The 144,179-nt window shown below is 34.6% G+C and overlaps 11 protein-coding genes, 1 long non-coding RNA gene and 1 pseudogene across 13 annotated transcripts; 10 read left to right on the forward strand and 3 right to left on the reverse strand.

Moving 5' to 3' along the window:
• The first annotated feature begins 5,710 nt into the window (after positions 1–5,710).
• Positions 5,711–9,016, forward strand: LOC113691926 (BTB/POZ domain and ankyrin repeat-containing protein NBCL-like). The gene is made up of 4 exons (XM_072053230.1): positions 5,711–6,446; positions 7,408–8,368; positions 8,523–8,558; positions 8,789–9,016. The coding sequence occupies exons 1-4, from the start codon at positions 5,964–5,966 to the stop codon at positions 8,806–8,808; spliced, it is 1,500 nt and encodes a 499-aa protein (XP_071909331.1). The 5' UTR covers positions 5,711–5,963; the 3' UTR covers positions 8,809–9,016.
• Positions 9,017–23,617: 14,601 nt separating this feature from the next.
• On the forward strand, positions 23,618–24,736 carry LOC113692546 (uncharacterized). Its single transcript, XR_003448979.2, has 3 exons — positions 23,618–24,021; positions 24,188–24,284; positions 24,432–24,736. It is a non-coding gene; the product is annotated as an uncharacterized lncRNA (long non-coding RNA).
• A 306-nt stretch (positions 24,737–25,042) lies between these two features.
• Positions 25,043–32,203, reverse strand: LOC113692544 (L-galactono-1,4-lactone dehydrogenase, mitochondrial). Its single transcript, XM_027210961.2, has 6 exons — positions 31,406–32,203; positions 30,245–30,495; positions 29,391–29,576; positions 28,628–29,048; positions 26,157–26,297; positions 25,043–25,394 (listed from the first exon to the last, which is right to left on the reverse strand). Exons 1-6 carry the CDS (start codon positions 32,063–32,065, stop codon positions 25,233–25,235), a joined length of 1,821 nt encoding a protein of 606 aa, XP_027066762.1. The 5' UTR covers positions 32,066–32,203; the 3' UTR covers positions 25,043–25,232.
• Positions 32,204–35,037: 2,834 nt separating this feature from the next.
• Positions 35,038–37,597, reverse strand: LOC113693931 (uncharacterized). 2 transcript variants are annotated; one of them, XM_027212721.2, is made up of 3 exons: positions 37,208–37,597; positions 36,251–36,515; positions 35,038–35,525 (listed from the first exon to the last, which is right to left on the reverse strand). In XM_027212721.2, exons 1-3 carry the CDS (start codon positions 37,458–37,460, stop codon positions 35,315–35,317), a joined length of 729 nt encoding a protein of 242 aa, XP_027068522.2. In that variant the 5' UTR covers positions 37,461–37,597; the 3' UTR covers positions 35,038–35,314. The 2 variants fall into 2 exon arrangements, with proteins under 2 accessions (XP_027068522.2, XP_027068523.2); XM_027212722.2 differs by having other exon boundaries at positions 35,465–35,769.
• A 1,287-nt stretch (positions 37,598–38,884) lies between these two features.
• LOC113692469 (pentatricopeptide repeat-containing protein At5g48910-like) lies at positions 38,885–40,885 on the forward strand. The gene has a single exon (XM_072053231.1). It carries the CDS (start codon positions 38,941–38,943, stop codon positions 40,819–40,821), a length of 1,881 nt encoding a protein of 626 aa, XP_071909332.1. The 5' UTR covers positions 38,885–38,940; the 3' UTR covers positions 40,822–40,885.
• Positions 40,886–41,325: 440 nt separating this feature from the next.
• LOC113691709 (pyrroline-5-carboxylate reductase-like) lies at positions 41,326–45,611 on the reverse strand. Its single transcript, XM_027209980.2, has 7 exons — positions 45,278–45,611; positions 44,745–44,793; positions 44,107–44,198; positions 42,854–42,926; positions 42,490–42,610; positions 42,159–42,264; positions 41,326–41,681 (listed from the first exon to the last, which is right to left on the reverse strand). The coding sequence occupies exons 1-7, from the start codon at positions 45,482–45,484 to the stop codon at positions 41,493–41,495; spliced, it is 837 nt and encodes a 278-aa protein (XP_027065781.1). The 5' UTR covers positions 45,485–45,611; the 3' UTR covers positions 41,326–41,492.
• A 13,739-nt stretch (positions 45,612–59,350) lies between these two features.
• On the forward strand, positions 59,351–60,739 carry LOC113692351 (uncharacterized). Its single transcript, XM_027210748.2, has 2 exons — positions 59,351–59,757; positions 59,880–60,739. The coding sequence occupies exons 1-2, from the start codon at positions 59,608–59,610 to the stop codon at positions 60,516–60,518; spliced, it is 789 nt and encodes a 262-aa protein (XP_027066549.1). The 5' UTR covers positions 59,351–59,607; the 3' UTR covers positions 60,519–60,739.
• Positions 60,740–61,787: 1,048 nt separating this feature from the next.
• LOC113693091 (uncharacterized) lies at positions 61,788–63,388 on the forward strand (annotated as a pseudogene).
• Positions 63,389–69,136: 5,748 nt separating this feature from the next.
• On the forward strand, positions 69,137–69,511 carry LOC140008655 (uncharacterized mitochondrial protein AtMg01250-like). Its single transcript, XM_072053493.1, has one exon. The coding sequence runs from the start codon at positions 69,137–69,139 to the stop codon at positions 69,509–69,511; it is 375 nt and encodes a 124-aa protein (XP_071909594.1).
• Positions 69,512–72,950: 3,439 nt separating this feature from the next.
• Positions 72,951–82,412, forward strand: LOC140008656 (uncharacterized). The gene is made up of 5 exons (XM_072053494.1): positions 72,951–73,224; positions 73,393–73,875; positions 74,631–75,150; positions 75,264–75,361; positions 82,084–82,412. The coding sequence occupies exons 1-5, from the start codon at positions 72,951–72,953 to the stop codon at positions 82,410–82,412; spliced, it is 1,704 nt and encodes a 567-aa protein (XP_071909595.1).
• Positions 82,413–87,537: 5,125 nt separating this feature from the next.
• Positions 87,538–87,981, forward strand: LOC113693093 (thylakoidal processing peptidase 1, chloroplastic-like). Its single transcript, XM_027211672.1, has one exon. It carries the CDS (start codon positions 87,538–87,540, stop codon positions 87,979–87,981), a length of 444 nt encoding a protein of 147 aa, XP_027067473.1.
• Positions 87,982–91,366: 3,385 nt separating this feature from the next.
• On the forward strand, positions 91,367–92,588 carry LOC113694336 (BURP domain protein USPL1-like). The gene is made up of 2 exons (XM_027213262.2): positions 91,367–91,514; positions 91,605–92,588. Exons 1-2 carry the CDS (start codon positions 91,458–91,460, stop codon positions 92,475–92,477), a joined length of 930 nt encoding a protein of 309 aa, XP_027069063.1. The 5' UTR covers positions 91,367–91,457; the 3' UTR covers positions 92,478–92,588.
• Positions 92,589–96,811: 4,223 nt separating this feature from the next.
• LOC113692153 (gamma-tocopherol methyltransferase, chloroplastic-like) lies at positions 96,812–104,518 on the forward strand. The gene is made up of 7 exons (XM_027210519.2): positions 96,812–96,969; positions 97,265–97,511; positions 98,138–98,307; positions 103,399–103,503; positions 103,665–103,865; positions 103,974–104,079; positions 104,196–104,518. The coding sequence occupies exons 2-7, from the start codon at positions 97,289–97,291 to the stop codon at positions 104,300–104,302; spliced, it is 912 nt and encodes a 303-aa protein (XP_027066320.1). The 5' UTR covers positions 96,812–96,969; positions 97,265–97,288; the 3' UTR covers positions 104,303–104,518.
• The last annotated feature ends 39,661 nt before the right edge of the window (positions 104,519–144,179 follow it).

Genomic DNA, 144,179 nt, shown 5'->3' on the forward strand with positions numbered 1-144,179 from the left:
CAAATTGGTTTGGATTGACAAATATTTTTTAAAATTGCATTATTTACTGTAAAATTTTTATTTAATATGATGTATATAAAATAAAAAAATATCAAGAAATAGAAGAAATTCCCAAATCGTGTTTATGTTTTATAAGAGTTGTCAAATAGTAAAAGTTAAAAAAAACATATGTAGTAAATGCATATTTTGAGTAATGCATTCACTACATGCGTTGTTTAAGAAATACATAATTATACAATTTTTAAAAAGCATTAAGTGAATGCGTCTTTTACGAAAAAATTACATTCGCTAAATATGCTTTTCGTCGTTTAGAAATTTATTTTAAAAAGTCTCACTTTTCAAAATTCACCCTCACAGAATGTGTTTAGGAGAAAATAAATTTTAAAAAGTATCACGGACTCGTTTGGATTTTTTTTCCTTTAAAAAATTTTTTACATTTTTCGTAAATACATTTTTCTAATATATATCACATTTTTATCTAATATATATCAAATCATTACAGAATATTTTTCTATAAAAACTTTAAAAAAATAGCAATCCAAATAAAAAGTAAAGCTTGCTGGGAATTATTACCAGCACCTTGTTTAATTACTCATTTATTTTTGGCTTAATTTTCAAGAAAAACTTTTAGCACGTGTCAGGTCATGTCGCACGTGCATGACAGTCCTAAACCCGGATTTAACTACAAGTTCTTGGCAGCGGTCCCAATATGACCCCCGAGACCCGGCCGACACGGTTCCCTATGCCCAAACCTCCCCTATACCCCACACCCTAGCTCCCCTAGACCTCTTAATTTCCCATTTTTCCATTTTCTTTTTCTTTCTCTCGTTTCTTTTGGTAGTATTTAATTTTTTTTTTCTGTACTACGAGTAAAACAAAGGTATGGTTTTTGTAATTTTCCCCTAGGATAATACATCAAACAAAATTATATATATTTTGTATAATGGATTCATACTGCACAATAAGTATATAATCACCACCAATATGTTTCTTCTGGTTATTTTTGATATTCAATTTATGTGTTGTTGTAGGCAAGAAAATAAAAGTGGTACCAATAGTGTTGGGAAAAGAAATTCAAAATTTTCTGGGAAGTGATGTTTTGTTTTCTTTTGTAATTTGGGGACGACAAAAATAGAATTTCAGAATTTGTACTCCTGTATTGAACAAAATTTTGGTATATTATTCTTTTTAGACAGAAAATAAAAGTGATCCACGATACTTTTATTTGATCCACCGTTACAAATTACAATATCTCATAATTATTTTTCAATTTTTTCCTTATAACATGATATTTCAAATTTTTTCCAATATGCATAATAATCGGGATATTTCAACTTTGCACTTTCTAAGCATTTCTTTTAAAGCATTAAATTTTAGCAAACTTTTCCATTACTTCAAGTCTTTCGACCTCTCTCTGTCTTTCATTTTCTCTTTTATCTTTATTCAATAGTAATGAAAGGGGACGCAAATGTTTTTTTCATAAATGAATTTGCAATGAATAGCTCAGATTGAAGCTACTTAATGTGGCTAGATCTAAGCCACAAAACTTGTTTTTGGAATTACATTATTGCAATTGCAGAAGCCTTTTTTTTTTTTTTTTTGGGAGGGACACTGGTTTCTTAATGTCTTCTTGGACCCTGTCCCTTCATTTATTCATTTATTTATTTTGAGGAATGGGGACCCTCTACTTCAAGACATCCATATATCATACTGTGTCAACTAACAGAAAGTACATAGTTTGCAAAGAATTGAGTACCATTTACCTTCTCTCTTGCTTGTAACAATTAATAGACAAGCATTAATCAGCTTATTGGCAAGCAATTCTCTCCAGACTATTATCACAAAATTTTTGGTTGTGTTTGGATTGCATTTTTCTAGGTTTTTTTTAGAAAAATTACTGTAACGATTTAATATATGTGAGTTAAAAAGGTGATTGGAAAATATATTCACGAAAAAAGTAGCAATTTTTCTTTAGAGAATGGCTGTGCAAACAATCTGGCCAGATGTAAATGATGTTCGTATAAGAGATCATATGCTGTATCAACTAACAGAAAGTACACAGTTTGTAAAGAATCGAGTACCATTTCCCCACTTTTTCCTGGTAACAATCAATAGATGCAATTCTCTCCAGATTATTGTCACAGTTTCTTTTGGCCACATGTAAATAATTAATGTTAGTAATAAAGATCACATTAATTTTTTTTTTTTTGGACCAAATGGAGATCACATGCTTGATCATGTAAGACCAATTTTTTTATTGGATGCATTTTTTTTTTTTTTTTGGGTATTGCTGGCATTTCAATTTCCTGTGGATGCTTTCATTGAGGTAGCCGTTCCCCGTAGAATCTGCACAAATGGTTCAGCAAAGCACTGTTGAGAAGGATAAGGGGCTTTTTTTTGTGGGGCTTTGTTTGTTTGGACTTTGGAGCTTAAACTCCCTCAACCTCTAATCTATTGGCATTTCCTTCGTATTGTTTTATGGGGACAAAGTTATCTTTGGATTAGTTTTAGTGTAGGGTTGCAGTCATTTATCTCATTGCTCTGACATTGACAAAACATTGTCCATATAGAAATCTTCAATTCAAAAGATAAAGAAAACACAGAAGGGAATTCTATTTTCAGATGCAATTTTCCTCCTGCACTTTTAAGTTTGTGAAAATCCAATATCATTCTATTGAGTATAGCTTGAATGTATACAAGAGCAGAAAATTTGCCTTTTTAGAAGTGTTGTATGCAAGTAACTATTTACTAATTCTACGATTTCCAAGTAACTATTTACTAATTCTATGATTTCTATTTTCCAAAAAAAAAAAAAAAAAGTCTCAGGGAAATCCTGATTTAGGCTAAGAATCCAGTTGTCTTTTGTGTTTGACACATTCCACCAGTGTATTACATAACGACAAATCCCCTCGATCAATCACCCTTTGAACACATAGTTGGTTTGATTTTACAGAAGTTAACTCTATGGTAAAGCACCTAATCAAAATTTTGTTCATTGTCTATATATGTGTGTCAATTAAGGGAGTCAACAAGTGTTTGAACCATGAAAATATCCTTTCTTAATTCAACTGAAGGGATTATCTTTATCCAAAAACTTAATTTTTGAGCAATTAAAAGAAAAACGGAATTTCACATAAAATAGAGAAATTTATACATTTGTTATTTCTTCGCAAGATGTATCTTTACTCTCCATAAGTTTGTTGTTTTGACTTAAACAAGTTATTTTATGAACAAATAACTTGCTTCTTGAGGGCATGAGACCTAGTTCTCATCATTATCCTAGATACTCCCCTTACGTGATGTTTGACTTCTAAAGTAACGGATGCTTAGATTTCAAGCTGATAAATTTAATCTGAGCTAACCTCAGGGCATTTGAAGATAACCATTAACAAATTTCTTCAGGCATTTGGTTCGTTTAAGTATCTATTCAATGAGCGAAAACAAATTTGTTGAGGCGTTTAGATACTTATAAGAATCACTGGAGTTGACTGGATGGTAAGGACGACGTGACTCTTAGAGTTCCCTTTGTTACTAGACTCAAGATTTAAATTTTAGGGATAAAAAAGATGTAAAGAAAAGTGGAAGCGTAAAAAGAGGGAAGGCTAATTTTGAGAAGATCTCATTGACAAAAGATGGGTTTCTCATGTATAGCAATTATTGACAGTAAAAAAAAAAAAGAAATTTTGTGAAGGCTAATTTAAACATACTGGCAACCACTTTTATGGTCCATAAGGTTTAATATTTCTAGAACAACGAAGGTTTCATTCTTAAAAAGCCAATTCTGAACGATAAGTAAAAAGCCTGCATTCTAGAATAACAAATCCATGTAACTGACCTGACTTGACCTCAATAAAGAAGAGAAAGAATGATAGACAAGACTAGGCATATCTTGTTGGGCAAAAACTGTGAAGTGACCTCCAGTTTTTGACATTCAAATAAACAAGAGGTTGTATGTAAGGGAAATACTACTGGTACTGCCAGATTTAGTGATTTACCTTAATCAGCCCATGAAAGAGAATATATTGATAAAGTTGAGTGACAGATTGATTTATCTTGTTTGCAAAACCAATTTAAAAATGCATGCTCAGCTCAGGTTCCGGGTAGTCTTTGCCAGAATTTTAAATTTAATACTTGTAAGGTATTATTTAAAAATTCCATATTTGTGGTTTAATTTCTTGCGCATATCAATAGTAAAACAAATTGCTTTGGTTGTATGTTACTATAATTTGACCGTGAAGTATACATATTTGCACTTTCTATTCAGTAGGAAATGATGAGATCTTTTTCTTCCAAGCATTATAATCAAATATTTCAACAACATCTTCTTATATATAATGCCTAAGACTCCTTATAGCGTTGCTTTTTTTTGTCTTGAAGTAACTATTTTTACAAGAAAAGGTAAATTGGCCAAACCATATTATTTTTTTTTAAATTTTATTTTATGTTCATAACTATCATAGTTAATTGTAGGTAATTATTACAAAACTAGATGCCTATATTTTTTATTTTCATAAATCCCTTTAAAAAATAAGTTTCAAAGTATAAAATCAATTTCTATGAAAATAATTCTTCTCAATAAACGATGCTATGTTATGATTTGTAGACAAAAAAGAGTGTACCCTGATTACTAGGATATACAAATTACAAATTATGTGGATCATGTAATATAAAGTGGTAGTATTCGTTTCTTTTCATCATTCATACAAAAAAAAAAAAAGTGTATATAATATCATAAAGTTATTTATTATCTCAGTCGTCAGATTGAGATTCCATAAATTAGAGGTATTAGATTCAAATTACTACTAATAAGTCAGAGGACATAAACACGTACATGTTATCAAGATATACACAAAGAATCACTACTACTTTTCAAACAATAAGTGGATATATCCCTACTTTAGAAAAAGATTGGCGATTTTTCTGATGGCCATAAGCACAAAACCTTTTTTGTAAGGAAAACTAGTTGGGGTGGCCATAACTGGTTATGAGATGATAGTCACATACTATTCTAGAAAACCTTTAACCAAGGTGAGCAAAGTCAAGTCTTTTCTACCGACAATTTGTCAAGGGAAAAATGCAAGAGCTAGAAGTGCACTATAATGCAGTAAATATATACTCTCGAATTATATAAGATGCTTTTGTAAATAAACGAATTATTAGAAAAAAAAATAAAAAGCACTCTTCTCTGCCAAAATGAATAAATTAGCAAAATCTAATGCACAATTTTGGACGAGTATTAATTTATAACCGCAAGATTTACACTATAGAACTCCAAACTCCATGTGCTGCTCTTCTCTGTCCATCCTCTCCAAAGAAACAGCATGAACTTTATACCATTCTTTTTTCTCTCTTTTGTCTAATTAGGCAGAAGCAACATGAGAGCTACAATATCTTATCAGACTTAATTTAATTATCCTCTAAATCCTCCCTCTCAACTCTCCAATCTTACATTTTAAAAACAATTATTTAAAATTAATCTACATATTTGTCAAACAATTAAAAACCCCCCACTAACTTGTAATCTTCTACTACTACTCATTTATTTTTTTCCCGTGTTTAAAAAAAATATAACAGCCGCCCAGAACGGCCATCCATATTGCTCAGTTGCTCACATCCTCCACCACCCCCCCCCCCCCCCCCCAAATTCTCTCTCTCTTCCTATTTCTCTCCCAAAAATATCTGACCATCCACAAGAAATAGTGTGAAATATTCACTCATCTTATCAGTACTTCCCTTCATCAAAATAGACAAGTACTAGAATAGAACCAAGAAGTAGGGAAGAAGAAAAAAGATGAATGATTAAGTAAAGCTAAAGCTAAGCTATCGCTCTCTCTTTTTCTCCTCCTCTCTTCTTCTCCTCCTCTTCGTCCTATCTATCGTCTACAAGAAGACAACTATTTAGTTCATTTACCAGCAACTAAGAAGCGAAACAAGAAAGCAAAACAAAAAAAGAAGAAAGAAAAATGTCCCTAGAGGACTCCTTAAGATCTTTATCCTTAGACTATCTGAATCTGCTGATCAACGGTCAAGCTTTCAGCGATGTAACCTTCAGCGTAGAGGGTCGTTTAGTCCATGCTCACAGGTGTATTCTTGCAGCCAGGAGCTTATTCTTTAGGAAATTCTTTTGTGGGCCGGACACGCCGGCGGGTCTGGACCCATCGGGGTCGAGGATGGGCGCCCCAGCCGGCGCCTTGGCATCGTCCCCGAGAGGGTCAAACTCGCAGGTGATACCAGTGAACTCGGTTGGGTATGAAGTTTTCTTGCTGATGCTTCAGTTTTTGTATAGTGGACAAGTCTCAATTGTGCCTCAGAAACATGAGCCAAGGCCTAATTGTGGTGAGAGAGGATGTTGGCACACACATTGCACCTCAGCCGTTGATCTTGCTCTTGATACTCTCGCTGCCGCTAGATCTTTTGGTGTTGAACAGCTCGCATTGCTCACTCAGGTTAATTTTAATTTTTCCACGCTCGCACCCCGTGTCGCTCTCTCTTCCAAAACTTTTTTCTACAAACTCTTTTTTTTTTTTTTTGAAAAAAACACCCAAAGGTTGCCTAAAGATTTCGGGTTAACGGGATTCTTGATTTTTCATTTTTTTTTCTTTTTTTTTGTGTTTTGGGGGGGGGGGGAGAATAGTTGTGTAGTATAATATAGATACTTGGGTGGAAATTGTTTGTGTTTATTAGTGGTTTCTTTTTTTTTGTTGTTTCCTTGTCTGAGAAATCTAGTTAGTAGTTCTTTTATTTTGTCAGTGAGTACTAGATTTCTTTCATCAGTTGTGTGGCAGCCAGCACTGATGATGATCAGATCAAACTACTACTTGTCTTCGTTTTCTTTCGATTATACCGTCTTTCAAGCTTATGCATCAGAGACGAGCTGGTGTATAAGCAAGCATGAAGCATCATTTTCTTGTCTGTTGTTTTTCTTCCTTTTTTTGTGAAAACTCCGAGTTTGAGTAAAATAAGGCGGTTTCATTGTATTTTTCACTTGATAATAAGTTTGGTCTTGATTTCATGTAGTTACACTTGTAGTACTAGTAGTTTCTTGAATTGGGCTTTCTCCATTATGTTCCAAACCCATTACTTTCCAAATTTGCGTCTTTGATTTCTAGTCTTGTCTTTCAACAGTGATTAAACCAAATCTTTCCCAAACAACTCTTTTACTTTCCTCATTTGGATTTTTAGGTAGAGTGCAAAAATGAACAATATATTAGCCCACCCTACAGCATCACCTTTCCGCACAAACACATGGCTTCTCAACTCAACCAATTCTGCAATTTTTTTTTTTAAACCAATTCTGCAACTTCTTCTGCATAACATGTCAAATCTATGAAATGACTAGCTAGCCACTAATTTGTTATTTTGTTAGTACTTAACTCAGACCACATTTATTTTTGGTACATATTTCAGAAGCAATTGGCCAGCATGGTTGAGAAGGCCTCAATTGAAGATGTCATGAAAGTGTTAATAGCTTCAAGAAAACAAGACATGCACCAACTCTGGACTACTTGTTCACATTTGGTAGCAAAATCTGGCCTACCACCAGAAGTCCTTGCTAAACACCTTCCCATCGATGTAGTAGCCAAGATTGAAGAGCTCCGCCTCAAAACATCGCTTGTTCGAGGATCTCTGATGCCTCACCACCACCACCACCACAACCATGATATCAGTGCTGCAGCTGAGCTCGAGGGCCAGAAAATTCGCCGAATGAGACGGGCACTCGACTCGTCTGACGTCGAACTTGTCAAGCTTATGGTAATGGGAGAAGGGCTTAATTTGGATGATGCATTGGCCCTACATTATGCAGTTGAGAATTGTAGCCGAGAGGTGGTAAAAGCGTTGCTTGAGCTTGGAGCTGCTGATGTTAACTACCCAGCTGGGCCAGCAGGCAAAACCCCACTTCACATTGCAGCCGAAATGGTGTCCCCAGACATGGTGGCGGTCCTTCTTGACCACCATGCCGACCCAAATGTCCGAACTGTCGATGGGATCACTCCGTTAGACATCCTTCGAACCCTAACTTCTGATTTTCTATTCAAGGGTTCTGTCCCGGGGCTAACTCATATCGAACCAAACAAGCTCAGGCTTTGTCTGGAGCTAGTTCAATCAGCTGCTATGGTGATCTCTCGGGAGGAAGGCAATGCAAATGCGCCAGCTTCGGCTACAATCTACCCTCCAATGAGCGAGGAGCATACGAGTAGTAGTAGCAGTGGCAACATGGCCAACTTGAATCTTGATTCGAGAATGGTTTATCTGAATCTTGGTGCAGCTGCATCAGCTGGCCAAATGGGGTGCAAGATGACTGACGGAGATGAACATCACAGTAGCCACGGTAGCCAAAGAGAAGCTTTGAGTCGCCATGGTTCCCAAGGTGGTTGTGATCCATCGATTTATCACCATCATTCTCATGATTATTAGTAATTTAGCTTCATCAACTGTCGAGGAAGTGGAAGAACCCTCTCTAGATCTTTCTCTATCTCTCTCTTCCTCTTCTTTGAACCTATCTTTCTTGATTTATTGGCCAGCCTTCAGAAGTGGGATGGACGGACAAGCACAAAAAGGTTGATCAAAACCCATGAAGATTTATTTTATATTTTGAGTCAACATATAATCTTTTGTCAGTTTTTCGGTCTGCTTTTGTTTAGGTTCTCTATATTAAAAAAAAAAAAACTCTGTTCTCGCTACTTTTACTCTTCTGTCTTGGTTAATTTTTTTTTTCTTTTTTCTTTTTGGTTTTGGGTTTTTCTATTATTTCTCTGTGGTGGGTTTTTTTTTTTTTAATATTTTCTAGGTCTTTCCAATGATAAATGATGCGCAGTGCATGTGGTGGCAATTAGGGATGGATGGAATTTTTCTCACCAGATGGGACAAGGAGAATCCAAGTTTTGCTGAGTGATGGAGAGGACGCAGGTCATCAATCTTTTCAATCCCCGGCCTGTCAACTCCTTTTGTTTTTATTGGTACATCTAATGTCATGGACAATTTTCAATGATCTATTAGTTTTACTTTTCTAGTCTCCTCAACCAAGTGCCAACCTCTCATAACACTATAGAATAACTATTAGATGTCGAAGCATATATTCATTATTATTGCCATTTAGTAATATTTTTATCTACAATTTATATTATGTAAATATAGCACCATAATGAATTGGCTATGTGGTAAAAAGTTAGAAGTATACATATGCACACTCTGATATGATAAGTTAAACGGATGTTTGATTTCTTGTGGTGGTGGGGCTTTAGTTCATTGAGGGCTTTGTTTGGACATTGGGACATTTAATAATGCAAATGAGGGAAATGAGCTGTCTTTCTGCTTTTACTCTTTTTTTCTTTCCCTAATGCCTTCATGGGGGTTGGGAGAAACTTGATTGGCTTTAATTGTGTCTAATTAGATATTTTTAAAGACATGGGTTGGATTGGGACAAATTGATTGGCTGTCTTGCATGAAGGTAACATTGAATGTGACCACACGACAGCTCAATTTTTTGGTATATCTAATGCCGGATTCTTTCCATAATCCTCTTTTTTGTCTCCTCCTCTTTCCTTTTTGAGCTTTCTAACTTATTGAAAAACTTAATAAAGAGATGAAACCCTAGGAATTGAACATTCTCTTGCTTAATTTAACCACTAAATTCTGGTTGAGGATAGTTGAAGCTTCTGTACATTTTCTTTTACCCCACCCATTCTCTAGGCCATTTCTAAGTCCCTAGATAAAGAGCATCGGAAACGGGATTTTCTGTTGGGGGAAAAGGAATAGGGATGGTGGTGGGGGGGCAAGGGTCATGTTCTTGAACGCTGTGGATTCTTTCATTGGTACAAGTTACAATAAGATACATGGTCTTACTCTTTTGGGTACAAGAATATAGCTACCTTATACTGTGAAGTAGTACAAGGAAAATAACTTTGGTTAATTTTCACGGAAATATCAAGAAACAGTCGCTTCTGCGAGTCATTTTGACATTAAAAATTGAGGGAAACAACAATCAAATTGCAGTATAATATGACATAGCATTTCTCAGATGTGATTTCTAATTATCTTTTTGGCTATAGTATACATCTAATAGTAATTGAATTATCGAGTTCAATAAAGGAATAATTTGTCGTCGTGATTAGGAGGCAGTATATAATGTAATTGTGGACTCATAACTTAAGATTATAACTAGACCTTCATTAATTTGAGAAATAGCATACAGATTAGCATGATTCCAAGTAACATCTCAGAGAGTTGCTCAAAATCCATTCTTGTCTCTCCTTCTTGACAATCATTTATCATCTTTGCAATTCTTGTTGTCCAGCTTGGGGTCTAAGTATTTAACCCTTGTGCATATATCATCAGTTTCTGTTTTTGTACGGACACCTTTTTCATTGTCTTGTCACGTCCCTTAAAAACAAGAAATCCAATAAGTTCTGCCCTTTAAAATGCTTGCTTGTGTTTCTTCCTTGAGGAGTTAATGCGCTTTTTGAACATATAATGCGATGTCCGAATCCCCCCTTTACCACCCCGAAAGAAAAAGAAGAAAAATGAAAGAAAAACCTATGCGGTTAGCCTGCAGTTTTGTATAATGATGATTGTTAACAATTTTCTTATCAACATGAAGAGATGGAATGGAAAAAACTGCGATTTGAGCAGTTACATGACCATGTCATCTACTACAATTTACTAGTATTCTCTATTTGGATTCTGAAGTAATCCTTTGGAAACATAAAATGTCATTAGTAATCTCCTCATTCCAATTACAATTTGACATTCTTCTCAAAAGAAATGTACTTATATGAGCAACATGGACTAGCTTAGATAAAATGTAGTTTTCCCAAACCTGGTCTTTAAGTTAATTGTCGGATAAAACTATCGAAATATGCAGGATTGTCAACTCAAGCCTTGCTTGTCTCGAAAGAAACATTTGTTGTTTAACCATGGCTTACTTCCCATGCATGATTTGCGGCACTGAACCGTCAATGAATTGCACATTTTAGACCTGCCATATTCTGCATAATTATCTTAGATCCATCCTTCATTTGATTAGTTTGCTGGCATTGTGCATATGTTGTTAATTTCATCCTTTGTTTAATTTTTTTGCCCCGCTGAAATCCAATTTAGGCACTTAAGACTTGTACATTTTGTGGATGCTAAAGGTTGATGTTTGAAGTAGCATTGACCTTCTTCTTCTTCTTCTTGAATTGATGGAAATCAGTTGTAGATGAAATAATTGTATTAACATTATGTCTTTTTTTCATTTCTTTTCTTAGTTTTAACCCATTTATCTATCGCAGTTGGTTATGTACTGATAGACAATTAAAAGCCTTGCAAATTAGAAGTTCTTTGAAACAAGAGATGAAAAAGAGAAACATCAAATCCTTAATTATTTAGGGGTAAGATGGGCAAATAAATGGGGAGACAAATTTTTAAGTACATAATTAATATCTGCAGTCATTTAAGATATCTAAATATCTTATTGGTCTTTGTTGTTTTAGAGATGTTTGAAATCAGTTAGGATCTATGTGCCACTATCGGGTGCCAAATTCAGTGTCGGTCCCATCACGTGATGAGAAAGGAAACTTAAATATACGATACATGACAATTAAAATAAATAGAATACTTGACATAAATATAGAAGCGATACTGAATTGTTACTGGAAACTGGTATTGAGTATCTCATGCGATCTGAAATGTATGAAATGTATACATTTCTCAATTTGAATATAGCATTTAGATGCGATTAGTATCTCTACAGCTTAATTATATTCTCGAATCATAATGGTGGTGAATGCTTTTGTTAGAAGGATCCATGTAAAGTACAAAATAATTAGGGTTTGCCACTCGTTTTAATTAGAAACGAGGTATAACTTTTTTCAGTTTATCTCTTGATCCTCTTAAATGCAATCCCATTTAGTTTCTCAAATATGAAATAGAACAAATCAACACAAATAAAAAAAAAAAAGTGGTAGACCCGATAACTATGTCTTGTACTTAGGCATGCAATTTATTTTCTTTTCAAGTACAATATTTTTATAATTGGTCCTATATTAAGGAGAGAGAGAAGGAAATAGAGATGGATCCAACTAAACCATTGAGAATTTGGGAGGAATTAAACGGCCTCCAGAAATGTTCTAAGAAATCCTGGACAGAAAATGTTCCAAGAAATGTTAAAAGTTGAGGATCAAGATAATTACACAGACTTTGATATCTCTTGCTTGAAACAAAATCTCATAGCCTCTTTTTCCTAACAAAAACCAAAAAATATGGTGCCTTTACTGCTTAAACGAACTGATTTTGAAAAGAAAAGCGGTAGATTATGTCTTGGATGCACATGGCGCAAAATCTTGAAGGGGCCTTTTGTCAATCGGAAAAGATCTACAATAGTTGGGAAACAACTGAAGAATGAAAAATTATGAAACATGTCTAAATCAATCATGTTTATGAGTTTTACTCTTGTGGAAAAAATTCACAAAAGCCTCGTATATATGCGAGTGGGAAGTCAAGGCAATTTGGCTTTGAACTCGGTCATGATACCACTTTTCTTAGCAACATTTATAAAGATTATAATATTGCCTATTTATTTTTTTTCTGACGGAGTGGGTGTCCGGGTCAATGCTTACGAGGTCCGACTAATCCCATTCCAGTTCGGGTCGAAAGGCCCCATTCCCGAGCGCGTTAACAGCGGGACTCAAACTTTAGTTGCCAGGAAGGTCGCCATATCCTAAAGAGAGAGAGCGGACCGCTCGAGCTATCCCGTGGGGGCTCATAATATTGCCTACATGCTAACATCAAAGTATTAGTTTTTGGGGTGTGCAATTAACGTCAAGTATTTCAAATTTAGGGCAGCAAATTATAGAGTGTCTCTTTGTTAAATTCTCTCTCTCTCTCTCTCTCTCTCTATATATATATATATATATAGCAAGGAGGGATGAAATTTAAAAAATAAAAAAGGGGAAGGAGAATTAGAGCTCATGAACTCTAAATCCTAGAATTTCAATTTTAACCATTAGACCAAGACTTTCTTGATTCCCTCCCCACTGGCTTAGCAGTCTTAAGGAATTTACTAGTGATCATATCTATTATTTTCAGATTTCAGGTTCTCACTTTAATTGTCACGCTATTGCAAAATCATTTTTCAGGCAGTTACCTTGAATTTGGTTGCTATTAGTATTTGGCCCAACATCCCAACAAATAGAAGTATCTTTATATTACTGTGAGAAAATAAGTTACTTCGTAACCAAATTAATTTGATATTTACACATTTCCACCAGTTTCTTGCACATCTTTGGAATGTTTTTTCAAGACCAGATGACAACTATGTATATATATGTAGTTGACCAAATGCATGACAAGACTGTGTGTGAATATCATTAACCTTATTTTTCTCTAGTGTTCATGATATAAAGTCTTGAGTATAGTTATCGGTCCCATGACTCCCCACAAATGTAACAGAAAAATTGGTAAAGACCAATTCCAGTAAACGAAACCCCCCAAATTGAAACTGGACGTTGTATTGCAAGAGGTTATGCCAAAACGGCTAGAGAATCTATGGCAGGTAATTAACAATGGGCTATTTTATCAACTAAAAAATTTCTGCAGCTGAGAACTATTTACCATCTCGGGGAAAGCACAAATGTGAGTTCATCCACATAAAGGATTAGAAAATCTTCAAAATGGAATTTTGAGATGTCGGCCAAGCCATATGTAGCAATAAGCCTTTTTCTAGTGTATATTTATGGGTTAATCTGTTATGTGTGGAGCCGGTGTCATCTTATTTGCAAATTTTTGACCCTTAGGTATAGGCAATTCAGGGTGGATAGGAAGGTTAGAATTTCACACTAAACTTATACTCTTTTTTGATATGCTTCTACTGTACCTTCAAGGTCCAAAATAGAAATATGTTATATATATGTATATATATATATTGCCAGAAAAATATGCAAATGGTCTTTGGTAGCAGGAGATGCCATAGTGGAAGTCATAGACACACGCTTATATTCGAACTGTTACTATTTTTTGATGCAAGATATTTTAGATGGGGTGCAATCTTGTCAGAGTTGGAGGACTGAGGGAAAGAAATATGATTAAGTTTGAGATATTAAGCAAATAATTTAGTCATAATGTAACTAATAGAAACCACGGCTATGTAACTTTCTTTTAGTTCGTTCTTTTATTGCAAATCAAGGATAATTAGAAGAGTTCACCTGTAAAAAGCGACCCAACAATATCATAACATTTTTAAACGATGGATACAAATATGGAATTTCCTAAAAGAAAATTCTATGCTGAGCGACTTGAGCTAGAGAAACAAGCTGATTTACATCCTTGATTTAAGTATGTCCATGTTTGCATTTGTGTCTGTGTCATCTAGGAATGTTATGATTTTTCATCATTTTTTGTAGGTGGACTTGTATAAGATTTTTCGAACGAAAAAAATACCCAAAAAAATATATATATACCCAACACTTTCAACATTATGAAATAACCATCTATTTAAAGTATTTTAAGGAGAACTTTTGACAACAATGTCTCAACAATCATCAGATCTTCATGGCCTTAGTACCAATGAAAGATGTTCCTTGGTCATCACTTGTGCACAAGTAATTGTAACAATTGAATTGAGCAATAATTCCAGTGTCGTCAAGATAGTGATATAAATCTCCTGAACCCTTTACCATATTTAATTTACTTCACAATTCTTGAAGCTCAAAGTCAAAAGAAACTTTATCAACTTGTTGTATGTCATTAGTCTTATTTTAAACGAAACTTAAAAGGTGAAGTCACTTCTGTTCTTGTTGTGCTCTTTACTGCAGCCATCGTCCGTACGCTTTTGGGCAAAAGGTGAAAAACAGTAGGATATGATATACCCCAAAAAAAAAAACAAAGAGAGAGAGAGAGAGAGTAAAAAAGGGCTATGTGATCCTGGCAGAAATTTTCATGGGAAAGTTGGTTGACGTTGTTGCAACTAGAGAAATGGAATCTAGAGTAGGCTTGATTTCCAAGTCATTTCTATTAAAATTTTCTCTTGACGTATGTTTTGGATCACAAAGAAATAAGTGGCCAACATATTCTGAAGTGACGGGGCAATGACAAATTCTTAATCTCCTGCTGGTTGGTTGGCTCAGTAATTTTTGCCAGTTAGATTTGCAAAATCAACTCAGAAAAAGTGAAAAATGAAAAAGACCTTTATAAATTTTTTTTTTATAAGATCTCGAGTTATGTGAAGATAGAGACAGATAGAATATGGTGAATTAGGACGATCTCTGTTGAGATTTAGTATGATTCTATTACTTTTCCTTTGATTTGCAAGATCATACTGATGCCGAACTCCTTGCATAAGTTAATTTTGGGAAGTATACAGAAGAAGATTTAAGTGAACTGTACTTTTATGACTGAGGGCCTGTTTGGAAGCTTGGTTTTTTATCAAGTTTGTATAAAACTAGTTTTTTAACAACTTTTACTACAGGAACCCAAAAAACTTATCAAAGTTTTTAACCTACACACTTAAAATATCCAAAACACAACAAAAAAAAATTCCCTTCCCCTTTTCTTCTTCTTCCTCCCTCACTACCACCTCTATTGCCGGCTTCGTCACCAATTTCCGGTGCCGGTGCCGGTCTTTTTTTTTTCCCCATTTTTTTCCCTCTCTCCCTCTTCCTCCCCTGCCATCATCCTCCCTTGTCTTTTTTTTTTCTCTCTTACGTCTGGCGCAGAGGGGGGTGGCACAGAGAGGGGCGGCCAAGGGGGCAGTGGGGGTAGGGGGAAGGGGCGGCCAGGGGGGCAGTGGGGGGAGGGGGAAGGGGCAGAGGGGGGCTGCGGGGGGGAAGATGGGGGAGAGAGAGGCGGCGGGGGGAGGGGGAAGGGGGCAGGGAGGGGGACGGCGGGAGAGAGAGGGAAGGCGGGAGGAGGGGCAGAGGGGGGCTGCGGGGGGGAAGGCGGGGGAGAGAGAGGCTGCGGGGGGAGGGGGAATGCGGGGGAGAGAGGGAAGGCGGGGGGAGGGGGAAGGGGCAGAGGGGGGCTGCGGGGGGGGGGAAGATGGGGGAGAGAGAGGCGGCGGGGGGAGGGGGAAGGCGGCAGGGAGGAGGACAGCAGGGGAGAGAGGGAAGGCGGGGCGAGGGGCAAAGGGGGGCTGCGGGGGGGAAGGCGGGGGAGAGAGAGGCTGCCGGGGGAGGGGGACGGCGGGACGGCGGGGGAGAGAGGGAAGGCGGGGGGAGGGGGAAGGGGCAGAGGGGGACGGCGGGAGGTGGAGTTGTAGCTGGGGCTGGTGGAGGTAACGGGGAAGAAGAAGAAGAAGAAGAAGAAGAAAAAAAAGAGAGGAAAGAAAAGAAAAAGGAAAGAAAGAAAAAGAAAAAGAAAAAGAAAGGGAAAGAAAAAAAAAGAAAAAAAAAGAAAAAAAAAGTTTTTCACCTTACAAAAACTTTTACAAAATTTTTCACCTAACAAAAACTTCTACAAAATTTTTTCAAAAACTTCTACAGTGCACTACAGTAAAGTTTTAGACAAACTCCCAAAAAACTCAGGTTCCAAACAGGCCCTGAGTTAGGTAATAAAGTAAAAAAAAAAATTTATAATAAAGAGTTTTTAAACCATCATGTAAATAAGAGATCTGACTTTTTACTTTAAAGAAAATAATGATAATAAGTGTACGTACGTAGTAAACTCTACTGGAGTGCCGTGTAATACTACCGAATTGGTGAACTTATTAATGGGAATGCTGTGAATTGGTGTAACTGTGCTAAGTAGGCATAGCGAACTTGAATCACCATAGTGATTCACATAATGCATAGATAAAAGGTTATAAGGCAAAGGCAGCGGGTAAATTTTTAGTTACCGTTGTGCTTAGAGCGAATAGCACAAATGGTTAATAAAATATTTTGTTCTTGTAATGTTGAGAGAAGTTATTAACAGAATTATATAGATAAAGAGACTTGGTGAGTTTGGCTTCCTCATCTGCATGACCAACAAGTGGTAGCTCGCAATATTCAGTTTAACTGGTAGAAATATTAGTCAGATGATTATAATGTCGTTGATTCAACTCTCAAGCCTTTTGCTTTGTAATGTTTGAAATCTTCTCTTATCGAATAAAGAAAAAAAAAAGAAAGAAGGAGGAGGAGGAGTAGTAAAACGTCTTACAAAGCAAACAATCATCATAATTTGTGAAGTTATCACAAAAAATATATGTTTTGGGGTAAATTTAATGACAAAAACAAATGAGTGATTTAAGTGGGAATTTAGTCACTCATTGAGGTTCCCATGTAGCATTCAGTATATACCAGTGATGGCAAGGAAACAGAAAACAAATGTAGATAACTTATTTGAACTAATAACGTGGAAGCTTCGAAGATTAGTATATTTGAGACTTCATTAACCCACACTTTCAGTCGTGCATAAAGGGTTTCTCAGCATACGAACCTACATGAGAGGTAGCAAAATTGGACCGATTTTACTCGTAGGCCATAAATGCAAAAGAAGTAAAGAAATGAGAATGTTTTTCCCTTTTGTTTTTGTTTTACTCTTTTGGTGTCTTTTTTCGCTTGCAATCGTCTGTCCCATCTGTTTCGGATAAATTATGTAATCACGTGGTAGTTAAACAAAAACGTAATAGATGGGACAGAGACAAAATCCGGACAAATGATTTGAAACGGTCTTTTTCCGGCACCTCATCGAGCCAAAAGATGATAAGATATGTTGCTTTTTCTCTTCATCAATTAAAAGAAGATGTAGACACCAAAAGATATCCAATTGACCCAAAAAAAAAAAAATGGAAAACCGTTTACACAAAAATCGTCTGCAGCCATTGTATCAACATGCATGGAAAATTCAACAATCTGTTCATTACTTTATGGAAACAATAACTATAAGAGGGAAAATTAGTATAAAAGGAAGCTTGACTAAGGGTTAAATTGATTCATTTTGTTTTTAAAATGGCACTTATGGTACTTACATTGTTGTGATTCTTGTGAAGTTAGAAAAGATGGATTCTAATAGCATCACAAACATATATAAAACTTGAAAATTCTTGTGAAGGGCCTGTAACATTCCCACTTGTCTGTAAAGATTTGGAAAATAAATTATTAAAGAGCATGTTGATTCAATTCATGGCCCGGAAGAAAAACGCCCAGCAAAGCAAAGTTGGAGGATTCTGAGTTTATTATTATTTTTCTTCTAAGACATTACACGAAACCACACTTGTGGAATACTACAACTACTTACAACTAATCCATAATCGATTATAATTTATAACTAAATCTTGTTTTTTTCCTTTTACCTTTCCACCCTCTCCTCACACCCTTTGTTTTAAAACTCGGACCGGACCGGCCGGTCGAACCGGGAACCGGCCAGGTAGCCGGTCCGAGTCATATTAAAAAATCGGAAATTTAAAACTCGGTCAAAGCCGGTCAAAAACCGGGTTTGACCGGAAAAAAACCGATTTTTCCGGTTCAACAGTAATTTTTTTTAAAAAAAAATTCAAACTTTTTAATATTATGTTTTGACCCTCTAAATTGTTAAAACTTATTGATATACCTCAAATATTTGATACTTTATAAATATTGTCCTAAAATTTGATGTTATTTTTCAATTAAATTCATAATTTTAATTCTAAACTTGTTAATATTTATTAAATAATATAAATTGCTACTTGATTGTTCTAATTTCTTTGTATTTTCTTGTTAAATATATTTGAAACATCAAATATATATGAATATGCCTTTATTAATATCAATATATTATTAGATATTATATATATAATATTTTAATTTTTAAATAATTTTTATTTATGACGTCATCCGGTTCGACTCCTATCGACCCCCGGTCGAACCCATTGACCCCTGACCTCGGCCGAGTTACTATCCGGTCCGGTTCTGAAAACATAGCTCACACCCTTCCTATCTCCAACTGCCAGATTCATGATTTGAATCCTAAATCTGATAAGTAAAGGGAGCTTTAAGAGTGTTTTCTTAGCCACTGGACCAACCTTAGTGATTAACTCTTATCAATTACAGCTTAACTCATAATTTTGAGACTTGAGATCAAGACTTGTAATTTCCGTGCCTGAACAATTAAAAAAATTTTAAAAACTAATATAAACATTAATTTTACATTTTACTCCTCACTTTTTCCCCCCAGCTCTCTAAAGGGGTTTTTAACCTTGAATTTAATCATCACAAACAGATTAGAACTGAGGATTCGACAACATGGACTTGTCAATGAGTCCTCGACCCAGACCCATGAAAAAAATTTGTTTTAGGATTCAATGAACCCAAGGTTTGCCGCTCATTGTCGGGAAGGATTGGGCCCAAAAAGTGTGGCCTCTCATTTCTAAACGAATGATGCCTGCAACTACAATTGAAATCAAAGGTAGGGATCTCTTGGAGGCCCAAACCTGACCTAAAAGAAACTAGGCCAGGGATCCACCGTCCACGTATCCTTTTATTTTTATTTTTATTTTATATTACAATTACTCTTATTGTATACTAGGAAGGGCAAAATATTTCTAAAAAAAATCTGGATATTAGAATGTCGACCAAGGAATTTGATCCCTTGACCTATATTCAAGTAAAATTTTAAAAGTCTTTTGGTTGTCAAGGATCTACATATCATTTGCAATTTTTTTTTTTGTAAAGAGTATTAATCAACCCTCACGGTGGGATTAATTCTAGAGGATTACAACTCAACAATTCAGCAATATCATAATCTAACCCATAATTGGTGGGGATGAAAACTAACACATAAGGTAATATTATGGTTCCCATTTTAGTGAGAATTAAATCGAGACATACACCAGCTCTTGGGTTTGTAGCCAGGGGAAGGGAATTAAAGCCCTTCCTCATTGCTTGGTCAGGCGGGATCGATCCCTTGAATTTTTTTTTTTTGTCAATTTAATTAATAGAAGAATTCTTCTAATAGGTGTCCAATGGATGCTTATTAAAATATACTTTTGGTATGAGATTCGTAGAAAGATAAAATTAATTAGGAAAAATATGTAAATATAAGAGAGAGTATTAGTTATTAGTATGTTCATATATATGATAGTTTACGTGGTATTTAGATGTGTTAATTAGTGTCCAATGGACACTCATTAACAAAACCCTTAATTTTTAAAAGTTTGGATTGGTCATTTTTTGAAAAAACAAGTTTTTCAACTATAATGCTATAGTAATACACAAACAAAAATAATTTCAAAAAATACCAAAAATACAACAAAAAAAAAGCAACCTCAAAAATATTTAAAAAAACTTCAAAAACATAAAAAAAAATAACCTTAAAAAACACCAAAAATACAAAAAATAACTTCATCTACAGTAAAAGTTTTTCAATTATATTGTTACGATAAAATATTTTAAAAACACCTCCAAAAATAGCTAATCCAAACAAATAGTTGAATCTTCCAAATTTAGAAGACTATCTTGAATCAATATCTAGTGGAAGATGATAGTGAATTATACTCAAGCAGACACACACACTTATCCTGCAGTGTATAGAGGCCTAAAAAATCAGCATTGATGCTCAAATCCTCAATTTACTGTATTGAACCACTGCTTAAATTATTGGGTTCTTTGTAATCCCTTTCAAGGCACTCAACTTCAAATGGGTCATTTCAATTCAAATACAAGGCTTAACCCCACCAAACAGACAAAAATGAAAAGCAGGAGGCGCTCAAGATTTTGCACCCACCTCAATATGCAAAGCCACGTACTAGTGCTATTTCTTCCTAATCAAGAATTCCACAATTGAGAATCCCATTTATCAAGTTAGTGTATTGAGAAATGAGTCTTACTAAACCGGAAAAAAAAAAAAACACACACACACACACACACACACACACGAGTGAAGAGTATTTTCGAAATTCAATCAAGTTTTGTTTGGATTGTGATTTTCTGCAGGAAAGTTTTATATTTTTCGTAAACATAATTAGGAATGATTTCACGTACATTAAATCGTTATAATATATATTTTTTTATAAAATTTTTAAAAATAAATTATTCTCTTAATTTATAGCTTATTTCAATCTCCGTTATCCTAGCCTTATATTCCTCGTTGCTCGTTTCAGCGCAACGGATCTTCTGTTCCACATCCTGTGCCACTCTCTGTCCCACTTTTTATTATATTGCTATTTCTCTTTCACAAACATCATGTTTTAATTCTTTTTTATTTTCTTAAGATCCAATAACTATTAATTGAGTAATACACAAAATTTAACAAACTCAAAAAATCAAAATGCATAAAAAATGAGATTTTTTATGAATTTTCTGCTGTATTTTTTAATTTTCTATTATATATTAGTTTTTTGAAGCTGTTGTATTTATTTTTAACTCAATTAATAGTTATTGGATTCTAAGGAAATAAAAAAGAATTAAAACATGATGTTTGTGAAGGAGAAATAGCAATATAATAAAAAATGGGACAGAGAGTGGCACAGGGTGTGGGACAGAAGATCCGTTGCGTCATTTCAGGCCGTGTTGTCTGCACGAAGTCACGCGGTTTTGACTCTTGTCTTTGATTTTCTACGGCTCACTCAGGCATTGGATTGCGGAAAATTTGAGACTGTACACGTAGCGATCATAAAGAAAGAGACTATACACGTAGCTTTGTCGATTAACAACACCTGGGGGCAGCCCATTGAATAATTTGAGTTAGCCAGCAAAAAACTTTTCCATTTCAGATCCTGTGGGAGTCCTCGTTCCCTTGACAAGAAGGATTAGTACCTGTTTAATTCGTTAGTGTACAGGCAAATGTCTGATATTATTCCTAGCATAATCGTACAGTTTTATCTTTTTTACTATGTAATAATAATAATAATAATAGTGAAATAATTATTAGATTCTTGCTGTTTAAAATGTCTTACCTCATTTGACTTTGAACTGATATTTGATTTGTTTTTCACACGATGATTTGATGATTTTTCAGATCAGATATATCTATGTATGTATTTTCTGTCATTAACATGATTTTCTTCTTTATCAAACAACTCGTGCCAGACGATTTTCAACTAATTTAGCAATAATATTGGTTCCTGTTTTATATATATATATATATATATATATATATATATATATATATATATATAAAAGTTTCTTGTACACCCTTTGACCTTCTATAGTCTAGTTTTTTAAAAAAAATTTTTTTATGGGGGTCTTTAGCCTTGATTAACAACAAGCATGTACGGTAAGCAAATATTAAAAAAAAAAAGGTTTGCAAAAATTTAGGGTTTTTGGCTTTTCCTTCGAAATATCATGAAACATGTCGAGGACGTACTTGCTAATAATTGAAAGGCATAAAATAAAGGAAGCAAATTAGAATTCACATACTTATTTCCTACCTATTAATAGAAAAAAGAACGATTGCATTACTTCATCACGAGGAAAGATGACACTGGCTTATGAAGCCAAAGACGATCGTGGACTGCTTTTCAACCAATGAAAATCAATTTCTTAAGATTTCACATCTGATCTGAGGGACTAAAATGAGATCATCCAAATATAAGAGGGACTTTTGGCAATTTACCTTATGTGTCATTTATAATAAAACATTTGCTGATGAAAATTTCCAGCAAGAATCATACCATCATTTTTCACTAACTGCATTTTCATTTTTGTTTTTTATTTTGATTCAAAAGGAGACTCTAAACATTTAAAACGGAAATAGAGGAGGAAGGAAGTCTTGATAGGACTTTCCCTTTTTGGGGATAATCCTTGATTGTGTATTTATTTATTTATTTGATCTTCTCAATTATGAAAAACTGAAGTCTGAAATCTAAATTCATTAAATTATTAAATTGTTATGTATTAAATCTAATACATTTGAGTGCATATCACATTTAGTGATAAGTAAATAGTTTATCACTTAATTTTATGAGCAAGTTTTGACTAAAAAATTTAGTACCACTTAATTAATTTAGATGTTTAATTTTTAGTTATCAAACGGTATGAATATGTTAAGATCTGAATCCATTAAATTTAAATGCTGAACTGAATTATCACAATCCTTGACCAAATTTCTTCTTTGGGCCACTAATCTTATCGAAAAATGGGTAGTGACACCTCAAATCGCCACAAGGCAAACAAAGAGCTCATGAAAATGACTCCTACCCAATATTTATCTGACAACTAGAAATCCTCACGACTGTGAGAAAGGACCAGTAGTTTTCACCTCAATTATGTCAAACTCACTCAGCAGTTTAATTCTTTCTTAAGTAATCACAATTCAAATCTCATACCAAACTCAATTAATTAAAGAACCCAAATGAGAACCATTTGTCACAACCCTGATCCTTCCCTCCTTTTCTTGCCTTCTATTTTCTTGTCCCCTGACATAATCCCGTGGGCAAACCGTGTTTATCTTTGCCTTTTACTTTTCTTTTCACACTTCCAGGGAATATATCCCATGAGTTTGATATTTTTCCTTTTAGGGATTTTTTGGGTGAATAAAGTGTGCAAACCAGTGTGAAAAACTTCCAAGTATTCTCACAGCTTTTGGTTTCATTGTGGGATACTTTCTGCTTTTTTGATTGTGCCTGCATGAAGCAAAGAATCTATTGAGGGGTTAAAAAAAAAGGGCCAAATATGCAAAGGCAGATGATTGGAATATTACAGGCTGGTTGCTTAAAACTAATGGCTTTTGACAACTCTTCCATTCTTTCATCATAGACTCTATAAAGCAGGAAACCGAGAGTAGTGCTCAGATTACGTCCCTTCTGTTTTCCTTTCTCCTTTTCAACGGAGGATAATTACGTGTTTCTTTATCTCTCATACCTGTATTATTCTTTTATCCTAGAAAAGTCTGGACGGTGCATCATTTTAATAGAATACAACAAATCAGCTGAGTAAACACGGGTTCGGTTTAATTGTACCCTTATCCATGGAAAGTGAAATGGTATATATATATACACTTGAGCCTGGTTTAGAGGCCAGATGACAACCACAGAGACACTCAATAATACATCGTTGCATTTGACATATATATATACATACAACCTTTGATTCTTCTTTGCTTGTACTGCTTCTTCTTCCAAAATGGACAGGACAGAAAACCAGGTTCCTCCGGGTTAGTACCTCTGCCCCTCCTACTGATCCTGTTCCCCACTACTCTCCAGTAAGAGAAGAGGGGAGGGGATGGAACTGGAAGGATCTTTTTATGGGCTTCTTTTTATTCTTTCTTAGCTTTTTTGGGGTTCAAGAAGCTAATTTTGTCTTTTACTTTCTGCTTGAAGGTTATCCAACTGAGAATCCTACGATGGGGAAGAAGAAGAAGAAGAGGTGTTGGCCACAATCCAAACCAAAAGGAGAAAGGGGATTTATTGAAGGATGGTAAGTCTATACACACCTTTTTATCTTCATATCCAAGAACAATAAAGATTAGTGACAGAACCACAAGAAAAAAACAACAGATATGGATTAAGATTTAGCCTGTTATTATTGCTAACTTTCACGAGTGTTTGTTCACCATTTTTGCAGCCTGTTTGCCCTCTGTTGCTGCTGGATTTGTGAAATGTGCTTTTAATTGCATATTCACCTTGGAAGAAGCTGATCAGTGTTTCGTTGTTTATGGGTGCAGTCTTTTTGCGCTGTGTTGCTGCTGGATCTGTGAAATGTGCTGTGACTAATATGTTATGATATGGATTGGCGCTACATCTGCGTTACTTTTTCTTCGTGTATTTGCTGAGTTATGTAATCATGTATTCTGACGATTTATTACTGTAAAATTTTGTGTGTGTGATTTATCATACGATCAATAAATATTGTGTTTCTCTTCCTCAAAAGTTGATTGCCCCACTTTTCCAGTTTCACAACTAGTGATTCACGCATGTATCCATCTAAAAGTGGCCAAAAAAACCTAGTTTTAACTGATGACACAAAACCAGTTTCAGCCATTTCTCCCCATATACGTTACTGTTTACTCTTTACCTGATGTGTTGAATCTGTTGTTCTAAAAGTTCCCTTCACATTTGGTAAATCAAAGTGTCTTTGAACCATATAACAGCAGCAAAACGAGGTTACAAGCCTCAATTATTCTTTGAATTTGAAAGCACAAGTTTGAGCGTTTGAAAACTGAGTGAGCACCAGCATTGAGAGGCCAAGGCAAAAGATACTCTTTAATTGAGTGTATTACCATATCATGTACAAACCACATCCAATGGCTAAACATGTGCAGCTCAAGGCAAAAGCGCAGAGAGAGGGTTAACATGATGATTTTCTTATATCAGATATCTGCAGAAGTACACAAGTTCTAACTAACCAGGAAGCTTTCAACAATCATCAAACCGTCGTCTCCGATGAAGGAAACAACTTCTCCAGCATGTTATTAGAAAGAATTCTGTTAGGATCCAGCTCTTTCCGTGCTCTATTGTATTCATCCACTGGAAACCGCTTTCTTAGCCTTGCTTGCAAAGCTGCAAGTTCTTCCTTGTCCTTCGGCACCTGCACATACCAGAAATGTCAACAAGCAGAATGAACTCCAAACAAACACCCAATTGTCAAGAATGGGACCCTTAGATAGATAACAAGAAGCATAAAATGGAATATCACCATCCACTTGGATTACTAGCTTTTCCTGGTAAAAGAATACACGTAAAATATATGACCAATGGAGTTTATGGACTCATTTAAAGGTCAACAGCTATCGTTGTGGCTGAATTGTGCATATGCTGCTCTGTTCTTACAAAGTTATATGGTACATTTTGTCCTCAAGTCTCAAATTTAGCCTCTTATGCAGCAGAGAAGTCTCTATGGTTATATAACAGGTAGCACTTTCCCACATATATAATCGCTAACAATAAGATGAATAGTCTTCTCTATCTGTTATAACAGGACCTCAAAGATTTTACTTTTGAAATATCAAATAGGAACGTTGAGTTTGTCATAACAAATTCCTCACATCTGCTCAAGGCTAAAAATATGCACACATCTCTGTTGCAAAGCTCCTCCCAAATTCTTCCCTTTTCCTACCCAAAATCCATCTCTTCTTAGCTCTGTTCCCATTTTTAAGAGCAACATTACTGGAAAGTTGCAGACTGGAATAAGCATGTACTTACAAGCCATAAAGTAGGATCAAAATTAGAATAAATATGTAACCAAGCAAAAGTGGGAAATCTGCAATTACATATATATACCTCCATGTTCAAGTCCTCAATTTTATACAACCTCTATCAAAACACGAACTTTCTAGCCTTCAATTCATACCTCAATCTTGGCCCAATGTTCATAAGCAGAATAACGATCCCATAATTGTTTGTATGTAAGATGCCTGTAGTGGAAGAATTCTTCTGTTATTTGTTTTCTCTGACGAGCATCAGTGGTAGGAAGATACATAATTATTCCAACCTGGTAATAGAAAAATGAACTGGATGAGAAGATTAAAAAAAAAAATAATACTATAGTGATGCACGCTAATGCTTATTCACCAGTCCCACTATAACTAATGCAGCAAATAATACTCCCTCCGTCCCAATAATTTAGTCGTGTTTGGGGAATCCAACTTTTTAACAATAGTAGTTGTGATTGTGATATTTGTGCTTTTCTTTCCAATTATGCCACTTTCAATGAGACAGAGGGAGTAGTAGAAAAGGCATTTCTGGAAAATAGAGAGGAGAATTTTTATTTTCCTTGCAAATAGAGAGAGGTGAAATTGCACTTCAATATCTATGACCAGCGATAATCAAACAGATTGAAAGCACTTCTATTGATAACAATATTCAAGAAAAGTGAGCAAATCTAATTATTCTGCCAATGTCAGTTTTAAAAAGAGAATTCAAGATGTTTTTTTATCCTTCCAGTCTCCCACTCCTGGTGGTCTCCTTCAGTTTGGTTTTTCTGGTGAGCGCGATAAGTTATTAATAATATGAGAAAACAGAGAAAACAAAAACGAAGGTTACTGAAGCAACTTCCTTAAGGTATCCAATCCAGAAAATTACTAAGCTGAGGCTATATCATTAGGGGATCTTGGTGAGACCTGCAGCTCATGTAAACAACAAACTTTACTGCTTCAACTTGTGACCAGATGGGTTAAACAGTTATGCAGTGAAATGTATATTGAAGAAGCCAATATGGAGACTGAGACTTGTGTACAGCAAACATATACCTGTGGGCTTATGTTTTGGGCATGTAACATGAATTAAAAGTCTACACAAACACATTAAAATAAGTAACAATCATATCCAATATAATTATAAACTAAATATTCCATCAGTCATCCATAAAGGAGTAATAAGGAAAAGGTATGGACAACAAAGGTTATGCAGGATGGACAAGACTCCTAAAACTGTTAGATCTGTGAATGGCAAATACATTCACCCTAGCATCCAAAGAGGCTATTTTGCATGACATAGGGACACAGAAAGTAAATCCTGCCTTTTCAGGGTTACTGTCTACACCTCCACTACAAGTTATGCATAAGAACTTAGAATGTGAATGCACATAAAAATAAAACATGAAATGGTGAAGAAATGAACATATGAGAGGATAAGAAACTTTTAGTATTACAAGGTAGATTAGTGGGCTCCATTAAACTTTCCATGCAGTTGGCTCTGCTGCTTCCACAATACACTCATGTCATTCTCCCCTAAATTTTTAAAACAATTAACATAAGCTGTGTACCAAACATCCCAGGCATTTCCGATTTCTCATCCATTTTGAGCCTTTTATAGAATATGATATAGTTGAAAAATCTAGTCTCTAAAGATACAACTGAATAGATACAGATCAGCTAATGGAAAATGAGATACCACAAGTCAACTTAGGGTGCGTTTGATAAAACTGAAGTCTGAAAATTGAAATCTGAAATCTGAAGTTTGAATCTATTAAGTTATTGAATTGTTAAGTATTAAATCAAATACATTTGAGTGTATGTCATGTTCAATGATAAGTGAATAATTTATCACTTATTTTTGAGAGCAAATTTTGCCTAAGAAATTCAGTGGCACTTAATTAATTCAGATGTTCAAATTTTAATTATCAAACGCGTCTGAATATATTAAGATTTGAATACATTAAGTTTAAGTGCTGAATTGCGTTATCAAACAAGGCCTTAGCATATTAAACTATTTAACAACTATAAATGGAGGCTAAAAAAAGTTTACTCCATATTTTCAGAATATGGAGTCAGATACAGCCCCTCAGGTCCAACCAATTGATGAATAGCACATGACACTATATGTGATTCAGCAACATGGATAGTTGCTTCTACTTATTCTAGTTAAGGCAAAGATTTATATCAACTATGTGCAGCAAATAAAATAAAACTGAATAGGAAACAGGAAATGAAGAAGAAAATGCAAGATACTACTACCCAACTCAATCATTCTCCTCTCCATCTTTGTTCAACCATCACCATTACTTGATACTAACTCTGTCAGTATCTCTTTTGTTGGACCATGTTTCTTCCTGTAATACTCCTTTTGCCGCCAATCATCAATCTTTACTAAAACTAAACAGCACATCAGATTGAATCCTAATCCAAATAGACCAGGAATAACTGAAGACAAGCAGGAAAAGTCCCCAGCTTAAGAAGAAAATGATTTGATATTGGCATCTATGGTTGAAAGGGATTTTTAAAAACTTACAGTAGCATATTACTCATGCAAATTAGCAAATACAAGGAATACTAGGTCCCAATGGCAGGTCAAAAAGACAGCGAGAGAGGATAGTGACATTACCCATGAGAAAATATCATCCTCCACTGGACTATGAGCAGGACTCATGAAGCTTTTGCTGCAAGCTGTCCATCGCTGCTCTATGGGTGCAGGAGCAGGTACATTTTCCCTCTCTATGAGTTGAGTTAATTCTTCTATGTATCCCAAGTCACTCATGCTAGGTTTGGATAGTGTTCCTGTGGGAAAACAGATTTCTGAGACCCACTGCTGCCCACCACAATCAAAGCCCAAAATTTCATCACTCCAGCCTATTCGGTATCCCTCTGACTTCCTCCAGAACTCGGCCTCAGCTTGGTTGATTTTTATGACATGGTTTTTGTTGAGGGGATCTAAAGCCAGTAATTTATCTCTAAGTTCTGTAAAGGAGAGCTCATCTATGTCTGGTTCATTTTCACTTGAAGTTCCAGCGGCATTTACTCCAACTCTGCGAAAAAGATAGAAACTCATTGGCTAAACTAGACACAAAGACCAAATTGACAAGGATAAAATCAGTAGTTCAACTTTTTGAGGAAATGATTGTACGAGTCTTTCTCATTTCTTTCTTGTGCAAATACTTCATTCTTTGAGGAAAGTTTAAGTAATGGCACCAATTGTTTACCAGTCAAGCATATCCTATTGAAGACTAAACAGAGAGCACCAAATAGGAAAGAAATAACAGCAGATGACATAACCATGCAAACGAGAATGATCTGCCCAAACCACAATTCAGTGGGAATAATGACGTAGGCAATTTCTGATTTAAAGGAGTCAACAATGCATTTTTTACCTGTACTCCTTTAGAGACTCTCTGTAGAGATCTCGAAAAGGTTGTATAGCTTCTTCCTGGCTAAACTGAGGCTTGAACTTCGGTGGACCTTTCCATTTAGAAACAGGATTACAAGTCACAACTACAACCGTGTCCGTGTATGGTATATGCAAGTACTTCACATGCTTGTTCTCTGATAAAAATTTCCTGCAAAAGAAAATTACAATGAGCTGTCAGAAAAATAAAAATATATATATAACTTATAGTGAAATCTGCGAAAGCTATTGGAACAATCAGCAAGAGCAAATAAAGAGAGTAGCATAAGGTGCTCCCATTTCCCAGTCAAAATGTCATGTTTTTCAGTTTCACTCAACACATGTCTAGCAGCAGGAATTTGCACTAAATTTGCAGAAGGTAAACACCATTAATATTAGATTGGTTTCAGCCTGCTCTGGCGGCTTAAATATCCAGAATTCACAACGAGAACGAAGGTCAGTGTTTCAGCAAGATAGACATTCAAAAGACTACGATGAATGAGCATGAGGCTTGTCGCGAGTAAAACTGAATATAGTGATTAGACTAAACCACAAGCGGATAAAAGGCAAATCCAGTTTAAAGGCTGTCCTTGGTGCAAAGCATAAGTAGGTCTGCACTTCATTCATTTGAATACACGTATAATATTCAATACAAGCATCCACTCAATGAAGCATGCTGATAAATCCGCTGCCATTGCCCTCTATTTTATCTAGCTAATTTCATGATATGAGAAGTTAATTATGCATGCAGATTCCATATTTCATCATCAGTAATATGTTAAGTATGACAGTTTACTCCAGAGATTGAAATTTCATTATCAAATAATTGAAAATATTTACTTGTGATTTTTCTTGATATCTTTCAGATTAGAGACAAATGTGTGTTCTAAAAGCTCCTGTCTCTCAACACACTGAAGAGTGACTTCAGCAACCACTCCAAGGCCCCCAAGTCCACAACGTGCCAGATAAAAGAGCTCTGGATCGTTTTCTTTTGAAATTTCAATGGTTCCCTTTGCAGGAGTAACCAATTTCATGCTGACAACCTGCTCATCGATGGGAGGCAACCTTGCACCAGTACCATGTGCACCAACCTAAAAATTTGCAATGACAAAAAATTTCAGATAATGAAAGTATCGCTAAGGCCTTAATGTGGAAGGCAAGTTTTTCACTTTAATGTTGCAGTTACCTAAAGCAGTATATTAAAGAAGCAAAATAGATGATGAGCTGAACCAAAGCACTTGTTTGTTTTCACTTGAACTTGAGAATTAATTTGATCAAAGTGCTTGGCAGGAGAAACATTGCACTTGGAGAGAGACAGAGAGAGAATTTCCAGAGTCTCATAATGCTATTAAGCAGGTAGCTTATCTTGACTGTAAAGAGCAAAATAAACTATCCAATTAAGTGAACTATAAAGAAGCATATTCCCAGGTCTGCAATTCTTTGCACCCTTAATTCTGAAAATTTACACAAAATGAACTAATGATATTATCTAGTTTGTCAAACTGAATGGTAGAATAGCGAGCCAAAAATTCCACTTGGAAGACACCACGAAAAATTAACTTGGCATGACATCAAAGAATTCAGCTAAATGTAGGTAAAACTTCCCAGTAAATCCGCAGTGCCCCTTCATCAATTTACAGCTTGGTCCTTGAATTTAGCACCCCCACACCCCCCCCCTCCCAAAAAGAAAGAAAGAAATCATTTTGAACTTTTGATGAGATATAGATCAGTCCAACTCTAACCGTTGATAGTCTAATTTCATTACACAGTACTATGTAAGTTAGAACACACACTTCAAAATCAAATGGGCCCCCAAAAAAAGAACTCTTTTTTAATTAACACATTCTGGAATTCAGCTAAAACGAGCAAATTAGACTTTGGGCAGGCAATTTTAAACGAAACCAATAATCTACTTCAATCATAACATAAACCCACAAAAATCTACTCAAAACCCAACAAAATATGAACGCAAATAGCCTTAGAAAAAATGCAGAAGGCCACCTGAACAATACCACCAACTTGCTGTTCCCTGATTGATGCAAAATTCTGCAAAGTAAGCCCGTAATCTTTAATCCCGTCAACAAGCTGCTGAACCCTTATCCCAGCTTGGACTCTAACTCTTTTCTTCTCCTTATCCACTTCCAAAACCTTATCCATCAATGCCAGATTCACCATTCCTGATCGGGTCAACCCGATCCCATTCGGAGACAATCCCGAGCCTACAGGCCGAATCTTCTGCTTCTTCTCATGGGCTTTCTTCACAATCTCCTCCAGCTGCTCCAACGATTCGGGCTGGAGGAATGTCCGGGTTTGGACCTCGTGGGTCCCGCTCCAATTGGAGACCGTGTGGAGCTCTTCCGGTAACGGAGCGTACCGGAAGAGTTGGGCTTTTTTGTGCTTGGCGTCCTCCGGAAATGGGAAGGAGTAGTAGGTTGCGGCACCGCAGCCGAGGACGAGGAGCGTGTAGCCGAGGTACTTCCGGATTTCAGCATCAGTGGCTGAGGAAGGCAGTGGCGGAGGTGGTGATGGAGGTGGAGGAGGAGGAGGAGTGGAAGCGGTGGAGCAATGGCGGAGGAGGGCTGTGTTGGGGGATTTAAGGGTGGTCGGGTGGTGGTGGAGGAGCGATTGGAGAGAGCGTTTTAGATGAAGAGTTCGAAGCATTTGGATTCTTTTTCAATTTTTTTTCCCCTAAACAATTGTTAAGATGTGGGGTTTATGACTGGTTTTAGTACACACTTGCTGGAGCTGATGAGAAGGCATAAGAAGAGAACATGGAAATGGCAAAAGAGAATGATCAAGTGGCTATAGCAGATAATGTTTGGTTTTGTGGGCCTCATACCAAGAAATGCAATTTGACTAGAGTTCGATTTTTATAGTTGGATTTTGCAAAAGTGAGATTTTAATTCGGGGAAAGTGTTTACATGTAGGGTAGCAAACGTGAATTTGTGCATTCAAATATTTATGAGTTTATTTAGATTTAAGGTATGAACACCTTGTGAAATTCAATGTAGTAAACAGAAAATGTTTAAACTCATTTAAATCATTCTTACATTATTGAGGGTCAAAGCTGTAGAGAGTTCTACCGTCCCTTTTGGATATCGTATCGATAAGATTAAATGTATAGAACGAGAGATACCAATTTTTAAATTATTTCAAGAGTTTAAATCACTGAATAATGTGACAAGATATGAGTGGATTAGAATTATGGGTACCGTACTCAAAAGGGATCGTAAATATTTTCCCAAAACTGCGTCATGCAGTCATAGTCTCCAATAAATTCGAACTTCTTGTAGTAAGATGAATGCATGCACAAATGAATCCAAAATGTTCAAGATTTTGTCATGCAAAGGTGAACATATCTTGGCCATGATTTTTGTTTCGTCGTATATTATGATCCACAAGTGTACAAGACGTCATTGCTATGTCAATTAAGATGTGTCAAGTTGAAGAACAACAAGAAGTGCTATTAATGATTGACAATGATTAGAGATATTAAACTCAATAGCGGTTTGTTTGTTGTAGTCTCCTTATTGTGGCAGATCACTGAAATATTTAGTTAACATATGATCTATGTTTTGTTTTACTAGCACCTAATTGACAAGGGAATGGGCAGGGGGGAAAAATGAGAACCCAATTGTTTTAATGATACCTAAATGTTAGGTAACCAGAAATTTGACAAAGATACAGTATTAGTTTTTTTTTTTAATATATACTCTTCCTCATGCCTTTTTAACTCGCAGCTGCAAAGTATAAGATCCAAATTCTAAATCTGACAGCAGGGAGGGAGAAGATTCAGTATTAGTTTCCAAAGGATGAAATGATGCAGTTGAGTTTATGATGTTTCATTTACTTGACCAATGAGCACTTATTCCTATACCATCTTGCCGAGCCAGAGTTTTGGTTAGACAAATGGAAGACATATTGCACGCATTCAGTTCTGCTGGAGCAAGGTTACAACGCCCAAAATGCATCATGTTAAACTATTACGAACCGAATTACAGATGTACAAGGCAATATTTTCCTTTAAGAAAAGGGTAAAAAATAAAAAAAAATCTCGTAGTTTCACAACGTACAAAAATCACACCCCATACTTTAAACTAAATTATAAAGATGACGGAATCCGTTAAAATTAATGGAAATAGCTTATTAGAACAATAAAAAAAAATTATACCTAATTTTTAACAAATATACCTGTAGAACAGCCTTAACTCCCAATTCTCTCTCTCTCTAGAGATTGAAACAAATGATTTTGTTGAGCTGTTTTTTGCTTAATTATATTAGGGCATTTTTGTCATTTCATCTGTCTTCGTTAATTTTAACGGATTCTGTCATCTTTACAATTTAGTTTAAAGCATGAAATGTTGTGTCGTACGTTTTAACACCACAAGAGACTTTTCTATGTATTATATTTAAAAAACTGGTTTTCAATTAGGTGGAAATTCTTAGTTTTGCCGGTCATTTTAAGGATGGAAAGGACTAAACTTAGCATGTATAATTTGGTGTTTGGATTAACTCTGCTCTTTCATGCTTGGATCAGCTCATCTCATGTAGCCTAAAAGGTCAGCTTCCATGAGAAATTAGCAGTGAGGAGAAGTAATTGGACGCATGAAACTTTTATTCTCCACCTTAAACTTAAAGCCTAGTTTGGTCATTTTGAAACAGGATAAATCTTTTTATTGAGTGAATCGAAAGAAGGGAACATCATGATAAATTTCTTGTATCATGTTCGTAAATTTTCAACCAAAATAAAATGAATTCATACGCTCATTTGCCATTATCCTTTTTGTTCTTGAGAATAATTCTCAATTTTTTGTTAGGTCATTCGCGCAGGTTTAGCCTTGCAAGATCAAGGACAACACCCGTTTGCCCTCTGACAAATCAAGTTCAAATTAAACCCCCCCCCCCCCCCCCCCCCCCCCCCCCCCCCCCAAAAAAAAAAAGAGTGATTTATTCAAACAGGCGAGACAAGCTCAAAGAGATTCTGCCACAGCTAACTTGAACAAAATTGTGCTCGTCCAGTCACCGAAAGCAGCTCTCCTCCAGAACTAAATGCTGTAAGCCTGTTACACTGAAAAAAACCTCGCCAGATCCTATTTACTTGCTAATCTAGGCTGCATAGTGCCTCAGGGAATGAAAATGGAAGTTTTTACTCTTTCACCAACAAAGGCCAAAAGATTTTTTGAACTCACCAAAGAACAGAAAAACCAGCACACAAGACAAAACCATGTTGCAAACAGCCAAACACCAACATGCAATTCAACGTCCTGAAGGAATTTTAAAATGCACATTGAGAATCTGGAATGCTTTCCAGTATTTTTCTTGGCACCAAAAGGTTGACAAAATTGAAGTGCATGAAAAACTAAAGGAACTAAACTGCACAGAGAAAGCAACTATTAAGCACCAATTCAAGAAACCTCCTGCTCACATAATTATATTTGCCCACAACTTTGCGAGAGGGGAAAAAGACAGAGGGCATGTAGCATGAAATTACGAATAAATGCCCTTATATCTTGAATGCATATATTCGTAATCTTCTCAATGCACACTGGGAATCCGGACTGTTTTTAAGTAATTTTCTTGGCACCAAAAGGTTGAACATATACAAAGTGAACGAAAAACTAAGGAATCTAAACTGCACAGAGAAAGCAACTATTAATCACCAATTCAAGAAATCTCCTGCTCACATGTTTCCCCATAACTTTGAAAGAGGGGAAAAAGACAAGAGGGCGTCTAGCTTGATAGCTTGAAATTACGAAGATATGCCCTTATATCTGCAGGGTTCAAACACCCTACCAAGCTTAACTTGGCATACAGATATTGTAAACATGCTACACAGATATTGTAGCATATTGGACTGCAAATTGTACACATAATTTCCAGTCAGAAATACTACATGTATTCTCTGGAAGGTCACTCTGCCCGATGTCTTCCAAATGAGTAGGGCATAGTCGAAATCTCAGTTACATGAAAAGGATCAGGTTCAATTCCATAGTCAGTTAAAGGCCTAGTCTCTAGCACACTGTCGTGTTGCAGAACGAATTCGGGGATCTCCAGTTCTCCTTTCTTTATGTCATCCCAGAGATACTGCAAGCGGCTTACATATTTGATTTTCCAATACAATCTACACTCAAACAAAAGAAAAGACCAGTGAGCAACATGCATGACACAGCGAGACTCGTGTTTCTGAGTCATAACTTCAGTTACAAGACTCCCTTAGTCCAAATTGAATCAGAAGCGGTTCATAGAAGCAGGCCATCATAATTTTTCCAAAGGGCAGTAAGTGCAGCAAAATTGTTGAATCTACACGCAGCACCAGTATTTGCTGAAGGCAATGGGTATCATGAACATACATGCAATAACAAAATCTGGAAACGTTCAGAAGTAATTAGATTCAGCAACAAGTTTGTAAATTTAGGCATTCGTGCTGCTTGATCACAGAAATAATTTCAAGTCCCATATGCTAATTAATTTGTAGTTCTCTTCTCCCAATAATCTACATTCTGATTTGTTTGCATGTTAAATTGACAAATCAGCTTTAAACAGGATTATGTTCAAAATTTGGTCTTTTAAGTAGTGTGGGTTGTTCCAATATGAGATAATTCAGGATTTACAGCATCAATCGAACATTAGAAGTTAAGGGACTAATTACTGCAGGTATATAACCTAGATTACTGGACATGAACTAATTGCCTCTGCATAATGTTTCTTTCTGCTATCATAATAAACAATGAATAGGCACTCAGATAATGACCATATAGCTTCCAGACATTTTGACAGCACCACATGTAGCAACATAGACTAAATCTTTTACACAAAATGATTAGAAAAGTTCAAGAAAGAACTAACCCTCCACTTAAGAAGAACCTTCCCAGCGTGGCAAAGACAAGCCTTGACCACAGACCAGGATGAATGAAGTATACAACCTGAAGCCTGTCCTTGTGATCTGAGGGTAGCTCTTCATAAATCCACCTCAAGATGGTAAGGCCAGGTGAATTGTCATCACTTTGCACTGTAGTATGCATGTAAACGATGCAATAAGGCCCTTCTGGCAGCTCAGTCGCTATCTTGTGGAATACATACTTCTTCAGCCGTTCTCCACTAATCACAGGAGCTGAAAAATAAATTGAACCCAATTAATTTCACTTACTCCGAAACAATCTATGTTAAATAAAAGGTTAAAAATCAACAAAACGTTCAAGCAAAAGATGATTATTGAAATCAACGCTTTGCCTCGATAGTACCAAACTAAGAACTGCAAAGAAGACTTACAGCAAATATAACAGAATGACATCCCATTATAGTATGGCACGCCCGTAGTTAAAAGCACACCAGCAGAACTCCAAAAAAGAAGAAAAAGAAAAAGAAAAATGGGGGAAAAAACCCATGTGCTCATAGTTCTCCAAAAGGGTGAAGTTTCGAGCTAACATGATGATTTCCCTATAGATAAACATAAGGCCAGAAAACAGAAAAGAAAAGAAAAAGAAAGCAAAAAGAAAGTAAGAGTTCTCAAATTAATAAGCAAAAGCAAAAGAAAAAGAAAACTTTTAGCAGAAAAACAACTAAAAGTCAGCATACAAACCTAAAAATACAAGCTAAAACTGATAGACCTATAATCACAACTCACTGGCCACAGCTCAGAAATAATCAAAAAAATAAAACTCTAAATTTCAAATTGAACAACAAAAAAAAAAAAAAAAACCCAATTAGTATACTAGCCAAACCTAAACAATTAATACTAATACAAATAACTATAAAGGTTGATGGGCGATTGTATCCAAAATTATGTTGGTTAATTTTAGGTACCAGGGAAGTATTTTCCGACGATACGAAAGATACGATTCCCGGATTTGTCGGAGCCAGATTCAAGGCGGAAGAATTGAAGGGCTTCGAGATCGGAGAAGTCTTCTTGTTCATAAGATTGGCAATCATGCCACTGTTCTTCTCGATTTTCGCGGTCCGCTTGGGACAAAAAGGGCCGGCCATCTATACCTAAATCGGAAGCTAAAACTAGCACCGAGAAATCTTCCGACGCTGAGCCTGATGAACTGCCCGCCATTAGCACGTGCAAGACACGCGAACACAGTCGAGCCCGCTACACCATCTGATTTTTCTCAGGTCAACACTATTGGTTGGATACTTGGATATTTTTCCTTTGTGGATAGATTCTCAAATTTTTTCCCATTCCCCCCTCAAAATTCATCATAACTTTTAAGGATCCCCTAGTTGTTGGATTGCGTCAGTAAACCTCTCTCACTTTTTAATTTGCTCAAATTAGTACATTTTTTTTCCCTCAAGTACAAAAGAGAAATGCTCATAAATGGACACTACTTTGTTTGGCTATTTGATTCATCATTAGGATTGAAAACGAGTCAAATTACTCAAATCAAACTGAATTTGATTTGATAAGAATTTGTTGGAATTTGGTTTGTCAACCAATCGAGCCAAACTTAAACAATATTTTGCGTTCGATAAATTTTCAAGTTTAGCACGAACTTAATTTGATTTGCAAAAAAAATTGAAATTTATAGGCAAAAAACACTCAAGTTACTTGAGCTCAACTCGAGTTCGACTTGATAAGAATTCGTTTGATTTTGGTTCATTATATAAACAAACAAAGTCTGAACATAATTTCAGCCTCCATTAAATAATCAAGCAAACTTGAATACCAGGATGTTTAGCTTTATTAGATTCATTTACACCCCAACCCATCATGTCATTTGTAGAAAAAATCCTACATGCTTACTATAGAGTATGTAAACTACAAAAGTGAGAAAGATATTGAGTCTATTACATTATGTTACATAATATGTTACGTAGTGTATTAGTATTAATTACCCATCTTCGATTAATGATGGCGTATCATTCCTTGTTTTGTAGATACATATAAGGAATAACTCGTCATAATATTTAGTGACTTGATTGGTACTTGCACGTTGTCAAGTAATGTACATAGTGTATCTAATATTTTTCCCTACGTGAATAGTTTCTTCTTTTTTTTCCTATTTTCTTTGTTGTTAGCAGTATTAATGTTATAAAATAGTAATCTTAAGGTTTTACTCAAATTAAGAATCATAAGTTTTACTAACCATGACAGACATCAAGAAGTTTAGATAATTTTTAATCACCTAGAATTCATATATAACTAGCATACCAATGGTAAAAAAGCCAACCAATCTAATGAATAAATAAAATGACAAATTTCTTAAAAAATTAATGGATGTTAAATCGGTTTCAACAAATAGAAAAAGATTGATATTCATATTTCACTCACATATTAGGGTACACAACCTTTTAAAAAAAAAAAAATTTATCAGTTTTGCTCCCATTGAGATACTAATTAACCGTATAGTAGGCAAACTGGGCAAATGTGAAGAACTAAAAACTTTAAAGGGGAATGATTGATGCAATTGAATGATTGAGAGGATAAAGTGTAAATACTCTTTAGTTTTTGCAGGGGAAATTCGAATTGCCCTTATTTGGCCACCACTTCTCTGACATAAAAGAGGAGGATAATTCCAGGAATCGAGCGTTATGTCATGGCCTCGTTACAGCTCCTATATTCCACCCCACCTCCCAGCTCCAAGACCACCTACTCCCCCTCCCGTCTAGACCTGTGCTCAACAATGGCCGAAATCAAGCAACACCATGCCCAAATCATCAAGTTAGGTCTCTCCTCAGACAACGACACCATAGGCCGTGTCATCAAATTTTGTGCCATTTCTGAAACCAAGGACTTGAACTATGCCCTCAAAGTTTTCCATACATTGCCTAGCCCAGATCCTTTCATATATAACACCATTATCAGAGGCTATTTGCAATCAAATTTGCCCAGAAACTGCATTACTTTTTATACAAAAATGTTGGAAGATTCAGTTATTCCCAACAACTTCACTTTCCCTCCTCTTATAAGAGCTTGTTGCGTAGATAATGCTATTCAAGAAGGCAAACAAGTTCACTCCCATGTCATTAAATATGGGTTCTTATCAGATGGTTTTGCGCAAAATAATTTGATTCATATGTATGTGAATTTCAACAATTTGGAGGATGCGAGAAGGGTGTTTGATAAATTGGCCTATAAGGATGATGTTTCTTGGACTACATTGATCAATGGGTATGCTCAACTGGGCTGTCTTGATGAGGCTTACAAAGTTTTCGAGTCAATGCCAGTTGATAAAAGAAAAAATTCTGCGGTTTCTTGGAATGCGATGATTGCAGCTTATGTTCAGAGCAGTAGATTTCACGAGGCATTTGAATTGTTTGAGAAGATGAGACTAGAGAATGTGAAGATGGACAAGTTTGTCACTGCAAGTATGTTGTCAGCTTGTATTGGACTGGGAGCTTTAGAGCAAGGAAAATGGATACATAGGTACATAAAAGAGAGCAGGATTGAAGTCGACTCAAAATTGGAGACGACAGTTATTGATATGTATTGCAAATGTGGGTGCTTGGATGAGGCCTTTGAGGTGTTCAAAGGGTTGGAAAGTAAAGGGATTTCTTCATGGAATTGTATGATTGGAGGACTGGCAATAAATGGTAAAGGTGTGGCAGCGATTGAGCTTTTGAAGGAGATGGAGAGGGAGAAGAATGTAGCTCCTGATTATATCACATTTGTCAACTTGTTAAGTGCTTGTGCTCATTCAGGGTTAGTTGATGAAGGAAAGTATTACTTTAGATATATGACAGAAGTTTATGGCATTGAACCGGGAATGGAACATTATGGATGCATGGTTGATTTGTTAGGTAGAGCTGGATTGCTGGAGGAAGCAAGAAAGGTTATAGATGAGATGCCAATGAGACCTGATGTCGGTGTACTAGGGGCTCTTCTTGGGGCTTGCAAAATCCATGGGAACATTAAGCTAGGAGAGGAAATTGGGAAGCAAGTAATAGAACTGGAGCCTAGCAATAGCGGGCGTTATGTGCTGCTAGCTAACCTATATGCCAATGCAGGCAGATGGGAAGATGTTGCTTATGTGAGAAAGTTGATGAATGACAGGGGAGTGAAAAAGGCTCCAGGCTGCTCTGCAATTGAATTGGAAGGCGCTGTCAACCAGTTTATTGCAGGAGGAAGGACTCATCCCGAAGCTAAAGAAATATATGCCAAGGTTAATGAAATATTGGATCGCTTAAGATCTGTAGGATATGTGCCTGTTACTGACGGAGTATTGCACGACATCAGCGAGGAAGAAAGGGAGAATCCCCTGTACTACCATAGCGAGAAACTGGCTATTGCTTTTGGTTTGTTAAGGGCCAAACCAGGGGAAACTCTTCGTGTCACAAAGAATCTAAGAGTTTGTAAAGACTGTCACCAGGTTAGTAAGTTAATCTCAAAAGTTTATGACCGAGAAATAGTTGTCAGGGATAGAAATCGTTTCCATCAGTTTAAAGGAGGAGAGTGTTCGTGCAATGATTACTGGTAGCAGATTGGGAGATTGAGCAACACCAATAACACATTTATACACGTCGACCATTGAGTTTTCCATATTCTGCAGCTCCCGCTGCTTTTCTCAGTTACAAAATTGAATTACCAAATCCACTGTCCCTCTGCTCTTAAAGTGAGAGCTGATCAAGCAAAGCTTATGGTCTCTCTCCACGAGAGAGTAAAGGTAAGGTCAACAAGCATTTTGAGAAGATTCTTAGGGGAACTCAATGGAGAGGTAGCCTGAACATTCACTTCTATAAGTTTGAAATGCTGGAAGAGGAGAGAAATGAGGGAAGATAAAACTGAATACATCCCATGAAGAACTGAAATTAGGAAGGCTACAAGGGACTGCAATCCTGCTTCAATACTAATTGGCTAATATCCTGAAACAATTCAGCATAGACAAGTATAAGGATTATATAATTCAAAATAATGTAGGAAGAGGCAAATGGTAGTTTAAAAAAAAAAAGCATCAACTTGGAAAGATCCAAAAGCTGAATAATTAAATCAAATGGACTAAGATCTACGCCATATTTATTTGCTTCATCCAAAAACTTTTACGAATATAGTGGCTTGAACTACCTCTGTCTATACATCAAAAAGGGGAGAAAACAAAAAGTCCTCGAACTACCCCTAAACAAGTCTAACTTTTGCAAATCCCAAATCGAACTAATTCGGTGAAAGTTCCTTTCCACGTTTTGCAGCAGCAACAACAGCATTCATCAAAATCCCACGAAATCCAGCCTTCTCCAGCTCATGAATTCCAGCAATGGTTGTCCCACCAGGTGACGCAACATCATCTTTTAGCTGAGCAGGATGCTTCCCTCCATTAATAGCCATCGATGCTGCTCCAAGTACCTGCAACAGAATCATCTCTAGTTGTTCAAGTGACATGAAATCTGACATGCATGTTTATTTGGGTTTAGTTGAATTTGAAATTCAAATTTTGCATAATTGTTATTCATTCAACGTTGACAGCATATAAATCTTTATACACTGCAAACATTTTGCATAGTTGTCAGTATAGGAAAGATTAATCCTTATAAAAACTGCAAACATATATCTGAGATGACCATGAGATTTTTAATGTCAATTTTCACTTTCATCAGAAAAAATTCAAAGGAAAAGGACAAAAAATATAACATCACATGATATAAGCTAGTGATAGATAAATGACATCATACTCAACAAGCAGAAAGGAGCAGCGGACATCACAGTATCAATGATATCTTACAATCGAGCCATTTGAAAATTAAATCTATTATATCCTAGAAAAAAGGAATATATTTCTGACACACAACTATGTACATATCAGGTCTTACATACTACACTTACTGTTTGAGAAGCTAAACCAAGCGCTAGTTCTCGAGGTAGACCTGCAGCAACACCTCCATCAGCTAAAGCTTCTATGGCTAAATAGATATAGGCTGGTCCACTTCCACTGAACATATCCAGAAAACAGAACTCCTAGTTAGACAAATCGAAACTAAATCTTTTTCCAATAAACTAAACAGCGCAAGGGCATGCATCTTTATGAGCACTATAGAGGCAGGAACTATTAACCCCTTTGCTGACACTAGGGCCTTAATATAAGCATTCAAATTATTCTTAGGGCCACATCTAAAAGTACAAGCACAATGTTAGGACCAAGAGAAAAGCAACATACCTAAGGCCAGTTATAGCATCAAAAAGCTTCTCATTAGCTCTCCACACCTTACCAATCGCTCCAAATAATCTAGATACCAACTCTCCATCCTCCTCTGTGGCTGTTGCACCCAGGCTGATAACTATATAAAGAGAAATAAGTTCAAAATAAATGATTTTGATCGCTGTATCTGATAAAGATGCTAATCATAAAGGAATATCTGTTTCAAGAGGAAGCTGAATGCTAAAGCTAATGAGAGAGAGAGAGAGGGGTAAAAGCAAATTTGTGATGATATGCACCTCAAACTGCAAAACTACTATTCAAAGTAATTAAGAAAGTTCAAAGGAATGAAATGCAATATAGGCTACAGAAGACAATGCTATACCAGATGCTGCCTGACCAATGGCAGCTGGAGTGTTTGGCATTACTCTAATAAACCGGGTATGGCCAGCCCATTCCTGTTCAAGTTATTCAACATATTCAGAATTGAGAAAACACATTCACAGTGACAGTGACATGATTCGTAGACTTTTTCTTCTCCCAGGTGGTAACAAAAAAACTACAAGAGCAAAAGAAACATGGTTTCAACATCTGAAATTTCTCTATAGAAATACTTTCATAATGTTGAAAAAAGAAATTATTTCTTTTTCTGAATATAAGCAAAGGAAAAGAGATAACTCATACAATCTGTAATTTCAGTAGTTTGATAGTAAAATCACCTAGCAAGGAACCTCACCAAGTTAAACACATACATATCAGTTCAATTTAGCAGCAAAAGATATTGTTGCCCGTTTATGTTCTTTCCTCAACCAAATACTGTGCTTGTTCCTAAGTGAATATAGAATAACTGAAGCAGCCCATGATCACCAAATTTAAGGAAAACCTTTGAAGTTCTCAACAAACAAGATTTTCAATCAATTAATGTAGGGATTTCTCCAACCACCATTAACATTGTTAAAGCAAACTGTAAGATTATAAATTTACACATCCATAAATCTACTTCAGACAACCCCGAATTAAGTAGAGAACAGCCACTTTCGCTACAAACAACATGGGATACCTTACCATATTTTTTCCTTATGTTTATAAAATGTTTCCAAAATTTCTCAAAAAGGTCATTGATCAAGATCCTCTTAACATGCTCGAAAGCTCACAAAGATTGGATATCCTATGTTCCAAATGTACCAGTAGTCATAAAGTTTGTATTAATCCTGGTAATGTAGGCCACTAGTAAATTAAAAACTAAATATTGTCCTGTGTTTTCCTTGCTACTTTTTCAGATAAGTCGTCTGCTATTCTTGCTTTGATTAATTATTCTGTGACATTATCTTTATAGAACAATCACTTGTAAACATGAAGTCAAATGAAACAGAAGGGCATGAAATAAATACATATACAGAAAGTCACCCAAAGAATCACAGAAGCATCAACTGCTGCACTATAAGACCATACCAACAAACAACTGAATAGTTAAAGTTTGATCAAGTGCACCAATTACTTTTAATTTTTCTTTTCCTGTCTCCTGTATAAGTGAACAAATATTTTGGACCACTAGAAATTGAAATCTAGGGACTTGATAGATTTATTTAATTTGTTGGAAGCCTTAATAAGGGAGAAGAAGGCTTCGACGAGACAAACCTGAAGATCCTTCAACTTAACTCCTGCAACTACTGAAACCAAAAGCTGCTTCTCAGAAAGAAGTGGTTTTAACTCCAGTGCCACATCCTTAACTGCAATTTGTAGATAGTCAAATTGTTAACTTCACTTACTTCAAATATACGTATGCCAAAACAATTTAAAAACAACATAACAAAAATGTTTACTCATCCTGCCTGAATAAATAACTTCGACAAACAACTTTGGGTGTTCAGTTATCAATTGTGAACAGTGACATTTGACTAATACAAAACATTAAATAAGTGCTATGCTGGTATCCCGCAAAACTTCCTAATATTCCTGGAAAGATGGAGAATTAAAAAATGTTCAAGAACCTGGCATCATTCTGAAATGCTAAAATGATTGCCAAGTTGTGCTTATAGTTAGTTTAGATTAGGAAACCAGCAGCTTAACTAACTTGGAAGAAGAAAATAATAGCCCCTTGTCAGCAAATCATCAAACAATATCATGAATTGAAGACGAAAATTAATCCAAAGAATGTATTTGCTTTAAAATCAAGTAGCAGCTTGCGAGGAGCTCTGGAGAAAAAACCCAAGAACATAGCTCAGATTGGAAAAGGCAAACTGGAACCGGAAAAGGTAAACTGGAACTGGAATTACCAATTTGAGGTTTCACAGAAAGTACGACCACATCACAGTCAGGAATTACCTGCTCTTAGTAAACATGAAAACGCAAGAAACATCAGAAATAGTTCAAGAATGTATCGCTAATCCAATGAAACACCACACAAGGTTCTATTAAATTCTATAGTTCAAAATTTTGACATGACAGAGTCCAAAAAAGTTAAATAAATAAATAAACAAATATAAAAAATCGACCAGGGAAATTTATTTTTTTTTTCAAAAAGGAAGAAAGGTTCTTCATTTCTTGTAATAACTCTACCTTAAAAAGGAAAATTTCACTCAGCAAATGGGCTAGAAAGGTTCAGATTGAATAACACGGCAAACCCACAACACAAAAAATGATCTTTCCGCTTCCCTTGAATCTCAACCAGCAATTAGAATCACTCAAACTAATGAAAAAGAAAATTGACGAAATTTTTACACACAGCATCCAAAGAATAATTTATTAAAGAAACCGGGAAAAATGGGACTAAATAGTCGATCAGCTTTCCGACGAGAACGTGAAGAACCTGATGATTGTGCTCGAAAACTGTGACCCCAAATGATTCGAAAGCTGAGCTGCGCTGGGGGCGGTGATGAGCAGTTCGGATCCGGGAAGCGGGTAAAACACCCGACTTGACAACACCGCGTGCTATGCTCTCCGCCATTTTGCCGGCACCGATGAAGCCGAGATTGTAGGTGTCGAGGGGAATCGGAGCCACGTTGCTGGACGCCATTTCTGTTTTCCGTGCAGAATAGGGATCGGAACTATATATCCCATGAAGGCACAAGGAATTTAAACTAACCTCAAAATACAAAAGTTGGTTTTAAGTTAGTTTCTCGTGTCCTTCCAAAAAATAAAAATAAAAAAAGTTAGTTTCTCGTGAGCACCTGTTAGGATATTCCATGAGTCCCACAGATTAAGAAAGATAGATTAATTAAATTTTATTTTAAAAAAAAGTAATGGATCCATTTGGATTAGTTATTTTTAAAGATTTTTTTAAAAATTTTATTATAATAATATATATGAAAAACTTTTAATGTAAATGGATAGAAGTATTAGAACATTTATTTCAACAGCAATAATGATGTTATATTGTACAATTCAAGACACGTATTAAAGTAATTATGAGTAAAAATGTTGATTGTATTCAATAAGGAAGGTTATATTTATTGATAATGAAATATATTAAATAAAAATATTTTAAAAGTTAAAATGTAATTAAAAGATGAATTATAATTTGAGATGGATGAAAAAGAAAAATAAAAATATTAAAGTAGGGGTGTACCAAATAATAAATCTAATTCCAAAATTACTAAAATTTTAATAAATTTGATTTAATTATTCCAATGGCAATGGTAGGTATTAGCTGTAGGGTACGGAATTGGAGACGAGAAACTACGCTAGTGGATCCCGCAATTTAGCTACCAATCAATAACAACGAGGAAGGTCCACTTTCGGAGGAAAGTAGAAGAGGTAGAATTGGCCATGTTATTAGCAAGAGCTGTTCGTTAGAGTCCAATAAAAAAAGGGCTCCATCCCTTTCTTTCCCTGGCCTTCTGGCAACCAATTTAGGCAAATGGGTCAGCCCTCACAGTGGGGGCCTCTTTTTATTAGGATACAAAGTAACCAAGTGAAGCTTATGAACAGGATTATCATTATCTTTATGCTCAAGTATCAACCTTCGCGTTCTTCGCGTTCTTCGGGCGGACTTCGCGTTCTTCATTAAGGCGCCGGTCCTGGTTTCGATTCCGAGCTTGGACAGCCTGGGGTATTTTCTCGAGGATCGGTGGGGCCCGCTCTCCTCGGGATTAAGGGACTAGTCGGGTGTAGGCCCGGATACCCTTAACTGAAAAAAAAAAAAAAAAAGTATCAACCTTTTCCTTTTTTTTTTTTTTTCTCTTTTTCGGCAACTTCAATTATGTGGAGTACCATATTCAATCTACTGTTAAGTCTTAGCCTGGAGCTGGAGGCTGTCTACTTTGTTTGTGATTAGAATTTAGAATGCACTGGTCATGGCCAATGATAATTCTTAGATTTGTATCTGATGGATAAACTTTGTAATCCGAATTATTGGGAATAAATGGAAAAGTAGCAGTAGAATTAGAATACAAAGCAAATCTTGATAAGAATGGGGACCTGATCAACATGTAACCAGTATATGTATGCATCTAGTGTGTGTACTATAGAGCAGTGGCGGATTTAAGGTGGGGGCACTGAGGTCTCTCTTAAATTTCGATAGTATCCATAGAATTTTGATATAATCTCGAGTGTGCCTCTGGAATTTTTTTATGAAGGAAGTAAAAGAATTACGTGGTTCTTTAAGTTGGTTCATGAATTAATATTCTAAAAAAAATATGTGAACCATAAAATTCCATTTGAAGCAAGCTAAAAGAAAGGCTTTTATTTTAACTTGTTAGTGAATATTTTTTTTTTTTGGCTTAAAAAACTAGAAAAAGAGTAGATAACAAATTTTAATGTTGCTTTTATGCTACTAAGAATTTTTTCTGGCTCCGCCATTGCTGTAGAGACATGAATCATCATGATAAAGAATAAAGAGGCTTGGACCATTATAATTCCAGTAATCGATCATCCCCAATCCATCATTTAGTACGAATCCCCTTCCAGAAAAGAAAAAAAAAAAAGACAATCCTAATATATTGCGATTTAACATGCTGGATCGGGCAACTATATATTGCTGATCTTAGATAAAAAGAAACATGTATGAGCTTTTTCGTTGCTCTTAATCTCTCTGTTTTCTTATTGAACCGACCTTAATTTCATTAAGAAACGGGCTGGTTAAGCACTATATCAGACCAAGTCCTTCTCACGCGCAATAGATTATGATGACACGTACCCTTAATTTAATAGTATATGTTAATGGTTAATTGATCATAAACAATGCTAGCTAGCTGGTCATCCTAATAACTAGTCGAGGTGTGTTTGTCTACGAGATTATTTGGGATAATTTTTTTTTAAAAAAATACCGTAACACTTTTTTGATGTAACGTATGTGAGAAAAAAAGGGTGATTGAAAAATATGTTGATGATTGATACAAGCAAATCGATGTATGTAAATAAGGTGTTTTTTTTTTCTTTTGAGTTTTCATGCATGGCATGGTAGTGAGATTAAAGTTGACGAGAGGAGCTTCATGCATCAACTCAGAGCCAAGGATCCAAATCGTGTTGCACTCGCATACGAGTGCTATAAAAGATATCCTAACTTTTGCTTTTCTGGTTTGTCAAGCTTTTTTTCTTTTGTAACTAGAAAAAGTAAACCATATAGCTGATACTATAGGTTATTTTGCTAGAGATCTTAGGTCTGATTAGTGTGGAAAGATTCTTATCTCCTGCGGATTACTAGGAAAAGCATATAGAAAGTTAATTAGGGAATTACCCAATTGTGTAAAGTCTAAGTACTGTTGTGAATATTGGCACAAAAAAAGACAGAAGTAAATATGACATTTGTGTGTGTCTCTGCATGAATATATGTTGTAAAGTAGAAGTTTTTAAAAGATTTTCTTTTGAAGAAAATGAAATACTAAATGAATAGATAGTTTTTAATTCAAGACAAGTTGACGTACAGGATTAAGTGGTTGAAAAAGAAAAACATTATGTGGATAAATAGTTGTTCAATCCTAAACTGATTCAATGTTACTCTATAATAACAAAGGAATAAAAATCTAATTGTAATCCAAAGATAGAATGTTGCATTATGTTCAATTAAATTTATGTCCAATTAAGATGACTTCTCCACATGCGCATTAATTGTGTTAGTAAGGCTTCCTAGGACACTTTGTTTTTTTTTTCTTTGCTAAAAAAAAAAAAATGTTTTGGTTCTCAAAATTAGCCTATTAAGTTTATCAATTCATATTAACTGAATAAATACAAGTTTGTGTTAAGCTTTAGTAAAACGTCCAATGCAAGTCCTTCCTTCTTTTATATATATATATATATATATATATATATATATATATATATATATATATATGTATATATGCATAGCAAGATACATACACACAGTGGAAGGGCCTTGCAGTGTGTTAGTACCAATTTTACACATTTAAATACTTATTTCTTGACTTTCAATACTATAAAATTTTCATACATATATATGTAAGTGTAAGTGGGATGTCTCGAAACCAAACCTCTTATGTACACTCTCTTTTTTCGTAACACCCAACCCATCCCTCTTCTATAAGTTATAAAATTTTCATGTATAAAAACTTATTCATACAGTGTTTGTTATATAAGATATGTCTAATGAGTTGTTGAAAGAGACAAGACGGTTGCATCTAACTGATCTAAGAAATTATGAAAGTGATTAGAGTGACCACGAGTGCGATTGTTTATATGGAATGCTTACATTATATTAACACTTGCCCTATAGAAAAACGCTTTAGATACGGCATTTAAAATTAAGACTTGCTTGTAGAAAAACCTTTTTGAATATATTGTGGTTATGAACTGAATTACCGTACAAGGACCGGTCTTGCCCGAGGGCTGTACATGGACTAGTTTGATTAAGGCTTATTTGGTGTGATGAAACGGGATTAGCTATACATGGATTAATTACCATGAGATCATTTGACTTAGACATTTTTCATCCTCTATAAAGAAAAGTTGCAATTTAAGTTTGGTTGGTATTGGATTATTTATGCAATGTTCCATAGAAGGTCTATCGAAAGCTCTTTTCGCTATCGGTTTCAAGTTTCGAATCTTGAGTCTGATAATTAATGTGGAAAGAAGGGTGAGAGGTAAAAAAAAAAAGGGTCTAATGTCATGTTTGATAAATATAGAATTGATTTAATAATAATAACCAAAAATAGGTCAAAGTAACTTTTGGAAACAGATCATAACATTTTCCCTAAGATGACATGAGCTGAATGAACCATAAGACATTAGAGATAAAAAAAAATGCAAGTAAACCAACAAAACAATAATATGTTTCCGGACTAAGTATAGCTCGACTTTCTTTTTTAGTTGAAAGGGAGATTGTAAACTTTACGAGAAGAAAAGAGACAGAAAAGAAGTTAAAAGTAAGTTGAATAGACACTCAAAATCACTTGGTTAATATTCTAATCAGGGAGATTTGGTTGGATGGTAAAATTGGAGTGATTGTAAGTAGACAGTTTTAAATTCAAGACCTCACACTTAAAAAAAAAAAATCACTAATGATCAATAAAGTTGGATCTCGAGAGCATTAGCCAAGATAAAATGATTGGGAAACGTAGACAGCTGCGGTTCAAATAGGCCCGAACCGAACCAATGTGCATCGAGTTGTACCATTAAATTCACATTTCAAATGTGTGAGCCTAATCGACCCCCTAATCGATCTGGGAGTTCAACCGTGTAGTGGGCTTGGCCTCCCAACGAACTTGTGAAATGGCCCGTCCGGGACTGGTTCAATCAAAAATTTACTTGCACTTAAATATTCTCATAGGTTTGTCTCCAAAATCAGTTTAGCACATTTTCTTTGTGTCCTTAATCCTCATGCAAGTTAGCATATATCATGTTTGCATACGTGGAATTAGAAAAGTTTGTTTGAAAGGGATTCAACTAAAACTTAAGTATATAATTTAAAATATTTTTAATTTTTACGGGCACAAAGGTTTAAATTTACACAATTTTTTTTTAAAAAAATTTTCAACTTTTCAAAGGAGAAAAACCATTTTTTAAAACTTAAAAGCATGGGCTCCTCTCTGCCACCCCCTAATTCCACCCATGTACGTTTCATGTTTGCATCTCAAACTCTTCCTTCTTCCTTCCCTTCCCACTGATGATATATAAAGTCTAGCTTGAACTTAAAAATACCTAATTGAGTTGGGTAAATAGAAATATTTACCACAAAAAATTTACATTTTCATGGAGCGTGATTCTGTGCATTGAATAGATATTATTTTTCCCCTAAAGGACCTGCATAAGATTTTTACTTAAATAAACATAATCGACGCAAATTATTCACCGCAAGTTTGCTTAAACTAGTTCACTACAAGTTGCACTATGTACTAACTAGAAAATTGTCAAAATAGGTCATCATAGTAGGGAATATAAAGCCAGTTAGGGAAGGAATAATCGAACGGAACTGCACAAAACACAATTGCACCGAGTCCTTGTCCGAACTTCATCTTGAATCTCATTCGTTTGATGTGAAATACACTATACGTGGACATTATTTTGTCTGTGTACCCAAACATTCTGCCAATACTAGAAATGCGACATCGTTACCGGTGAGCATTTGGATCTGTTTGGTAAGCATGATTTGCAAAAAAAAAAAAAAAAAAATTCGAATATTATTCTACTTGTATCATAAGTACAACTTCTAACTAACATTTTATTTCATATATATCACATCATAAAAGATTTCATATGTGAAAGAATCCAATCTATGCATTAATTCAACCAAACCGCAAGATGCGAAGCAAGACGAGTATCCTGATAACTACGAACATTCCACGGGGAACGTTTCTACCATAAACTTCAGGGAAGCAAATCGATGCGCGGACACGCTGGCTAAATGAGGGAGGAAGCTGTGATGATCACACCCAAACTTCTTTCTTTCTTTTTTTTTTTTTTTTTTATTTATTGCTGTCTAGATTTTGTACTCCCCTTTCTTTTGGATGATTTAAGTGAATTTTCTACCTCTTGGATGACTGTATTATGAGAACTATTTTGTAAACTTTTATTTTATTTTATTTTCAATGCATCTCTAATTACCAAAAAATAAGTAAAAAGGTGCAGTGTGGTTTCCGAATGAAGCCAGCATAGGTGACGAGTAAAGCCCACGAAACAAAATTTTGGACTATATTTTCAGGAAGCAGGCTTTAAAGTTAAGAGCGTTAATAAATCTATAAAAGAAACTAGCCAGTCTTGTCGATCAAGCTGAACAAAAATATCAGAACTTATGATTCAGAATTCCTGCCCACATGCTCAAATAATTTTTGTCTAGTGTTAAGGGGGACGCTTCTACTATGTACAGAAGGTATTCCTCTGCGCACGCTGGATAGAATCAATGGAGGTTTAAGTGTTTAACAACTCGGTCTGAGACACGCTCGACTGATATTGGAATGTGGATGAGTCTAATCAGTTGGGGTGGATCAAAAGAGTAAATTAAGAAACGTACAAAATTAAAAGGACTGACTTGCAAAATAAAAGAATCCGATGGGTATCAATGCAATTCGTTAGTTGAAGAGATTGTACTTCTAATGCTTGCTGCATTCTTCTTTCTAACTATGGAAGACTGCGATGTTGAATATTTTCTTGGAGTCGCAGATAACGATCTAATTTCGTTTCAGGCTATTTAGACTACGTTTCTAATATTAACATTTTCGGCCCGTTAATATAATGGTCACCTAACTTCTATGCAGTTTAGGCCCATATAATTTATTTCATATTAAATGACTTTGTCACAGCTTATAATTACTAAGGATGCGTTTGATAAAATTGAAGTCTGAAAATTGGAAAAAATTATTCGTATACATGATTAATGAGGTATAAAAATTTTTATTTTGTTAAATGTGAAGGGACTATGGATCAGATTATGTGAAATGTGATTTGATAATTTTACCCCTAAAAAATGATCACGTACAATGTACATGATGGATTTTGGCAAAAAACTAGTAAAAAACCTAATAGGATTCAAATTTGACTAATGCGAATTTGTAAGGGTATAAAATTGTACTTTTAAAAATAAGGAATGAAAAAAATTATTTTATAAAATATGAGGGACGTTTTTGAACGATTTTGCTATTCATTCACTACCAACTTCATATTTGGTGAGTTATCTCCATGAAATCTGATACTAGAGTCACCCTTTTTCCAATTTGGGAAATTTCCCCTAACATCCCAGTATTTTGAATTTATTGATGATTGACTGACATTTGTTCTAGTTTCCAGCAGTTAGAAATAAAAGATGTACGGTAAGCAGATTTTAAATTTATTGATCCCCAATTAACACATTATCTTTATTAATTGATTTACTTCTTGGTTCTCAACACCATACTTTTTCCAATTTGGGATCTTCCTTTAATATGCATTTCGGTTTATAGATACAATTTCATCGTTATGCAACCTAGCCAAATTTATTTACCATTGAATCACACTTCTTTATTGGTCATTAATACAGTTATGATCGTATTTAGACTTAAGTATCTATATTACAATCATGCCATTCAAGAATTGCATTCCACTAAATCTAATTTTTCAAAAGTTTTCCACCATTTACATTCTTACACCTCATTTCTATGAAATAATTTAGTTTTTCTTTTTCTAACAGGAGAGGAGAATAACTAATTCTAATTGTGTATTAACATATGAAGTTAGATTACATGAAGCATCTGTGATGGACAAAAATACAATTACAACATTATCCGATTTTAGTTCTTATTTTGTCAATTTTGTAAATACTCATCCACTAATCATTGGTTTTAACCTCAACTTCAATTTCAATTACACTTGTAATCATTACTTATTATCGATTTTAATCTCAACTTGTAGTCCTCACTTATCATTGGTTTTAATCTCAACTTCGATTACATGACAGTTAATTAATCATTAGTTATCATCGGTTTTAATCTCAATTTCAATTTCATTTAGATTAAGATTATTATCATTTATCTGTAATCTCGATTCTAGAAAAAAAAGCCACTATGTCAATTATAATTGTGATCACTTATCTACATCTTGATTCTGGTTCAAAAGTTGCTTCCTTAATTATATTATCGATCACTCATCTGCAATCTTAATTCTGGTTATAAAGCCACTATGTCTATTATGTTTCCAATTTCCATCCACGCCAATTAATAGTTCTAATTGAACTCACTTTAGATTTTAGTTTGCTTTAACCTATTTATGTATGTTTACGATACTCATCCATATTATAGCTTATTATTGTATTCAAGTTCAACTTGAAGTCTGGTTTACTCAAAACTTCGAACTTGCTTAGATAATTACGGGCCTGTTTGGAACCTGAGTTTTTTGGGAGTTTGTCTAAAACTTTACTGTAGTGCACTGTAGAAGTTTTTGAAAAAATTTTGTAGAAGTTTTTGTCAGGTGAAAAACTTTTTTGTAGAAGTTTTTGAAATGTTACTGTAGACGTTTTTGAATTATTTTTAGATGTATTTTTAAAACATATTTTTGAGTATTTTATAATTTATAATTTTTATATTTTTAAACATTTATGCATTTATAATACATTTAGAAATATTTAGAAATAAATATATTTATATATTTATATAAAAATATATAAATGTATTATATTATATATAATACGTAATATACATATATTTATAAATTTATAAATGTATAATTAATATAAATGTATAAATTATAAATGAATATTATATAAATGTATAAATTATAATTTATAAATGTATATGATGATTATGTCTAAATGTATTAATATAATTAATATAAATGTATAAATGTATAATTAATATTGTTTATAATTTATAATTTTTATTGTTTAAATATTTATATGCATTTATGCATTTATAACACATTTATAAATATTTATAAATAAATATATTTATATATTTATATAAAAATATATTAATGTATTATATTATATATAATACATAATATACATATATATGTAAATGTATAAATGTATAATTAATATAAATGTATATATTATAAATGAATATTATATAAATGTATAAATTATAATTTATAAATATATATGATGATTATGTATAACTGTATTAATATAATTAATATAAATGTATAAATGTATAATTAATATTGTTTATAATTTATAATTTTTATTGTTTAAATATTTATATATATTTATGCATTTATAATACATTTATAAATAAATATATTTATATAGTTACATAAAAATATATAAATGTATTATATTATATATAATACATAATATAAATATATTTACAAATGTAATGATTGTATATTATTATAAATGAATATTATATAAATATATAAATGAATATATTATAAATATATAAATATATAATATTATGTATAAATGTATTAATATAATTAATATAAATATATAAATGTATTAGTATTATGTATAAATGTATAATTAATATTGTGTGTTAATATTATGTATAAATGTATTATATTATACATAATACATAATATAATTGTATATAAATATACATAAATATATATACATAAATGTGTAATATATATAATATGTATTATATAGATTAAATATATAATATATAATATTTATATAAATGTATAATTACATATTTATATTAATATTAATTTATATGGTATATAATATTTATATAAATATATAAAAATATATTTTAAATAAAATAAAATATTTATAATATGTTTAAATAAATATATAAATATATAATATTGTAAATATATAACGTATATAATAAATTTTTGAGGGTGAGGGACTCAAAAATTCAAAATTTTTTTTTTGAGGTTATTAGAGGCGCCGGAACAGGTGACCGGCGCCGGGAGAGGTGGTGGAGGCGGTGTCTGGTGTGGTGGGTTGGGTGAGAGAGGAAGAAAAATTTTTGAGAAATTTTTTGTGTATAGATTTTTGAAGTGTGTAGGTAAAAAACTTTAAAAAGTTTTTTGGGGTTCCTGTAACAAAAGTTGTTAAAAAACTAGTAGCTAAAAAACTTGGTAAAAAACTAGGGTGCCAAACAGGCCCTACATTTCCTCTCATCTCTATTCTTGGTACATCAATTAACAACCCTAATTGATTTCACTCCATATTTTAGTTTGCTTTAAACTATTTATGTTATCTTTATGATCTCTCATCCATATTGTACCTTACGTTTGTATTCGGGTTCAATTTGAACTTCGGTTCGCTCGAAAACTTTGATCTTGATTACATAATTACATTTTCTCTTGTCTCTATAATTGCTTGGGAGAATATTTGTCCTAACTTTCCCCACTTGAATAAAATTTAATCATTCATCAATTCAATCACTGACTACATCGTAATTTCAATTCTACATAAATAGTCGGTCATCAACCGTTAATTCGAACTTCGATTCGATTATTTATTTCAACATATCCAAGTACTGCCAAATTATTTATTTGCTTTTATTTTGCCTTTTTTTCAATAGCACGCACAAATACTAATTGGTCTTTGAGCTATTTTTTTCGCTAGTTGCCTCCAATTTGGAAGCTTGGAGCTACATTCAAATTTAATTTCATTTCCTGGGGTACATACAGAACACCAAAAATGCATAGAGGAGCATAAGTTCATTTCAGGTGATCCCTTGTGCAACATCCGGTTGTGGCCTGTCTTTGGTTGTCGCATTTAACTTAACTGTCCATTACTTGGCCCCATCTAGTTTTTTTTTTCCCATAACTGTTCATTACTTGGCCCATGTAGTTTTTTTTTTTTGGTCGATACGATAGATTTCATTTCTACATTTACCCCTATTTTATATTAAGAGAAGGAGGGAGCTAAAGAGGTGAAGGGAAATCTGGTGAACTACCACTGGTCTATATGCATTTGCTGACGAAATTTCAGAAAAGATTGGATATTAAAATGCAGGTCAAAAGATCCCTTAACCTACAGTCAAATAAAGCTTTAAATCTTTCTTCGTGGTCAATTACTCTAAGGGTGTGTTTGGTTCCCACAGAATTGGAGGCTTAGAATTAGAATTGGAGCACCAATTCCAAATCTTCGGTTTGAACGCTACCGGTGCGAGAGAATTAGAATTCAATTCGAATTCTACGGGCCATCAATTCCACAAATTCAATTCTTTGGCAAGACCTAAGAATTACAATTCCAATTCCACACTTTCACCTCCTATTCGGGTTAGTACGTGGATCCTAGATGGATTAAATCAGTAAATTTACGGGTCTCCATATAATGAACAAAAGCAAAACTGAAATGAAAGTCTCTCTCTCTCTCTCTCTCTCGTCACAGACCAACCACCGTTTCTTGTGCAGCTCTTTCTCCTCCGTATCTTCCTTCTCCGCCTCCTCCCATACTTCCTCCTCTGCCTCCACCTATACTTCCATCGCACCGTTCCTGTTTTCGTGCGCTGATGCGTTGGAAATTGACGGGCGTGACTTCAAGATGGCGGAAGTTTGTGGGGCCACGACTGCTAGCCGGGCCGTGGGGCTGAGGTCAACGGATGGGAGAAAGAAGATGGGGGCCATTGGTGGTGGGGTGGCCATGAGCAATCCAACGGCTGCAGCTATCACTCACGTGCTGAATAACAAGCAAGAATTCTGCAAGGGAGTGGAGGATTTAATAATGGTGTCTTTGGGCAATGGTGAAATGGATTGCGCTGTCGGAAATCACTGGAATTCTTCCCCGGCGGAGTATTCTTAGGAATGCTTTAGCACCAGCAATGTTTATTTACTATCAAATTAGACAAGACCATCATGAAGTTGAAATTTGATAGGAACCTATTCGGATTTAATTTAATATTAGAATGGCCATTTATTAAAAAATAGTAGTAATGTAAAATTGTGCTTTTCTTTCTCTTTTTTCTTTTGGCTAAAATCACTTTGTTTGCATATTCATCTATTAAAATTTCTTGTAAGATACAAAGTTCAAACATTTATAATAGGTACAAGTTATGACTTTCCTTCCTTATTCATATCATAGAGTAGTCATTTGATTTTCTAAAATTTAAAGTTCTTAACTTTAAAAAAAGTATCAAGGTTTTAACTTGATAAATATTAACTACATTTTAAGTTAGAATATACAATTATTTTTTATTTAATATAATTTAATTAAGAAAAAAACAAGAATAATTTTTTTTTGCAGAAAAGGAACTAATTTGTTTTTTTCTTTAAAGCTTTAGTAACAATTAGTTAAATGCAAGAAAAAATAAATTATTAAAGGCACTAATTGGCTTTTTCCTTAAAGCTTTAGTAACAATTAGCTAAATGTTAAAAAATTATTATATAGTAAAAAAAAAGAATTTTTTTATGTAAGAAAATGTTAGTTGGAAACAATTCTAATTTTTAATAAATTCTTCTCCCATCCAAACAAAGAATTTGGAATTCCAAATGAATTATGTATCAATTCTATGCATTACCCAAACAAAAGAATTCCAATGTTTTGGAATTCCAATTCATAGAATTCTAATTCTATGGAATTCCAATTCCAATTCAATTCCAATTCTGTAGAACCAAACGCACCCTAATAGTAGTTGGTTTTGGCCCATTAAGTTGTGTTGTCCCATTTTTATTGCTTCTTCCTACCATGCATAGATGACCACAACTTTGCTATGGATCCATTTTTTTTCTTTTATCAGGCGGGTCTTGTATACTTTTATTCATACTCCTATTCTAAGCCTATACTAAGGGGGGGAGGTCCAACGGAATTTAGAGAAATCGATGGGGACTAAACCACCATCGGATCAGACGGGTGCACTAAGCACCTGTATGGATTTTGAAAAAGTTACATATAGTGGCACATTGATGGGAGACAACCCTTGACCTCTCACCCAACCAAGACTTAAAGTCTTTGGTGGTGGCCAACGGACCAACAGCCCGTTGTTGGTTGCTATAAATCCTATTAAGGGTACTAAGACTAGTAGTACTAGGAAGGGAAAAATACAAAAAAACCCCATGTGATTAAGTTAACCTATGAAAAAATCCCTTATGATTTCAAATCATACATTTAACCCCCTTATGGTTTGAACTATTTTGAAACAGTAACGGAAATCATCAAAACTAACGGAGGGGGATGAAATGACATAATTATCCTAATATATATAAGTAATAAAAGACCATCTAGCAACGATTCTATTAAGCAAATTTATAGAAAAACCCCCTGTGGTTAAGCCAGTCTTGAAAAAGCCCCTTATGGTTACATGCTACTTTTATTTATTTATTTTGTGCATAGAAATAAGGCAAGTTGTATTTGGAAGTTTTTATCTATTTATTTTCTGTATAAAAATAAGGCGAGTTTTATTTAAAATTATTTATTTATTTATTTTATGTATAGAAATAAAGTGAGTTGTATTTGGAGGTTTTAGGTTGTTTTTGGAAATTTTATGAGTTCTAAGGAATTTAATAGGTATATCAGCTAAAAATTTGATTTAAAAAATTATTTTTCATGTCAAGCAACCTCAAACTTGTTAATTTAAATGATTTTTATCAAAATTTCACATTAGTTCAAACCACAAGGTACTGGATTGTATGATTTGAAATCATAAGGGACTTTTTTGTAGGTTTGTTTAACCACATGTGACTTTTCTGTATTATAACTTTAAGGGTATAATAGGTATATCAACTAAAAATTTATTTATTTCTAGTACAAATACTCTCAAAAGAAGTGCGTATATTTCAAGACTATTAATTCAGACGATTTTCGTAACTTTTTTAAATTAGTTCAAATCATGAGATATCAAAATGCAAGTTTTGAAACTATAAATGACTTTTTTGTATATCCCCTTAATCTCAAGGGGCTTTTCTATATTTTACCTTGCCAGGAATTACACGTAATGCATTACGGAAGCAGCAGAAGAATCTTGACGCATACGAAACAGCCGCCACTATTGACGTCCGATGCATTTTAGCACAGCAATTGAGCTGATGCCCCTTTATTTTTCTGGTGTCAAAAGTGGATTTTTGCTTTGCATCTGACAAGCAAATTTGTCCTTTTATACCTTTCTTCTTCAATTCTCTCTTTCTCAGGCACATGATCAACTGGTTCTTTAACGCTGTAGACCATTAAATTACATGGGCTTACGTGCTCAATTCTGCTCATCACAGACCTTAATAGAAAAGAAAAAGGGAAAAAAGATGGCTGTAGATCTGTAAGGTGTAAACAAAGATTCAAGTCATCTCAACTCAGAACACTTGGAACGGTTCAGAAAGTCCCCCTATAAGGAGATCTATGCCTGTAGATCTGTTCATCTTAAACTACCGAAAGTAAGGGGAAAAAAGAAAATGGCATACTTGTACCTTAAACAGGGAAAGAATTACTCGCAATCCCGGCCAAATTATCCAGAAGAATTGTTCCACTTCATTGCATCCAAGACACCGCACCATGACCTTGTCTGGGATGCCGGCACTGGCAATGGACAGGCAGCATCATCGGTGAGTCTGAGTCCTCTTTCTATTCCATAAGTAATTTGTTTTCCATATGATTGGTTTCTGTTTTCTTTCAAGAAAGTAGCGAGCCTGGTTAGCAGACTATAATGTAAGTTGATGAATTGCAGCTAGCAAAGATATACAAGAATGTGATTGCCACGGATACCAGCCAGAAACAGCTCGAATTAGCTTCTAGGCTTCCAAATGTGCAATACAAGTGTACTTCTCCAACAATGTCTGCTGAAGAGCTGGAAAGGGATGTGGCAAAACAAGCCACCGTGGATCTTGTGACTGTTGGCCAAGCCATCCATTGGTTTGATCGTCCCAAGTTCTACCAGCAAGTGCAGTTGGTTCTAAAGAAGCCACAGGGAATAATAGCAGCATGGTGCTATACTACCCCACAAGTCAATGCTAGAGTTGATGCTGTTTTTAATAAATTTTACTTTGTTGATTCTAGGCCTTACTGGCACCCTGGCAGAAACTTAATTTATGACAAGTATGAGAGCATTGAATTTCCATTTTTTCCGGTAGAAGGAGCTGAGAACACAGGGCCATTTGAATTCATGACTGAAAAATTGATGAGTTTGGATGAGTTACTTGCTTATGCAAAATCAGGTTCGGCATATGAAACAGCACTGGAAAAAGGTGTGGATCTCATGAGTGAGGACGTGATTGAGGAATTTCGGTCTGCTTGGGCCGAAGATGGCAACAATCAGAAGGTTGCTAAGTTCCCTATTTATCTCAGGATTGGTAAAGTCGGAAAATGAAGTATTAGGCTCGATCGGAGGTATACTGAGTGGACCCTTCATCGCATTGTTATCCCCCATCTATCATAGATCATAACCATCAACAACCCCTCCCTGGGGAATTCATGATATAGGTTGAATAAATGATATCTTGTTGAATTGCAATATAGGTTGCATTTTTTCTTTTCCAGAACTTTTTGCTTTTGTGGAATAAAATTCCTTATTTGAGTGTTCTAGGTGGATGACTTGCATCAGTATGTACTTGATCAAATTTAAATAAAGAATAGTATCTTAGGACAACGTAAATGTTTGCATAGGTTTTCAAAATGAGTTTGTATACAAATCCTATCACCAGTATAATCATTTCCAAATGAACTTAATGAATAGAAGTAATAAATAAATTGGTAACAAAGCACCTGTTTGGCCGTTCAAATTCTGGGCAAAAAATAAAATAAGGTAGTACCATATAGGCTACACTATAAAACAATCAACCCCAAACAAAAAATAAACTCAAATGAAGTGGCACGAAGAGGATGGTAAACTTTTGGCTTTATAAGTTTGGTCACTAGTAGAGTAAATAAGGATATTACAACAATAAATGTAGACATTAACACAAGCAAAAGCATAATTAGAAATTTTCTCTTTCATTGAAATTTGTGCCTTAAAATTTATTATAGTTTTACATATCGTTATGTTAGTGTTTATTTTTATCGTTTTAGTGTTTATTTTTGTTGTACTAGTATCTACACTGCATGGTACAGTTGAGGCTGGTATTTGTAGAGGCGTCTTATCTGTCAAGTCTTAACTGTACAACAATAATAGCAGACTCAGCAGTCGGAAACTACGAATGACAAGTTTTTGACCAAAAAAAGGAAAAAATAGGAATTGCACGTAATGGATTACGCAAGATTCTTGACAAGTATGAAGCAGATTTCGTCCACTCTCTGCATTCATGTGCTGAGATACCAAAGAGTAAATACCCAAACAAAAATAACGATCAACAAAAATTTCTAGTATCTCTTAATTAACATATAACAACAAAGTTTGATGTCCCTTTCAATTTCAGGTGTCAAGAACGAACTTTGCTTTGTGCTTTCAGGTTTACATGTTGACAAGCAAATTTGTTCTTTTTATATCTCTCTTCCTCTTCTATCCTTCCAATTACTTGTTTGCTTGTATACTACTATCTATTAGTTAGGCATGCATGTCACTCCAGGACTATATAAGGACATAAATACCTGTTCAAATTTGTTCACCCCAGATATTCAGGAAAAAAGAAAAAGGAAAAAGATGGCAGATTTGTTCCTCAATCAGGCAGAGCAATACTCTGTATCTAGGCCGAATTATCCACAACAATTGTTCCATTTCATTGCATCCAAGACACCCCACCATGACCTTGCCTGGGATGTGGGCACTGGCAGTGGCCAGGCAGCTTCTCTTCTCTTCGTCTTGTGCAGCAACTCTTTTTCTTGCAATTAGAAAGGCCAATTAAAAGCCTGAATGCATTGTATAATTTATATTAAATGATTTCAGCTAGCAAAGACATTCAAGAATGTAATTGCCACTGATACTAGCCAAAAACAACTTCAATATGCTCCCAAGCTCCCAAATGTTCGGTATCGTTCTACATCTCCGGTCAGGGGTGGCAATTTTCGACACGAACCTAACACGAAATTAATGGGTTTGGGTTGAGGTTTTGGGAATTCGGGTCAGAATCGGGTTGAACCCGATGAACCCGAAAAGAAAACAGGTCGATTTCGGGTTAACCCGTGGTGGCCTGATATGACCCGTTTACGAATTAAAAATAATTTAATAAACATAAAAATAATTTTATCTAATTAAACTAAGTTATTCTTTTTTTTCAAAGGCATTAATTACTTAATCCTAAATGAATTTATTTAATTTGTGTGAAGTTGAAATTATTATAGTTGGACAAATAATATATTATATTATTTTTTACTTTTATACTGTTTTAATTTATTTCATATTTTGTTTGGGATAAAACACTTTTACGATGTTTAATTTATTTTAGATTTGGTTTGGAATTATTTATTTAAATTTTTATTACTTGATTATGTAATTAGTTTTGTGAGAAATTAATTTTATTAGAAATTACAGTGATAAATTAATAAATTAAAATTAAGTTTCGGGTCGACCCGCCAACCCGTCAACCTGAAATTTTCAGGTTCGGATCAATATACCTGACCCGTCATGGGTTGACGGGCCAGGTTCGGGTCAACAGATTCTCTGACGGGTCGGGGTCTGACCCGACCCGCCAACCTGATTTAGACCCGAATTGCCACCCCTATCTCCGGTCATGTCAGCAGAAGAGCTCGAAAGGGATGTTGCAAAACCAGATACTGTGGACCTGGTGACCATTGCCCAAGCCATCCATTGGTTTGATCTTCCTACTTTCTTCCAGCAAGTGAAATTGGTACTGAAGAAACCTCAAGGAGTAATAGCAGCTTGGTGATACACTACCCCACAGGTGAATGATAGAGTTGATGCTGTGTTTAGACAGTTTTACTTGTTGATTCCAGGCCTTATTGGCACCCTGGAAGAAATCTGGTGTTTGACAAGTATGAAAGCATGGAATTTCCATTTTTGCCAGTAGATGGAGCTGAGCACACGGGGCCATTCGAATTCATCACTGAAAAATTGATGGATTTGGATGATTATCTTGGGTATGCAAAATCAGGTTCAGCATATCAAACAGCACTGGAAAAGGGTATTGATCTCTTGAGCGAGGATGTGATTGAGGAATTTACGTCTGCTTGGAATGAAGATGGCAGCAATAAAAAAAGTGTTAAATTCCCTGTTTATCTCTGGATTGGCAAAGTGGGAAAGTAAATTATTTGGCTTCTCCTGGGTTCATACTTCATAATAGATGACTAATCCCATATCATTTGCCGGCGGAAATTAAGGTTAAGGCCTCAGTAAATTTAGCTTTTGTCCTCTGTCACCAGACATTTTCTTCGGTGGAATGGGTTAGGTTTTATCGCTAATTGCACAATAGATATTTAACCTTTCTCTGGTGCTCTTCAATTTCCTGCATCTGGATTTCCACTTTTACAAATAGTATTTGAAAGAGACTCAAAACAAGTTCACAACCACTTTTTGTCTGGTATACACGCTTTTGTATAACTGTTGCAGTAATATTTTTCATGAATTCTTTCAAACAATAAAATCCAACGGACCTGATGGTCGTCAGTGAATAACCTCTAACCATGAAAATATGTACTTAAAGAAAGAAATATAGGAATGGGATTAAGCCAAGGGAAACTTAAAACCTTCACAAAACGAAGTTACACTCATAAATACTTAATCAAATTATGAAATTACTTGGTTCTTGCAATTAACTTGGTTTTCTCTGTTGGATGTTGTCATGGATGAACTGAAGGAGTTGACCAACATCATTATTCAATGGGAAACAACAGCAAATTGAGACAGGGTCAACATGATTATAAAAATGTATAGGACAGCAAATCAAATGAGGAAAATGATGAAATGTGGAGGACAGGGTCAACGGGGTTATTCAAGAAACATGTCATTTTGGCTGATGCTTTAACCAACTAAGCAATAATATGTTAATATTGTCCCCCATCAAGTCAACGCTCGATTATAATCTCCATGCTGTTAATATTTTGATGCTGCATCCCTCTTATTATTAAAACATATGTACATCGTGTTTTCTAAAATGTACATAAATTAAGCATTTAATTGCAACTTCCAGCTGATATATGTGCAGAGTATACTCGAATTAAACCAGTCCAAATCAATCTCATCCGTGCATGCGTGAATCGGTTTAGAAAGTCCCCATTAAAAGAGATCTATGCCTCTAGATCTGTTTGTCTGAGACTACCGAAAATTGAAAAAGAGAAAGGAGAAAAAGAAAATGGCGTATTTGTACCTTAAACAGGGAAAGTATTACTTTATCCCGGCCAAATTATCCAGAAGAATTGTTTCACTTTATTGCATCCAAGACACGCCGGCATTGGTAATGGACAGGCAGCATCATTTGTGAGTAGCCTTTTTCTTCCATAATTAATTGTTTTCGCACCAATGGCTTTTGCTTTCTTTCAAGAAAGTAGAAAGCCTGGTTAATCAGTAGATTATAACAAAATTTGATGAGTTTCAGTAGCAAAGATATACAAGAATGTGATCGCCACTGATAACAGCCAAAAGCAGCTTGAATTTGTTCCTAGGCTTCCAAATGTGCAATACAAGTGTACATCTCCAGCAACGTCTGCTGAAAAGCTGGAAAGGGATATCCCCAAACAAGCCACCTTCGACCTTGTGACTATTGGCCAAGCCATCCATTGGTCTGATCGGCCCAACTTTTACCAGTACGTGCAGTTGGATCTGAAGAAGCCACGGGGAGTTATAGCAGCTGTTAATGTAGCTTGCAAAATAGGAAAGGTTTGCACCTTTTGGAAGCACCTTTTACAGTGAAACTTCATGTTCCTTTGAGAGGTTACATGTGAACAGTTTCTAACGGTTTTCTGAATGTTGTGGGTGTATAAATCAATAAGTTGAACACCAGAAAACTAACTTAAGCATTTTTTATTCTTGACTAGACAAATCCAAGAACTTGCTACTTGATTGTCTAATTAGAATTCATTGTATTCTAAAGTTTTTGTCCAGAAACCGGATTAGCAAGATAGTGGGGGCAATCAAGTTTCAAGGACCACCACAAAAATCCCTCCAAAAGTGAGAGTTTCTCTCTCTAGGTTAGAGTGCGAGTCTCTCAACCTTGAGAGTTTCAAACCTTTTCAAAATTTTCAAAATTTCCGCAAAGACACACATATAATCCCAAGCTTCGGACATCAACCAGAATCCTTTATGCGTTGATGAAGTTAAGAAGATCGAACTTCTAAGAGTGAGATAACAAAAGCCGAGAACTTTGAGAGAATCTTGCCCCCCACTCAGGGGAAAGTTTGCATTTAAGTTTTAGCAACACTGTCGGAATATGAGAGCAAGCAGCAGCGATCTTAGCTAATCTGGCACGAGGAAACAGACTCCATGGAAGACGTAAGGGTGTTGACACGTACCTTCAGAGCCATTATCACCACTGTTCCTTGTTGTGTGCTTCATATCTGCTAGAGTTTTTAATGTCTCTCTTTCCCAAAAGTTTTTTTTTTACGGAGATGGAAGGTTATAATTAAAATAACAAAAAAGAAGAAAGTTGTTTAAGGAAAAAAAAATTAGGGATATAAAAGATTTTTGTTGGTTTCTTTCAAAATCAGGGAGGGGGTCCTCCTTCTTTTTTAACGACTAAGTCTGCCTGGGTAGCTTCTTTGGTCTTTTTCTCGAATAGTCTTGGTCTTAGTAGTGATAGTAGGAGGTAGCTTAAGAATCTGTTTATACCCCATGGCGGAGGAACTAGCAGATGCGATAAGAAAGCTCGCCCTTTCAGATAAAGAACTGGAAAGTACTGACCTTGGAGGTGAAGAGTTAGATGGAGGTATTCAAGAATGTCAGTTAAGTTTAGTGGGGAGAATTAAAAGAGAGAAAGTGGTGAACTTTGTTGGAGTTAAGAACTTTGTGAACTCAGCTTGGGGGTATCCAAGGAATCTGAGGATCATAGAATTGGGTCCAAACATATTTCAGTTTTATGTTCCAAATAAAGAGGACAGAGATAGGATAGTAGGAGGTGGACCGTGGGTCATGGACAATCAAATACTGGTGATGAAACACTGGTTTGAAGGTATAGAGGAAGACATTTCTGCTTTTGACCTGGCACCTCTCTGGGTCCAAGTTTGGAATCTACCAGTACACTGGATAACAAAAGAAGCGGGATGGAAAATTGGTTCTGTATTTCAGGAAGTAAAGGATGTTCTGGTGCCTCAAGTTGGAGGGAAGGAAGGTAGACACTTAAAGCTATTAGTGGTACTAGATACCTCCCTACCTCTACTCAGGGGATCGACAGTTAAAGTTAATGGAGCTCTAAAATGGTTGAACTTCAGATATGAGAGATGTCCAGATTTTTGCTACAAGTGTGGAGTAATTGGACATGGAGAAAAGTCATGCAAGGAAGTAATACAGATTTGCAAAGGGAAACAGGAACATCAGTACGGTCCTTGGCTGAGAGCCAATACAGGAAAATCATCACCCCAAAAGGAACAACAAAATAAGTATACCTCTGAGAAGAATCATTGGGGCTATAAAGATGGAGAGCTAGTTCTATTAAATCCTAAGGAAAAGGTGAATATGATATATAGTCAAAAGGACTTTATGCCAGGGAGAAAGGAAGTCAATAAGAAGGGTAATGAAGAGGAACAGACAAGTAGGGAAAAGTCCAAAGAGGTTGGAGGAGATGAGGTACAACAACAAAGATTTGAAGATAGCTGCAGTAAAGAGAAAATGCATAGCTTCAATTCAATCAGCAGCAAAAGTCATAAGGATATTTGTGCCAGAGAAGCTTAAAAAATCCTCATTGGGGGAAAGAGCAACAGTGTTCTTGAAGAAGGAAGGATGAGTATATCTGAGAAGGTAGAGAAACATGGGAAGAATAAGGGTGAAGTGGAGAGGAATGGACTTGAGCAAATAGCAGAGGAGCTAATGCAAGTAACAGTAGTGGAGGAAGATTCTGGTAGACCAGAAACAAACTTAATGCAAATTGATCCAGGATCTTCTGACGTGGGTTCAAAGGCCGCCCAAAAACATAACAGGAATATGAAGAAACAGTTGAGATCTCCCAACATCTCAAGACAGCAATTGAGAGAATTGAGGGGGAACAGGTCTCTGACATCTCAACAAGGGAAAAGGAAACTAAATTAGGTGGATGAAGACATGGTAGAAGTGCAGGTGAATGAAGTTGGTCTTAAGAGAAACAAAATGGAAGAGGGGGAGGGGAATCTGAGTGAGGATCTGGAGGGGGTAGGGGTCAACCTCAACTGGCCCCTAAAGTTTCAATGAAGGTTCTGGTGTGGAATTGCCATGGAGCAGGGAGCCCATTGACAGTTCCCTAGCTGAGGGAGGCTAACAACCTCCTCTCCTCAAACTTAATATTTCTAAGTGAAACCAAAAACAGGTATAGTTATATGAAAAAGGTCCAAAGAATTCTGGGATTTGAGGAAAGTGTGATTATGGAAGCTATGGATAGGAAAGAAGGCATGGCCTTGTTTTGGAACAATGATATTGAGGTTAGGAAAGTTGTTACAACTGCCCTTACTATAGAGGCACTAGTGATTGACCCAGATACTCAGCTTGAGTGGTGGTTTATTGGGGTTTACATGAGCTGTGATGCTAATATAAGGAAACATTAGTGGAAGGTTTTGACTGTGAGACAACAATTGTGGGGGGATAAATGGCTTTTAGAAGGGGATTTCAATGACATTCTTTCTAATGAAGAGAAGTGGGGAGGGAGAGCAAGAGATGATAAAAGTTTCAAGGATTTTAACAGTTTTATTGAGTATAACAGCCTTGTGGACCTAGGATTTACGGGTAACCCCTAGACATGGAGCAACAATTGGGAAGGGGAGGGGGAGATAAAGCAAAGATTGGACTGGGGTTTGAACACCATAAGCTGGGGTCAAAATTTTGATAAAGCTAAATGTGAACATGTGGAAACTCTGGGATCAGACCATAGCATGTTGCTCATAGATAATTGGCCTAGAGTAGAAAAATGAAGATCAAGATTTTTCTTTGATAAGAGATGGCTAAAAAGGGAAGACATTAATCAAGTGGTCGAGCAAGCTTGGAAACAGCCAGTTGAAGGGAACAATATGTATAGGATTACTAGACAGATTGCTAATTGCAGAGTGGCTCTACTCAAATGGAAAAATAACTTCACAGGAAACTCTTTGCTAAGAATCAATCAAGCTAAGCTTCAGATTAAAGAGATTAAGGACTCTAAGGACTCAGGAGTTAAGGATAAGATTGCATATTTGAAGAAGCAGTTGAAAGAGGCTTACTCTCATGAAGAGCAGTATTGGGCTCAGAAAGCAAGGATTGATTGGCTGAGAGAAGGAGATAAGAACACCAAATTTTTCCATGCTTGTGTGAAGGGAAGGAGAAGAAAAAACAGAATGCTTAACATTCAAAAGGAGGATGGAACTTGGACAAACAGTGAGGCGGAGCTGGGAATGGAAGTAGCTGACTACTATAGAGCCCTTTTCTCTAGTTCAGGGAGTGAGGGTATAACAGAGATTCTTCATGGTACACCTACTACTATCACTACTGAGATGAATGCTAAGTTAACTAGAGAGGTGGATGAGATGGAAATTAAATCAGCTCTTTTTTCCATGAATCCTAATAAGGCACCAGGTCAAGATGGTATGTCTCCCTTGTTTTTTCAAAAATTCTGGCATATTGTTAAATCTGAGTTAATTGCAGCCGTAAGGCATTTTTTCCAATCTAGCAATTTGCCAAAGTCTTGGAATCATACGGTCATCTCCCTCATACCCAAAATTCAGAATCCTGCCAATTTGAAGAGCTACAGGCCAATTAGCCTCTGTAATGTTGTGTACAAAGTGATTTCAAAAATATTGGCCAATAGATTCAAGAAAGTTTTAAGCCACTGCATTAGTAAAAATTAGTCTGCTTTTATCCCAGGCAGGCAAATTCTTGACAATGTTATCTTGTCTCATGAATACTTGCATAACATGAAAAATAAGAAACAAGGATAGAATGGTTTTATGGCGGTGAAGCTGGACATGTCCAAGGCCTACGATAGAGTGGAGTGGAAATTCCTTGATGCCATGATGGATAAGATGGGCTGCTGTACAATCTGGAGGAATTGGATATGGAGTTGCCTCTCCTCAGTTACATGCTCCTTCAATATTAATGGAGTACCAAAAGAGTTTGTAATTCCAGAAAGAGGAATAAGACAAGGTGACCCACTGTCTCCTTATCTTTTCCTCTTATGTTCAGAAGGGTTCTCCAATTTATTGAAGCAAGCTGAGGAAGATAAAAGGATCTCAGGAATAAAGATTAGTAGGACTGGACCAAGCATGACTCACCTATTTTTCGCCGATGATTCATTGAAGCCAGGGAACTCATTCAAATTCTGAGGAAGTATGAGAAGGGGTCTGGTCAATCTATAAATCTGGAAAAGTCCTCGGTGTTTTTCAGCAGCAACGTGAGTCATCAGAGGAAAGGGGAAGTGATACAAAGCCTAGGCACAATTTAGGTGGCTACTCAAGGAAAATACCTGGGGCTCCCTATGGTGATAACAAGATCTAAACAGCAAGTTTTTGGATACATTAAGGATAGTATCAGTAGAAGAATGAATAGTTGGAAGAACAAGTTGCTCATCCAAGGAGGGAAATAAGTTTTATTGAAGGTAGTTTCCATGGCAATGCCAGTTTATACAATGTCCTGCTTTAAACTCCCTAACAAATTGTGCAAAGAAGTGACCTCCATTTTTGCTAACTACTGGTGGGGAGAAAATGATGGAAAAAATGAGATGCACTGGTGCTCATGGAGGAGATTGGCTAAAGAGAAAAAAGAGGGAGGTCTAAGATTTAAAGATTTGCAGAACTTCAATAAAGCCTTGTTGGCTAAACAGGTCTGGAGACTGATTTCCAAACCTAATTTATTAGTCAGCAGGGTCTTGAGGGCAAAGTACTTCCATAGGGACTCAATCTTTAAGTGCAAAGTCCCAAAGTGTGCTTCCTGGATTTGGCAAAGCATGATGAATGTGAGAGATTTTGTGCAAAAAGGAACTAGGAAGAAGATAGGCAATGGCAAGGCTACAAACATTTGGGAGGATAACTGGATTCCAGGAAATAGGGATGGAAAAGTCACATCTGCAAGGCCTCAGAATTGCAACATTAAAAGAGTAGATGAGTTGATCAGTGGCTTTAGATGGAGGAAACTATTGGTACTGAGAACCTTCAACAGGAAGGATGCTAACGAAATTCTGGATATCCCTATAAGTATCTCAAGAAGGGAAGACAGCAACTACTGGCTCCATAGTGGCAATGGCATCTATACGGTCAATTCTGGGTACAAGGCATTGAGTAGAGAAACAACCCAACATATAGTAGGAAAAGTTAATGAGGCAGAAACGAGCTTAGCAAACTGCAATGGAAAGCAATGGAAGTGGTTGTGGAAGTTGAGAGTCAAAAGCAAGATAAAACACTTCATTTGGAGGAGTCTACATGGGCTAATTCCAGTTAATGCCTTGGTGTTTAATAGAACAAACCAGGGAGATCCAATATGTGATGGCTGTGGAGATCAAAATGAGTCTATTGAACATATGTTTTTCCAGTGTAGCAGAACTCAAGAGGTATGGAAGATGGCCCCAATACAGTGGGATGGATTAACGGGACTGACAGGGAATTTTAGAGATTGGTGGAATGCAATGCTGGAAGCCTCAGGTAGGACAGAGGGGAAGGAGCATATAGAGCTTACTACGAATATCCTGTGGCAAATATGGAAAAGGAGAAATGAATGGAAGTTTAACGCTAAACGAAAGCACCATTGGAAAACAGTTAACAAGGCTCAACAGGATTGGCAAGAGCAAGCCTCAGCTTGGAGTACTGATATAAGGACCCCTGAGGATGCTGGAAGAGAAGGAGGAGAAGTAGAACCAGTGGAGGTACGAAGTGATGAATTGCAGATCAAAATATCAACTACTGTGCAGGAACAGACCAAAAGTGTTGGTATTGGGATTTTAGCAACTAACCACAGACATCAGGTGGTGTCAGCCTGGGCACTAATTGATAGGAAAGCAGTAAATTAGTTGCAGACTATAGCAGAAGCTGTGAAGATGGCCATTATAAAAGCCAGATATCAGCAATGGCAGAAAATTACAGTCCATGTTCCCAGCCCACAGCTACTGAAAGTGATTTTGTCGGGAGTGGCTAAGGATATCAAAATATCTACTTTGGCTGACGACATTAACAACCTCAGAGCTTTGTTCCAGAAATGCTTCTAGAAAGAAGATTAGATAACAGATGTGATTTGATTAGTGATTATGCCTTAGGCATACTTCAGGATGAGGAATGGATCAATCCTCAGTGTTTTAACACTTTTGTATAGAACCTTTGAGCCTTTGCTCATGAAAGTGTACATCTTTTGCCAATCAATACAAAAACTACCGTTGCAGGAAAAAAAAAATCAAACTTCAAGAAAAGTGATTACACGCCTTGAATGCTTCAAGTTTTGATCCCCATTTATGTAAACTTGTTTCTATAGAATTCTTTCTTGAATTTTTCTGATTTGACTCAATACAGTCTTGTACTTCTATATTATTTTCCTACAATCTTGAAGTTTGATTGATTGACAAGAATGGAGTCTACACAAGAGAGTGCCATCAAAGTTATGAACATAGTTATTAAACCCGGTCCGGCCCGGTCAAACCGGTGAACCGGGCATTGGACCGGACTGGGTTTTGAGTTAGATTGTTTAAACAATCAATCCGTTAACTAGTCAACGGACCGACGGTTCGACTAGATTAAACCGAAAATCCGGCCGGTTTTGTCTATGAACCGGGTTTGGGAGAAAAAATTTATGCCTTCAATAGAATTCGAACATTGGACGTCTAGGCATTGCAGCAACGTAGATACCACCAGGCTACTTCACGATATCGTGCTAAGGTTTCTTACTTATAATATATAAACCTTTTTTCAATTTTATCTTTATTTTATTTCTCTAAAACAAATTTATTTGGAATCTTTTAATAAAAATTTATAACCCCCAAACTCTATAAGTTATAAAATTGACTTAAAAAATAACATATTACATAATTCATTTTAAAGACAAATATTATTTTTAATAATTTTTTGCACTTAAAACTTATAAATAAGTTAGATAATTACACTGAATATAGATAAAATTTTATACTTAAAATTTGGTGTATTACTAAATAACTTTATATTTTATTGATTCTTATACGAATTAATTATTTTATAGCAAATTAAATTATATGAGTATTTGCTATGACATTATTTATTACAATTTATATCATATATCTTATATTTAAAATTATGAAATATAATATTTAAATATATTTAGTGGTCCACCGGTTCAACCACTCATCCACTGGTTGAACCAGTAACCTGTTGACCCACCTCGTTCGCCGGGTTCCCTCCCGAGTTGGGTTTAATAACTATGGTTATGAACCAAAATTTCGTTAAGTTGGACAAACTTGATGGAACCGGAACCAACTTCAACCGTTGAAAGGACAAACTTATGTTCTTCCTCACTGCATTGAAGGTGGCTTACATTCTCAATCCGAATCTTCTGGAAATTCCTGCTCTAGTGAAGGGTGAGTCCGAGGAAGTGACAAAGCAAAGACAAAAGTGTGAAGAGGACGAGATTATTTGCCGAGGCCACATTCTTAACACCCTCTCGGATAGTTACTACGATATGTTCCAAGGAGTACGAAATCCAAGGGAAATCTAGGTTGCAATTGAGCGAGAGTATACAACCCAAAAGCAAGGCACGGATAAGTTTTTCATTAAGAAATATTTTGAGTTTAAGTTGGTTGATTCTTTTTCTCTTATGGACCAAATTCATAATCTTCAAGTGATAGTTTCTAAACTTAAAGATTATGGTGTTGAAGAGTCTGAATCTTTCCAAGTTGGTGCAATAATTGCTAAGTTGCCACCATTATGGAATAAATATTACCAAAAGAAGTTGCTTCACACTTCTGAAACTTTAACTTTATCTAGTGTTTTGAAATATCTTAGAATTGAAGAAGGGGCTAGAATATTTCAAAAACTAGAAATTGACAATGCTCCTAAGACTAATATGGTTGAAGAGAAAATGAATTCTGGTAGTAAGAGAAAGAGGCATTAGAATACTAATTCAAAAGACAATAAGAAAAAAAAAAGAATTTGTTACAATTGTGGTAAGAAAGGCCATTATAAGGCCGAGTGCAAACTCAACAAAAAACAAAAGAAAAATGTTGCTCCAAGTGCTAATCTTGTTGATGAGTGTGCAGAAATTGTAGTAATGATGACTTTTGGTACGGTGACTGAACTTCATATGACGACACCTACACCTTCAAAGGATTGGTGGTATGATTCTGGTGCTGCAATTCATGTTTGCAATGATAAGAATCAGTTCAAGAGTTTTGAACTTCTTGAGGGTCATAAAGTTGTCATGACAAATATAGTGAGAGCCAAGGTTCATGGCAAAGGGGATGTGCATCTTCAATTCGCATCCGGTAAAAAGTTGGTCCTTACCAATGTACTTCATGTTCCCGATGTTGTTAAGAATTTAGTGTCTGCAGACATTCTTAACAAGAAAGGATTGAAGGCTGTACTAGAGTCAAATAATGTAATTTTGTCAAAGAATGGTGTATTTATAGGGAATGGCTATTCTTGTAATGGAATGTTCAAGTTGAGTATTAATAAAGTGAATGATATTTCGGTTTACTCTTTGGCTTCTACTTCTTCTACTTGTTCTTATTTTTTGTGGCATGGTAGGTTAGGACATGTGAATCATAAAGTGCTGAAATTTATGTCTAAAGATGGCCTAATTTCATATAATGACCTTGAAAATAAGAAATGTGAAACTTGTGTTCAAGCCAAGATTACAAGGTTGTCTTTTCTAAAAGTTGAACGACAAACACAAATGCTTGATCTTGTGCATTCTGATGTGTCTCACATTCAATGGTTTTCTAACTAGAGGAGGAAATAGATACTTTGTCACATTCACAGATGATTGTTCTAGGTTTGTGTATGTGTATCTTATGAAACACAAAGAATAAATATTTGGTATGTTTAAAACATACAAGGCTTTAGTAGAAAATTAATTGAATAAGAAAATTAAAATTTTGAGAAGTGATAGAGAGGTTGAGCACTTCCCTAGTGAATTCTCAAAATTTTGTGAAGAAAGTGGAATTGTACACCAAACCAATGCACCATACATACCACAACAAAATGGTTTGGCTGAAAGGAAAAATCGAACTCTTGAAGATATGGTTAATTCCATGCTTGTGAGTTCAGGGTTGCCAAATAATTTGTGGGGGTGAAGCTTTGTTAATTGCATGTCATGTTCATAATAGAATTCCTTCCTTAAAAACTAGAATTTCTCCCTATGAAGTGTAGAAAAATAGAAAATCAAATCTGTCTTATTTAAGGATTTGGGGTTGCATAGCCTACTATAGGGTCACTGATAATAAAATAACTAAATTGGGACCTAGAGCCCTTAAAAGTGTGTTCGTTGGTTATGCAGAAAATTCGAAAGCCTATAGATTACTTGATCTTGGTTCAAATATAAAAGTTGAGTCAAGGGATGTTGAGTTTTTTGAAGATAAGTTTCTTAGAGACTCAACAGTTAATATAGATCCATCATCTCCAAATGCAGCCTCTTCTAGTGGTACAAAAAGAAGAGAAATTGATACTCCTAGTGAACCTAGGAGGAGTCAAAGACAAAGAAAAGAAAAACAATTGCCCCCCGACTTTGTGTCTCTTCAAGCTATTGTTTTTCTAGTAGAAGGAAATAGAGATTCTCTACTAAATAAAACTCCAATTTTGTTAAGTGTAGAGGATGATCCTAAGACATATGATGAAGCTACGAAATCGAGAGATGCTGTATTTTGGAAAGAGGCAGTGATTGATGAAATGGACTCAATATTGTCTAACAATACTTGGGTTCTTGTGGACTTGCCTCAAGATTCTAAAAATATTGATTGTAAGTGGGTATTTTGCAAGAAATATGCCACTAATGGAACTATTCTTACTTACAAGGCTAGGTTAGTAGCTAAAGGCTATAACAAAAGGAAGGAATAGACTATTTTGACACATATGCACCTGTGGCTAGGATAACCTCTGTTAGAGTACTACTAGCTTTAATATCTGTTTTTAGCCTTCATATGCTTCAAATGGATGTTAAAATAGCTTTCTTAAATGGTGATTTGAATGAGGAGGTATACATGGAACAACCCGAAGGTTTTGTACTCCTAGGTAATGAACATAAGGTGTGTAAACTAGTGAAATTTTTATATAGCTTGAAACAAGCTCCAAAACAATGGCATAAGAAATTCGAATCTGTTTTACTCTCTAGTGGATTTAGGTACAATAATGCTGATAAGTGCATTTATTCTAAATCCAATAGTGAGTATAGTGTGATTATTTGTTTGTATGTGGATGACATGCTAATTGTTAATGCCACACTTAAAGGTGTAGTAGAAACTAAGAAGTATTTGTCTTCTAAGTTCAAGATGAAAGATCTTGTTGAAGTAGATACTATCTTGGGGATTAAAGTTAAAACACATAGTGGGGGATTTAAGTGTGAAAGAAGTTGGCACCCCTTTTGATCCTAACTTAAGCTGTATGAGAATACCGGTAAACCAATAGCTCAACTAGAATATGCTAGTGTTATTGGTAGTCTTATGTATGCAATGAGTTGCATTAGGCCGGATATTTCATACTCGATTTGTAGACTATCTAGATACATTAAAAATCGAAGTAAATATCATTGGAAAGCTATTTGTAGAGTGCTTGGTTATCTTAAAAGAACCAAAGATCTTGGACTATTTTATAATAATTTTCCTAGTGTTCTTGAGGGATTTTCAGATGCTAGTTGGATTACTAGTATTAGTGAGCAAAAATCGACTAGTGGTTGGATTTTTATGCTTGGTGGTAGAGTTATCTCATGGGTTTCAAAGAAGCAAACGGTGATAAATCATTCAACCATGGAAGCTGAATTAACTATCAATTTGTGTCATTTGTGTGATGATTTACTCGATTTCTTAGCAGACGAAATTATTTTTTCAAAAGCTCAAATGGGAGACCAAATGATAAAATCTGTATGGATAGAGAAACGAACGCTTGGAGTATCATTCCGAATTTTCAAAACAAAGAAGAATAATGCACATTTTTGCTTTCACTGAGATGTGAGTTGAATCTATTTAGACACAGCGGTCATTTTCAAGCAAAGATTGCCCCAATTTGTAATTTATCAATCAATGTGACTGATTTTATTTTGGGGTTAAGTGAAGGAGAAAAGGTATCTCATTGGACCTTTTGAATGACCGCTCACCCTTTTTCTTTTTTTTTTTCTTTTAAACTCTGAGCACTCTTATTGTATAGCTCGGATCACCAATTGAGTGTACGTAAGGATTTTAGAAAGCATACACTCGTGAAATTTCAGGTTGGAGGTTGAGGAAATCTCGATTTAGCTTTATTTTCCAAAAATTCATCATGAAATTTCCGATGAGCAAAAGAATGAAATGTACATGAATACAATATTTATCCAAAAACTTTATTGCTGAAAAAGTTTGAAACAAAATTTCTTGTTCAATTACAATACAAATGAGAAAACTTCTAAAAACTCCACATATAAACTTTTTGTCTCCTTTTCTTTTGGAATAAAAATGTATTAACAAACAAAACATTCTTTGACTAACAATTATGAAGTTTCTTAGATGCTTTAGCTTAACGCTTCCCAAATAGATGCTTTACATTGTAAGATCTGCCCAAGAATCAAGTAATACTTTTTAAACTTTATCGGATCAAAATTGTTATCAGATATGGAAAATATTTTCACCTCATTGAAACATTTTTATGAATGCAGGGGAAGGGGAAAAACAAAAGAAAAACACCTTGAGTTAGTAAGCAAGACTATAAAATCGGTATGCATGTCCTATGGGGGAGCCCTTTTTATGTCAAGGGTACGTCTAGCATGAAAATGCAATCCTCTAGGGTAGGCACCATACCATACCTGATGAATCCGATCAACTGATTGAGTGAAAAAATGATTTGAAAAATTGGCTAATTGGAGTGAGAAGAGACATTTATCTTAAAAAAAAAATGAGAACAAAGTCCGAATGGATTACTTGCTTTGGTCGACGCATAATGTGCCAAAAGTGGTAAAATGGTCAAATTCATTGAATGAAATTTGAAAATTTATTGAAAATTGAATGGATAACCCTAAAAATGAATTAAACTAATCAAATGAATAAAATCAATTGATTAAGCGAAATGATGATTTATTCAAAATCGACCGAATTGTCCTAAAAATAGGTAAACTGATCAAATGTATCGGATGATTTATTCAAAATTGACAAGATCACCCTAAAAAGGGTAAAGTGGTCAAATGCATTGAATGAAATTTGATTATTTGTTCAAAAATCGACTAGATCACCCTAAAAAAGGTAAATTGGTCAAATGAATTGAATGAAATTAATAATTTATTCAAAAATCGACCAAATCACCCAAAGGGTAAATTAGTCAAATGAATTGAATAAAATTTATGGTTTATTCAAAAATGGGTTGAATTGTCCACCCATTGGTAATTTTCAAAAATTCATTGTGATGCATTAGTCTATGAGCCTCTTAAAAATCAAAATTTGGCCTCAATACATTTATCGTCTCAAGAATGAGGAATCATTTGTAAATTTCTTTAAGTCAATGTCCTTTAAGCAAGGGATTTTTGCCAACTATGTTAAAAATGACCAACAGATGATTGTTAGATGCTCATATTCCAATGCGTAAAAATTGCTTTGCCGTCTTCGAAAAGATCGGGTCCTACCTTACCTTATGCACTACCCCTTCAGATAATACAAAAATATAAACGTGCACGTCTCATTGGATTATATATCCGAGACACAGGGCGGTTTAATCCTAGCACGGGATCCCCTAAATGGCATTCCCTTCTAGGGTTTATGTATGATGCCATTTATTAAAGCGATGTAAATATGTAACAAATATGGCCTAAAGGACATAAATAATGCATCGGGGGAAAAGGGTCTAAAAATGAAATGTACTTATTGAAAATTAAGTGTAATGACTGAAATTTAAACATGTGATTTATCTAGCAGGTAAGTCACTAAAAGAGTGCCAAAGAGGCCTCTTATTGCTAAGGCACATGAATGCAAGCCAAGAAAACAATGAAATGGTTAGTGCAATTGATAGTACACATAACATATTGGGAGCAATTAAGAAAAGAAATACAATAAAAGCAAATAAAAGGGGTGGAACCCCTTCCCTCGTGCCTAATGTGCTTAAAAAGGGTGAGGTTGACTCTAACCTAGAAAAATTCTAATATGGATGCATGAGACTGGGGCTCACTAATGCAACTAGACTCGATAAGGCTTAAAAAGGTCCCCAAGCCTTCAGACCTAAGGGAATGGGTCATCAATCCCAAAACCCTCGGTCGGTGGCTCGAACGATCCCCTAGGTATTGCTATGGGCGCAGAGCACACCATCCACATATTTAGAGAAACCATTCCTAGTCCTACAAGGCGGTGTGGGAAAGAGCCCACGAAAATAAAATAAAATGGATTAACAGTAAATAAACGTGCACGTATGAAGTGTTCCCTATTTTGAGGGAAAGGATTGAGACCCAACGCGAGGCTCTAAAGGCGACACACCCCCCCAAATGCAATGCAAAGTGCGAGATAAAACAAGTAAAACATACATCCAAACAACCAATCATACATACGTGAGTGAGGGAGTAGTTTGATACGCGCGCGAGGCAAAAGGTCCTAAAAATGGAAAATACAACCATAATATCCAAATGCTACGCATAACAGGGGTAGAAAACGAAAAAGAATGGCTAAATCAAATGTTTGGACCCACTTAGGAGGTCCCCAGTGGAGTCGCCAAACTGTCGCGCCCCACTTTTCGATGGTGTGAAAGTAGTGTGTAGGATATGTATGTGAACGTGTGTGAAAGTGAAAATAAAAGGCCGTGGGATTGTGAAATGCGACGGTTTGGCCAAACAAATGGTTTTAGATAGAAAAGGAGTTGCCACTTGGTATAGAGTTAGGGTGTACCAAGTCACCCAAAAAGTGATTTTTTGGAAAAGAAAAGTAAACAAACCCTCTGTAAAGAATTTTTAGGTCTACGTAACCAAAGAAAGGGATCAGGGGTCACATTTGATAAGGGAGAAGACAAAGGCAAAGTCTAAGGCACTCCCTTACCCTTGCCAAAGCTAGTTGCGTGACTTAGCCCTTCTTTTCCTAATTCTTCTACCCAAAGTATGTGTTGCATGTTGGATATGACTAATGGATGCGAAAAAAGAAAAATGCAATCCTAAATCTAAAATGTCTCTTATGAGGCTTTTTGGTTCCAATCACATGAGTTGTGACGGCTAGTAAGGAAAACTCTCATAGATGTCACGGGTAATGCAAATGAAGACCCAAATATGAGTGCAAGTGTGAAAATGCAAGAAAAATGCAAAAATAAAATAAATACAAATGTAAGTGCAAGTGTGCAAATGTAAGAAAAGTGCATGTGTGCAAATAAGAGAAAAGTGCATGTGTGCCATTTGAGAAAATAAAGGTGTTTGTGTGCAAGTGTATGAAAATATGGTATAATAGTAGTAAATGCATAAGTGCAATTGGGTGCAATTTGTGAGGTAGAAAAATAAATAAGTGATAGGGAAAGAAGAGAAATGTGTGAACATGGCATGTGGATTGAGAAAAAATATAAGTAGTGAGAGAATGTGGATGAAGAAAGTGAGGAAATGATATGATAAAAATGAGAGTGTATGAACCTAAAGGAATGCATCAAGTCGGGTACGGGAATGACTCCTAACTTTGTGATTTTAATTTTCCCTTTGATAGAGGGAATACAAGCGTGCTAAGGCTTAGAAAAGCCACACTCATCTATATCCCATATTTAAGGGGTACTCTCAAGCAAATGTACCCTATAACTAACATGAGAATGCAAAAACCTAAGATGAAGGGGAAAGGATTGGAGGGGCATGTCAAATGTTAGAAAACTAAGAAAAATGCATGAAATGTAGTGAGACATACAAAAAATGCACTAGCGAGAGGGACAGGTTTAATGGGTCTAGCATTGGACTAGCCATTCACTAAAATTCTCTCACAAGCATTGGACTTGCGAGAGCTCGAGGGGAAAAACCATGACCAGCGTTGGACTAGCCACGGTGACGCGCGTTGGCATCCATCGTACAAATATATAAGTAATGTGCATAATTAAAGCAAGTAGACATGTGAGCACGTAATTCACATAACATATAAGCATGCATATTTAGATGCCAGGCCCTAAGAAAGCAAGTAACACGTAGCACGTAAGCATGCAAGTCACATAGGGCAAATAAAGCAAAGAAAACCCTATCTATTACATTAGGGGAGTCCTACTACAATCTAAAAAGGGGAAATAAATAATAATTAAAATAAATACCTAACTATTACAAATTTGGCATTCAAGTGCCTTTCAAATGATAGATATACAAAGCTAAAGACAATAAAGCAAATGAAATAAATAAATAAACATCCAAGGGGCATGCAATTAAACACGTAAAGTCACATAGGACACGTAGGGTCAAATAAAGTAAGAAATAAGGGATAGGGTGTACCTCCCTTAATTTGGAGCCCCAATGGTGTGAAATTACTTATTTACCCTCCAAAATACAAAGAAAAGGTCAAGGCATCACTTTAATTAACAAATAATCAAAAAAGATAAAAGTGAATTGTGAAATTGAATCAATTAAATCATATAAACAACCTACATTTAAGAAGTCAAAAGAGGAAAGGACTTGATTGCAAAAATTAACAAAGTTCTGGGGTCTAAAATAAAAGAAAAATAAAGTTTAGGGACCTATTTGCAATTAAACCTGGGACTCAATTGAAGGAAAACACAAGTTGTTAGGGCCATAGTGACAACACTCGAAAGTCAGGAGGCTGGAATGAAATTTTGTCATTAGGCTCCTTGGCAAAACAGGCCATTGGGCCATTTTATTTGTTTGTTTGGGCCAACACCTCCCCTAGCCCAATCGAAACCCAAGCAAAACAAACGGGCTAGCCTATCTGAAGCCCAGGCAAAATCCAACCACAAAATATATGAGCTTTAACCCTTAGCCTATGCCAATAACCCAGAAAAATAAGTCATTAATCCACTTATCAAACCCAAACAATAAATCCAGACCAAACCTAATTTTATTTAATAAAACCCAACAAAATAAAAACCCAACTAAAACTGGCTAACCTCTGATTATGCATCAAATCACAACATTAAACTATCCAAAAACCACATCAACTTGGATCAAAGAAGAAAAACACCTAAAGGGACAAAATTGATTAAATTATCTAATTCTCTGTCCAAAACAGAACAAAGGGCAGCTTGAGGGGTTTAAATGCAACAAAAGCAGGGACTCAATTGAATGAACTATAGCAGTTTGGGGGGTAAAATTATGAAGTTCGGCAACCCTCAAGTAAATTGCAAAACAACGCGAAAACAAAGGGACTGAAATTGACATTTTAGACCAACGGTCTTCTCCCTCAAAAGCACAGACATCAATCCGCCATTTCTGTCGTTCTTAGAACCAGAACAATACCAAAATTCTAGCCCTTCTCAATCAAAAATGAAAATCACCCAAAACTTTTCTCATACAAGATCACGACATTAATTTGAATTCATACAACCAGAAACATAAGAAGAGAAAACAACAACAAATGGTACACAGAACAAGCACGCTAGAGCCACTCGAAACTCCGTTTTTTACCTGAATTCATACTCGTTTTTCTTCAAGCCAAACGCAAACAAGTCGCCTTTCACAGATGATATTTGGTTGGGCATTTTATCGAACAATAGGTGGGCAAAAGAAAATTAACCAATTCTTACTTAATTGAAACCGTATCAGCCCCAAAATTGTTCAATCAACAACAGATTTTAGTCCAATTAAACCATAAAGCATGTACGATTAAAAATTGTAGACAATCCAGCAGGAAAATTGCAGTCACCAAAATTCACAAGAGACATGTTTGGGATTTCAGCATCTGCGCTTGACGAAGAAAAGAAAAAAAAACGATATTCAAAGGCAAAGAGAGGGCTCACAGTGCTCTCGCTTCGCAAAGATCTGCAGGCGAGGACGGTGGATTCTGGTGGTGGTAATGGCGGCTCCGGTCGCGGCCTTCCCTTCTTGCTTCCGACCCGAAGCTCTTCTGAATGGCCTGCTTGTGGCTTCGTTATGGAGATTGAGGAGAGGGACCGTGGGGCTTTTGGGAGGCGGATTGGGCTTCCTTCCATTTCTGTGAAGCTTTGATAGCTGCAACCAACTCTTTCCCTGGAAGTCATGGTGGCCACAGAGGTGGCAGAGGTGGAGAATGGGGTGGCGCCATGGAGAGATGGTGGTTGGATGGGCCACTCCGTTGTTTTATGGTTCAGAACCTCCAAAATCTCTCAGTTTTCTCCTTTCTTGTTCGTCGCCCTCTCGATTCCCTTTTTCTCTCAATTTTTGTCTTGCTCAGCCGCAACTCCTCCCACTCAGTCCGTCTCTCGGTTCTCTCTCACTCCAGTCTTAGCCGCCGCCAATTTTCTTTTCACTCGGCTCTCAAACCTCGTGGCCCTCCACCCTCTCGGTCTCTTCCCTTTTAGGTTCTTCTAGCTCGCCCCTATTTTTCGTCCGCCCAATTTCCAGATTTTCTTCTGTTTTTGGCTTCCCACCCCCAAAGCTCCAGACCTCTCTTGCGTTTTTTCTTTTTAGTCTTTTTTCTTTTTGACCACTTAGCCGCCTTCCTTTCCTTATCCTCTGTTTTCGGCTCCTCCCCTCTTCTTTTTAGCCGACCTGCCCCTTTTTAATGCCTCCCCCAAAAACTAACCCTAAAATGAAAGGTCAAGATCTCATCCTCAAAATAGGTTCATGTGTCTTGTTTTTGTCCTTTGATTGATTTTTGACTTTTCCTTTTCCTTCCTTTTTTTTTCTTATGCTAAAATGTCTAAAAATGAGATTAGTAAAACCAAACTAAAATAAATATCAATAAAACTAATAATGAAAAATAAAGTCAAAAATTTGGTGTCTACAATACATAATCATCCTGGTGATCATGATCATGAACTAAAAACTATAGGAAGATGGAGAGCTAAATTATATGTTTAAGTTAATCCCATCAACAAACAAAATGCCGAAGTTCTTATAATAAATGAAAAAATGATCATTGTTGCAGGTTTACATTATAGATTAGATGTTTAACTTACTAATATAATAGAAATAAATTATTATAATTATAAAATGTTAGAAACTGCTTGTTGTATTTTTTTTCATATATCTTTAATTATTTTGTGATGTATTAACCATTTATATTGATATGTGTAATAGTTACAATGACGAGCAAGGATATTGGTTGGGAACATGGTAAACCCGTGGGAGGGAATAGAAAAATTGTGAGATGCAATTATTGTGGAAAAATAATGCATGGTGGCATTACAAGGTTAAAAGAACATGTCGATCATGTCATAGGACAAGTTGAGCCTTGTCCAAGGGCCTCAAGTGAAGTTAGAGATTTAATGAAAATGCATCTAAAGATTGGTAAGATTCAAAGAGCTACAATAAAACAGAAAAAAGAAGAAATATTGAATTCTTTCCAACAAGAAAGTATGCATGGTAATTTCAACATGGTTGGCGACGAGGAGGACGAAGTCTTTTTTGAAATTGATGAAGAAAGTCGGATGGCGTTGGAAAAAAAACAAATGAAGCAAGCAATTAGAGAGAGCCAATACTTGCAATTTTTAGACGAACAACGAAGGCATTCGGTATCTGGGAGTCGACCTTCTATGTTTATGTTAGGTATGATTTGTAAACTAAAATATTATAACAAATTTGATACTATTTTATTAAATATAATTACATAAAGTTGCAATTTAGTCATTCATTTTTTATTTGTTAAATATTGTGAATTTTAGGGAATATGGGTGTTGGCACTTCAAACCCAACGACTTCTGAAAATAAAAGAGGATTGTTACGTAATTTCAGTGTCAGACAAGCAGATGAAATGACAAGCAGAGGAATTGACTCACATATGTTTCCTTCGAAACAAAAATCAGTCAAATCAATGTTTGCGAAGGAAAATATAAAAAGAGTTGGTAAGGCAGTTTCAAAGTTTTTTCATTTCAATGCAATACCATTTCATGCAGCTGACAATCCTTATTATCAATCGATGATTGATGAAATTGCCAAAGCTGGTTCTGGTATTAAAGGCCCTTCAGCTTATCAAATTGGAAATGAATATTTAGATGAAGAATTTGAAGAGCTTGAGAAATATCTTGGAGATATTTATGATAAATTTTCAACTTTTGGTTGTACACTTATGTGTGATGGGTGGAGCACTCGTACAAAACATCCAATAATAAATTTTATGGTATACTGTGATAGGCACATGATATACCATAGTTCAGTTGATTGTACCAATATTAAGAAAACTGCTGAATATATTTTCAAGTTAATGGATGAGGTAGTAGAGGTTGTGGGGGACAAAAATGTTGTGCAAGTTGTGACAGATAGTGAATCTAGTATGAAAGCTGCTGGACAACTGTTGATGAAAAAAAGAAAAAATCTTTTCTGGTCACCTTGCACTGCGCATTGTATAGATTTGATGTTGGAGGATATTGGCAAAATGGATAATGTAAAAGAAACTATTGCTCAGGGGAAGAAGATAACAAGTTTCATATATAACAGTGACAAAGTAGTGAATCTGATGAAGACATATACAAAAAAAAGGGAACTGCTACGTCCAGGTATCACTAGATTTGCAACTGAATTCATTTCTATGGAAAGTCTTCTTCGGCATTGTACATAACTGAAAAGAATGTGCACCTCAGATGAATGGGCAGAGTTTAATAACACTACCAAGAGAAAAGCAGAAGCTATTAAAGTAGCTGAGTTGATATTGTCAGAGAAGTTTTGGAAAAAAGTTAGAAATGTGTGTGCAATAATGGAGCCTCTGGTCAAAGTTTTAAAAACTATTGATCAAGATAATAAGCCAACATTGCCAATTATTTATGAGGCAATGGATAGAGCAAAAATGGCTATTCAAAAGTCGGTGAAATCTTGGAAAACAATTTGGGAAGTGATTGATAATAGATGGTACAATCAACTTCATCGGGATTTACATGCGGCAGGTAATTTAAAATATTACATCCAATTTAAATATGTAATATTTATTTATTTATTTATTTATTTTCTAATTTTGTTATTTTATTGTATTTAGCATATTTTTTGAACCCGATCCTTCAATATTCTGGAACTTGTGAGTTTAATCTGGATGGAGTTCGAAGAGGGTTAAAGAACGTCATTGCAAAGTTGGAGCCAAATTTAGATGCACAAGTTGATTCAATAAATGAGGTATTCTTTTGATTATTTTATTTATTTATATTAATCAACAAATTTTAAAATTTTAACACTTGTGTATACATTATTTTTGTAGATCAAAATTTTTGCAGACAAAAAGGGAGGCTTTGGAAGTGCTATTGCAGCAAGAGCATTACCAAAATCTTTACCAGGTTTCAACTTAATTCATACTTACATAAACATCCAAATCATATAAATGAAGTTAATATTTTTATAATATTAAAATAATAATAATAAATGAATGTTATTATTACTTTGTTTGTTTAGCTGAATGGTGGCTTAACTACGGTGAAGATGCGCCAAATTTAAGGAATATTGCAGTGAAAATATTGAGTCAAACCTGCACATCCTCTGGTTGTGAGCGAAATTGGAGTACATGGTCATTAATTCATACAAAACTACGCAACCGTTTGGCAGTTAAAAAATTGCATAAATTAGTTTTTGTGCATTACAATATGCGATTGAAGGTGAAAAATTTGATGCATCAAAGAGATACTGATGATTTCTACAATCCAATTGACTTGAATCACATTTTTCACCAAGATGATATATTGGATGATTGGATAAGAGAAAATGAACAACCCACATTGCCTGAAGATAATCTGGATTGGTTGGATAAGGGCATTCATCAAACTGAATCAGAAAGTAGTGAATATCAAGAACATGACAACGATGGTTTTGGTGATACATTGTCCCAATATATTACCAAAAGAAATAAGAAAGGTCTTGCTGCATCCTCAAGTAGGAAACAAAAAAGTAAGACTAAACAAACCAGTAAGCAGATTGTTCCGTCATCTTCAAATAAAAGTGACAGCAGTAATGATGATGATGACAATGGTGACAATGGAGATGGAGGGAACAATTCTTCCAGGCATAGTGGTTACAATCGAGATAGCCAACAAGCAGGAGGTATGTCATGGGCTCAAGGACAAGATAATTATTATGCCACTCAAGATACTGATCATGGCTATTGTCCTGGTATAGAAGCACAACGTCAATTCCTCAATGATTTAACTCAATTTTCAAGTAAGGATACTTTCTCTCACCATTCAGGGTCACAAAGATATAGAGGAGTCAATGATCAGATGCAAAATTTGGGTATATACTCAACTTATGAGCATGAATCTAATCAAAACCGTAGTACTAGTCAATTGGGATATGGCTATGACCAATCATATGGAATCACTCCTGACTATTACAGTGGATATCGGCCATTTGACAGACCTGGACATGTTGAAAGGTCTACTAGCATTCATGGTAGTGGATACTATGAAAAAGAATTAGATAAGTCTCATGATGGTTCTTCTTTTGATTCCAATAACATTGAATTTTATGGTCATGATTCTACTGCATCATATGGTACCAGCGATAGTGTTAACTATCGAGGGTTTGGATACTACCATCAACAAATCATCTCCAATCCAGAAATTCTTCCGTCCAATGATTATGGAACATCTAGTCAATCATCACATCCAGTAAATACACCAGATAACTCGTTTACACTACCTACTCAAGGTCCTATGCCACTTCCACATCTGTTTTACCATTCATCGACCAATCAGGATGATTTTGAACCACATCGTCATTCTACTTGGTATTAACATGTACGAAAATATAAAGTACTAGTATATCTTTTTACATATTTACCTTTTATCTAATATGATTTCTTTTTATTTTTGGCAGGAGATTGATCAAAATATTCCAACTTTATGCTATAAATAAATCTTTAGTTTGTATTGTTAATGGTTGATATTACTTTTGCAATTATTAGTTTTAAAATTGTGGTCTATATTATTTTGATTTTATTTGTGATGCCATTGTTTTAAATAATTAAAAGTACTTATCGTGTGTAATATGTATAAAAATAGTACATTTTACAAATTTTCTTTTGTTATTTGTTATTATTTTTGTTTAGCATACTTTTTTTATATTATTAACAGTTTTTAGAATATTAAATGCTTTAAAATTTGCGTCTCACTGAGACCGTGACCGATATGCCGAGACCGATGTGGACCGTTCCGGGCCGCGACCGCGACTTTGAACCATGTTTACGGGTGTTTTTGGGATTTCACCGGTTAAGCCGGCTTCCATCATCCCCTTCTTACAGGGGTCTAAGTGGTTGCCCAGTAACCAACCCAGTATTGGGAAGGCGGGGAGTTTGGTAGATAAAGGGGGAACTGCTGCTACGGCGGATAAGTCTAGTAATACCGGGAAGCAAGGGCCTGTTGTGGAGAAGAGTACTGTTGCTGCAGTGGCTGCTGCTTCACCAGAGGCTATGTCCGAGGATTTAAAGCTTTCTAGAAGCAGCTGGTTGTTGAAACTGTTAAATGTCTGTTCCGATAATGCTAAGGCTGCTTTTACTGCTTTGAGCGTTAGCATTCTGTTCAGATCATCTTTAGCTGAGCCAAGATCAATTCCCTCGACTTCTATGTACCCCACTCTTGATGTAGGTGACCGCATTCTTGCTGAGAAGGTATATTTTGGATGACTTTTGCTACTTATTTCCCTAATTCAGTTTTCAGGGGATATTTTTTTTTTAAAATATGTTGGGTTGCTTTATTTATGTCTGTATTGAAGTCCACTGGATTATTTATGTGATGACTTTTGCCTTTTTTTTCCACGGCTTCTCTGCTTAGCTCACTGTTTCCCAAGCTCACGCCATTCACTTCTCTCTCTTCATCTTCCCTTCTCTTCACGCCATTCATCTTCCTCTCTTCACTTCTCTCTCTCTTCATTTTAAATCATCATCAAAGTCTTCATCTTCCCTTCTTCTCTCTCTTCTTGGCTGAATCTTGAGGCTGCAAAAGAGAGGAAGAAAAAAACTCCTTCTCCAACTACAAAATCTTGCTCCAAAATCTCCAAAATCTTCACTCACCTTTGGAAGTTTTCAACTTTGAAGAAAGGCCTTATCTTGTGGTGGTTTTTGATGGATTTGGTGGTGCAAAACTTATACTTAGCTGGGGTTGAAAATTTTATATAACATATAATATTTATGTAAATATATTATAAATATATAAAAATATATTTTAAATAAAATAAAATATTTATGATATGTATATGTAAATATATAATATTAGAAATGTATAATATATATAATATACATTAATATTAATATAATTTATATATAATATACATAATTGAAATATACATATTAATATATATTATAAAACAAAATTGCATAAATATATTTATAAATTTATATATAAATAAATGTATTTATATTAATATATAATATTTATTTCAATTGACATAATATATATAATATTATACATAATTGAAATAAATATATTTATATTAATATAATATATATATATAATATACATAATTGAATATACATATTAAAATACATAATTGAAATATACATATTAAAATATATAATTAAAAAATATTAAAATATAATTGAAATATACATATAAAATACATAATTAAATATACAAATTGAAATATACTTATTAAAATATACAAATTAAATATGCATAATTGAAATATATTTGGAATTGTTTTTGATATATTGTTTGGATTGGTGTTTTTGAAGTTGTTTTTAAAATACAATTTACTGTAGCATTTGGAATGTGAAAAACAGTTTTTCAAAAACAGGCTCAAAAACACCAATCCAAACGTACCCCTAGTTATTTTAGTTATAAAACTAAATAATGAAACCAGAATTAACTACTAAAATGCACTTAAAAATACGTAAAATAAACCCTTATCACTCCCTATCTAGAATTTTGTTTCATTTTATTTTTCTATTAAAATCTCTTCTAAATTTTTTTATTGAGAGTTTTCTATTTCTCTTAGGGGTTGCTAGTCAGAATTTTCTATTCTTCTAGGGATTCGTATGTAAATTTTATATTTTTTTTGTTGTTAGAACTAAATTTATTTCAAATCTGATTATTATATCTAAATTTTTTTTTGTATCTTGGATTTATTTAGACAGATTTCATCATAATTATTGGAGCTTCAAACTATTAATTAGTATATATGGTGATTGCAACATGCACAGAAAGGAGCTGCAGTTTATCTTATTAGAAGATAATTTTAAAATTTCTTATATTTTTCAATTGTTCATAATTTTTCAGATCTATTATATATATTAAATTGCATATCTATAATTTTCAGTGCATGTTTGACTTGGTATTAGGACAGTATTATACATCAAATCATACTAAATGATTTCTAACAATTTGTTAATGAAATAAATTTTTTATCCAAAAAAAAAAAAAACACAAGGACAATCCTGGGAAGTCATAGAACATTTATGTAGTACCAATTTAACACTGTAAGGCATAGATAAACATGAATTTAAGGCAAAAATGACATTCATTTGAGAACCTCCATTACCTCCTTTGACCCTCAAACGCCTCAAAATTTTAGACTAGGAAATCATCTTTAAGTTGTACATTGACTAGATTCGTGTCTAAATTGGACTAGACTCCTCTATATTGAATCGGAGAAAAGTTGTCTCCATTACATCACCATAAATTTAATTCAAACATTATTTTCAAAAATTAATATCGTTCATGACATATTTCATAACTTGTATTAGTTATACTTAAAATTTTGTATGAAATTAACAAAGTTTTGTCATTTGATTAGTCATTACTAATTTTCTTCCAATTTTAGCCCATTTTCAACATTCAAAATGTTTCATGCAAATTGAATGCCAAAATATTCCCAAAAGAATATCATTTTTTAATATATTGATCTAGAGATCCAAAGAAAAGTAATGACATAATCAACTGATTTTATAAAATTACGGTAACTTAGATATAAATAAATAAAGGGATCAATATCAAGAGATTCGACGGAAAGGGTCCTAACCCGTCTAAATTGGCCAAACAACAAACCAAAATCACATACAAAATCAAATACCTATATTTTTTTTTATCTGGGTTTTTTCCTTTCTTCTTTGGGATATAGTGATGGCAAACAGAAATGAAGATGGTGGTCACGAAAAAGATTGCTAAGGAAGTCAAGGAGGCAGCAGTTGTTATGGAATTTTTTTTTTAAAAAAAAAATTAAGTTGCGGTGGAAATCACCTGTTGTGAGTTACAGGATTGAGGGGATCGATGAAGATGATCAGGTTAAAGGAAAGAAATTTTCAAAATTGTAATTCTACCCTTCAACTTACTTTTTTCTTTAATAAAGAATATAAGTTTTTTTGAAATTATAATTAAGCCCCTTAATTAACCTTTTTTTTTTTTACCTAAAAGTAAAGGTAGTATGGGAATTTCAAACTTTTCTCTATATCAATATAGATGGTTTTCATCCACCTTACCTATCAGTTTAAACCAATAAAGTCTTTTGGATATTTTTGAATGAGAAGGGGGTTCAATAACGTGCAAATCAGAGGAAATTTTTGTGCATTTTTCTCAAAAAGAATAAATTCCATATTGTCTATATATATATTAAAAAAAAAGATTGATCCATATTGAGGCTGTGGAATTGATGCAATGACTCATAGGTGTACCAGTTGCAAAATTATCTTTCTTGCGGGGGGAGGGGAGGGAGAAAGAAGGGGATTAAGGAGGAGGAAGGAGGGAAGGGGAAGGAATGGTGGTGGTGGTGAAGAAAGGGAAGTGGTGGTGGCAGCGTGTGGTAGTGATCGGTAGTGAATGGAAGAGGAAATGGCTGGTAGTTTTTTTTTTTTTTTTTTTGTTAGCTATATTTGAGATGTGTACTTTTAGTGATTTTGGGAGTATTTTTGGAGTTTGTTATTATAGATTCCAAATATAAAAACTAGTTTTCCAAAAAAACTCATCTTAAAAACATAGGCCAAGCTGCGACATTACATTAGAAAATCAAGATGTAATTTTCAAGGGGTGAAATTGTAATTATAATACGTTAAAGAAGAATCAGTTCCCCGAGCACGCTTCATTGTATCCATATATATGTATTATTTGCTTCTTGTCTTGTGAAAACCTTCAAAAGAGGACTTGCAAGGGAAATAATACCTACCAACTGATGGATTCCAAAGCACTTGTTTCTTGTGTTCTCCTCCTTCATCTGTTGATTGTCCTGGTAAGTTACTTTGACAATAAATTGTTTTTTGTGATTTATATGCTGTGGACTTAATTCTCGCTGTCTTACAACACTATACAACCTGTACAGGGAGCCTGTGATATCATACCCAAGGCCAAGGATAGTGGTACTAATGCAATCAGGCTCCAGGGCATGGATGCTAATAATCCTCATCGAAATGATAAGACACATCATGTTGCTCACGTCCATGAAAAGAAGTCAATGCACGATCCTTCTCTTTCCTCATCCCACATGATGCATCAGATGGATCCAAGAGCAACCGTGTTTTTCGTTTTAGATGATCTCAAGTTAGGCAAAACATTGAGTATCCTTTTCCCTGACGGAGATCCTAGTCCTTTGTCCTCTCCTTATCTCTGGCCTAGAGAACAAGCCGATGCTATCCCCTTTTCATTGGCAAAACTCCCACAGATTCTTCAACACTTTTCATTTCCTCAAGGATCTCACCAGGCCCAAGTGATGGAACATACACTCCGAGCTTGCGAGACTAAGCCTATGAAGGGAGAATCCAGGGCTTGTGCCACATCCTACGAGTCATTGGTAGATTTTGCACGAAAGATCTTGGGATTGAATACCGATATTGAAGTTTTATCAACGCATCGCCTCGCAAAATCTAATGCTGCTAGATTACAGAACTATACGATCACAGAAGCTCCTAAACGAATTTCAACTCTAAAGATGGTTGGCTGTCACAACATGCCATATCCTTTCATAGTTTTCGGTTGCCACTATCAGCCGGGTGATAATAATTTATACAGGACTGTTCTATCTGGAGAGAATGGTGATAGGGTTGAAGCTACTGCAAGATGTCACATGGATACCTCCCAATGGAGCCATGATCACGTTTCCTTCCGGGTGCTTGGTATCGAACCGGGCACTGCACCTGTTTGCCATTTCTTCCCGGCAGAGGACTTTGTATTGGTTCCATCTACTTCTTCAATCTAGTAATATCCAAGAGCTCAAGTGCTTTCAGCATTTTAGTTGTTTAGCTTAAGTCGCCTTGTCTGAATGTGTAATACTAGAAATCAATAAATTCGTGTGCCTCATGTTTGATTATCTGTATTCGAATAAAACTCCGTGGAGTAGTAGCGCTACTTTTGACAATCAAAGTTTTATATACTTCATTTTACACGTATGTTACAAGATTTCATCATATAATATACTCTTCTTCAAGATTGCAACTTTGACATCTTTCAGATCTTTCAGCCAAAGCTTTTAAGTTTCCTGCAAATTCAGATGGTCTTGATTTCTTCTGATCATCAGAAACTCGAGGAGGTACTGTGTGAAGTGAATAGTTCCAAGAAAACACCACTCCTGTTGTATGATTCAAGGACAAAAGAACCGCATCCATCCATCTAGAAAAGCTGCAGAAACCTTCCGTCCTTGCCGTTGAGAAAATTTTATAGATAACTCTTCGATTTCAAGTCTAGGATCCATTGGACCGTCTTTGATCTCATTGAGATCAACTTTTGCAGATGCAGAACAACTTTTGCAGACCGTCTTTAATCTCTAGAAAGTGGACGGCTGAACAAGATGAAATCTTGACCTAGTACATGATCTGAAACCTGAAGAATAATGGGAAGAGCCCCTTGCTGTGAGAAAGTGGGCATAAAGAGAGGGAGGTGGACGGCTGAAGAAGATGAAATCTTGACCGAGTACATTCAATCTAATTTGTTTCGTCGGTTAATTGCAAAAGATTAAACCAGTGTGACAATTATACCCCCGTTAGTCCACGCAAATTGAGTAAAATGTAGTGAAAAGTCCTACATTTGAAGTAAAAAACTAATTCAAGGACTAAATTTGTTAAAATATTTCATCAAGGACGAAATTGATTTAAGTGAAAATGTTTAGGGACCAAATTGACGAAATTCCCAACAGCTAATCCCAAAAGTTTTTCTTATGTAGTAGCTGGACTTCTTGATCGCATAATTGTGGCTGTCCATCTCTTTGATTTGGATTCCGATCTTATTCAAATACTTTTGGAGGGGTATCCTATAATTAGAGTGTCAATCACAAACTCAATTATGTTGATTCGCCCAAACTCGCTCACCAATAACCCCCGTTCAAATCCACCCACTAATTTTAAATAGGTCTAAATGGGTATCCAATTAAACTCATTTAATTAGTAGACAGTGGATTAACTCGAATCACTTATTTATACCCATTTAAAATAATTATACATTTAAACTCAAGTATTAAACAAATAAATTTAAATTTATTATCAATGTAATAATAATAAAATGCTATTATTTTTTATCAGACAACATGTGAAAAAATAAAAAAATTAATTATAACTATTTAAATTCGTTTAAATCACTTATTTTGACACCTTTGACGACCATTGTCTGCTCATTGGACATTCCACCGCCACTTGTTCAGCCGTTCCTTTCTTCCTTGCCGTTGCCAGTGTCTATCATTTCCGATTACCAGGTAAGGCTCTGACATAACCACTGGGCCTTTGGCTTGGAGAAATCATGACGTCGAAGAAGCGACTTGTGAGGCAGAATAGGAGATGCAGAAAAAGTATCCTGAGTTGTTCGCTTAGAAATGTGAGAATTTTGAATAAAGACCTCATCTTTTGATCGCATCAAGCCTCAGCCGGAAAAAAGAAACCCAAAGGTAACAGCTTTCCACTTTGGAGTTTGTTTATGAGTTGCCTCCCACCAAAAATGCCACATTTTTGTGGCTTGTCTTCAAAAAATTCAGACGGGTGTGCTGTGCACCCGTCTGATTCGGTGGTGGTTCAGTCCTCTCTGGCTTATCCCTGGGTCTCCTTAGGCCCGTCTCCTTCCCCTTAGTGTAGGATAGATTAGATTTATCATCTTCGAAAAAAAAAAGAAAAAAGGTAAGGCTCTGACATTAGTGTCCACCTGCCATAGTGCCATCCCATTGATTAACCAAGTTACAGCGCTGTCATATTTGTCAAGCCATCCTTCATTATTGGATCTTTTATTCTATGTATGGGACCGTCCTTACTGTTCCCATGAAAGATTGGTTCAGAAATGTATGGCAGCTGTGAAATACGTTAGCTGTCTGAATCTTGTCTCATAAAGATATGTAGCTGAAAATCCGAACGCATTGGTTTCACGAGAGTTTTCTTATCCACCGTGCCTGCCAATTTTCTATCACCATATAACAGCGTTTTTAAACTATACGGACTGACCGATTCTAAACATTGAACCGAGGGTCCGGTGGTTCAGTCCGAATTAATCAATTGAGTTGAACAGACATTTACTGGACCTGCTCAGATATTGGGTTTAAATAAAGAAAATTGAGTTTTTAACTATATATTTTGTGAGACTATGAGCTGGTTTAGATTAAAGACTTGTGCATTTCAATCGTTGTAATTTAACAATTATTTCTTAGATTGGATTTTGATTCTTTCAGATTATGTCTTCTTGTGCATTTCAATCTTTGTAATTTAACAATTATTTCTTAGATTGGATTTTGATTCTTTTAGACTATGTCTTTCTTGTGCATTTCAATCTTTGCAATTTAATAATTGTTTTTTAGATTGGATTACATGTTTAGTTCTGGAGAGGCCCCCTAATCTCGATTCGAGGCCTGACATGTTGTATTTGTACTCGATTTCGGGAAGTTAGCAATTTCATATTTTATTACACCATTGTTTCTTTGATTGGATTTTGATTCTTTTAGGTTATGTCTTTCTTGTGCATTTCAATCTTTGCAATTTAGTAATTGTTTTTTAGATTGGATTTACATGTTTAGTTCTAAAGAGGTCCCATGATCTCGATTCGAGGTCTTCCAAGTTGTATTTCTAGTTGATTTCGGGTATTTAGGAATTTCATATTTTATTACACCATTTTTTAACTCAATCAAATCATATTTCAACTTTTGTCACACTATTTTCCAACTCAATTACATTAAAAGCAAACTTGTGAGAAATAAAACTTGTGAGACCCCATCAACCCCTGCTCCTACTAATATTACACATGTAGATTATATTTTATTTAAAAGGAAAATTGCCAAATTAGAATTAGTCAAAATAGTCCATCAAATATAACAAAAGAAAAGTATCCTTTTAGTTCGCGAGCTCATTTTTTGATCGGTTTTCTAGCCAAAAAGTGTGTGCCTTTCTTAGGTACCCACAATTTAAATAGCAAAATGGGAAAACAATTTATTTTCTTCCACAAAAAGCACATGACAATCATATGATCACCTCCTGAATAGGGAATCCTAATCGAAGAAAGAGTAAACTACAGGTGACCTTTACACTTTCTTGTTTGATTATGGGTCTGGTGGATATGAATTAAGGTCCTTTGCTAGAAGTGTGGTTATGTCCTTTGCTAGAAGTTTGATTATGAATTAAGGTTCTTTTATTTAAGAGAAACAAATTGCGTTTCAATTTTGCCGTTGAAATTGTGGGAACCAGAGAGATGGTGCACTTTTAGGCTTAAAAATTGATTGAAAGTGAGTTTTGGGACTAAAGGAGCATATTTTTTATAATTATTTTGATGCTTATATCAAAACCATATAAATTTACACCGAATGTATTAAAAATTATACAAACTGATAGAATTTACCTTGCTGTAAAAAAAAAAATGGCTACCAAACTATTTCTTGTCTCAATTTAATCACTCAACTAATTAATCAATATACCGTTGGTTATTTCATCGGATTTTGCTCTTAGTTTTACAAATAAACCAAACACATGCAAATCAAGTGCCAAAATTTAAGGGTAATCATATCCACTGAGTTTATCAATCCAAATCTAAAAAGTCCAACAGCCACTAATCTATTCCCTTCGTACTCTTTTGGCCATTCAAATATTTTTTGTTTCAATATAATCACTAAAGTCTTAAATCAATATACTAGCAGTCATTCCGTCAAATATATCCGTTAATGCTAAGGAATGAGTTCTATGTGCATTTCACATACCCAAAACAGGACAATTATGTAAGGTCAATTTTTTAGAATTTTTCCCCGTTAATATTACAAATGCAGGTAATATTATAATAAAGGAAAAATTGTCAAATTGGTCCTTTTCATTTTTGATAAATTTTTTAGCCCCTCGCAATTAGAATTAGCTAAAATAGTCCCTTAAATATTAAAAAAAATGCATCCTTTTGGTCACAGAGCTCCTTTTGGTAAATTCCTTCTTGTACCTTGACATTAAATTTTATTTAATATGAATGACACATATTATCTAGACGTCCAAATAAAGGAGATCATTGTAACTTTTCAAAAACTTGAACGGAGCAACATGAAATTGTTATAAACCTCAAAGGAGTTTTACATAAATACCCCACACGTTTACAAGCAGATTTTATCATGCTAGTACCTTTATAATCGAAGAAAGCCAGTACACTCAGTGCCACATTGTTCCCTCTCCCTCTCTCTCGTTCTTCTCACAAGTTGTCTTGCGTGCTGCTTTGCTTCTCAGGACACGTTGAAGCTTTTGTTCTTTGCTAGCTAGGTAATTATTGTATGCCTGGCTCTCAATTTCTCTGGTCCACTTTATTAATTGATTTTTTTTTTTTTTGTAAAAATTTTAGTGTATCAATTTCAGACGTTTGTTTTTCTTCGTTATTGGAAAATCCAGCAGCTGTTTGCATGCTAATATATGGGATTTCTCTTTTGCTTAGATCTGGAACACTTGCCGTCTAGCAGGAAAAAATTAGCACCTGCATATTATGTGACCCTGAAAAAAAAAAACATCTTTCTTTCTGTCCTCCATTAGTTTGGCACTAAAACTTGAGTAAGGTTAACAGGATTGTGCGGTACAACCAACAATAATGGAGGGGGAGAAGACGGATACAGAGGGAAAGGTGGAGACAGAGAAGATGAACAAGGAATTTGCCATGGCATATGATGTCCAATCTAAAATAGTAGAGGATCTATTTGGGGATCACCTCCATTTGGGCTTCTATGACTCTAGCTCCGTTATCCCTGGTTCTGATGTCAATTCTGCTCAGACTCGCATGATCGAGGCGGCCCTCCGTTTTGCCTCTGTATCAGGTATAATATGCATTCGCAGTTTGTGTGGAGTTTTCTTCTCTTTCTCCAAGTGCAAATGCTGCATGTGGGTGTAGGGTTTAAAGTTCCGACGTACAATCTAAAGAGGAATTTTAAATCCCTTACTTTGAATTGACCAAATTCTACACTCAATAGTACATGCATATGTAAACGGGGATAATCAATTCGGGAAGGATAAAAACAGAAGCAGCATTTTGTTTTTCTTTTTTCTTTTGGTCTTTACTTTTCTTTCTCATTTTAGTAGCTTTAGTTTTTCTTTGGCTACATTTGGAATGGATTTAGGGGTATTTGGCTATTCAAAAGGTTAGATTACAAATTGGTCAAATTACAGGATTAGTTCTATAATTTGGACAAGCCTTATGCAATGTGAATATACATTAAGCATAGAATTTGTTTTTTTCTGGGCAATCATGTGCAATTTCTGTAATTGGTACTCTGGGTTTAGGTCATGCACACATTGAAAAAAGAAATGGTTTGATTGCTTTTCAATGTGTCTATTTACTTTCCTAGTGAAACATCCTCCTCATAATTTCTAGTTTTTTCTCCTCTCCAACTTTGTCATTTAATAGTCAACCAACCGGCATTATTTATCATGAAATAATATGCAGAGGATCCATCTAAGAAACCAAGAAACATACTTGATGTTGGATGCGGTATTGGTGGCAGCACCAGGTACCTAGCAAGTAAATATGGTTCTCAATGTAAAGGCATCACCCTTAGCCCTTTTGAGGCTGAAAGAGCTCGTGTTCTAACAGCTGCCCAAGGATTAGAAAGCCAGGTCTGTATGAACTCTCCGTGTTACAATTTTGAAAGATTTGCAAGAAGTTATCAATTGTTAAATCACCCTTTATGCAAGTGCACAATGAGTAAAAATTTTCATTCCTCCATTTCTTAAGGAATGATGACAGAGTGCATACAACTACTATGCTTTCGAAAAAAATTGTCAACATTTTGCAGTATAAAGACACACTTCTTAATTAGATTTTGAGTATAAAAGATCCTTGTATTGACTTTTGGATATCATGTAGACCTTGTTGTGCACATTTTGCAGTAGATTTTGTTAAAAAAGCTACTACAATTAACGTTCTTAGCGAATAGTTTGAATCATTATCATTAGTCACAAATTGGACTCGCCCTTTTTACATATTTTCCCCAATCTTTTAAACCATATAAAGCAAGAGATGCATTTTCATAGAATACTAGATGCTAACCCATGCACATGCACATATTTATATTACCTGTTTATTTCTATGAGAAAGATAATAGACAATGAATGAAGTTACATATGAACTAAACAAATTGATCTGAGGAAAGTTAAAGCAAAAATATTTCAACAACAACAACAAACAATTTCAAAGCGTGGAAGAAAAAAAGAAAAGTTTCAGCATTCCTGAGGCTAGCTCGTGAATGGTCCCAAAGCCTCCCCACTTTTGGTTCAAGAAAGCGAAACTGATACTCCAAAGTTTCAAGAATCCTAATTTGTGATAGTTTTGTTTTGATTACCCATCCTCACCTTTACTTTTATACACTAAAAATGCAAAATTTTTAAATCCTAAATTTTAGCGGATAAAATTATCTCATGATAGAATTGAATTCAAATATGTATTATCAGTAATCTTAGGTAATGATGATAACTCTTGGATTTGGATACACACGTATGTGCATTCATATATATATATATATATATATATATATATACATACATACATATACATATATATGTGTGTGTGTGTGTGTGTGTGTACACATATGCACATATACACACATACATCTAACTATATAAAAGCGGGAGTTGGGTTATGAGCAATGTTTTAAAACCCGGACCGTCAATTGAACCGGTGAGGTGAAAGGGTCGAGGTTCAACCGATTGGACCCGTTCAACCTCGGTTCAATGAATTTTTTTAAAAATAATTTATATAAATATATATATGCACAAAATAAGACATGCAATGGACTAATTTAAAACTGTATATGATGAAAAGTTCACTATTTTTGAATAATTTGGATTTTCAAAAATGAATTTTTTAAGTTATAAGTTAAAGCAAATAAATTTCATCTCAATTTCAATTATATCTACCCAAAAAAATCTTAAATCCAATCCAAAATATCACAATATTTTGAAATTATACAAAATTCACTTCTATGAGAATTTGACATTGTGAACTTAAATTTTAATTTACGTCTTTGAGATTTAAAGATTGTAATTTAAAAAAGAAAGTTTGGAGTTCGAAAGAAGTTAAGAGAATTGAAAATAGAAATGCAAACTTGATAAGAAACAAAAAATGAGATAAAAGTGAGTGGTTGTGGCATTAAATAATTTGGGTTAAAGAAAAATAATTCTTTTTTAACTTTTTCCAATTTAATGGACAAAAACAAAATTAAAAGATAGAAGAAAATATCAATAAATTAAAACTAATGAGGTTCGATTAAAAATGAAGTGACAAAAGAAAAGATGAGAGAGAAAGAAAGAAAGAGTTGAAGATTAAAAAGAAAAAGTCATGAGAGGATGGGGTTTTGTAAGAAAAATGCAAAAATAAAATATAGATGTTTGTTTTATATAAATAAGTTATCAAAAAAAGCAAATAAGATGTGATGGTGCAATGGTTACTACATTGATTTTCTATTGCAAAGGTTTTGAATTCGAATCTTGATAGAAGCATTTCGCAAAAAAGTAAAAAAAAAAAAAAAAAAAGGAAAACTCAAAACCGGTTCAACACGATTCACCGGTTTTCACGGTTTTGACCGGATTTGACTGGTTCTCTGGCAAAGTCAACCAAAGCATAGAACCGGACCAGTGCCATGGCCGGTTCACGGTTCAACCGGTCGAACCGGCCGGTCTGGTCCGATTTTCAAAACATTGGTTATGAGTAGTAATTCTTTGTCAAGTGGTTATCAAGTAATTTTCAGCAACTTTGATGGCTTTTGTATTTGTTGGTTTTGTTGACTTTTCGGGAACTCCATTTGCATCCGTCATTGGCAGTTCCTCATGTCATTAGGATTAGTCTTAGTAGTCCTTCATTTTTTGCTAATGCCATTTCCTGTTTCTGCCTTACTCGGAGGCCAGAAGAAGATGCATGTTATAGTTGTATGGTTTATTTGTAATTTATTTGTTCTTTGTTCCTCTTTGTTTGCATCATTTTCGCCTATTGTGATCCGCAGAGATAGGCCATCTTAGCTATTCTTGACTATTAGTTTAGCCTTAGGTTTGTCTTATTTTTCAGTTATGCCATTCCTTTTTTCCTTCGTTCAAGCTGCATGCTATAGTTGCTTGATTGTTTGGTAATTTTGTTGTCTTCTGACCCTATTTTTTGTTGACTCATTATTCACTTTTGTGGATGCCTCACTTTTTGTTTCTACATGTTTCTTTGATTTAGCGGATAGTGAAATAAATTTGTTTGGAAAAGAATGCACGCCTAAGTGGATGCAGTGTTCAATTTTCATGTGATAACTATTGCTGTGACTATGCATGTAACCATGCTCCGGACTGTCTTCCATGGAATTTCCAAAAATTGAGCTGGACGGAAAAAAAAGGGCCGGCATTTTCATCAAAAGTTAATGAAATAGTTTAAAGTGTCAAAAGGTTTTAACCAAAAATAGTTTCTAATTTTGCTGATTTTTAAAATGTACAATTATAAAGATATATTAGTCTATATATTTATATTTAGTGTGCATAATTATTAGAAAATTTTTAGTACCCTTATTTTTATTATTATAGTTTTCATTCTATTTATATGTGTGTGCTAATTTATGAGCTTATTTTCTTTTTAAAAAAGACAATATCTAAGGATATAAAAGGGGAGAGTTGGGTTATGAATAGTGCTTTTTGGTCAAGCGGTTATGCTGCAATTATTGTTGGATGTGGAGGCTATTTTCGTCAATTGGCTGTTTTGGTTATTTCACGTTGGTGGTTTACTTTGTGCGGCGATAAATAAAAGTTGTGTGTGTGCTTGTTTTTCTATGCAATTTAATACTCATTGCATTGGGTGAAGTGGTTGTCTACCATGTTGACAAGAAACTTCTAATTGCATGATTTTCAAAAATTGAACCGAAAAAAAAGTAGAAGTCCAACATTGTCATCACAAGTAACGAAAATTGGCTGTCAAGATTTGGGACTAAAAATGGTTTATAATCCTTCTACTATTTAAGATGCACAATTATTAAAAAAAATATTAGTCTATATATACATATTAAATGTATATAATTATTACAAATTTTTTGATGCCCCTTATTTTTATTGTTAGTTTTCCATTCTATAAGCATAAAGTTATTTCCGTCTTGTATGTGAGCTAGATGGTTAACTTATTTCCTTTTTAAAAAAATTAATTTGTTATTTTTCTAACATATTCGTATTTAATATATATAATTAATATAAATTTTTTAACACATTCATTTTTCCTAATGACTCTAAATTGAAAAGCAATGTGCTATTTTTTTTATTATTTTAGTCAAACATGTAACATTAATTAGATTATTTCTTACATTAAAAAGCTAAAGTACTCTAAATTTCAAACAATATATAATATAATTATATATATAATACAAAAGGGAGAGTTACCCTATGAATGGTATTTTTGGTCAAGTGGTTATCCTGCAATTATCTAATAATATAAAATGAAGAGTTGTCCTATGAGCAGTGTTTTTTTGTCAAGTGGTTATCCTGCAATTGTTATTGGATGTCGGGGCTATTTTCATCAAGTTGCCTGTTTTGTTTGTTTAAAGCAGGTATAGTTTTGGTGCATTTACGAGACATGTTGATCAAATTAGTAATTGGTGGTGTAAAAAGTGAAGCTTTTGAAAGTTGGTTTTTTGTGGTTAATTATTTGCTTTTAAAGTGTCCTTTTTTTTACCTATGAAAGAATTGATAAATTATTGCTAGCTTTAGTGACTTTAAAAATGGCCTTTATTACTGTGACATGAAATAAAATTGTTAAATGTTCTGTAAATGCACAATTAGCGAGGAAACAATGAATAAATTATTGTTGGTTTGACATCATATAAAATTGTTAAGTGTTCTGTAAATGCACAATTATTGAAGAAACAATTAATAAACCATTGTTGGCTTTAGTAACTTTAAAAAATGGATTTTATTACTGCGATATGTGGTGATTAATTTAACAATGCCAAGTTCTATGGTTTAAGTGCTTAATTGACTTGCCAAGTCCCCCTTTTTTGTGTCAACAATGATTAATACTTTTTTGGGAATGATTCACTTCATAATTTTCTAATTATGCTAAATCAAATGCAAAATAACCTTATACAGTTTTCTAATTTACGCTTATGCATTCTATATAAGCGCCCTCATGCATTCTATATATTATTGTTCTCATGTATTCTATATATTTCATAATTGTCAACCTTTAATAAAAACGATAATTCTCTAATGATCTGCATGAATTAGATAATAACATAGATGTATACTAATAAATCACACAATAAAAAACAATTAGCACGGAAATATTAGCCCATGCGCAGGCCGTCTCACTAGTATATATATGTGCATATGTGTATATATATGTATGTATGTAGAATTAATCTTCTATGCACTAACTAATAATTTATACACTATTAGATTTAGATGTTTCGCACACGTGCAATACATAAATTTCAAATTCAAATTAAGATTAATTATTATGCATGTCAATATAGAGAAGATTAGCCATATGTTATTGATTATGCCAAGTTTTAAATTCAGATCAAGTCACATTTCAAATAAACTTTGTAGAATGACTCGGGACTTTCTTTCAAATTCAAGTAAAAGCCACCACAATGCTAGCAAGAGAACTAAGAAAGAAGAAGATGTAAAATCATTATGCAGATGTATAGTAGTGCTGCTTTCTTTTCCTAACAGCTACTAAAATGTACATAGCAGGTTTCCTTTGAAGTGGCAGATGCATTGAATCAGCCATTTGCAGATGGGTCATTCGATTTAATTTGCTGTATTGAATGTGAAAATCACATAAGCGATAAAACAAAGGTTATTTTTCTTCTTCTATCCTTTACAATTACTATTTCTCTTTATTTTTTTTTGTTTTTATCATTCTATAAAAAAGATTATCTACCCTACTTGTTGAACGTAGGTATCACGTATATGCATTAATATAAAATTCTGCTGATGCTATTTTCTTCTTGATGAAGTTTGTTCATGAGTTGAGTCGGGTGGCTGCCCCTGGTGCTACCATCATTTTACTCACTTGGTGTCATAGGGATCTTTCCCCCCTTGAACAAGATTTGCATCCAGATGAGAAAAAGTTACTGACCCATGTGCTGAGAAGAAATCCTCTTAAGTGGATTTCTACTGCTGATTACATAAATTTATTCAAGTCATGCTCTTTTCAGGTATTTAATCGCGTTTACTTTTTGCGGCTTATTTATTCGATCAGAATCATTATTTTTCTTCATCCCAATATTTTCCCCCATTTATCCATGTCTCCTGTTGTTAATTAGGAGATCAAGTATGCAGACTGGTCTCCACACGTTGCTCCATTTTATGCAGAAATGAGGAAGATAACGTTGTCATGGAAGGGAATCATGTCGTATGTTAGACATGCTGGTAAGCATTGTGTATTTCACTCGCCTATATAGCCGATTCATTACCATTATCTACCTTGTAATTGTATGCTATAATTCTTAACCATTTCTCCATCTTTTCTCAATTTCAATTAATAGGATGGAGCCAAATGGGCATCAAGTTTCTGATGATGCCGTCAGTGTTCGACAGATTCAAAAATGGTCTGCTTAAGTATTGCATTCTTACGTGCCAGAAGCCTCAGTAGTTCAGTTCCAGTGATGTTTAATGTCCATGCATAAATATCACTCCACAGTCGAGTGATAATTCCTTGTTTTTCTTTCTCAAAAGCTAATTTGTACTTGTATTGTTCCTCAAAACGTGAGAATTTTCCTTTTTCTTTTCTTTGGAAGATCTACTATATTGTGCATATGCGTTGCACAAGACTACAGGTAATTTGGAGTTTCCAATATCAGAACTAGCAGACTTGGTCCACCTAAAATTGATATAAAAAGAAAAGTTCCAGTCGAGTTGTCAAAGCTGAGGTGTAACTTTTAGTTGCATATTAATCCAAGTTTTTTTACGTGTGTGTTACTGTCGTTTACGAAAAAAAAAAAATCCAAGTTTTTTTACTTTTCTTTTAAGAAAAGCAAATTGGTCTAAGTTGAACTCTCTTAATTTTCTCAAAATCTGGTCTCCAACGGCTGGAGAGGAGAAAACCAAATAAAAATGTAGAAAAATTAAGATGCCAAGATAAATGAAAAGAGACATACCCACGGCCACGGATGGTACACAGCAGTGTCGAAAAGAGACATCCAATAAACTCTTGGGGTTATTGCTATTTATACAGAAAATGTGACGTTGGATTGAAGTTTTTCTGAGAAAATTTTTTACCTTTTTAGTGATCACATTTTCTAATAATCTTTTCCTCATAGATACTAAACATAAAAAAGAACTAAACTATGATATTTATAAATGAAAAATAGTAATATAATAAAAAGTGGGAAATGAGACAGAAGATCCGTTGTGACCATTAATTGTAATCAGACAAAAACATAATTAGATTACAAAACAATTTGGTTTTGTTAGGATACTTTTGTTCGGCTTTCCTTTACATGTTAGGAAAAAACACAAGTGATAAAATCCAAACGTGTAATTAGCAAATATGTTAACTTTTTTATAAAAAGAATTTATATTGAAGTAGTTTAGAGTTGACTATTTGTCTATCTAAAATGTAACATCTAAACTACTTTAAATTAGGCATTTACATATTAAATCCGATTTGGTACAAAGGTGAAAAAATTTGAGAAAAAAATAAGTAAATATAAAGAGCCATGAGTCAAGAATTTCACAAAGATGACTTATCTTTAATTTCTTTCCCATTTTCATGATAAAATTACCATTTTATTGGTAATTAATCCACTTTAATTCCATTATTTATTAAACTGTTCTTGTCTAATTAAAGTTTTCCGTTTGCTCTCCAAAACTCACTGTATAAATGTGAACTTATATTTCATTGGGCGTTGGGCTCTCTTGCAATTACTTTGCTTTCATATTTTAGATAATTCCTTACTTTCAATTACAAACTTAAGTTAATTTTTAACAGCACCAAATGTTGCATGACATTATTATGTATAAGGCATTATTTTGAAAATCTGGCGGTTCCAATTTTTTGTTGATTGGGCTTGTTAACGTTACTTCATTGCTGGTTTTGTTGTTCCAATTTTTTCATTTACCAAGTTAAAGAGAACTAGGACATTAGGGAACAAGTGAAGAAAAGAATTGGTTAATATTTAGACAGTGACTCCACTATCTCCATTTTTCTTCCGTTAAAATTTTTAGTTTGCATACTAACCCTTCAATTTCTTAACAACTTACTTTCCTAAAATCTCAAAGTTTTCCATATTTAACCTCAACATCCCACAGCATAGAATTAAGCCTAGCTACTTTCCAAATTCTTGAAACAGAATTTTGCTGCACATTGATTGCGCACCTACTTTCTCCAAGTATATATAAATAGTGTATGGCTGTGGCTATCAAATCTCTCACTGTTTGTTCCTAACAAAGAGACATAGAGTAAGTACCTAATGGAGGCAAGAAAGATTAATACTGTTGCTCCTATCATGGTGTTACAGCTTCGGGCAATTGAAGACTCAACAGCAGACAAAGCCATAAAAGAGCCACCAGCGGCTTGCTTTGCCTTTTCTTTTAAGAAAAGCAAATTAGTCTAAGTTGAACTCTCTTAAATTTTATAAAAAATGTAAATTAGAAAAGAAAGTATTGATTATTCAATACTTGGAATAATCAATACCACGTATAATATATGCAAAATGGGCACTTATAAACTGAGTACATAGAAAGCTTAAGGGTATTTTTGTTTTCAAGTAGATATTGATAATAGAATATAGTGGCAAAATGGCCAGCTGACCAAGGCTCTCCCATATACCGAATATATCGAAAGTTCAAGAAGTCGAAGGGTATTTTTGTTTTCAAGTAGACACTGATAACAAAATATATACTAATTATCGGGAAGGTAAAAAAAAAAAATCACTAAATCTTCACGTCGAGTATGGAATCAGGCTTTCACTCGAAAGCTTCCATATGTGGTTTCTCCCCCTTGAAGTTAGCGTCATTACCATAGTAAAAGAACGTGCATTCAAGCTTTGACTCAAAATCTTTCATTTGAAGTTTTTCCTTCTTCTCATTTGTGTCATCGCCATTGTTAATGAGTACGGATTCATGTTTGGACTTGAAGTCCTACATAAGCGATTTCTCCTCCTTATCACTCTGCTAAATGATTAATATGGATTCAGGCTTTGACTCAAAGTCTCTCATATGCGGTCTATCCTTCTTTGAATTGGCATCATCTGCGTGGTAAAGGAAGGTGGAACCAGGTTTTGACTTGAAGTCTTTCAATGTATTAGAGTGAAGGTGCTAATTTTGTTCAGTAAAGTTCTCAGGGTTGATGGCGGGTTCAGAATGTCCCTGGGATCCTTTCTTGCTTCCATGAAGCATGCAAGCGGCACATTCAGGGCAAATGACATAATTGAAGAAACAAGCATCATTGTGTATAGGTACCTAAACAAATAAGGGAGGTATGTTGCACACCAAATTATAGCCTTGTTGGTCTTGCTTATCTTAAAGTGTCATTCTACACAGGTGGACCTGCTTAAAAAATTTTTACGTAAATCTAGGACCATTAATTTCTTGCTCGTCAACCTTACCTACTATACCAACACCTTCTCAACCTATCTCTCTACCTCTATAGTGGAGACATTGGAGATGAATTCCTCTAACCAACGAAAGTAAACAGTTTCAAAAGTCAAGTTACAGGACATTTAAGTTTCTTATAGCCCACATCGGAATGTTTTGAAAAGGAAAGCTTTATGAACATACAACTACAGAGCCACACGTCAGTTTTGCTCTCCTTAATCTGAAGAGTTTCCGATACCTCGGTCGGGATAGTTAGAGTTGAGGATTAATGCGTGAAAAGGAAGAAGAAGGCATTTTCTCAGGTAGATAGTTTTAATTGAGAGGATCATAACAATGCCGAATAATTAACGTGATTTAAGTGGGCGTAAGTTCTAACAGTCAAAGAATCATTGCTTATGAACTACTACTTCAAGTAGAGGATTGATGTTTGAGAAATCTTACCAGGGCAGTTGTAAAGAATGCGACGAGAGCAACATATGAACCCATCCTCCCTTTGAATAGCCTCAAAATGTGACTTTGATAGTGGAAAACTCTTGGGGTTATTGCTATTTATACAGAAAATGTGACTTTGGATTGAAGTTTTTCTCAAAAAATTTTTTACGTTTTTAATGATCACATTTTCTAATAACTTTTTTCTTACATACACTAAATCGCTACAGTAATTTTTCTAAAAAAAAAAACTCTAAAAATAGCAATCCAAACGGCAAGAGTATAGCATTGATGACGTGTCTAGTTGGATGGCTTCCACAATTTCCTGTCTTGGTATTCGTACACCAATCCATTACCAACAATTTTGCATTTGTCTCTACGGGCCGAAATTTCCTCAAGTCATCCGTCCATTTGAAATAACACTACATTGTTAGTGTTTTTAAGACTCAACTTAGCTCATAGAGATATTCGCCAGGTAATGATGGATAAAAACCTTTGAACCCTCCTATTTGGCCCTTCTCCCTGATAGAAGCTCTCCTATGGAAAAGAAAAAAAAAAGACAGAAGCAAGTGGCTATTTTGAAAATTTACAGGTGCGTGAATTTTACAGCAACGAATATTGACGTGCAGTTGGAGCCATCACAATTTTTCAGTGGGAGCACAATTCTCTCTGGCGCTATTACTCATTAGAAAACAAATTTAGGCATCAAAATACGCACCACCAAACTATTGGAACATTACTTGTCAAGGGAGAATGTGTTCGCTGCCAAAAATCTCTATTTTCAGAAGACAAAAATTGACTTCAAGTGTTTTTAATAACATCGCTCTGGCACAATTAGATGCCCATAGTTGACGATCCAGACAATTGAAATGTCATTTGGGAGTGTATGTTCATCTCATTGATTTGAAGCACATAAATGGCTTGCCTTGCTCTACTTTGCTCGATTAATATGGTTTTCTTTTTACCGGTACTTCGAAATTCGAACCAGACCAATTGGTTTAATTGCTTGAACTCAGAACCCTTTATTCCCTTAGATGTTCAGTTCAAGTTTACTGGAAAAAAAATCAATTTTTTCTTCTTTTTTGTTGCATTCTCTCTTTCTTTTTTATGAGCTTTTAAGTTTATTAATTTCTTTGCCTTGAGTTTGATACTCAAAAATTTTCACCATAATAGTTCTTTTTGAGCTATGGATAAATTCAACAACAATAAATGCTCTCATAAATTTCTTCTAAATTTGATTACAGTCTTGATTTTTGCCAAATAAGGCACATGGATTTAGTTCTAAACCCGTCTTTTTTATTTAAAATTTTAATGTTGTTATGCTATTTTATGTGACATATAATTCAGGCATAATTATGACATCTTCCTAGAATTTAGCGCCATTAGATGCTCATAATTGAGGATCCACACAATTTGAAATGTCGATTGGGAGTGTATGTCCATCTCATTAATTTGAAGCGCGCAAGTGGTTGCCTTGCACTACTTTTGCTCGATTAATATGGTTTTTGCCAAAATTTTGAAATTCGAACCAGGCTAGTTGTTCAATTGCTTGAAACAAGAACCCTGTACTCTGTTAGATGCTAAGATCTTTTTTTTTGCAATAAAATACAAACAATTTCTTCTTCTTTTTTGTGTTGCATTTTCTCCTTCTATTTTATGATCTTTTAAGTTTTATTAAATTTTAGGGAAAATGGCCAATTTAATCCTCAAACTTTTTTACTTAAATCAATTTCATCCTTCATTTTTTATTTAGATGCTTTTAGTCCTTCAACTTAAATTTAGTAGCCAATTTCATTCTTTTGTGGCGGTACTACTTTTTGACACAAAAATCATCACCTAATTAAGGGTAATATAGGAACTACAAGTTAAAGGTCAAAACAAAAAAACAGAAAATTGCTAAGGAGTAAAGCAGAAAACATTTCATCTTCTTCAATAAGCAGCTGCATCTCTGATTCTTCTTCGGTTAGCTCCTGCCAAACTTCCAAAAACCATATGTTTTTTTCTTCTTTAAAAAAAAAAATCTTCATCAACATTGTTTTTGTACATCATCATGTGTCTTGTAATTTTAGTTTACAATTAAGACTTATCAACATATAAAATCTTTTGGATAAACTCAAGAAAAGTATTCAAAGTAGCAAATGGATTAGCTGTTTTCTAAGCATTCCCTTGTCGATAGCTACCTCATCATCGTTGCATCAAAGCTTGGAAAATAACTTCCTTAAATCATTATTTTAAATTGCATTTTCACTTTGAACTTTAGGCTTACAATTCAGACTTTTTCTTCGACTTCTTTATCCATCCCCTCCTGCTGCATAGCCCCTGTCGACAATTAACTCCGATGGCAGTAGTAGATTTTGCTGGGGAAACGAGACTTGACAGTATTGGGGTTCCAAAAAATAAATGAATTAGCAGCTTTGAGTAAGGTTTCGGGGATTTGGGTTTGGAATTCCACTGGTGGATTGGCTTTTGCAGTTTTGTGGGGCTTCGGCATTATCCAGAGGTGGAGAAGAAGAACAATTTGGGTTATTGCACCTTTTGTTTTACTCCCCAAATTAATGGAGAATTGGTTTTCTCCCCAATGTAACAAAAACTATTTTGCATTCATTGTTTTAAAAGTGATCCCTATTTCATAATTCCTATGTTGCCCTTAATTGATGGTGAATTTTGTGCCGAAAACAATTTTACTGGCGGCGATGCTGCAAAAGGATGAAATTGGTTACTAATTTTAGTTAAAGGACTAAAATTACCTAAATAAAAGAGGAAGGATCAAATCGCCTTAAGTTAAAAAGTTGAAGGACTAAATTGGGCATTTTCCCTAAATTTTATTGCCTAGAGTTTGATACTCAAAAGTTTTCACCATAATTAGTTCTTTTTGAGCTATGGATAATTTCAACCGCAATAAATGCTCTCATAATTTTCTTCTGAATTTGATTACAGTCTTAATTTTTTATATTTTTTTCAAATAAGACTTATGGATTCAGTTATAAACCCATTGTTTTTCTTTGAAATTTAAATGTTATTATGCTATTTTATGTGAGACAACGAAGCCCGACCTAATTATTAAGACGCTTTACCTATAGTCGAAAAGTCATGGGCTTGAGTTATCAAGGAGGTAAGTAGAGAATTATTATTTATCCTCTTCTAAGAACAAGAAAAAATGCTACTTTATGTGAGATATGATTGATAAATATTTATGACATCATGATGACCTTATGATAATTTTTGGTTTTTCATAATAATGAACCCTATGAGTGCCATTCAAGTGGGATAGAAACTCAAATTGATGGCATTTACAAGTGCCATTAAAAAAGTGATATTTTATAATAACTTTTCTTAGATTGAACTTAATCGCATTAGAGAACTGCATCCTCATGCAACAATTATCTATGCTGATTACTACAATTCTGCAATTTGATTCTATCGCTCACCAAAAGAATTCGGTATTGCACTATCTTTTTACTTCCTAATTTTGTCACAACTCAAAATAGTACTCAAAAGTTTTATTTAGATACTTTGTCCTCTAGACTTTACTAGTTTATGTCATATCATCACCTAATCCGCATGACCCTCATGCACCTTTTTTTTGATAGAAAGATCATTTCATTCAATAAATCCGCACTAATAGTAGAAAATACATTAAACGTAACACAAATACATATGGATTTGAAATCAATAGATATAACAGGTCTAAAAAATCAATACAAATAAAGATAACATTGATGCTCTTATATATCTTCCATCCAGATGAATTATTGTAGTTCAATACATCTATATATGTCTTTTGACAGTCAGATCTTATTAAAACTGGTTCAAATTCAAAGAAAAATTTAGATCTTATAATAATGAAGAAATTGCATAAATGCGAAACTAAATTCTAGATCTATAAAAAGTAGATAAAGTTGAATTAACATCTGTGCACCTTAAAGTGCAAAGTACATCTAACGTAAAGTTGATTAACTCTTGCAGCCTCTTGGGGAGCTGGTGGTCCACATTATTTTAAATCATCTATGGGTTGTGGCGACCAACAAACAACTGGCTGTGTTGATATCCTTTGGCACATATTTGCTGGGACGGTATGCATTAGACAGAAGCAGCCAACAGATTAATAGTTAAGGCTCTATTTGAAGGACCATATTCAACTCCTGTCATTGATTTACAACAAAATAGGTTATTAGTGTTAACAAGAGTTGTCACTTAATTTAAATATCGTCACTGAAACAAATCAGTGACAACAATTCAGTCGTTATGCTGCCGACACTGAACCATTGTCATAGATGACACCTATTGATATGTTACAAAAAAAGTTGTCACTTCTATATAATGACGACCTCTTATTGTCAATATTGCAAAAGTCTTTAGTGACTATTGTTTTTGCAATTAAATCAGCTAGGTTGTGACTGTTGTTGACCTATTGATCATCACTATTAGAAAGTGACATTGACAAGAAGTCATCACTGTGTTTGAAACAGCATTAATGATGACTTGGCCTCGTCCCATTTGTCCTTAACAATAATAGCAAGTGAAAGGTGCTCTGTTGTCACTCCATGTATTGCTGATAACTTCAAAGCTGTCATGCAATCCCTGTTTTCGGTGACAACTCAATTTTTGTCGATTATGCAGTTGTGTTTCAGCTACATTTGCACCTTACTAGAAAAACCAATAAACCAAGTCCAAATTTATAGGGACTAACATGAAACCATAAATGTGTACTAAGAAAACTAGCAATTTATTAGTGAATTAACACGAATCCATGAACCAAATTCATAAAAACATCTATTTCATCAAAGCATCCAAATCGATGTACAACATTGAGTTATTGATATTCTAGTTTTTAGGTAGTTTTTGAATAGTTGAAAAAAATATATTTTTTTATGTTTAAAAGATAAGGTTCAATTTCACAAACGTTTCTCTTATTTATAAATTGTAACAAACTTTTATTTCCTGTAAAATCTATAAACAGAAAAGATAAACACAAAGCATAAATGTTACCAGTGACCCCCTAAAATTGGCTATCATATCTGGATAGAAATTAACCTTCAACCAAGTTTGAAATCAAACTGTTCATTGGTCCAAAAAAATAATTGGGTCAAGAATTATTGGTTCAACTATTCAGCTGAACATAATTGACTCGTGATGACATGAATATGTCATAAATGTTTTTCTTCTATATATATATATATATTCATTATTACAAATTTGCAAGTATTTGTAGATAGTTCACTCTGATGTAAAAAATGTTCACTTCAATCCTTTTTGCATCTTTTAACCATTGAAACTCAAAAATAACTTTTTAAAAACTTTTTTAAGCAAAAATTAGAGTTATATAAAGCATTTTGTCTAAATTTTGACTAATTAAATACATAACAGTATAAAAGAAAGGTATTAAAGAAATTAAAGCCAATAAAAAAATAAAATACATTAAAGGGTTACAGAAGATATTGTATTAGTTAGAGGGAGGGTTAAGTTGGGTGGTAAGGTGGGAGGAGTTGTAAGTAAAAGATTTTGGATTCAGTCTTCTGCCTTACCAAAAAAAATTATTGTATTAGATGTATATATATGCTGAGCAATAATTAAGATGTAATAATATTCTTTTCAACCCTCACTTTTAAAACGAAACAAATTCATCCCTGACATTTAAAATTGAATCTATTACATCCCTAAATCCAACTTTCAATTTGAATCAAACCATCCAGTAACTCGGTAACAAATTTGGGGGATAGAATTGATACATAACTTAGTCAATTCCATCATATTCACATGACATTTATTGAACCAAAAAAGGAAAAAACAATTTAAAAATTATAATATAAAAAGCCGTTCTTTGTTTTGGAATAGTATAGTTTTTTTTTGGATAAATCTTTTCATATGTATACCACACATACAAAATTTGGTGTTTAAATTTAAATTGAAATGATGTGACTGGTATCTAGACCCATCAGTGTATATAATAACAATGTAGAAAAGATTAATTCTTTTTTTTTATTTTATAATTTTTATTTTTTATTTTTGGATTTGTTAAATTTCACGTGAATATCAAGTTGAGTTAATCAAGTGATCTACCAATTGTAACCCTGAAATTTGTAATCGGATTGTTAATCAAGTGATCTACCAATTGTTGAATTCAGGGATGTAATAGCTTTAGTTTTTAAATGTCAAGAACGAATTCGCTTCGTTTTAAGAGTGAGGGACAAAAAGAATATTTTTGTGAAATGTAAGGGATGAAACTAATCATTTTCTACTATTGCCTAATTGGTGGAGACAATTATGTACAAAAAATTGGTAAGGTTTAAATGCGGAACATAACATTAATTAACCAAATTTGAAAGTTTTTTTGGTCTCAATTTAAATTGTGCACTGAATTGGCTCGGTCATTAAAAACTGCACTAGTTCAACTATTAGTTGGCTGAACTCAATAATTTTTCTGATTTAGCCAAAATTGACCATTTTTGTAATATTACTGGGTTTTAGAGGCTGTTCGGTCTGACATGAAGACTGATCGACAATTAAACCGATCCAATTGGGCGGTCCGGGCAGAGTTTTAAAACAATGCCTTAAACATGCCTGCCAGCTGGTCTCGAACTTTCCCACATTTGATAGTGCTGGGAGCTAATAGAACCGCAGGATGACGCAAGAGACTTATTTCAACTTAAACGAGAGGAAATCTGGTAGGTGTCGAACCTGTGCAATAATAAAAATAAATCCTAATTATCATCACAAGTCGTCAATAATCAATTCTAGGTGCTGGAGTAGGGACTTTAAATGTGCATTGGGTTACTTAATCCATCCTGTTTCTCAAGAGTTTGCTTAATTCGATATTCCAGAATTAATTAACTGACAAAATTTACTAACTAGTAGACAGTTGCAAGTAGGGTCGACTTCTCAGGAACTGGGGAAACGTTCGTTTCCTTTCGAGTCAAGATAAAAGGGGGGATTTAGAATTTTGTACTAATGAATTGCTAACTGAATAAATTAAATACGAAAAAGCAATTAATTGAAAGAAATAATTAGGAGGATTCTAGTCAAGGGTTGACAAGTCGTCAGCCTGTGCAATAATAAAACCTGCTCAAACTAAAGTTAATTTCTGTAGATAGTGGTAAGCAGGGTCGAATCCACAGGGATTGGGTGTAACTGTTTCTTTTCAAATCCACAGTAACAAGGGGGGTGTTTTTGTGCAGAAGGTGACAATCAAAGAAATTCAACTAAAATCTAAGAAGCTACTAAAAATTAAATAACAAATTACTAAAATCAAATGGGTGATAATTAAGGATCTAACCAAGAAATAACTTCAAGAATGGTTCACCTAATTGATCATCGAAACAAAGGCAATTCTAATTATTTATCAATAAATAGCTTATAACTACCAAACAAACGATGACAGTCAACCCCTCCAAACTGTGTCGGTGATTAAGGTACGCCCGTTAATCACAACTCTAATTGAGAAATAATTCTAGGTACGCCCATAAGATTTAATTTCTCAATTGCCTTACGTATTAGAGGAGCCCTATTCTAACCAAATAACGCACTACCAGGGTTATTTTAGATTAACCCGCGTATCCCCCTGACACGAATCTAATCGTGCCAGTTGTTACTATTTCAAGGCAATTAAACAATTACGGATTTAACACCTCAATTGACAATAGATTATTAAATTAACTAATTATCCGGATCCAAGACAATCAATTAATTAAACAACCATAAGCACTGCAATCAGGGAATATGCAAATACCAATAAATAAAAGAAAAAAGATAAAATTAAATCGATCTCACAATTTTTAGGCGAACCAGAGCCTCCGTTGTCCTTTGACTAGAGTGAGAAAATTAATTCATATTGGATGAACAAAATCCATCGGAAATTGGAGAGAAAGTCGCAGTCATCAATTGGAAACTGGGTAAACTTAATTCGATTGACCACTGACTAGAAAGAAAAGCTACAAAATACTTGATTGTTTGTTTGCTTCTGCTCCATACGAATGAAGAGAAAACTACCACTAAAAGCTAAAAAGGAGACAAGTCAAAAGCCAAGCTAAAGGACAAAAAAAACTAAGAAGAGAGTCAGTGCTCTTCCTCTGCGCAATTCCTATTCTAATTAGCCTACTGCTCCTGTGCGGCGTCTGCCGCACTAGAGGAAGAAGACTCCCCGAGGTTTGCTTTCTTTTCCTTTTTTCTAATTGCTGTCTTCGATCAAAATTACCAAAAAGGTCTTGCATCTCCTTGTTCTAAGAATGCCCTTGATTGCCTGCTATTTGAACTCTTTCCCGATGACTGTCAAATTGGCTTTGATTGTGATATTTTTATTATACTCCCTGAAATAAATGCAAATTACGAAAAGTGAGTAGAATTTAATAATTAATTCACATTGGGTTAGGTAATAAAGGAAATTAATAATAAAATAAATGATAAAATTGCACCCTATCAATTCCCCCCACACATAAACCATGCTTGTCCTCAAGTATGAGAACAACAAACAAACACCAATATTTGATAGTGGCTATTGCTCTATCCACCAAATTGCCAAGATACCAAGAAAGACATAGATCGAGCCTCAGTGATCAAGATCCAAGAAACATCACTCCGGTTAGTTTCTAAATCACAAACTCCTTCAATTCCAGGTTAACTAATCTAAGAAGAAGGAATGATCGCTTAACATCACTAGCAAATGGTCCAGTTATTAACCAAAATCTCAACATTAAATCTATAAATCGGCAAGCTGACTATTATTATACACTAACACCACCTTCACTTTTTATCACATTTTTCTTTTTTCTTTTTTTTTTTGATTTTTTTTCTTTTTTTTCTTTTCTCAATAGTAACAAAAGACTTAGTCGCTAGCCATTGGAGCCTTTTGACGGGAACTCCAACATTTTTAGATGAAGGAGCCTGGTTACTCAACTCTTATCGGTATACGATCACATACTCATAGAAAGTACTATCTTTTAACGCGAGAATCGACACTTTTAGGTGCAGATCCCCGGTTACTCAATAGTAACTAATAGCGGAGTACAGTCAAGTTTATTTATAGCTACAAATCAAAAACTCACTATAACACAAGAACCAAAAGAGAACTTGCATCAGCTAGCCTCATTTTCAAACATGGAGAACTAAAGTTAATAACCGGACCACTCCACATGAAAAATGCCAACAATTATTCCCTATACCTAGAAAAGTTAATCAAAAATTAGAAAAGTCAATCAATTACTGAAATTCACCAGAGGGATATTTCTGAACTCAACCACATTAACTTGATACCCTTTTATTACTAAAACTCGGTAATAGCAGAAATAGAGACAACAATCCAACATCAAACTTTGGCATCACTTACGAGCTAATCACTAAAAAGGAAGAAAGAAATTGAACGAGAGGTGGACAAATAGCAAATTAAAAAGAAAGCAAAAACATCTAAAAAACTAAAAAGCAGAAAAACTAGCACAGCTGCCCCCCACACCTAGATCCTACATTGTCCTCAATGAAGGAAATAAAGCAATTAAAGTGAAAAGGACAATGAAACTTCCCTCTCGAGTGGCTAAGGGGTCGGCAGGAACGGCGGAAGGGAACCGATGTGGTGAGACATCAATTCAACCAGCAAATGCAAAACTCTGTCCACCCAAAATCTCAACAAAGTCTCCAATAATGTGCTAAATCCAGCAATATTAGTTCAGGACTTTAGTAATAGTAGCGCAGTCACAAGCCCTTGGCAGTCAATCAGATCTCTAACCAAATAGAGTTAACAAGTACTCGCACCCTTACCATTGGTGCAAATCGCAATTCAAAATCAATGAGATTTCAATAGCAGAGCAGATCAGTAGTAAAGCAATAGCCCCAAGTATTAATCTAGTCAGAAGAAAGATTCTAAACCTCTAAAGAAGAGCAACAGGCGACTAGAATTCCAATGAATAGAGCAAGTAGAGGAACCGTAGGTGGGAACCCAGTCCACCGAAGTCAATAAACAAACCCAGGAAACAAATAAGTCCGCAAATGAGTCAACAAATTGCACAAATGATCAGACCAAAATCACAGACACTGCTCCTCCAAATCAGCAATATAAACCAACATCCAGAATGTCCTTAAAAACTCGATTAAAAACTACTAATGCCAACAAGGAATGCAGTTGCCGAATTAAATCAACGAAAATTTCAACAAGCACAACACTGGCCAAGATTCTTCCCAAAATATCACAGACAATTGTTAAAATTCTAGCCCACCCAAGAACTTCAACAATTCCCCCCAAAAGTTTGAACAAATGTCCCCCCCCCGGCACTGTGCTAGAGCACAACCAATTTCAACGAATGTGCTAATCAAAGAGGCTAAGAGCAGGGCAACTGTCAAACACCCAATAACCCAAAACAATTGAACTCAAATCCACAAAAAAATGCAATAAATATTCCCAAGAATTTGGCCGACCCGAAATAGCAAGTCAGAATATAGACAGTAGTAACATAGGCACCATCTCCGCGCTCTCAATTAGGTAGGCAACAACAGAGAATGAACAAATCCGGAGTAAAACACACAGCTGCTAAACGATACCAATCAACACCAAAAAATTTTTGAGATCGAGGTTGAAATACCTCTACTGGCCGCCAAACAAAGAACTGGAGTGGTAGTGGCTGGCGCGGCGGCGGCCTGGTGGTGAGAGGCGCGGGAGAGAGGTAGAGTTGCGGGTGGAGAGCTCAGGCTGCAGCTGTGGCGACTGACCGCGGACGGCGGAGCTGCTGCTGGAGTTGCATGATTGGGTGCGGCGGGCAGTCGGCGTTGGTAGGAGCTGTGGAGTGGGTCTGGTGGTCGGCGGACAAGCTGGAGTGGAGGCGGCGTGAGTCGCGGTGGCGTGTTGCTAGCGGCGAGCAAAGAAAGGTGAAGTTGGAGCCGAGGTGGAGAGGAGCTGGCAGCGTGGGCGGTGCGCGCGACAGCAGCTCGCGGTGAAGGTGGTGGCGGCGCGAGGGAGGAAGCGGCGTGCGCAGGTGGAAGAAAAGAAGAAACAAGGGAGAAGAAAGAAAGAAAAGAGAAAGAACAAGAAAGAAAGAAAGAAAGAAAGAAAAAGGAAGAAAAGAAAGAAAAGAGAGAAAAAAAATGTTTTTTTTTAAATTGAGAAACCGAGCTACAGTTGAAAAATTTTTCTTCTTTCTTTTTTTTTAAAAATTTTTCGTTTTTTGTTTTTTTTTTGTTTTAAAACTTTTTTTTTTAAATAAAAATTTTTTGCAAATGTTATTTTCGAAATTCAAAATTAGAGATTAACCGAAAATCAATAACCGTTCTTGAGTTTTTTTTTTGAATACTTACCTTTCCCGCGAATGTGAAACGGGCGCGTCATGAGAACAAGAGAGTTCTCTGACCATGAGCTTTTCATGGGACTTGACGCGGGCACGTCATGAGGATTGAAACCCTTTCTAACGATTCTGATCGTGAGCTCTCTATACGTCATGACGCGGGCGCGTCATGACAGAGGGACACCTACAAATCATCAAAACGAAAATTGAAACTTGAAATCAGTCAAATTCAAGGAAAATATATTTAAACTATCACACAAAATCAAACAAACAATTAGAAGAAACAATTGGGTTGCCTTCCAATGAGCGCCTTTCTTTAATGTCTTTGGCTAGACATTATCATATTTTGTTAATGGAGGATAAAATCTTGTGGCTCGTCTCATTGCTTCCTTCTCTATATAGTCTTGATAACCCTTGTAAATAGAGTAATTCTTGGGCACACGAACTATGGGGCTTCCATGGACTAGTAAATGGCGCTAAACAAGTCAACAATGATCTGCATTCTCCACTCACTCCTCCCTCACTTGCATTTACTGGTTCAAGATATTTTGCCATCGCCACTCTTAATTTATTCCTGTCATGAAATTTAAAATTTTCTGGTATAATAAAGTCAATTTCATTAACAGGAATTGAAGAATAAGAGTCAGGAGAATATTGATGAAGGAATGGATGAGATGTCACCGCATTTGAAGATTGTTCACTGAATTCATTCTCTTGAACAAGTTGATACTGGGGTTCCATTTCTTGCACTTCAGCTTCCTTTTCAACTGCATCTTTAGATCCGTTTCCTTGAAACTCTTGCAGTTCCATGTCATTTGGCGGGATAACTGCACTCTCATCCTCTTCAAGGTTGATATTGGTTTGTGAGGGCAATTCTTCAAGGTGAGAAGCTAACCGCTCTATCCTGGATGTTAATTGATTCATTTGATCCGCCAAGTCGCGAAGGCTCGCTCGTTTCTCCTGATGAAATCGATATGCATTAGCAGCTAGTAATTCCATCATCTCTTCAAGAGACATACTTGACACAGATGATGGTTGTTGAGACTCTTGCTGTTGAAAATTCATTGGCCCGGTCATATAATTAAAATTGGAATTGTCCCACCATTCTTGATCATACCCGTTTGAATAAGGGTCATACCACGTTTGATATTGGGGTGGAAAATCTCCAAAAGTATCAATTGGAGCACTTAGATTATCTTGAAATGCGGGGCATGTGTCGGTTGAATAACCTGAGGCAAAATAAGTTCCACCATTTGCAACAGCCCATTGATCATTAGGGAAAACATGAGTCTCATAACTCCATTCAGGAATAACATCCAGCCTATCATCAAAATACGGAATGTTAGCAGCCATAAACTATATAAAAAAAATAAGAGAAAAATAAATAAAAAAATAAAAACAAGATGAACTCAAAAAGAAACAAATTAATCTGGCACCAGTCTCTGGCAACGGCGCCAAAAATTGACAGGTCGTCAGCCTGTGCAATAATAAAACCTGCTCAAACTAAAGTTAATTTCTGTAGATAGTGGTAAGTAGGGTCGAATCCACAGGGATTGGGTGTAACTGTTTCTTTTCAAATCCACAGTAACAAGGGGGGTGTTTTTGTGCAGAAGGTGACAATCAAAGAAATTCAACTAAAATCTAAGAAGCTACTAAAAATTAAATAACAAATTACTAAAATCAAATGGGTGATAATTAAGGATCTAGCCAAGAAATAATTTCAACAATGGTTCACCTAATAGATCATCGAAACAAAGGCAATTCCAATTATTTATCAATAAATAGGTTATAACTACCAAACAAGTGATGGCAGTCAACCCCTCCTTACTGTGTCGGTGATTAAGGTACGTCCATTAATCACAACTCTAATTGAGAAATAATCCTAAGTACGCCCATAAGATTTAATTTTCCAATTGCCTTACGTATTAAAGGAGCCATATTCTAACCAAATAACGCACTACCAGGGTTAATTTAGATTAGCCCGCGTATCCCCCTGACACGAATCTAATCGTGCCAGTTGTCACTATTTCAAGGCAATTAAACAATTACGGATTTAACACCTCAATTGACAATAGATTATTAAATTAACTAATTATCCGGATCCAAGACAATCAATTAATTAAACAACCATAAGCACTGCAATCAGGGAATATGCAAATACCAATAAATAAAAGAAAAAAGATAAAATTAAATCGATCTCACAATTTTTAGGCGAACCAGAGCCTCCGTTGTCCCTTGACTAGAGTGAGAAAATTAATTCATATTGGATGAACAAAATCCATCGGAAATTGGAGAGAAAGTCGCAGCCATCAATTGGAAACTGGGTAAACTTAATTCGATTGACCACTGACTAGAAAGAAAAGCTACAAAATACTTGATTGTTTGTTTGCTTCTGCTCCATACGAATGAAGAGAAAACTACCACTAAAAGCTAAAAAGGAGACAAGTCAAAAGCCAAGCTAAAGGACAAAAAAAACTAAGAAGAGAGTCAGTGCTCTTCCTCTGCGCAATTCCTATTCTAATTAGCCTACTGCTCCTGTGCGGCGTCCGCCGCACGAGAGGAAGAAGACTCCCCGAGGTTTGCTTTCTTTTCCCTTTTTCTAGTTGCTGTCTTCGGTCAAAATTACCAAAAAGGTCTTGCATCTCCTTGTTTCAAGAATGCTCTTGATTGCCTGCTATTTGAACTCTTTCCCGATGACTGCCAAATTGGCCTTGATTGTGATATTTTTATTCTACTCCCTGAAATAAATGCAAATTACGAAAAGTGAGTAGAATCTAATAATTAATTCACATTGGGTTAGGTAATAGAGGAAATTAATAATAAAATAAATGATAAAATCGCACCCTATCAAGGGTACACTTCAGAGATGATTCATGCAACTGATCATCGATTTAAATATAATTCTAACATTTATTAATAGATTGATTATAGCTGTCATACACGCGATAAACAGTCAGTTTTTCTTTACTTTTTCGATAGTCAAGGTATGACCGTTAACTATTTCTCTAACTAAGAAATAACTCTAAGTACGACCGTAGGATTTAATTTCTAAATTGTATTAAGAATTAGAAAAACTCAATCTTAACTAACAAACACGCTACGAGAGTTTGTTTAAATTAGATCGTATGTTCTCCTGATATAAACCCAATTACGCTAGTTGCTACTGGGATGGAGGTAACCGAACAATTATGGATTCAACTACCCCTAATTATCAAAATAGACTACGTGAATAATTAAATATTATGCACTATTCAATCATACACAATAACTATAATAATTAAAAGCAGAGAACATATAAATACCAATAAATAAAAGAAACAGTTAATTAATTTAGATCTCACAGTAATTATTGAACCAAATTTTCAGTTGTCCCCTAGACTAGAATTAGGAAGTTAGTCCTTCAATAATGGAGAACGTGCCATGTAAAGCAATTGAGAAAAACTGTCAGCCCTTGTCTCCCCAAATTCGGTCAATTGAGAAAGAAAGAGCAAGAAAAATCGTTGCTTTGTATTGTCTCCCACAAAAAGCATAAAAAGAGTCTACTGTACCAATTCGGTCAAACAAAGGTAAAGAAGTAGGACAAGTCAACAATTCTGGCCCTCGCGTTTGTTTGCTTCTCAATTGTGCTGAGAAGCAAAAAGTCAAAGACAAGAATAAGTACAATCCCCACTTTTCTGCGTTTCTTCCAACCACAAAAAGGTGAATCAATTCCTAGAAACTCTCCTGTTTCCTAATTTTTCTCCTAATTAGTTGGTAGCCAAATACCAACTACTTCCTAAATAGCAATTCTATTACAATTCAAACTTCTTTAGCTTCTGCTTTCCTTTTTGGAGCGACCCCACTGATTTTCCAATTTTAAGCCAGCTACTTCACTCATATTTCTGAAGCTTCCCACGCGTGAATAATCCCGAGGATCCGGCTTTGAAGGTTGGAGTTAGGCGTGGGCACACCTAATTGTCAAAAAATTTTCTAGAATGTTGATTTTCAGCACCTTTTCTTCACCACTTCCTACAACTAACACCAAACACAGAACCTGAGTAGAATCCCTCAAATAATGCAATATTTAGTCAAAACAATTATGGAATATTGGCAAAAATCCCATTAAAACGCTCCCTATCAAAATTAGAAGAAAAATTGTATTAAGGCTTAACTAAAGGATACTCCTTAATCCCATAAAAAGTACATGACTCTTTGACTTAGCAGCGCATGCTATGGTATGTGATGTGATGAAGGTAAAGAGTCACACACGTTAGATCTAAATTTCGATACGCAAAATTCAAGTTAGATGACTATATAAACATTTATATGACATTCAAACATCGTCTCTTAAATTACCCATATGCATATAAAAGAATGTAAACTAAAAAGCGATCTTTTTTTTTCCCTAAAACTCTATCTGTTGGTAAATCAATTTTAACTATTATAATACTGAAACTACACACTTTGAGATACCATGCATGTATTGAGTACCCAAACCAGTTTGGGTTTAGGTCTAGGTTAGGTATATATCCTTTTTTTTTTCAAACCAATAGGGTGTGGATTTAGATTGGGGGCCAAAAAAATTTGGGAGATAGGAGATTTGGTTTTGGATTTACTAGATCTAACTTAGTGCCGGGCACTAGACCTTGGCCTTCCTACCATTGTTGGTCGCTCTAAGTCTGAAGTTTTTTCATCAGTAAAAGTGAGAATCTGGCAGAAGATACAAGGATGGAATGAACAATAACTCTTAAAGGCAGGTAAGGAAATCATGATCAAGGCTGTTGCCCAGGCCATTCCAACATACTCAATGTCTTGTTTCAAGTATCCAGATTCCTTGCTTTCAGATATCTAATCTATTATGAGTAACTTTTGATGGAGTGATGGTACAGAGTAGAAACCAATTCATTGGGTAAGTTAGGATAGAATATGTTTGTCCAAAAACAAAGGTGGCATGGGCTTCAGACAACTTAAGGCTTTTAATTTAGCTTTACTAGCTAAACAGGCATGGCACATTGCAACTCAACCATCTACTCGTCTACATCAGGTTTTTAAAGCTAAATATTTTCCTAATTCTGACTTTTTTCATGTCAAGCCTACTTCCAGGCCTTCTTTTAGTTGGAGGGGAATGGGCAAAGTTCGAAAATATTTAGTCTCTGGTAGTAGATGGCGAGTTGGAAATAGGAATCATAACAAAATTTGGAAAGATAGGTGGATTCCGTGTCCTTCTACTTTCAAAATTATATCTCGTTCTGATGCGCTACCAGATGACCCTACTGTAGATTGTCTAATTGATGAAAATAGCAGCAAAGGGAAATATGAGCTGCTTCAAAGCTTTTCTGGCCGGATGAGATTGATAAGTATATATTTTACGTGTTTTAAGTGTGTTTTATTAGTTAGTTTTGGTGCGTTTTTAACTATTTTTATAGCTAATTAACTTAGATTCTAGTGAAAATATACATTTTATAATTTAATGTGTAAAAATTGCATTTTTATAGATTTTAATGGCGAGTTCATGTTTTCATAGGTTTAAGGATTCAATCATCAAATAGAGTTATTGGAGAAGATAATTGGATGATTGATGATAGTTTCAAATGATAAAAAGAGAATATGAAATGCAAAAGAGGAAATGCGATCAAGAATAAAAGGAAGCAAGTTTCATAACTTTGACACCTTGTGGTATTTGGCAATATCTTGAGCTACAGGCATGGATTGAGGTGATTGTTAAACCATTTTGAATCTAAGAAATAGATCTACATTTGGTATGGAGACATCAAAATCTAGTTCAGTCATTTTCCTTGTCAAAAAGTCGAAATACAGAAGTGTAACTCTGTTGTCGGAAGCTGAAATAGAGCTCTGACTAGTTGAGGGTATTTTGGTTAGTTCTCAGTCTATAGAGCTCCAAATTGAATGATTGTTAAGGTATTGGAAAGCTAACTCAAAGGACTACAACTTTCATGTTTTGCAGAAGAGTTAGTTCAGTCTCCATCATTGAGAAAATAGCAGTTGAAGTGGTGTTAAATGCACAGAATTAAAAATGCAAGCTACAAATACGCGACTTGAAATCGCGTATTTTTGAGGCCATGTATTCTCTTCTATTTTTTGCAACTTGCTCATCAACTTGTTTGCTTTCACACAACTTTTTCAACTCAATTCTAGCTATCAATTCAGGCTATATCTGATCAAGAAAAGTGTGGAAAATTGGAAAGATAACTCACAAGAGTTTCAAGACTCAAATAACAATTACCAGCCTTTGGAGGACATTTTTACAACTTTGGAAGGCTAGAGAAACTCACCAAAAATATAGTCCTCACTAGAATTTCCTTAATTCATCAGTTAGAGCAGTACAGTATAGTTAGTATAACTTTTCCTTCTTATATTTGTGGCTAGACTTGGATAAAGATTTGAAAAGTAAAAATGGAGAGTTAGAACTCATGTGACAAGGGTGACTTTTCTCCGTTCACTTTCTCTTTTATATTTAAGTTCATGTCCTATAATACAAGTTTGGATTTGTTTTTCTTTATGTTTAATTAAAATTTAAACCTAGAGTTATGAATGAATTTTTTATATTTTGTTAGTGATATTTACTTGGTTATTTGATGATATTATTTTGATCAAATTATTTATCACTTTTGATTATCTAATCATGATTAACCAGCCATTAGTTGTAATTATTTAAAGGTGTTAAGTTTGCAATAAGAATCGGAGTTTAACACTAATTTAAGGAAGTGATAAAATGAAAGTAGAGGGGCACCTTTGTGGCATAAGTGACTTTTGTCATGTAATTTCATAAAAGAAATGAACTTGTAGTTAATTTCATAACCATAAGAGTAGGTATGTCTTAATTACAAGTACAGTTGATTCACTACGAAAGTAGGTTTTACATACATTAGAAAATTACGCCATGACTAGCCAAGATAATAATATTCACTTAACTAGTAACTTCATTTGCAAGAGTAGTAAGGAATTTCATACCTCTAGAAGCTTTCTAGTGTTATTTTTATTACTTTTACTTCATCTTTATAGTGTAGAGTTAATTTCTAGAACTTGTGATAGTATAAATAATAAAGGAGTTTGAAAATCTCTGGTAAATGAAAATCTTCCCTGTAGAATCGACCCTTAATACCCTATACTCAATCACGACTCGTATATTTGCGAAAAATCACGTGTGGAGTATTTAGGATGTTGTATATGCAAAACTTGACTGTAGATAAACTAATTGTTATATGTATACCCTGCGCTGGCCAAGTTTTTGGTGCCTTTGCCGGGGAAGGTTTGTCAATATCTGTGCTAAGAGCAACTTTATTAATTTAGGCATTTTTACTTATTTTTCTTAGTTTTGTTATGTCTAGTGTCTTAATTGCAGTGTTTAGTGTTTTATTCAGTCTTTATTTATATGTTTTCATTTGTGTGTCAAGTCATCTATTCTTCTTAACTAAACTTGTTTTTAAATTATTTTGAAGACATATTTAGGGATTCAAGAAGAGTAAAAAACATGAGAAGACGATGCATGAGAAGTGGAAGATTCGCAATGGACGTTTAATACGTACAAAGCTCCTTGAATAGAGGTAACCAAGAAATTACCGAAGGCATGTCATTTAAAGATGGTTTAAGGAGTTTAAAGGTTAAACTTGATGTTATAACATTAAAAGTTCAATTAGACACCATTATGCATGAGATTGAGTAAAAGAGGAATGTTAATGCTTTTAATTCTTATCATATGATTTGTGACTTGTGTGAAGATTATCATGCTACTTATACATGTAGACAAGCACAAAATATAGATAATTATGGTGCTAATAGGGGCAATTCTTTTATACGGTTGGGATAATCAATGTGTATATGGTGATTCTCCTTGTTTACATGATTACCAATCCGAATGTGTCCAATTTGAATCTAAACCATCTTGAAAATTGGCAATAGAAAGGTTAGTTAATGCACCTTCACTTTTGGAATTAGAAAGTCAACCATTAGTTAATGATTCTAAGCCATCTTGAGAATTAGCTATAGAAAAATTAGCAAATGCAACATCCGACCGTTTTTATAGGGTTGAGAAAAGATTAAATGAATTAACTTCTTACTTTGGTAGAGTAGAAGACCAATTACATGCATTATGTGAAGTTATTTCTTCTACTCATATACAAAATGATCCTAACATGAATGGTGAGCATGTTGCAAGTGAAAATGGATTGCATTTTGATGAAAATGATGAATCTCAATTATGTTTTAATGAGAAAATGTCCATTTCACATGATAGTACCTTTGGACCTAATCTTGAACCTTAAGCGGTGAGTCTTAACAACTCATTTTCACCTCTTGAGGAATGTATTGAGAGTATAGGTTTTAAAGGTATTATTCCTCAAGAAAGCCATGTGGACGTTCCTTTGGTGAGTTCTCTAGTGATGCATATTTAAGGTAATATCTATGAAACACTTGAGATAGGTAAGCCACTTCTACCTCTCATATCATTAGAACATGTGGCTATTGCGATTGAGCCACCGTTTACTGATCCATCATGACCTAAAATAGCGGATTATTCTTTAACAAAGACTTTTTGAAAAATGAGGTGAAATAGTCAAGCTAATGACTATAAAGAAGTGCTTTTTGGGAGGTAACCCAATATTTTGGTATTTTATTTCAATTTAGTGTGATTTTAGGATTTTTGTTATGTATTGATGTTATTTTGTTTTGTTTGTTTTGTAGGTATTGGAAATGGAAGCAAAAGTGACCAAATGAGATAAAAAAGTCAAAATTCGATTAAGGAACTCCACCCCTTGATTTGAGTAAAAGTTGTTTTTAATTTGTTAAAAAGGGTTAAAATACATGTTTTGATCATTTTACATGTTCATGCATTGATTATTTTGACAAAAGAATGATCTAAGATACATTTTGAGTAATTGGGATACCATGTATAATTTTGAAAAGTTAACATTTTGCAAAATTTGCAGAAGAAAATGCGATGCCCAAAAAAATGCAACTACAAGCTGCATATTGCATTCTGCAACTTTTGCACTAAAAACTCGATCATCAAAACGCGACTTCAGGTCGCGTATTGCTGAAGTCGCATATTCCTTTCTACATCATTAAAGCAGAAAATGAGCATCGAAAATGCGAATTCATGGTCACATTTTCTGCAGTCGCGTTTTTAGGGTTTTTTTTAAAGAAAAAATGCAGGCTCCTTGTTCATTCTCTTCCCCTTCTTTTCCTCATGTATTTCATTGTACCTTGTGTAATTTCTTGTATATTTTCTATGGGTGCATCACCATGACAAAGGCGTATAAGTTACGGATTGCCGTTTTACGTTTATTAATGCCTTTGTTATGACTTTTGTTTCTCATTTTCCATTCTTAGGTTGTATTATTAATGGTTATCCAATGGAACTCATGAAGTATTGGAGATAAGTGGACAACTCTGCGAAACTTCATAATTGCGCGCTTTAATCACATCATTAGGAGAGTATTATTTTCTATATCTTGGTTTCCCTTTTTACACATTAAAGACAATGTGCATATTAGTGTTGGGGGGAGGGGGAGAATTGAAATTATATATGTTGGTTGTGATGTGATTGAAATAATTTGGACTTGTGTTTGGAAATGTTATTGTGCTTAGAAATTTTTCAAATTTGGGTTTGTTGGCAGGGAGTTTCGTCTATTTATAAGAGGAAACTCTGTCAAAATTTTTCTAAAATCTTGTCCAAATTGTAAAATTGCCCCACAAAGTTTCAAATTTTTTTCAATTCTATCCAAAGGGCAACAAGTTCCACACCATTAGTTATTCAAATGCCTTTTACTTTTGAGATAAATATATATGATTTGACAATTTCTTTTCTCATTTAACTTGAAAATGACTATTATGTTATTATAATTTGTACATTATAGGGAAGTATATCGTGTAAAGTGGAGAAAATTATGCCTACATTTTGCATATTTGATGAAATTTCTTCTATTTACTTGATTTTTCGTAGTTAAGTGATGAATATGGTCACTAAGTGTAATACTCTTCTCATGATTATTCTTTTGAGGGAATAATTATTATCTTTGCTTCAAAAAAAATAAAAGTAAAAAAAAGAAAAAAGAATGAAAAAAATGAAAAAGAAGAAAAAGAAAAAAAAAGAGAATAAAAATTGTTCTACTCCAATGGTTCTTGTACTTACTAACCGGAAGTCTTCATCTACAAATGTCGAATTTCACATAAAATGGTATTTGAATTAAGAGTATGCAAGGCAACTTGAGATTATGAAATATTGAATAACCGGTGATTTGCATCTAAAAATATCGACCGTCGGGTCAAAATATATTTTCACAATTTAAGTATATATTTTGTTTTGTTATATGAATAAATCCCTCTTCAAATATGAATAAGAAGATGATCACGAGTTTAGGAAGCATTTTTATTGACCATATGACTTACTTGCTTGTAAAATTGGAAAAGGATGAGGAATTGAATTGAACTAGTTAAAATTATGATATAATTAACTCTCCTTTACTTGATATTATGAGTATTTGACCTTAGTTGAATGATTGCATAATAGTTATTTACCTTGTTTTTGAGGAAACAAAGTTGAATGGTGCGCATATATTTATTTTAGAAATTTTGGATCATTCTTGGTTTGTATTTCTTATTGTTTGAAGAGAGGAAATGGTTCAAGTGTGGGGGAGTTTGATAAGAATATATGTTATGTGTTTTAAATGTGTTTTATTAGTTAATTTTGGTATTTTTTAACTACTTTTATAGTTAATTAACTAGAATTCTAGTGAAAATATATATTTTATGGTTTCAAGTGTAAAAATCACATTTTTATGGATTTTAATAGCGAAAACTTCATGTTTTCATAGGTTTAAGAATTCAATTATCAAATGAAGTTTTGGAGAAGATAATTGGATGATTGATGATGGTTCGAAGTGATAAAAAGAGAATATGAAGTGCAAAAGAGGAAATGCAATCAAGAATAAAAAGAAATAAGTTTCACAGCTTTGACACCTTGTGGTATTTTGGTAATATCCTAAGATACAGGCATCAGATTGAGGTAATTATTAAACCATTTTAAATCTAAGAGATAGATCTACATTTGATGTGATATCAAAATCCAGTTCAATCATTTTTCTTGTCAAAAAGTCGAAATATAGAGGTGCAACTTTGTTATCGAAAGCTGAAATAGAGCTCTGACTAGTTGAGGGTATTTTGGTTAGTTCTCAGTTTACAGAACTCTAAATTGGATGATTCTTGAGGTATTGGAAAGATAATTCAAAGGGTTACAACTTTTATGCTTTGTACAAGAGATAATTTAGGCTCTATCATTGAGAAAATAGTAGTTGAAGTGGAGCTAAATGCATAGAATTGAAAACACAAGCTACCAATACGCGACCTGAAGTCGTGTATTCCTGAGGTCGCGTATTCGCTTCTATTTTTTGCAACTTGCTCATCAACTTGCCCTGCTTTCACACAACTTTTCCAACTCAATTCTAGATATCAATTCAGGCTGTATCTAATCAAGAAAAGTGTGAAAAGTTGGAAAGACAACTCATGGGAGTTTAAAGAATCAAAAATGACAACTAGAAACAACTCATTTGACTCTTGCATCTTTTATAAATATCAACTTTTGGAGGACATTTCACAACTTTGGAAGGCTAGAGAACCTCACAAAAAATGTAGTCTTCACTAGAATTTCCTTCGTTTATTAGTTAGAGTAGTATAGTATACTTAGTGTAACTTTTCCTTCTTGTATTTGTAGCTAGACTTGGATGAAAATTTGAAAAGCAAAGATGGAGAGTTAGAACTCATTTGACAAGGGTAATTTCTCTCCTTTCACTTTCTCTTTTGTATTTAAGTTCATGTTTAACTATAATACAAGTTTGAATTTATTTTTCTTTATATTTAGTTAAAGTTTATGCCTAAAGTTATGGATGAATTTTCTATATCTTGTTAGTGATGTTTACTTGGTTATTTGATGATATTATTTTGATCAAGTTATTTATCACTTTTGCTTACCTAATCATGATTAACTAGCCATTAGTTGTAATTATCTAAAGGTGTTAAGCTTGCAATAAGAATTAGAGTTTAATACTAGTTCAAGGAAATAATAAACCTAGAGAGTTCACTCACGAAAGTAAAGGAGCACATTTGTGGCATAAGTGACTTGTTTCATGTAATTTCATAAAAGAAATGAGTTTGTAGTTAATTTCATAACCACGAGAGTATGTATGGCTTAATTACAGGTATAGTTGATTCACTAGGAGAGTAAGTTTTACATACATTAAGAAATTACGCCATGACTAGCCAAGATAATAACATTCACTTAACTAGTAACTTCATTTGCAAGAGTAGTAAGGAATTCCATACCTCTAGGAGTTTTCTAGCGTTATTTTTATTACTTTTACTTCATCTTTATAGTGTAGAGTTAATTTCTTGAACTTGTGATAGTATAAATAATAAAGGAGTTTGAAAATCCCCGGTAAATAAAAATCTTTCCTATAGAATTGACCCTTAATGCCCTATACTCAATCACAACTCGTATACTTGCGAAAAATCTTGGGTGTGGTATTTAGAATGTTATAAATGTAAAACTTGATTGTGGATGAACTAATTGTTATATTTATACCCCGCGTTCATTTAGATATCGAGCTGATTATGAGTTTTTCGTTGGGTGACAGTCGAAATCAAGATAAGCTCATCTGGCAGTACTCTAAAAATGGCTTCTTCACAATGAAAAGTGCCTACCATCTTGTCAAAACACAATCTACAAACTAGCAGGATGTAGCTTCAAGCAGTAATGGCTCTGTGCATGATATTTGGCCTTGCTTGTGGAAATTCAACATACCAAGTAAAGTTAAAATATTGTTGTGACGAATTTGCAAAGGTATTCTACGTACAACTTCCCAGTTAAATAGCCGTGGAGTTTATTTTGATCCTACCTACTCTTTATGTAAGGCCCCTGTTGAAGATGTTAATCATATTTTTTTTATGCTCTCCAATAGCAATTCAAGCTTGGGCCCTCAGCTTTCTTACACTGAAGATAAGATTAGACTTTGTCGATCAAATTTCGTCTTGGTTGCCTGGCCTTCTTCGTCTTTTGAAAATGTCAAACATGGAATTGGTAGCCATAATTCTTTGGAATATATGGCTTAACCGAAACGGTGCATTATTTGATGGTTCCTATTGTGATCCTCTTAGTCTGGTCTCTCTCTATCTATCAATTTCTTACAGAAATACCATGAAGCATACACATTTCCAAACATCCCAATATGCTCTTCCACTACTCAACTTCATTGGAAAAAGCTCCCTGTAGGTTTTCTAAAGCCAACTTCAATGGTGCAATATTCTATGAAAACGGCTACTCTGGAGTTGGAGTTGTTGTGAAGGATGAATGAGGCAATTTTGTTGCAGGTATTTCTCACAAAATCTTAGGTATCCTTTCTCCTAAGGTAATTGAAGCCTATGCTGGAAAATTTGCGATTTCCTCCTCACTTAAGTTAAAGATTCTCAAGATTATTTTGGAGGGTGACTCTTTGAAGATCATCAACATGCTTAAAAATATGAAAGCTGATGATTCAGCCTCGGGGGTCCTATTAGATGATATTCTTATTAGTTTACAGAATTTCATCACTTGGGAGGCAAATTGGGTCCCTAAGAATCTAAATGTGCTTGCTCATTTATTAGTTAGGAATGCTAGCTCTATTTCAGATATTTGTAGTTGGAGATATTTTCCACCATATTTTCTTTCTTCCACAATTACTGCAGATCTATCTTCACCATAATAAAATTTTCCAATTTTTTTCTATCAAAAAAACTCAACGTCAGGTTCTACCCCATTGACATGCTATAAATAGATGTATTTTTCAAAGGATAAAATTGTATTTGTTTGTTAAGAACCCGTTTGGGGTTGCAATAGTTTATCAAAAAAGACTTCACCTAATAGAACTTTTAATAAAAGTCCTTGTTAAGTAATTAAGTATTTTTAAGTATACTGTTTGAATACATAGTTCAATAAATACTTATTATATTCGATAATGTGTAATTTGAAAATTTTAAATATATTTATCTCTTTATTTAGTTCATAATATAGGATAAAATGATTAAATTTAATATTTTATTTTTAAAAATTCAAAAATTATTTTAAAAGCACTAAATTTAAACTTTTGCCAAAAGTACTTTTAATACCAAAGTCTCCACTCCGGATTTTATAAATTGATATTCACCAAATGCCTCAAATGTACCTTTGGCATCCAAAAGTACTTTTTAACCAAAACCACCGCAACCTCAAACCAGCCCAAAAGAAGAATCTTTTAATCGGGCACACTTTATTGTATCCATTTGCATTATTTGCTTATGCTTTTGTAAGAACCATCAAAGCGGAGCTGCAAGGGAAATAATACCTAGCAACTGATGGATTCCAAAGCATTTGCTTCTTGTATTCTCCTCCTTCATCTGTTGATTGCTCTAGCAAATTACTTTGCCATTAATTGTTTTTCGTGATATATATGTCATGGACTTGATTCTCGCTGTCTTACAACAATATACAACCTTTACAGGGAGCTTGTGATATTATAACCAAGGATAGTACTAATGCAATCAGACTTCAGGGCATAGATGTTAATAATTCTGACCGAAATGATAAAAGACATGATATTGCTCACGTCCATGAAAAGAATTCAATGCATGATCCTTCTCATTCCTCATCCCACATGATGCATCAGATGGATCCAAGAACAAATCTCAAGTTAGGCAAAAGAATAAGTATCTTTTTCCTGACGGAGATCCTAGTCCCCTATCCTCTCCTTATCTCTGGCCTAGAGAACAAGCTGATGCTATCCCCTTTTCATTGGCAAAACTCCCACAAATTCTTCAACACTTTTCATTCCCTCAAGGATCTCGCAAGGCCCAAGTGATGGAACATACACTCTGAGCATATGAGACTAAGCCTATGAACGGAGAATCAAGGCTTGTGCCACATCCTATGAGTCATTGGTAGATTTTGCGTGAAAGACCTTGGGATTGAATACCAATATGGAAGTTTTATCAACACATCGCCTCTCAAGATCTAATGTTGCTACACTACAAAACTATACAATCATAGAATCTCCTAAAAGAATTTCAACTCTAAAGGTGATCGGCTGTCACACAATACCAATGGGGCGGGCGCATGTTGCCCTGCCCCCCACCCCGTTTTAAGGCTGGGGGAATTTGCCCCCGACCCCGCCCCATTCCCCGCCCCATTTCTACCCCTACAAGCACCTGCCCTCGTTGCCACCCTTAATCTCAACATATCGGCTGCAGTATCGACGAAATGCAAATTTTGAAGCATCTAATATTCTAAAAATTGTGAAAAATATTTTTTAAAAAAACTATGCTAAACAAAAATAACAAAAAAAGTTAAAAAAATGAGTTCATGAGCTACATTTGTGAGAGGGTAAGGTCAAGATTTTATCCTCAAATACTGCTCTACACCCAATAAAACCGATTGCAAGTTTAACTTTATTCTTCTAATTTTAAGGAAAAAAATTAATTTAAGCTAAAAGCATAACATGCATTTTAATTACTTAAAGTAGAATAAAACACATAAACATAGCATGATAACTAGAAAAAACCAATAAGAATGAGATAATTAGTTCCAAAGCTTCTATTGGAAAAGCCACGAAACAATGCTTTCATATCCCATTATATCACATTCGATAACAATTAAAAGTAATTAAGAGAAAAATAAAAAAATGAAAGAAAAATATAAAAATAAAAATACAATAATTAAATGCACCTATGCCCTATATCGGTGACATCATTTCCAAAAGGAAAAATAAAATTAATTACAACTTAATTTGACAAATGACAAACTAATTAAACTAACAGCCAACTAGTTAATTGCTAAGGACCTAATTGAAAACATTAAGGTAATGTTTTGGAGTCGAATTAGAAAGTACAAAAACTCGGGAGCAGAAATTAAAAGTGAAAGAAACTAAGGGGGCTAATTCTGGAATTTCAAACACTGAGTCATCTTTCCCACGGGAAACTCCTGCCCGCTACTGCACTGGTTCCTTCTTCACTGACGAAGTTGTCGGAAGCTGGAAATCATCAACTCTGGCCAGCATTAGACCGGCCGGAATTTTCCCTCTCTCCCTCATGCACGAACACACAACACACACACGCTGAAATTCTTACAAAAAGCGCAGCAAAATAGGAAACGGCAAAAAAGAAACAAAAGCTGGGAAAAAATTGGGGATGACTTGGTCAACTCGCCCGTTTCACTTGGTCTCAGAGACAATTTGGTCTGAATCAGTCGAGTTTTTCTCCTATTCTCAGTGATTCTTTCATCTCCAATGTGACGTGAACAATCGCAGAGTGGAGTCCTCCGTTCCATGACAACTCGGCCAAGTCATCTCGGACTCTCCCTAGTGTTTGAACCATGGGCCTACTGCCTAGTACCGAGAACAATATCCTTTTTAGTCACAGTTCTTTAGCATTATGCAAAAGATGCAGTCGAATTTCAGAATATCCCTTCCAAATCTTGTCTGCTTTTCCTTCCCATGGATGCTGCATATGAGAAATTCATTGAGTAATTTTCTACTACGTCTCTCCCATATACCGAATAGATCGAAAGCTTAAGAAGTCAAAAGGGTATTTTTGTTTTCAAGTGGACACTGATCACGAAATATAATGGCGAAGCCCAATTGACCAGGACTATTCCAGACTTTTTACCAAAAAAAAAAAAGAAACAAGAAAAAAAGAGAGAGAGAAACAAAGATGCACTAAACACAACTAAAAGTTTCACCGTCCTAAATCAACACAGCATTTATTTAATAGAGGAATTGCATTACACACGAGACATTTTCACTCCAACACTAAGAAAATAAGACCAACTACATTTATTCTTGACAGAGCAAAAATCCAGTCTCAAGCAAATTGAATTTCTCTCATTTGGGGGCAACATCACGACAATGTTACAAAAGCAGCGATATAGACCTTCACTTCACTTTGAGTCTTTCATGTTTGGTTTATCCTAATTTTGCTTAGCATCTGATAAGGATTTATTTTACGGATTTTTAAGTGTATTTTATTAGTTAATTTGGTTTGATAATTTAGTTATATAACTAAAATAACTAAGGTTTTGGTAAAAATCTACATTTTATGTTAAAGTGGCTAACATTGCATTTCTATTGATTTTTTATGGTAAAAACTTTATATTTTGTAGGTTTAATGATTCAATCATCAAATGAAGTGCATTGAGAATATATTTGGATGATTAAAGATGGATTAAAGTGGTGAAAATAAAATATGAAGTGTAAAAGAAGAAATGCAATTTGAATCAAGAAAAGTCAGCTTTGACAACTCTGACACGTTTTGGTATTTTAACTATATCTGGAGCTACACAAATTGGATTGAGGTGATCTTTATACCATTTGAAGGTAAGAGATAGATCTAAATTTGGCATGAAGACATCAGAATCCAATTCAGCCGTTTTCTCAGTCAAAAGGTCAATACACCAAAATTCAACACTGCTGTCCAAAGTTGAAAATACAACTTTGACCAGTCTTCAGTATTTTGGTCATATCGTGACCTACAAAGCTCCGATTTGGATGATTTTTGAAGCATTGAAAACTTAATTCAAAGAGTTAAAACTTTTGTATTTTGTACAAAAGCTAGTTCGGCCTCCATCATAGAGAAAATTGCATTGGAAGCAAGGCCAAAAATACAGAGTTGAAAACGCGAGTTGACAAAACGCGACTCCAAGCCGCATTTTGTGTAGGCGCGTTTTGTAGCCGAAATTCTGCAATTTGCTCAGCCATTTCTCTTGTGTTCAGACTACTTTCCAGCTATAAGTTGCAAGGGAATTCGGTGCACATGCTTCAGAAGACAAAAGGGCAAGAAAGGTGGCTTATTTTCAAGTTAAAAACACTTGTTATTGACTATCTTAATAATTTCAGATTTGGGAATCAAGTGTGGAAAGTTTGACCAATGGAAAATGAGCTTTGGAGTAGTTTATATGCAGAGACATTTGGGAGGTTAGAAGAGGATACGGGGAGAAGCTTGAAATTGGCAGAAATGTAGTTCTTCCATTTCCTTAGTGTAGGATAGTTTTAGCTAGTTAGTTCATCCTTCTTTTATATTAGCTAGATTAGGATAAAGATGAAGGATGAAGAAGGCAAGGAGATGAACTCATATGACAAGGGTTACATTCCTTCCAAATTCTTTATCTTTTGTACTTGATTCTATTGTTGGTTAATATATAAGTCTGGATTTTATGTTATTTATGTGTTTGTAAAGTTTATGCCTTGGGTTTGGTTGAACTTTCTATAATTGTTAGTGTTTATTATTTGGTTATTTGATTGCTATGATTTGAGCAAATTATTTAGCACTTTGGCTCTTTAAATCATGATTAATCTGGTACCATTAATTGTGATTATCTAAGGTGTTATTTCTGCAATGAAAATTGAGATTTAACATTAGTTTAATAAGTGCTAAATATAGGGAATACACTCACGAAAGTAGAGGTGCACCTATGTGGTTTTTAGTGATTCATTTCATATAATTTTACTGAAAAAATGAACTTGTAGCTAATTTCATAACCATAAGAATAGGTATGGATCAGTTATAAGTATAATTGATTCACTACGAAAGTAGGATTCAAATGCATAAGGAAATTACACCATAACTAGCCTAGATGTAGTACTCAATGATTCAAATATAGCACTTGCATGAGTAGTTAGGGATACCACAACCTCAGGAGCTTTTATTTGTTATTTTGTATAATTTCAGTAAGTTAAATTTGTTATAATTCATTGATAGTCTAAATAATAGAGAAACTTTAGTAATACCGGTAATTGTTCACTCTTCCCTGTGGGATCGACCTGATATATATCCTAAACTATTAGTTGATCTGTATACTTGCAGTGAACGGGTGTAATTCGGTTTTTAACTTGTACATATATGTAAAATACCCGTCAAGTTTTTGGCGCCGTTACCGGGGAAGATTTGGCAATATCGGTGTGAAGAGCAACTTTATTAGTTTAGACATTTTATTAGTTATAGTGTAAATGTTATTTTCTATTATTTTAGTGTTTTAAATGTGTATGTGTTTTATCACCAATTCTTCTTACAAATTTTGCTCTTAAATTGTTTAAAAGCAATTTTAGGTGATGAGAATGATAGGTCAATTTGGAGGACAATGCTTGAGAAATGGAAGATTGGCAATGGATGGTTACCAAGTGCAAAGCTCCTTCAACAGAGGCAACCAAGAATTTATTGAATGTATATCTTTTGAAGATGGTTTAAGGTGTTTAAAGGCTAAATTTGATGTTATGATGTTACAAGTTCAAATGGACACAATTATGCATGAAATTGAGCAAGAGAGGAATGTTAATACTTTTAATTCTTATCATGTAATTTGTGACTTGTGTGGAGGTTATCATGCTACTAACACATGTATGCAAGTACAAAATATGGATTATTATGATGAATTAGAGCATTAGAATCCCTGTTTTGATCGATATAGTGCAAATGCTTATGGTTGGAATAATCAATATACTTATAGTGATTATTCATATTTTTATGATTACCAACCTGAAAGTGTCCAATATGCAATAGAGAAGTTAGCTAATGCACCTCTACCTTGGGAGTTAGAAAATGAACCATTAGCTAATGATTTTAATGCATCTTGGGAGCTAGCTGTAAAATTATTTTTTAATCAATTTGATTTAGCAATAGAAAAGCTAGCAAATGCAACTTCCGACCGTATTGATAGGATTGAGAAAAGAATAGATGAATTAGCTTCTCACGTTGGTAGAATACATGAGCAATTGAATGCATTGTATGAAGTTATTTCCTCCAATAATTTGCAAAATGATCATAGCATGAATGGTGGGAATGTTGTATGTGAAAATAGGTTGCATTTTGATGAAAATGATGAATCTCAATTGTGTTTTAATGAGCAAATATCCATTTCACATGATAATATCTTTGGAACTAACTTTGAGCCTCAAGAGGTGAGTTTTAATGACTCATTTTTCACCCCTCCTAAGAAGTGTCTTGAAAGTATAGGTTCTAAGGGTATTGCTGCCTAGGATATTTTCATGGCATTTCCTTTGGTAAGTTCTCAAGTGGTGCATACTCAAGATAATATCTATGATTCACTTGAGTTAAGTAAGCTATTTCCACCTCTTATATCATTAGAACACGTGACTCATGTGATCGATTCACCTTTTAATAATCCACCACGTCCAAAAATGGTGGATTATTCGTTAACTAAGCCTCCTTGAAAAATGAGGTTCAATAGTCGAGCCAACGACTATAAACAAAAGCGTTTGTTGGGAGGCAACCCAATGTTTTAATACTTTATGTTATTTTGGTGTGATTTTATGTTTAAATTATATGTGTGAGTTATTTTATTATTTTTCATTTGTAGGTATTGAAAATGGAAGTAAAAGTGACCAAATGAGGTGAAAAACGCGAAGTTTGATCAAAGAACTCAACCCCTCGATTTGTGTTAAAGGTGTTTTTGATCCGTTAAAAGGGAGTAAAATGCATGTTTTGATCTTTTTACATGTGCGTGCATTGATAATTTTGACAAAAGAATGATCTAGAATGCATTTTGAGCATTTGGGGTAATATGTGTAATTTTTTAAAGTTGGCTTTTCTGCAAAAATTTGCAGCAGAAAACGTGGATGAAAACGCTCCATCGGCCACGTTTTGGAAACGCTCCATCAGCCATGTTTTACACTAGCCACGTTTTCAATTCTGCAAATTTTGTATAGAAAACATGGATGAAAACGCTCCATCAGCCACGTTTTGAAAACGCCACGTTTTGAAAACGCTCCATCAGCCACATTTTACACCAGCCACGTTTTCAATTCTGCACCTTTTGTACAGAAAACATGACTTGAAAACGCTCCATCAGCCACGTTTTATACGAGCCACATTTTCAGTTATGCCCAAAAGGAAGAAAACGTGCCTCACACAAAACGTGGCTCGAAGGCACGTTTTGTCAAATCACGTTTTCCCTTCCTTTTTCGAATGCTAAAAACGTGAGACCTGATTCATTCTTTATTCTTCTTCTTTTCCTCATATATTTTCTTGTACCTTGAGTTGCTTATTGTGTATTTTCTATAGGTACATTACCACCACAAAGGTTTAGGAGTTACGGATCGCCGTTATATGTTTATTAAGCCTTTGTTATCACCTTTGTTTTTCATTTTCTATTTTTAGGTTTACATTACTAATGGTTATCCAACAGAACTCATGAAGCATGGGAGATAGGTGAACAACATATCTTGAAACTTCATATTCAATCCCAACAATAGGGGAGTATTACTTTTCTTTATCTTGATTTTCTTTTTTTACATATTGAGGACAATGTGTATGTTAAGTGTGGGGGGAGAATTGAGATCATATACATTATATGTGATTGACTTATTAGTTGCAAATATTGGACTTGTGTTAAAATTCAAAATTTTTCTAACATCTTGTCCAAAATTACAAACTTGCCCCAAAAATTTCTAATTTTTTCGATTTTATCCAAGGGGTAACAAGTTTCATACCATTAGTAGTTCAAACTCCTTATATATTTGAGATAAATATATGTGGCTTAAGCACTTATTTTGTCATTCAATTTGAAAATGACTATTATGTGAGTATAATTTATGCATTGTAGGAAAGTATATCTTGTAAAGTGGAAAAAATTATGCCTATTTTTTTTCCATAGCTAATGAAATTTCTTCTCCTTATTGAATTTTATAAGTTAAGTGATAAATATGGTTAATAATTGCAATACTCTTCTCATGATTATGATTTTGAGGGAATGTTATTATCTTTACTTTAAAAAAAATAAAAAAAAATGAAAAATGAAAAATGAAAAAAATAAAAAAAGAAGAAAAAAGGAAAAAAGAAAAAAAAAGAATAAAATTTGTTCTACTCCAATGGTTCTTGTACTTAGTAACCGGGATTCTCCATCTACAAATGCCAACTTTCGCGTAAAACGGTACTTGAATTAAGAGTATGCAAAGCAACTTAAGTATGTGAAGCGTTGAGTAACCGGCGATCTTCATCTAAAAATGTCGATTTTCGCGTCAAAAGACACTTTCACAACTTAAGTAATATTTATCTAGATTATATGAATAAATCCCTCTTTAAATTTGAATAAAAATGATAATAAGTTTAGGAAGCATATTATTGACCATATGAGTTACTTGCGTATGAAATTGGGTAAGGATGAGAAATTGACTTGAATTTGTTATAATGGTGGTATAATTGGCTCTCCTTTACTTGATATTATGAGTACTTGAGGATTAATGAAAGATTGCATAATTGTTATTTACCTTGTTTGGAGAAAATGAAGTTGAATGGTGCACATATATTTATTTTCAAAATATTGGATCATTGTTGGTTTGTATTTCTGATTGCTTGAGGACAAGCAATGGTTCAAGTATGGGGGTATTTGATAAGTATTTATTTTACGTATTTTTAAGTGCATTTTATTAGTTAATTTGGTTTGATTATTTAGTTTTATAACTAAAATAACTAATGTTTTGGTAAAAATCTACATTTTATGTTAAAGTGGCTAACATTGCATTTCTATTGATTTTTTATGGTAAAACTTTATATTTTGTAGATTTAATGATTCAATCATCAAATGAAGTGCATTGAGAAGATATTTGGATGATTAAAGATGGATTAAAGTGGTGAAAATAAAATATGAAGTGTAAAAAGAGAAATGCAATTTGAATCAAGAAAAGTCAGCTTTGACAACTCTGACATGTTTTGGTATTTTAACTATATCTAGAGCTACACAGATTAGATTGAGGTGATCTTTATACCATTTTGAAGGTAAGAGATAGATCTAAATTTGGTATGAAGACATCAGAATCCAATTCAGCCGTTTTCTCAGTCAAAAGGTCAATATACCAAAATTCAACACTGCTGTCCAAAGTTGAAAATACAACTTTGACCAGTCTTCAATATTTTGGTCATATCTCAGCCTACAAAACTCCGATTTGGATGATTTTTGAAGCATTGGAAAGCTAATTCAAAGTGTTAAAACTTTTGTGTTTTGCACAAAAGCTAGTTCAGCCTTCATCATAGAGAAAATTGCATTGGAAGCGAGGCCAAAAATACAGAGTTGAAAACGCGAGTTGACAAAACGCGACTCCAAGTCGCGTTTTGTAGCCGAAATTCTGCAATTTGCTCAGCCATTTCTCTTGTGTTTAGACTACTTTCCAGCTATAAGTTGCAAGGGAATTCGGTGCACATGCTTCAGAAGACAAAATGGCAAGAAAGGTGGCTTATTTTCAAATAAAAACCATTTATTATTGACTATCTTAACAATTTCAGATTTGGGAATCAAGTGTGGAAAGTTTGACCAGTGGAAAATGAGTTTTGGAGTAGTTTATATGCAGAGACACTTGGGAGGTCAGAGGAGGATATGGGGAGAGGCTTGAAATTGGCAGAAATGTAGTTCTTCCATTTCCTTAGTAGAGGATAGTTTTAGCTAATTAGTTCATCCTTCTTTTATATTAGCTAGATTAGGATGAAAATGAAGGATGAAGAAGGCAAGGAGTGAACTCATGTGACAAGGGTTACATTCCTTCCAAACTCTTTATCTTTTGTACTTGATTCTATTGTTGGTTAATATATAAGTCTGAATTTTATGTTATTTATGTGTTTCTAAAGTTTATGCCTTGGGTTTGGTTGAACTTTCTATAATTGTTAGTGTTTATTATTTGGTTATTTGATTGCTATGATTTGAACAAGTTATTTGGCACTTTGGCTCTTTAAATCATGATTAATCTGGTACCATTAATTGTGATTATCTAAGGTGTTATTTCCGCAATGAAAATTGGAATTTAACATTAGTTCAATAAGTGCTAAACATAGGGAGTACACTCATGAAAGTAGAGGTACACCTATATGGTTTTTAATGATTCATTTCATATAATTTCACTGAAAAAATTAACTTGTAGCTAATTTTATAACCATGAGAATAGGTATGGATCAGTTATAAGTATAATTGATTCACTACGAAAGTAGGATTCAAATGCATAAGGAAATTACACTATAACTAGCCTAGATGTAGTACTCAATGATTCAAATATAGCACTTGCATGAGTAGTTAGGGATACCACAACCTCAGGAGCTTTTATTTGTTATTTTGTATAATTTCAGTAGGTTAAATTTGTTATAACTCATTGATAGTCTAAATAATAAAGAAACTTTAGTAATACCGGTAATTGTTCACTCTTCCCTGTGGAATCGATCCGATATATACTCTAAACTACTAGTTGATTTGTATACTTACAGTGAACGGGTGTATTTCGGTTTTTTAACTTGTATGTATATGTAAAATACCCGTCAGCATCATCTCTGAATTCTTTATGGTAAAGGAGTATTGATCCACGCTTTGACTCGAAATCTTTGATATGCAGTTTTCCCTCCTGCAATTTAGCTTTGTCACCATGGTAAAGGAGAATGGATTCGGGCTTTGATTCAAAATCCTTTATGAGTGGTTTCTCTTCCTCACCGCTGTGGTAAGGGAGTATGGATTCAGGCTTTGACTCAAAATCCTCCATAAGCGGTTTCTCTTCCTTGTTGCTATGGTAAAGGAGTATGGATTCAGGCTTTGACTCGAAATCATTCACTGGTGGTTTCTCCTCATCGCTGCAGTAAAGGATAATGGATTCATGTTTTGACTGAAATTCTTTCATCTGTGGTTTCTCCTCCTTCAACTTAGCTTTGTCACCATGGTAAAGGAGAATGGATTCAAGCTTTGACTCGAAATCATTTACAAGCGGTTTCTTCTCATTGCTATGTTAAAAGAAAAAGGATTCAGGTTTTGACTCAAAATCCTTCATCTGTTGTTTCTCTTCCTTCAACTTAGCTATGTCACTATGGTAAAGGAGAATGGATTCAGGCTTTGACTCGAAATCCTTCATTTGTGGATTCTCTTCCTTCGAGTTAGCATCCTTTTGGTACAAGAGTATGGATTCAGGTTTTGACTCAAAATCTTTCATTTGTGGTCTCTCTTCCTTGCAGTATGGATTCAAGCATTGACTCGAAATCTTTCATTTGCAGTTTCTCCTCCTTTGACTCAAAATCTTTCATTTGCAGCTTCTTCTCCTTTGAATTAGCATCATCACCATGGTAAAGAAGAATGGGTCCAGGCTTTGAGTCGAAGTCTCCAATATGCGGTTTGTCCTCCTTAAAATTGGCATCATCTGCATGGTAAAGGAGTATGGACCCAGACTTTGACTCTAATTCTTTCAATGTATTAGACCCAAGGTGCTTATTTTGTTT

This window comes from Coffea arabica, chromosome 6c, assembly GCF_036785885.1.
Source record: "Coffea arabica cultivar ET-39 chromosome 6c, Coffea Arabica ET-39 HiFi, whole genome shotgun sequence".
Lineage (NCBI taxonomy): Eukaryota > Viridiplantae > Streptophyta > Magnoliopsida > Gentianales > Rubiaceae > Coffea > Coffea arabica.

Bases quoted from the DNA above. Each gene is read 5' to 3' on its own strand.
- LOC113691926 (XM_072053230.1), top strand. From the start codon at position 5,964: ATGTCCCTAGAGGACTCCTTAAGATCTTTATCCTTAGACTATCTGAAT. The intron at 8,369-8,522 runs GTGGTTGTGATC...TTTATTGGCCAG, and splicing joins GAGTCGCCATGGTTCCCAAG to CCTTCAGAAGTGGGATGGAC. The intron at 8,559-8,788 runs GTTGATCAAAAC...AATATTTTCTAG, and splicing joins GGACGGACAAGCACAAAAAG to GTCTTTCCAATGATAAATGA.
- LOC113692544 (XM_027210961.2), bottom strand. From the start codon at position 32,065: ATGCTTCGAACTCTTCATCTAAAACGCTCTCTCCAATCGCTCCTCCAC. The intron at 29,577-30,244 runs GTAAATATTTTC...TTTCTTTTGCAG, and splicing joins GATATCAAGAAAAATCACAA to GAAATTTTTATCAGAGAACA. The intron at 29,049-29,390 runs GTAAAAAATGCA...TCTTTTTCGCAG, and splicing joins GAGTCTCTAAAGGAGTACAG to AGTTGGAGTAAATGCCGCTG.
- LOC113693931 (XM_027212721.2), bottom strand. From the start codon at position 37,460: ATGGCGGGCAGTTCATCAGGCTCAGCGTCGGAAGATTTCTCGGTGCTA. The intron at 36,516-37,207 runs GTACCTAAAATT...TTTATTTTTCAG, and splicing joins CGTCGGAAAATACTTCCCTG to CTCCTGTGATTAGTGGAGAA. The intron at 35,526-36,250 runs GTTAGTTCTTTC...GTTTGAGTGTAG, and splicing joins AGGTTCTTCTTAAGTGGAGG to ATTGTATTGGAAAATCAAAT.
- LOC113692469 (XM_072053231.1), top strand. From the start codon at position 38,941: ATGGCCTCGTTACAGCTCCTATATTCCACCCCACCTCCCAGCTCCAAG.
- LOC113691709 (XM_027209980.2), bottom strand. From the start codon at position 45,484: ATGGCGTCCAGCAACGTGGCTCCGATTCCCCTCGACACCTACAATCTC. The intron at 42,611-42,853 runs GTATAGCATTGT...CTCTTTATATAG, and splicing joins CATTGGTCAGGCAGCATCTG to TTATCAGCCTGGGTGCAACA. The intron at 41,682-42,158 runs GTAAGTGTAGTA...ATTCTGTTGCAG, and splicing joins TTGGTTTAGCTTCTCAAACA to GTACTTGGAGCAGCATCGAT.
- LOC113692351 (XM_027210748.2), top strand. From the start codon at position 59,608: ATGGCATACTTGTACCTTAAACAGGGAAAGAATTACTCGCAATCCCGG. The intron at 59,758-59,879 runs GTGAGTCTGAGT...GATGAATTGCAG, and splicing joins ATGGACAGGCAGCATCATCG to CTAGCAAAGATATACAAGAA.
- LOC140008655 (XM_072053493.1), top strand. From the start codon at position 69,137: ATGGCGGTGAAGCTGGACATGTCCAAGGCCTACGATAGAGTGGAGTGG.
- LOC140008656 (XM_072053494.1), top strand. From the start codon at position 72,951: ATGGACCAAATTCATAATCTTCAAGTGATAGTTTCTAAACTTAAAGAT. The intron at 73,225-73,392 runs GTAGTAAGAGAA...ATGAGTGTGCAG, and splicing joins TGAAGAGAAAATGAATTCTG to AAATTGTAGTAATGATGACT. The intron at 75,362-82,083 runs GTAATGAACATA...TAAAAATTGTAG, and splicing joins CGAAGGTTTTGTACTCCTAG to ACAATCCAGCAGGAAAATTG.
- LOC113693093 (XM_027211672.1), top strand. From the start codon at position 87,538: ATGTTTACGGGTGTTTTTGGGATTTCACCGGTTAAGCCGGCTTCCATC.
- LOC113694336 (XM_027213262.2), top strand. From the start codon at position 91,458: ATGGATTCCAAAGCACTTGTTTCTTGTGTTCTCCTCCTTCATCTGTTG. The intron at 91,515-91,604 runs GTAAGTTACTTT...CAACCTGTACAG, and splicing joins TTCATCTGTTGATTGTCCTG to GGAGCCTGTGATATCATACC.
- LOC113692153 (XM_027210519.2), top strand. From the start codon at position 97,289: ATGGAGGGGGAGAAGACGGATACAGAGGGAAAGGTGGAGACAGAGAAG. The intron at 98,308-103,398 runs GTCTGTATGAAC...TGTACATAGCAG, and splicing joins CCCAAGGATTAGAAAGCCAG to GTTTCCTTTGAAGTGGCAGA. The intron at 103,866-103,973 runs GTATTTAATCGC...GTTGTTAATTAG, and splicing joins TCAAGTCATGCTCTTTTCAG to GAGATCAAGTATGCAGACTG.